General features: G+C 58.9%; 2 protein-coding genes and 2 long non-coding RNA genes across 13 annotated transcripts; 3 read left to right on the top strand and 1 right to left on the bottom strand.

Moving 5' to 3' along the window:
- The first annotated feature begins 19,211 nt into the window (after positions 1-19,211).
- On the top strand, positions 19,212-20,288 carry GPR20 (G protein-coupled receptor 20). The gene has a single exon (XM_042973509.1). It carries the CDS (start codon positions 19,212-19,214, stop codon positions 20,286-20,288), a length of 1,077 nt encoding a protein of 358 aa, XP_042829443.1.
- A 212-nt stretch (positions 20,289-20,500) lies between these two features.
- LOC122235080 lies at positions 20,501-29,576 on the top strand. 3 transcript variants are annotated; one of them, XR_006213196.1, is made up of 6 exons: positions 20,501-20,648; positions 22,421-22,527; positions 23,044-23,128; positions 23,385-24,478; positions 25,173-25,352; positions 25,684-29,576. It is a non-coding gene; the product is annotated as an uncharacterized LOC122235080 (long non-coding RNA). The 3 variants fall into 3 exon arrangements; XR_006213197.1 differs by having other exon boundaries at positions 23,760-24,478; positions 25,173-29,576; XR_006213195.1 differs by having other exon boundaries at positions 25,173-29,576.
- A 22,203-nt stretch (positions 29,577-51,779) lies between these two features.
- Positions 51,780-55,066, bottom strand: LOC122235133. The gene is made up of 3 exons (XR_006213269.1): positions 54,865-55,066; positions 53,771-53,867; positions 51,780-52,419 (listed from the first exon to the last, which is right to left on the bottom strand). It is a non-coding gene; the product is annotated as an uncharacterized LOC122235133 (long non-coding RNA).
- A 1,193-nt stretch (positions 55,067-56,259) lies between these two features.
- On the top strand, positions 56,260-135,871 carry SLC45A4 (solute carrier family 45 member 4). Of its 8 annotated transcripts, none has more exons than XM_042973567.1 (9): positions 56,274-56,294; positions 94,088-94,198; positions 98,041-98,718; positions 127,515-127,703; positions 129,647-129,826; positions 130,398-131,434; positions 132,057-132,156; positions 133,170-133,381; positions 135,319-135,871. In XM_042973567.1, the coding sequence occupies exons 3-9, from the start codon at positions 98,481-98,483 to the stop codon at positions 135,676-135,678; spliced, it is 2,316 nt and encodes a 771-aa protein (XP_042829501.1). In that variant the 5' UTR covers positions 56,274-56,294; positions 94,088-94,198; positions 98,041-98,480; the 3' UTR covers positions 135,679-135,871. The 8 variants fall into 8 exon arrangements, 7 of the variants coding, with proteins under 7 accessions (XP_042829502.1, XP_042829501.1, XP_042829499.1 ...); XM_042973565.1 differs by lacking the exon at positions 56,274-56,294 and adding an exon at positions 75,905-76,619; XM_042973566.1 differs by lacking the exon at positions 56,274-56,294 and adding an exon at positions 77,980-79,415.
- Positions 135,872-138,362: the final 2,491 nt, after the last annotated feature.

Genomic DNA, 138,362 nt, shown 5'->3' with positions numbered 1-138,362 from the left:
AGCCTTGATCCTGGTCTCACACTGAGCCTTGATCCTGGCCACACACTGAGCCATGATCCTGGACACACACTAGCCTTGATCCTGGTCACACACTGACACTTCATCCTGGTCTCACACTGAGCCTTGATCCTGGCCACACACTGAGCCTTCATCCTGGTCTCACACTGAGCCTTGATCCTGGCCACACACTGAGCCTTCATCCTGGCCACACACTGAGCCTTGATCCTGGCCACACACTGAGCCTTGATCCTGGCCACACACTGAGCTTTGGTCCTGGCCACACACTGAGCCTTGATCCTGGTCTCACACTGAGCTTTGATCCTGGGCACACACTGAGCCTTGATCCTGGGCACATGCTGAAACCTGATCCTCTGCACAGACTGACTCTTATCCTGGTCCAAGCCCTGCCGCTGGCCATCATCTAGCCTTGACCCTGTCCCCACTCTTAGCCCTGCCCCTGCCCCACACGTGACCTTCACACACACACACATGGCCCATGACTTTGGCAGGACTGAGGGATCATCATTCCCTATGCCAGGTGAGCAAGCTGAGGCCTCGAGGCCACAAAGCCCAAGCCCTGACTCCCATGGCCGATCAGTTGCCAAAGTGGGACCTGAGTCCAGGTCTCAGACTCCAGATCTGGCACTGGCCCCCTCTCACCAAAGCTTCTGAGGACCTTGCCAGGGCTCTGGAGAGGCCACATGAGAGAGAGAGCAGGTGCCCTGGGGCCGGGGGGAGAAAGGGCCCGTCCCCACCACTGACAGAGGGCGATGCCTGGCCAACCTCTCCAGGGGGCCTCTGGGAAAACAGCTCAACAGAACAGAATGATCTCAGCAGGGCAGGCACTTCCTTAGTGGTGAACAACCCCATACTGCACCCCGTCAGCAAGGCTGCGGCTTCTGGCCTGGTGGGGAGCATCCCAACCCCAGGGTAGACCCCACCAACTCCAGGCCACCTCTCTATAAATGCAGGAGACACAGCTGCTTCTGTGCCACTTCTGGGGCTGCACACGTTTCTGGTTCAGATTTTCCAAAGACGGTAAAAGTGTATGCCATGTGTTACCAGACACCCCCCCCCCAATGGGGGCCGGGGCAGCCCCCCTTCCGTCAAACACGCTGAGCATTCTGCAGTGAGAAGCATCCAGATCATGCGGAGTGGGAGTCCTCACAATCACAAACATCCTCAGGCTGGCTGCAGTCGGCTGAGGCGGCTGCCGGACCCGCACGCTTTCCCATCTCACCGCGGTTTCCATTTCAGAATCCCGGGGAGGGGTGCCCACTGGCCGGTGCCCACTGCCCGCTCCCTGCCCACCAGCCCGGAGAATTGGCATCAGCTCTCCGGAAAGCCACCGTCTTGGCCGACAGAAATAGCATCCCTGCCCATTCCCACCGGCTGCCTGCCCCTCGGGGCCCGGGGCAGTGTGGAGGAGGCAGGGGTCCACGCAGGCTCCCGCCACCCGCCCCCCCACCCACCTCACCAGCTGCAGGAGGGGCTCTGTGCAGAGAAATGGAAGATCACATCCCCCAGTGCCTGGTTCACATCCGGGCTACACCTCCCATTAGTTGGGTGGCCTCAGGCCCCTGCCCTGTCTGAGCCTTACTTTGCTAACTTTTAACAGGAGGGCAACGCTGACAGGGCCCCCCATGCCCTTCAGCAGCCAGGAGGATTGCCTGGCCCTCCGGAAGAGAGGGCAGGATGAGCAGCCCTAAAACCCAGCAAGATGAGACAAAGCTGCAGCAGGAGAGAATGAGGTTAGACACCAGGAGGAACTTCCTGTTCAAAAGAGAGGCACAGACACCCTGGAAGGTTCTCTGGGGAATACTGTAAAGGCAAGAGAGAGGTCCAAGTGCCTGTGAGGGGCCACGGTAACCTGGAGTCCTGCGCTACCTGCCCATTTCTAAAATAAGGGGGCATTTGCATTTACTGAGCTCCTACTGTATACGGGCACAAATGCTGAGCATCGGAGAGGGAGAAACAAGTCAAATTCTGGCCCTGCCGGGGAGGAGCCAAATGTCCAGTTTGAAACAGACTTGGCAAGCGAGGCAGGGCCCAAACTGCCCTCAGAGCCCTGGCTGAGAGGAGTCAGTGGGCGGTCTTCAGGGAAGAGGCGGCCTTGAAGCAAGGGTGGAGGTGGGTCTAGAAAGCCGCGGGAGGGCATTCAAGGTGACGAGAAGAGTCGGGGGAAATGGGTGCAGGTCAGGAGGGACGTGGCTCTCCAGGCACTGAGGAAAGGCCGCAGGGTCGGATTTTCTGTCTCCGGATGAGAGCGGGGCCGGGGGCTGGGGCCCGTGGGAGGCCTGTCCTGGAGCCTGGAACCCCAGGTCCCTAGAAGGGACCACATCCTAGGAGTTTGGAATCACAGAAACTTAGAACCAGTGACATTTAGAGCCTGGGGTCTTTGTGTCCCGCCCCTCGGAGGCCGTGAGCCCTCCCGCCCACCCAGTGCCAGGGCCCGGGCAACAGCTCTGGGCCCTGCCCGTCTGGGCTCTGGCCACTTGCAGCCGCAGGGAGCTCACCGCCTCCTGCCAGGGAAGGGGGACAGGGTTGTCGGACAACGGCCCCTGCTGCCACCGCACCCCTGCATGGACACAACTCCCTCGCCGTCCCCGCCCCCACGCCAGGGTCAGCAAGGCAGCTAAAGTCAGAGGAGCCTGGGTGTCCCGGGGCCGCCCCTCTGAGGCCTGCCGAACAGACAGACACAGACAGATACGGCAATTCCGGTCCCACGGGGCCGTCCAAAGGCCAGGAAGGGCTGAAATAGAAAGCAGGTCCTGAGGCCCTGCAGGGGATGCGGCCGCCTCGTGGCCTGGGTGGGCCGGTCTGCTTCTGCCCAGGCAGCCTCGGCCCCACCCAGCCCTGGGCAGCTGGGGTGCCTGGCCCTGGGCCTCCAGAACATGGGTGTCCAGCGGCCCAAGGCCAGGGGCCTGGACCTGGAAGAGACCTCAAACCCAGCACTGCCTGCCCTGGGCGTGGGGTCCTCTCCACCTTGCCTGGGATGGGTTCCGGAAGCTTCTGAGCGAAGGCTCCGCAGGCCTGGCCCGGCTCCACCCGCTCCTAGCAGCGTGACCTCGGGCAGGTGACTCCGCCGGTCCCTTCTGTCAAACAAAGACGGTAACAAGGGCGCTCCCCAGGGAGGGCTCTTTCGTGGACGCCTGAAGTGCTTCAGGACAACGCATGCCTGGCACAGAGCCACTGCTCAATAAACAGCGGTGTCACTCTCGCGTCTCTGTCACCGTTGCTTGCTGACTGACGGACCCCCGGACCACTATTTCCAAACCGCAGGTCATGACCCAGCGGTGGGTCAATTTAGTGGGGTCACAGCGGGCACTGTTTTGTATCATGGTGCCCAGGACCCACCGGGGCGTAAGCAGGGCCCTCCCACCATGTCCCCAGACCTCAGGAGGCTGTGGGGAGGGACGGGGGCTCAGGACCCGGAAAGGACTGCAGTCACTGCTCCCCGGTGACCACGTGGCCCCAGCAGCCCCGCATCGGACGGACCCAAAGGTTCCGCCCCTTCTCAGTCCCAGGTGTAGAGGGTCCCAAGGCGGTGGGGGCACCCACATCGGGCCCCAGGGCTCCTAGTCCCCATCCTGAGTCCTCGGGAGCCCTGTGAGAGCCCAGGGGAGGCCAGGGGCTCAGCCCCCTCCCCCTGCAGGGACAGGGCCGATGAAACAAACTGGTCCTGGTGCAGGCCTGGATTGGGGCACACGGGAAGCCCCCCGGGCAAACTGGCAGGTGTATCCTCATTGAGGGGAACCCCGCCATTCTCCCAGCATCCCCTGAGCTGGTCCTGGATGGGCTCTGCGGGCCCAGGGACCATCCATATGTACCCCCGCCCCAACTGGCTAGTAACGGGTGAGGAGGGGCCAGGCCATGGTGGGAGCACCTGCCCAGGCTATGGGGAGGTTCGGGGGGGGGGGGCGGGGGGGGGCGCTGAAGCAGCGTGTGAGCTGGGAAAATAGAACCCTGCTCCTGGTCTGGGTTTGCTCACCTGTGAAAGGTAGGGTCAACTTGGTGTTGAAAGGCAGAGCCAGGTGTGAATCCCGGGAGGGCTGGGGGGGTGGGGGGAGGGGGCCAACCTCAGGCAGGCCAGGTCGGGATGTCTGACACAGGGGAGACGCCATGCCACCTGAGCCGTCGCCTCCTCCCCCCAAAGTCACGGCCCAGCTGGATGCACGGGAGAGGACTTGATGTTAAGGCTGGAGGGCCACATGCACGTGCACCTGTGTGTACACATCTACGCGCCAGGCAGGTGCGTGTGTGCACGAGCAAGTGTGTGCACACAGGGGCCGCCGCAGGGCCCTGCAGGGGTGGGGTGAGGCCCGGACACGTGCACTTCGGGGCTGAGATTGGACAGAACGTGCGGTGGCCCTGAATTAGCCAGCTGCTCTCTGGCTGGGGGACCGGTCAGTGACCCGGTTCTGGGACCCAGTTGCCACACCAGCGACATGGAATCATAATCGCACCCGCCTTTCAAGGCTGCTGTAGGAACGTGGCAGTGGTTTCACTGAACCCACGAGGAAGGTTCTCACGGTCCCAGACACTGAGTTTAATGGGAGGTCGAACAGTCCTGCCCTGGTCACTCCGGCCGCCTATGGGCCCCCGAGTCAGGGATGCCACACGGCAGCCGAGGGCTGCCTGGGAGCCCAGGCCCGGTTCCCACCGGCATCTGCCGTGACCCATTCGCCGGGTGGTTTGGGGCAGGTGTCTATCCCTCTCTGGACTTCTGTTTCTCTACCTGTAAAAATCAAAGGTGGGACAAGATGAGCTCCTGGGTGATGGGAGAGTGGTCCAGGGAACTGGGGGATAAGTCCCAGGGACGGTGGTCCCGGGAGTCACCTCCGGGATGGCCCCAAAGCTTCAGAGCGCATCCTCGAGATAACTAGGCGCTGGGCCCTTGCTAAGTGCCCCCGTTTCTCCACGAGGTGGGTGGGTTCTAGGTGCGTGGCCCAGACTAGCCCCAGGGCCCAGGGTGAGGGAGGGAGTCATCTCCCAGCCCGCGTCCTCCTCGATCCGGAAACTCTGCCCCACGTGGGCCTCATCCCTGTCCAAAGGGCCTGCCCTCTAGACACTGAGGGCCAGAGCACATGAGCGAGCGGCCCGACCAGGCTTGAACCAGGCCCGCCCGGGGGCCCTGCCATTCCCAGCCTCCCAACACCCCACCTCGGACACTCGAGGTCACCTTTCCCAGAGAAAGAGAAAGGCCCCCCTCACCCTGCCCTCCCCACGGGTGACTGGCCCCTGCCAGGGGCTCCAGAGCACAGAAGGGGACACGTGGCCATTGACCCCTTAGGAGGGCCCTGAGGGGCCTTCTCACCAGCTCCCGATGGCCCCAGGGCTGGGGGCTCCCCACACTGCTTCCAGCGGGGACAGTCCCCCTGCAGAACCGGGCTGTGTCCCCCACCCCGGCAGCCTCACCCCGGCACTGTTTACGTCCTCGAGTGGCAACAAGACAGGGCCACTCGGGAGGACAAATGAGGTCTGCAGCTGCAGGCACCAGGACGGTGACAGGACATGCTTGGCTGTCACCAAGTGTCCCCTGCCTCCCCCGCAGCCCCCACCTGACTGCCCGGCTGCTATTTGTGGCTGAGTCCCTCGGGATGGCGGGCTCTAGGAGTGGCAAGACGAGCTGGGCATTGAGAGGGCCACCGTGTGGACAGCTTTACAGAATTCCACAGCACGAGCTGAGAGAGGGAGGGGCTTCTGTGGGCTCAGGGAGGGCTGTCCACCAGGCTGGGCCCTAGGAGGGACGGCCCTATCCTGACCCAGCCACTGTCCGACCTCTGACCCCAGCCACAGGCAGCCTGGCCTGACCCAGCCTGTCGAGGGCTATGGGAGGGTCCCCTTGAGCCTCCCGGCCTCCAGCACTTTCCCCCACCGCCCCCCCCAGGACTCCTGGGTCCCACAGAAAGGAGCTTCCCTGGGGCGAGGGGTCCTGGAAGCCGACCCAGGCTGCCACCCTGCTCCCCCAGGCAGTCTGCTGGCGTTCGTTTTGTTCCAGAGGATCTCCCCAAGATTTCTCTGGGAACCAGCCTGTGTGTGCCCGGCCGGCCCTGCCCGTGACTCAGCGGCAGTCTCCAGCTCGTAAAATGTGAGCCTGCACTGGCTCAGCCCTCGGGCCCCCACCCACATCCTGGCCGCCTCCAGGCTGCCCTGTTCAGAAACAACACTGAATCTACACTCCCTTGGCAAGATCCTGGGTGCCCTCCCTTGCCTGCCTGGGGCGGGCCAGAGACACCGTCACCTTCCTGGGTCTCCGTTTCCCCTTCTGAGACGCATAGGACAGTAGTCTCAGGAGATGATCAGCGGTAGCCTGTGAGCTCACCCTTATATTAGCAGGGAGCCTGGACCTGGGAGCAGGGAAGCTGCTCCGGGGACCACCCTCCCACCAAATCTTCAATGGCTCCCCACTGCCCTCAGGGTCAAGTCCACCCCTCTGGTTCCCACAGGGCAACTAAGACCCAGTGTGGAGGGGCTCTGATCACTCTCAGCTTCGCTGCTTTTCCCCACCTGCCCCCCACTCCTGGGGACCGTGACACACAGTTTCCCCTGCCCACAGGGCCTCCCCTCCCCTCTGCCCTCCTTCCTGTACTGCCCCTCCAGGAGCCCTCCCGACCACACTCCTCCCCACTGGCTGCTCGTTGCAAGTGTCCCTCACCAGACTGAGATCTCGGGGGCCAGGGTCCTCATCTGTCAGGCAGCATCCAGCATCCCTTGACCCCAGGGCCCGGCATGGGCCGGCTCAGTAGGTGCTGGGTAGAGGGTGCTGGGTGGTCCCACTGCATGAGCAAGGAGCAGCCCAGCGACAGGAGACTAGAGAGGCCACTCTGGCAGAGGAGACACAGCAAAGACCTGACCCTGAGCCCTCCCTGGCCCCAGTCGCAGCCACCCTCGGACCCTGAGACCCGGGCTCACCCACAAGCCACCCCCCTGGTCAGGGTGTCTGTCTGGGGAGGGATGTCTGTCCCTGCCACCACTCCCAGATCAGGCCTGATTACTGAGATTTATGACCCACTGCCCCATCCCACTGGCCCTCCTCACATCCGGGTCTTTCCCACGCACCCGACCCCACGCGTCCCCACAGGGGTTACACTAGGTCACAAGGTCACAAAGGGGCCCCGGGCTGGGGCTGACCCCACAAACACACTCAGGCGTGCGTGTGCCCCTGCAAGGCCACATCCGCCCCAGGGACACAGGACACACAGGAGGGGGCACAAGCGGGGAGGCCCGGATACCGAGTGTGCAGGTCCCCGGTCACGGGCACACACAGGCACACCCAGGCTCAGAACATGCAAAACAGAAAACCCAGACCGTACCCCGGGAACCCGGAGAGCCACCAGGAGCGGAGGTAGCCAGGAAGCATCTGTGGCTCCCGGAGAGAAAACTGAGATTGCAGCCTGGTGCTCCCACCGCCCACGGTGCCAGCCACGTTCTTGGGGGCCCGGCAGCCTCCCCAGACAAGGTGCTGGGGGGACAGAGAGCCAGGGCTGGCGTCACCCTCCCTTTTCCACTGCTCCCCTGCCCCCCCCCGCCGCGCCCTTCCCCCTCCCACCCCACCCCACCCCCCCGCCTGGGTGGTGCAGCTTTGGCCCCACCCCCTCTGCCTCAGTTTCCTCCTCTATCGGGCCGGGGGCTGGGCTGCAAAGTCAGCTCCCCTAGGCTCCCTCCCCCAGGGCCCTGGAACTCGCCAAGCTCCTCCAGGGGGCCGGCCTGGCGGGCGAAGGAGCCCGCCCCGCCCCCACCCCGCCCCCACCCCTCTGCCTTTGCCCAAAAGGAGCCCCAGCGCCGGCCTGACGTCAGGCCCCAGGAAGGCGGTCGGCTGCAGGCTGCCGGACAGAGTGGCCCACAGAGCCGCCCAGGGAGGTCGTCCAGGCTTACTCTGTGCCAGCTCTGCCTCAAGCCGCCAGCATAGGCCAAGGTGCGGTGAGTCCCCCCAAGAGCCGGACCGGGCCTCCCCCCGCTGGCGTGTCCTCGCTGCCCGGCCAGGCAGGCAGCGGAGGGGGTGAGGGGCCGACAAACTGCCCCCAGACCTGGGCAGGGGAGAGTTCAGAGCCTGAAAGGGGTTCTGAGGTCTCACCCTGTAGGGGGCCATTGTACAGATGGGAAAACTGAGACCCAGAGGGTGAGGGGCAAGTAGGTGGTCACAGCGGGACAGTCTGCGCGAAGAGCCCGGAAGGAAGGGCTCCCAGGGGCTTGTGGGAGCATCCCTCCTGACCCCAGAGCCCGACCTGTGCTGCCGGCTCCCCGCTTGCCTGGATTTCATTCATTCATTCATTCATTCACTCATTCAGCACCCTCACTGATCATCTGCAGGGTGCCCAAAGCTGTGTCTCGATTTTCCCACCTGTCAAGGCAATAGGGTGGCCCCAGAGGCCAGGCTAGGGAAGAGACTGGGTGCTTGAGCCTCTTTGAGACCATGGCCACCACTGTCCCCCAGGCTGGGGCAGGGTTGGGGGCTGAGGGATTCATGCAGACAGACTCCTAGCCGCACCAACCCACAGCTCAGACCCTGTGCTCCAGCCCTGGCCCTTCCCCCATGCTTTTGGGGGAGGGGGAAACTGAGGCCCAGGGCGGCTGGCCCACCCAGCCCCCCGCCACGTGAACCTCAGAGCAGGCACTGCCCCCGCCCAGCTCTGGCTGGCGGTAACTGCCCTGTGAGAAGGGCAGCAGAGACAGGGTCCCGAGGGGGGCGGACAGGGTGGGAACTGGCCTGTGGCCAGGGTGCCGGGCGGGACAGACAAGGAGCAGCTGTGCAATCTCAGGCAGGACGGAGGGAAGGAAGGGACAGACGGGACAGTGGTGGCGGCTCACAGCCCTCAGGCAGACAGGCCGCTAGCCCTGCCCTCTGCCCCCCATAATCTCCTGCCAACGTTTCGTCACTCCCAGCCAGGGGGTCACCCAGGGTGCCACCCCCTCCCCTCCAGGGGCCGCGCAGCTGTGTGGCCATGGGCACGTCACTGCCCCTCGCTGAGCCTCGGCAACAGCAGGGGCTCCTGCTTCTACAGCGCGTATGGGGAAGGGGATTGGGGTTTTCTGAGCACCTGCACAGTGGCGCATCTGGCCTCACTTTGTCCTGGGACACCTGATCGGGGGGGGGGGGGTGCTCAACATTGCCCACTTCACAGACCAGGAGACTAAGGCTCAAAGGGGCCGGAGCGGTCCCTTTAACAATCATTCATTTGGTCATTCAGCCGCAGTCCTGAAGGCCAGGCCCTGCCCTCATGAGTCCGCCAGTCCGGGAGGGAAAGACAAGAAACAGGCAAGCAAATCACCAAAAAAAAAACCAACCAAACAAACAAACAAAAAAACACAAAAAAAAACAAAAAAACAAGCTACGTGAAAAGAAAAGGTAGAGCAGGGATCTGGGTGACCTGGGAGGGCCTCCTTGAGGAGGTGTGCTGGCTCAACAGACCCTCAGCAGACCCGACCCTGGGAGTTGCCCCACAGCAAGTCAAGCCAGAGCCATCCCATCTGTCACCGAGGCCGCCCCACAGGCCTCTCCAGGGTCCTGAGCCCAGAGCTTCCACCTCAGGGCCTTGGCTCTGCTCCTCCTACCGCCTGGAACACCTGTTCCCCCAGAGTCCCCCCCCAGTCCCGTTGTCCCCCCATCCCGTTGCCCCCCCAGCCACTCTCTTACCCCCACCCCCACCGGTGACCCAGACACCCCACTCAATCATCCTGTACCTCGTGTCCTCACAGGCAACACAGGGCCAGCAACATGGATTAGGGGCAGCCGGGAGGAGTCCGTGGGAACCTCAGAGGGGTCATCTCAAAGACAACCCATGAACTGTGGGACTACAGCTCTCCCTCGGTGGAGGGGTGTCCAGGGGCTGAGGGAGGGCCACGTAGGCTGGAGACCAGGGTGCAACCAGGTGACAAGGGCGGAGACGGCATGCCAGGCAGAGGCAACAGCATCTGCCAGGGCCAAGAGGACCAGGCTGAGGACCTACAGGCTGCCCTGTGCCATGTGGTGCTGGCTGCCCCTGGAGAGGCTGTGGGGGAGGGTGTCAGGTGCCACGAGCACGCAGGGACGGGAACCCCTGCAGGAACGCCCCCCCGCAGCCGTGCCTGGAGCTGCCCCCCCCCCCGCCCCCCCGGGGAAACCTGCATTTCCCCAGAGCCAAGGGCTCTCCGATGGTGGACTATGAACAGGACCAGGCACGACGGAGCCCAGGTGCCCTTCTCGACCCACACCCTCCATGACCCTTTTCCCTGAGCTGGGTGCAGGGAGCCAGGCCAGGATGGGGACGGGGGTTCCCACTGGCCCCACCTAGGACCTGCTAGGTGACCCAGGGCCCGTCCGGCCCCTCTTGGGGACCTCAGTAGGGGCCCAGCAGTCCCTGGGTGGAATGAGCAGAGAGGCTCAGACCAGCCCAAAACAACAGGCGGTGTTCTACAGCAGACGCCTCGAAACCAAGGACGATCATAAAAATAAACAGGCAGACAGCTCACCCAATAATGGCTAGGTTGGCCTCGGGAGGCTGTGTCACCCTTCAGCAGCCCGGGCATTTACAGGTACCCTACACCCCCACGATGCCCTTGTGCACAAACCCCAGGTCCAGAGATGCCAGCCCTCCACCCTGGTCCTACCCTGCTTGGGCCAGAAGCCGCAGACCTGGGTTTGATTCCCAGCCCTACCAATTGTATGCTGTGTGACCTGGGGCGTATTGCTAGCCTCTCTGGGCTTCCCCTTCCTCATGTGAACCGTGCTGTGTGGATCTCAAGCGTCCCGCAGGTGCCTGACCCACAGCAGATGCTCTTAGCACCTCGGTTGGGGACAGACTGGGCCTGCCCTCCGTGCCTGCTCCCCCACCCCCACCCCCACCCCACCCCACCCCCGGCCCCTGGTGCAGACCAAGCTCAAACTCCAGGCAGCTACCTGTTGGCCCGGGGCTGAGGCCCGTCTCCCCACCTGTCCTGGGCCCCTACGTGGCAGGGCTGGAGGCAGCCAGGCTGCAGGACTTGTGTCTGCAGTGCGGCTGGACAGCTACAGGACACACGGGGATAGGGGGCAGTTTGGAGAAGAGCCAAGAGGTTGGGACACGCCCACCCTGCCAATGAGGGGCCTGGGGGCCCCGCGGGCAGGGACCAGCATCCTTGCATTGTGGGCCACACAGCAGACACCCAGCGAGCTGTGAGTGGAAGCGGGGGGACGCAGCCTCCCGTCACTTGGTGGGGCCACAAGCCTGGGTGGAGAGGACAGGGTCGGATGATTTGGGAACGATGCTCATTCCCCGCCCTGGGAAGACTCCCAGGGTTTGAGAGCTTCGCAAAGGCTCTGAGAAGCCCTGAGCACCACGCGGGATGACCACGCAGGTGGGGAGACCCGGAGGCTCCAGCACTGTTATTATTATGCACCTTCCAGGTGGGGCCTCTGCAGGCTCATTCATTCATTCACTAAACAAATATCACACCCAGCATCACCGTCACCGGTGACGGTGACGGAACTCAGGCTGCCAAACTCAAACGAAACCCCGGTTGACCAGCACCAGGGGCAGGGTGGGAATGACAGGGACAGTCTGGACCCAACAGGATAATTGGGTGGGCTTCCTAGAGGAGGTGTCAACACTTCCTGCCTGGGAGGACCGGTGGAAATCAATTCCAGGCTGGTGCCCAGGGCGCCGAGTGGGTTGCCAGGGCCCGGGCCAGGTGGGAGGGCACTGAATGCCGGGGTGAGGGCCGGGCCTCACCCTGCAGAGCTTGGCAAGGCTCACTGAGGGTTCACTCTGCCCAGGAGAAAAATGGATGCGGCCCGTCACCGGGCTGTCCCGGAGCTGGAGGAAGAGGCTGGAGCGGCCCCCACCCCTCCCCCACCAGCCCCACCCTCCAGACGCTCCCGCTGAGAAGGTTTCCGGTGGGTGGCGGGGAGGCCTGGAAGAAGTAACGCGGGGTAGGGAGGGAGCAGGGAAAAGCTCCAGGCGGAGGAACAGCGGGGAGGGTGCATGGAGGGTCATCAGACAGTCGGGGTGCTGCAAGGCTGGAGAGGGGCTCCCCCGGGGCCTGCCTGAAGCCTCAGGTCCCTTCCAGGAAGGGTCGCTATCAAAAGCATCGCCCTTCACGCACATGCCTCCCTTGGAGGGTGTCAGCAAAGTTCTGGAAGGCCGGTGATGGGCCTCCCTCCCCAGGCACCCCCACCCTCCCCCGGCCCTCCAGCTTGGGCCACACCTGCAGCAGGTGCTCTGGGCCAGAGCCCTCCTCCAAGGCTGGGGGAGCAGTTAGTGGCGCAGGAGCCGGGGAGGGAGGCCTACAAGGTCACCTCTGGCAGAAGCCTGCCTCCCAGTGAATTGGATCCGGGCTGAGGCCCTTGCGGGGTTCGAGGCCCTGTGAGGGTGGCTCCTGGCCTCAGCCTCCCAGGACGCTCACCCAGGCTTCCACACCTGCTGAGTCCACTGCCTTCTCCAGGAAGCCTTCCCTGATTCCACATTCCTGTGCCTCATTCAGCTGGAGGTCCATATGCCCCACCCGGACACCCTGAAGGTCTCCAATGATCCGATCCATAGGGAAACCAGGGGTGAGTCAGGGGATGGTGGTCAGGCCTGGGTCTAAATCGGACCCTGTCCCTGCTCAGTATGGGGCTCACCCCCTCCGCCCACCCCAGTCCTCAGTTTCCTCACCTGGAAAGTGGAAGGCCCAGGCCTGCAAGGCTGCTGGGTGGACGAGAACGGATCCCAGGTGGCCCCTAGGAGGCCTGAGGCCCCATGGAAACACCTGGCCAGTGCTCTCTTTGTGGGAAAGCCCACATTGCAGGGTCAGCCCAGCCGGGGACAGACCCCAGGGCCCAGCCGGGTGACCCCGGTTTAGCTACCGAAGGCCCCTGTCTCTGTGTCCTGTGTCCTCATTTTCAAATAAGGGCCATGCCCCTTCCCGATAATAGGAGGAATCCAGATGTCCCTTTCCACTCCCTCCCCACCGCAGGGCCCCCAGGGGAGGGGGCAAGAGAGAGCTGGCCAATGACATGCCAAATGGAGAGGCCCGGGGCCATGGGCTGGGCTCAGAGGGAGCCAATTTGGGCCGTTAGCTGTGAACTCCCCACTCCAAGCAAGCTAAGCCCTCATGGATTCATTCACTCATCCACTCGACATTTCCTGAAGGTGACTGTGCAATTCCTCCGCGGGAATTCACAGACTAGTGGGGACGAGTGGCCCGGCAATGACAGAGCCACACGGTGCTGTGAGAGCCCCAGAGAGGCCACAAACCTACTTAAGGCAACCAGGGAGGGCTCTCTGCAGGAAGAGACTCTGAACCGAACACAGCCAGCGTATGGATAAGAGAATATATGCGGGATTATTTTAGTCACACGTCACAGAAAGTCAGTTCAAAGTAATGTAAGCCGAACAGGGAGATTATAGCTTCATTGAACCAATGATTCCCAGGAGACTAGCTTCAGGCAGGGCTGGATCCAAGCACTTCAGCCAAGGCTCCTTAGGCCTTGGTCTCTGCACTTGGTCCTGCTTCCCCCTGCCCCCTCCGGGAGCCTTCTTTCAGAGACAGTTTGAGTCTCACAGCGTCCCTGGAGAAGCATCCAACCCCAGGGAGCAGAGAGCTGTCAGTCCCAGTCCCAGGGCTGGTTGTGATCGTGATCGGCTAGGCAGGGCCATGGGGCCAAGGGTGATCAGTCCCTGTAGCCCAGGGCAGCCCATCCCCGGGGTAACCTGGGGCTCAGTGTTTGAGCCTAGGCCTCCAAGAGCAAGGCCAGGGAACACAGCAGGACTGAGCCACTAAAGCACTTGATCCTGCAAATGGTGAAGGGAGACCGAGCCATCCTGCCCGGAGGTCTGCGAGGGACCTCCTCCTACCCTAGGAAGCACTGGTCCTGGGTCTCGCCCCAGCCCCCCACCCCCCAGGCTGCCCCCCTCGCTCCTCTCTGCCCCGCTCCCTGGAAGAACCTTCTAGGGCAGTCCAGAGAGGGGCGAGTATTGCCGGTGGCAAAGACGTTCCAGAAGGTGCAGACATGTTCAGGCTTCAGAGCACTTCAGAGCTGGAGGTGCCCATTGTACAGATGGCAAGACTGAGGCTCGCAAGGGCCTGGGAGGTCCCGGGCAGGATGGAGGAACTCCTGGCCCTTCCTTCTGAGAACCTCACTTTCTCTAAGACAGGCAGGAGCAGAAAGAGGGAAAGAAGAGAAGACTGGGGTGGGGAGGCTCCCACAGAGCGAGGAACCAGCAAGGGAGAGAAAAGCCCCGGGTCTCCACCTCCTCCCTCCCGCGCACCTGCCGTTCGGTCCCACCCACGACCACCGGGACTCACACGTGGGGGCTGTGCAGAGAGCGCCCCCTGCCTTTCTCCAGAGGGATCCCCCTTTTCCTACCCTTCACCTGTGCGCATACTGGGCCCTGTCTCCCATCCCCCACCCACCAAAACCCTCCGGGGCCCTTCCAGGGCCACCTCCTGACCACACCTCGGTGCTGCCCCAGGGGAGCTCTAATTCTGCCCACCTTACAGATGAGGAAACTGAGGTCTGTTCTCCGATGGAGCCATGCTCCAGTCCCCCCACCCTGCCGTGTGACTTCCCAACTGCACCCCGAGCCCCTGGAGAGCAGCCTGCATGTGTCCCCCACCTGCCTGGAGAAGTACCTGAATGTGGGCAGGGGCAGCGGTCTGGGGCAGCAGGCGGCACAAAGGTCCCAAGTCTTTGCCTCCAGGACAGTCGCCTTAGAAGAGTGTCCAGGCCCCGGCCCCGTGCCAGGCACGACGAGGACGTGGCCTCTGCCCGCCGGGCTCCAGCCAGCTGGCCCTGGCTATGAGGTCTGCTCCACCTCAGCCAGGCCCAGGACACCTGCCAGGAAGGAGGAGGGGACAGGACAGTGCCACACCCCTCAGGCTGGCTCCCCGAGACAGAGCCCTGCCTCCCCCCTCAGGCTGTGGAAGGCGCTAGTGACCCCATTTAGCAGATGAAGAGAGCAAGGCTCTCTGAAGGGGCCAAGGTCCCGGGGCGAGGGTGCGGCAGACCGGACTAGAACACCCCTCCGCCCCCAGCCCCTGGGTCTCTGGTACCCTCCTCTGCTTACTCACGGCTCCAAGGCCCATCCTGGAGGCCAGGTCTGTGCCTCCCCCCTCAGCCTGGGTGGGCGGGCCTGGGGCCAGACTGTCCCCACAGAGGAGCAGAACCTTCTCTCCTTTCCCCTCATTCCAGGCTATATTTAGAGGCCAAGCAGAGAGCGAGGCACGTGGGGAGTGGGTGCGGGCGCCTGCCGGCCGAGGGGCCGTTTGCCTGGTGCCCCTGGCCCCGCTCAGGACCGAGGGTCCAGCCATAGGCTCGCCCTAGGCAGACCCGGGTTCGGGTCCTGGCCTGGCCCTCCCACAGCCTCCATTTCCTCCAGTGTGAGTGCGGGAGGCTCAAGGGCCGGGAGGCACCCAGCTCTTCACAGCGGCCGACACCGCGGATCGAATCTGCTCAGCAATAGCGGAGGTGCAGGCAGGGAGACTGAGGCTCAGAGAGGTTCATCAACAGACCCAGAGCGGCAGGTGGGGAGGGGAGACACCTCTGTTGGCCACTGTTAGCACGCAGTGCTCCCCCCGCACCACTGCCAGAAGCCCCACCACGGGAGTGCCGTCTTCCGTGGTTAGGCCCAGCCCTGGCCGGCAGGCAGGGGGGCAGTGGGGAAGGCAGGGGGTGCTGAGAGGGTGCGAGGTGGGTGGGGCACTCTGCTGGGGGTCGTGCACCTGACCAGAGCAGCCTCGGGGGGAAGCTGGCCCAGTGGAGTCTCAAGGAGTAGCGGGAGATGAGGCAGTGAAGACCACTGGGGAAACTGAGGCCCAGAGAACGAAGGTCCTTCTGGAGGCCACGCGGTGGAGGGAGGAGGACAGGGCGGCTTCTCCGCCCAGAATCCGCCAGCCCAGCTCCTTCCCTGCCCCAGAGAGGGGTGGATTCAGGAGGCCACCCCCCCCACCCCGACCCCAGCCTCTTCCCAGAAGAACCACCTCCACAGGCCAAGCCCTGGGTCTGGACCCCCACTGTTCGAACTCCTCACGTTCAAAGCAAAATGAGTGGATGCCCTAGAGAGGAGTCATTAAATAACACTGTGCGAGGTGAGGCAGGGGAGTGGGGTGCACTGGGAATGGGGGAGCAGGTCACGAGGGGGGTTTTGTCATACGGACAAAGACAGCCGGACTCACAGACACGAAGGGGGCAGAGATGGTGGATGTAGAAAGTCAGGGATCAGGGCTCAGCGTGTGACCAGGGTCAGGGCTCAGCATGTCACCAGGGTCAGGGCTCAGTGTGTGACCATTGTCAGGGCTCAGCATGTCACCAGGGTCAGGGCTCAGTGTGTGACCATCGTCAGGGCTCAGCATGTCACCAGGGTCAGGGCTCAGTGTGTGACCATCGTCAGGGCTCAGCATGTCACCAGGGTCAGGGCTCAGCGTGTGACCATCGTCAGGGCCCAGCATGTCACCAGGGTCAGGGCTCAGCATGTGACCAGAGTCAGGGCTCAGTGTGTGACCTGGGGGTGACTAGGTGGCTTAGCTGGTTGACCATCCAATTCTTGATTTCAGCTCAGGTCATGATCCCAGGGTCACGGGATCGAGCCCTGTGTCAGGCTCCGTGCTAAGGTGGAGCCTGCTTGGGATTCCCTCTCTCTCCCTCTGCCCCTCTCCCCGCTTGTGCTCTCTCTATATGTGTCTATATATAAAAAATTGTTTTTAGCTTAAAAAGATGTGAACTGAGTAAGGACTTAACGTGTGACCAAGATCAGGGCTCAGCGTGTGCCCGGGGTCAGGGCTCAGAGTATAACTAGGATCAGGGCTCGGAGTGTAATAGGGATTGAGGTTAATTGTGTCATTGGAGTCAAGATTTGGTGTGCGACCAGGAACAGAGCTCAGAGTAGGATCTGGATCAGGGCTCCAGTATGGCAGGATCAAGTTTCATCATGTCACGGGGATCATGGCTCAGCGTGTAACCAGTTTGGGTTCAGTGTGCGGCTGACATCAGGGCTCAGCTTTGTTTGGGATCAGTGTTCAGACTCCCGGAGCTGGGAATCACAGTGTGCCTTGCAGACATCTCTCCTCACGTGTCAGGCCTCCGGGGCATCCTGAGCACCTGTCGATCCCCCTATTGTGGGGGTGCCAGGCCCACCGCCCTGGCCTGGACCCTCCAGCACCTTGAGCTTGCTGGCCAGCATGTGAGGCTGGCCCTGGGGAGTTTCCTGGAAGGGCAGGATCCCCGGAGCCGGCATCATCCTGGGACTATCTCCCAGAGGAAATGTTCTGTAGTGTTTATTATTTGTCTCTGCCTGTGACACTAACTCGAACTTAGTGCAGACACATTGGAAAACCAGAAGGCATGTGGAAGGGAATCCAAAAAACTGTTTGCCGTGTGTCCCCGGGGCCAGCTCCCAGCGCGGCTCCGTTTTGCCAAGGCTCAGTTTTTTTCAGAGTAGAGGGACAAGCTGGGCAGCATCCTTCTCCTTCTTGGGGACATTCCGGGGCCCCCCGCTGCCCTGAGACCCCAGGTTCCCAGCCCCATGCCCTGGCCTCATGGCCTGCCCTCGCTCCCCGTCATGCCCCCGGAAGGTCTCTCCCTGCCCTAGATGTCCCTCGTGCTCTCCGTGCTCCCCGTCTGCCTGAGTTATCATTTGACAAACACATCCATCAACCCTGCGAGTTAGGGCCTGGGGGCACCAAACAGAGGGCAGCCCAGCCCAGAAGGACCGTGTGTGTGTGTGTGTGTGTGGGTGGTAGGTGTGGCCATGCACCTGGGCAGCACGTGACTCTTCCCAGCAGCCTTGGGGGTCAGCAGATGCCCAGGGTGGGGGTCCCAGAGGCAGAGGCACAGCCGGGTGACCTCAGGCAGGTGCGTACCTCTCTGAGCCCGAGGACAGTGGTGGCCGTCTGCCCTGCCCGGTTCTCCCCCCAGGCCACACTGGAGCCCGAGCCTTAGCTAGCAAGGACTCCTCTGCTGCGTCTGCCCCCCCACCACCCGCAGGCAGAACTCAGCACCCCCAGTCCACAGGGCTGAAGCTGCCAGAGCGAGCCTGTTGCCCAAGGCCAGGCAGGCAACCAGAGCGAGTGGGCAGTGTCCGGCCTGCTCACAGCAGATGGCACACTTGCGTCGGCCACCAGGTCAGTGGCGTGTCTTCCCTTCCCCTTCAGGAGGGGGAGGGCCCACTGCGCGCCCAGGATGTCCCACGTCCCCCCGCCCTTCCTCCTGCTTCTCCCCAAAGCCCTCTCCTTTCTCCTGAAAAAGCCAGAAATGTCCTTATTTGGAGCATCAGCCCAGCCTGGGATGGGGGCGGGGGGCCCGTTAACCCTTCATGTATAAATAGAGATAAATCTCAACAAGTTAAACACAGCCCCACAGGAACATAAACAGAGTGGGCGGCCCTTTACGGCTGCAGGGAGCGCGGCGTTTATTTAACTAACACCCGCCCCACTGCTGCCGGGACCTGGCTCCGGGCTCAGGCCCCGGGGAGTCACCCTGAGCCAGCAAGGGTGCTCACGTCTCAGGGCTGGGAGGGAAGCGGGGAGTCCAGGGGGCTGGCCCTTGGGCGAGGTTCCTTATGAGCACCCTAGCCCTGGCCATCGGCCCCGCTACCAGCCTCGGAAGAGGTGAGAACAGATGGGTGGCCGGGAGGACCCGATCTGTGATGCAGGGGTGCGGGGGTGGGGGGCCAGCCAGGCGGGGCTGTCGCGGGCCGGGCTCCGTTGGGCAGAACTGTGGTTTATCCAGCAGCAGCTCACACTGTGGTTTTTTCTAGCACAAACGATGCGCTGGGTGCTGCTGAGGTGCTCAGTTAACCCTCCTAGCAGCTCCACAACGCCAGCCGCGCAGGTTAGCACGGGAGGCACAGACAGGTTAAGTGACTTTCCCGAGGCCGCACAGCGAGTAAGGGAGGAGCCGGGACCGCAGCCCGGGTTCGAACACCAAACACGGGGCCCCACAGCTTCCTGGTGCCACAGCCTTCCTCTTCCCTCTTGGTCCTAGGCCGGTCCTGCCCAGCCGGGATTTATACTTCCCGCTGCACGGAGAAGTAGGCTCAGAGCATTAACATTCCGCCCAAGCTCCGCCCTGGCAGGCGCCGGGGCCACATGGAGAGCGGAAGAAGGCAGGCATTTGAGGGCCAGGCCAGGAAAGGGCACAAAGCCGGGAAAGCTGGGGGCCTCGGTGGGCAGGCAAGCCGAGCGGCACCAGCCTCCAGGCGGGGCTCCAGTTGCCCAAAGGTCACCCACCCCGCTCCTTCCTTCCAGGCCCAGGGCGTGCGCCGGCCGCCGTCATGCCCGCCGCGTCTCCCACGGGGCCCCGGGCCCCCGCGGCCCCCAACGCCACGGCGGCGGCGGCGGCCAACGTCAGCGTGCCCGAGGTGCCCCTGTTCCACCTGTTCGCCCTGCTGGACGAGGAGCTGCACGCCGCCTTCCCCGGCCTGTGGCTGGCCCTGATCGCGGTGCACGGCGTCATCTTCCTGGCGGGGCTGGTGCTCAACGGACTAGCGCTGTACGTCTTCTGCTGCCGCACGCAGGCCAAGACGCCCTCGGTCGTCTACACCATCAACCTGGTGGTGACCGACCTGCTGGTGGGGCTGTCCCTGCCCACGCGCTTCGCCGTCTTCTACGGCGCGCGCGGCTGCCTGCGCTGCGCCCTCCCCCACGTCTTCGGCTACTTCCTCAACATGCACTGCTCCATCCTGTTCCTCACCTGCATCTGCGTCGACCGCTACCTGGCCATCGTGCAGCCCGACGGCTCCCGCCGCTGGCGCCAGCCTGCCTGCGCCCGGGCCGTGTGCGCCTTCGTGTGGCTGGCGGCCGGCGCCGTGACCCTGTCCGTGCTGGGCGTGAGAGCCGGCGGCGGGCCTTGCTGCCGCGTCTTCGCGCTGACCGTCCTGGAGTTCCTGCTGCCCCTGCTGGTCATCAGCGTGTTCACGGGCCGCATCGTGTGCGCGCTGTCACGGCCGGGCCTCCTGCGCCAGGGCCGCCAGCGGCGCGTGCGGGCCATGCAGCTGCTGCTGACCGTGCTCGTCATCTTCCTCGTCTGCTTCACGCCCTTCCACGCCCGCCAGGTGGCCGTGGCGCTGTGGCCCGAGGTGCCGAGCCACGCCAGCCTCGTGGCCTACCACGTGGCCGTGACCCTCAGCAGCCTCAACAGCTGCATGGACCCCATCGTCTACTGCTTTGTCACCAGCGGCTTCCAGGCCACCGTCCGAGGCCTCTTCCGCCGGCGCGGGGCGGAGCGCGAGCCCCACGGCAGCACCGTGGTCGGCATGCAGAGGAGCTCGCGAGCCTCGGGCCGCAAGCACATCCCGGGCCCCGGCCCCGGCGCCTTCACCCAGGACCTGGCTGACGGGCCAGAGGCTTAGTGGGCAGGACTCTGCAAGGGGACCGAAGGCCAGGACTGGACTGGGCAGGCCGGGTCGAGGACGGCACAGACGTCCGCTTGCCCTGGGGGTGGGGGCGGGGGTGGCGGGGTGGGGGTGGGATCGGCTTCACCTGGATCGATTGGTGATGGCTGTGCCCGGCGCGCTGCTCAGTGCCGCGGTTGATTAGCGATGTCTGCCGCGGCCCCGGAGGGGCCGTCTAAGGCTGACCGTTTACCTACCCGTCTGGGGTGTATGCTGCGTCCAGCAAAGACTCAGAGGGGTAGCCAGGAGCTGCTTCTCTCCTGGTGCACGTTCACCCTGTGAGGGATTCCTCAGAAACAGGGACAGAGATGTTTTTAGGTACTAGGAATTGCAGAGAGGTTCCCTTTCCTCTCTTCCCCCCTCCCCATTCCCCTCCCTCCCCCCCTGCTTGGGCCTCTGACGGCCTCCTCTGAGCCAGACGCCAGGATTGCCTCCACCTGCTTTCTGTTGAGCGGCCAAGCTCCCTGGGTCCTTTATAGACTGCTATAGGGGCAGGGGCCTGTTGGGCACCTTCAGGCACCAGGCCCCACCTCAGCCACAGCCACTGACATAGGGTGAGATGGACCCTGGGCCCCAGATCTGCCCTTCTTTACAGAGAGAAGTCCTACATGTTCAGTGGCTCCAGGCAGAGTACCTGGTCCCCCAAGTTCAGGGCCCTGGAGGGAGGCCCGCGTGGGAGCCAGGAAGGCCATTTATATCCCCATGTTACAGATGAGGAAACTGAGGTTCAAAGAGGGAAAGGCCTGGCCAGGGTCACAGAGTGAGTTCTGGGCACTGCAAGGCCGGCACTGTCTTTACCAACCCTTTGTGGAGCCCCGTGTGGACGACTCCTCCTGCCCCAGGACATGTCAGCCCACAGCCTTCCTGCCGGAGGCCCAGGAAGTCCCGGGCTCCCACCCAGGGCTGCTTCCTGGGCCCGGATGCTTGAGCAGCAGTGGGCGTGGCGGTCAGCGTCATAACCAGCCCCATCCTTGGCCCCGACTGGGTGCCGGGCACAGTCCAGGAGCCTCTCTCCTGCTTGACCCAGAGCAGGAGCTGCAGAGACAGAGGAGGGATCTGGGAGCTCGCTGTCTGCCAAGAAGCACCTGGCAAGAGCGATGCTGACCCGAGGGTGGGTTTTCAGGCCGAGAAGCTCTACCAGCATCTGGTGCCTGGACCGTCACGCAGTGGAGGAGGGAGGGCCAGTGTTTGCCCCAGTGCAGCACCACCTGCAGGCTCTCTTCCTGCAGGGGCAGCAGCCCCCGGTTCCCATTCTAATTCATGCTAAAGAGTGACTGACTGACTGACACTAACTGACCGCTGTGCTTGGGGGTGGAGGAGTTGCAATCGTCCTGGAACAAGGCCTTCCTCTAGGAGGAGGGGTCTCTTAAGGTAGGTGAGCAAACGTGAATCTGGGAAAACTGGGACCAGGTCCCGCCCTGCCTCATGGCTTTGTCTCATTACTCCCCACCATCTATGGATGGAAGTGCCCATGGACAGCACTGGGGTCCAAATCCAGGAAGGTGTCTAAGCCCCCTCCCCTTGTCCCCGTGCCTGACATCCCAACATCCACCCTGGGTCTCTCAGGGACACCCAGGGTGCAGGGGAGCCCTCCGCCGCTCCAACTGGAGAGGGTGACCACGTGTCTTCTGCAGCTGGGGCCGGGATGGGGAGCTGCCTTTGCACCTCTGAGAGCTCAGTCTGCTGGCCCCCCCATGTAGAACTCTCTCTAGATGGGCCTCAGTTTCCCCCAGTCTCCACCGCAGCTGGAGGATAGGGGGCTGGGGAGTCACCCCCCAGGACCTTGTCTGGGTCCCCACAGCTCTCTCAGAGGCTTGATTCCCCCTCCTGACGTCTGGCTCCCTCCCACCCTGGCCTCTTTGTCAGGACTGAGGCCCAGGGGTCTCTGGAGGCAGACCCCGACTGTCCTTGTTCCCATAGGGACCCGGTGTGGGATCTCTGCACCCCCTCCCCGTGGCCTGCCTTCCCAGATTTTCAAGAAGCCCAAGTGACATGAGATGGCGTGTGTATTTATATCTGATGTAAACAATCTCCTCAACGAGAAGTCCTTGTCTCCTGAATTAAACCTGTTTATTCCCTTCTGCCCTCAGCTCAGTGAGCAGGGGGCAGGCAGTGGTTGCCGTGGGCTCGGACCCACGCAGGGGCCCACCCGTGCCCCCACCCCACTCCCGCTCCCGTGGACAGGCAGGCCGCGGTGGTGAGTGTGTGGGGAGCCCTCCGTCCTGCGGGCAGGTTTGGGGGCCCCGAGCCCTGGGAAGGGCGGGACGGAAGGAGCACAGATGGCACAATTGTGGGCAGGGTGTGAGCACAGTAGCTGGGACTGGGGCGCAGACCAGCAGAACGATGGGTCCTCGCCCCTTCCTGGTGCCAAACCTGCCTGTGCAGGGGGAGGGGGAGGGTGTGGGCAGGGCAGCCAGCATGCCCGACAGCATGCCATCGTGTCACCGAGGTGCCGTCTAGGGGGTGGGGGGGACGGGGGCAGTTGGCAGACAGCTGAGCGGGAGGGGGGCCACGGCACTGCCTGTGGGCTTACAAAGTGCCACCGACTTAACCTGTTCTCTGAACCTGCCCAGAGGCCTGGGAGGTGGGGATTGTCATCCCCAGTTTGCAGATGGGGAAACGGAGGCTCTGGGCATCCAGGATGGGGCTCCATCCTGGGCCTCTGGGCACCCAGCTCCTGCCTCGCACGGCCTAGTCTCTGTCCTCTGCCCAGGGGAGCACTGGACGGGAAGAAGCGTGGCTGGATGGGGCTCATCACTCTGCTGTCTGGCACCCTCTGAGGCCGGAGGCGGCTGGAGGTAAATATTAGGGCCTGTTTAGATTAAAGTCCATTAATAGCAGAAAATGTCTCTGCGGCGCCTGCCCCCAGCTTCCTGGGGCCTCTGGTGCCTGGGGCAGGCGTGGAGGTCCCTGTGGGTGATGGATGTCCCCCCTGACGCCCGGGATCAGACCCTGCACTCCCGGGCCCTCTGCCTTCTCCCCTCCCTCCCCTCCTCTGGAGGCAGCACACCCCCACCAACCCACCAACAGGGTCTGTGCACCCCCAATTCACAGAGGAGGAAACTGAGGCTTGGAGCTGTAATGGAGCTAGCATTCTCCACCCAGTCCTGTCTGGTTCCGGGGCCAAGGCCACCCCCACCCTCTGACTGTGGCAGGAGCCAGGAAAGCTGTGAAAGGAGGGTGTGGCCTGGCACAGGAGGGAGGAGGAGAGCTGGCCAAAAAGTGGACCAGAGAGGGAAAGAGGGGGGGCAGGCCTGGGGAAACAGCTCCCCCAGCCTCACTCTCCCTGCCGTTTCCCTGGGTCATGTCACCACGCTGCCCCCCATTTGCACGTGACCACCTGCCCCTCGGAGCCTCCCCAGACCTCCCCGTCAGGCCCCTCCCCCACGCTGGCAGCCTCTCCCCCATCGGGCTCCCTTTTTTTTTCAGTGTCTGCCCAGCACCAGCCGGGACTGTCCACCTCTCAGGTCCCTTCCCCTCCTCTGGCCCTGGGGCCAGCCTGCCGGAATCCCTACCATACCTCCCTAAGACAGACCACATGGCCCAGCCATCCCTCAGGACGGGGCCCCTCCCCGACCATCAGGCTTGGCCCCTTGCTGAGCCCTCAGGGACACTGCAGCCCCCACCCCCTTCCTGGGAGTCCAAAGCCTGGTGGCACAGCTGGGGTGCTCCGCGTCCTCTACCGCTGCAAGTGGGACCAGCCAGGCAGGGGCATCCAGGAGGGCTTTCTGGAAGAGGAAGCTCCGGGCCCTTCCCTCCCCGTCCTCACCTGGCCCACCTGGCTCCCCCCTACTCCTGGCTGGGCCTCTCCTTGAGGTTGTGGTACCGGGAGCTTTTCAAGCATCGAGTACCCCCGGAGCCTCGGCAGGCTGGTGGGGCCAGGACATTTCACCCCCATGTTGCAGATGAAGAGACTGAGGCCCAGCGGGTGAGGGGACACAAGCCCACACACTGGGACCACGCTCAGTGCTCTGAGCCCAGCTCTCCGCCCCCCCCCCAACCCCCGCACCAGCTCCGGGCCCCCTCTCAGCCTCGGCCCCACTGTCCGTGAGCAGGAGCCTCCCGCCCAGACGGCAGGTGCCCCAGGCCAGACACGGCCCTGGCCCTGCTCCAGAGGCGGCGTAGGAGGAGCTGGGGAGCCTGGCAAGGTAGGGTCCCTCCGAGTGCCGCATCCCTGCCCCTCTCTGGGCCTCTAACTCCTCAGCTGTGATCCGGCTTCCCAGCCTGGGGTTAGTTAGATCCTGGGGTCTAGTTAACAGAAAGGACTTAAATGGGAGAAGCACTGTATGTGTTTATAAACTACCCCCCCCAACTGCCCCTCAGATTCCAGGCCGTGACTGGGGAGAGGGGATGTGCCGAGCAGAGAGGTGGCTCACAAGGCATGGGGTCCCCAGTCGTATTCCAAGCCAGGAAGGCCTTCCCAGGGCGCCGTATGCCAGAGTGAGGGCTCCAACGGGGGTCCCAGACAGAAGCGGGGTGGGGGGCACAAGCGTGGCGGGAGGGGTGAGCCAGGGCACGGTCAGCTGTCCTGCACTGAATTATCGGGACCCAGACGCACGTCCGTCCCCAGCGTGTCACAGGGTGCCACAGACCTTCATGTCTGGGGACTGTGGGGGACAAAGGGCATCTGACCCCCTCTGCGCCCCAAGCGTCCAGGCTGTATCAGTGGCTTCTGAGACCTGCTTCACGGAGGGGCCCTGGGACCTGTGAGGGTCTTCCCGCCCCACCCACCCTATGGGCACCTCTGGTGGCATCCGGGGTCAGGGGTGGTTAAAGGTCAAGCTTAGTCTGTGGGGGGTGAGGCCCAGGGGTCTGAGCCCTGCTCCCACCTGTCCTCTCCAGAGCAAGGCCACGCGGGCAGGTATGGGAGCAGCTCCCGAGGCCCGAGCACCAGAGGCCCACGCGGAGGGTGTCACAGCCCAGCCTGGACCAGGACACGCCTCCCGGGTCAGGGCCCAGGCAGGCGACCCGCGTCCCAGCCAGGCCAGGTCCCTTCGGCCGCATCAGCTTCCCCAACCTTGCGTGAGTCATGTGCCGTTCTGGCCTCAGTTTCCTCTTCTGTCAAGGGGGTAATTGACACCCTCTACCTTTAGGTGCAGTTGTGAGAATGAAACGCTAACGTGCGTGTTATGTGTGCATGTGTGTGTGTATACGTGTGTGCTGTGTTATGTGTTTGTACATGCGCATGTACACGTGTGTGTTGTGTATTTACGTGCGTGCATGTTACATGTGTGCTGCATGTACGTATATGCGTGTGCACGTATTTGTATAGTGTGTGTGCGAGTGTTGTGTGTCTACGTGTATGTGCGTAACTGCACGTATGTGTGTGTTCATTTCTTCCCATGGTGCTCAGCACTCCCCGACTAGTGATTAAATTAAGCTCATGAAGGACATGAGGCCTCCCCCAGGAAGGCTCCAGCACATTCTTTCACTCCACAGCGTCCTGCCCCTTCCCTGCGCCACAGGTAATCTGCGGGTTTCTCTCCCTACAGGACACCTGCCCTGCCCCCCGCCCCCCGCCCCCATTCTTCTGGGTTAAGCCCTATCCTTGAGCCTCCCCGGGACACGCACACGTGGTAGGCAGGGGAGCAGTGAGAAAGGCTCAGGGCTCAGGGGCACATCCTGGGCTCAGGCCTGGGGGCAGGATTCCCCCCTGGGTTCTGCCAGGGGTCTTGAGTGAGCCCCTCCCAGACTGGCCCCAGCTCCTCCAGTGGATCCGCTGGGAACGCCAGAGGGACAAGTGTGTATGGGGCCCGGGGCCACCAGGTGGCGCTGCTGGCCCGGGAGAGGCAGCCGAGGTGTCCACCACCCGCTGGACCGGGGCGGGCCGGCAGCGACCCTCCGGATTCACCTCTGCCACCTGACCTTCAGAGGGACGGCCCCAGAGTCGGCAACACTGGAAGGCTGCCTGGAGGGGCTGCAGCTTCCTGACCCAGCCGGGGAGAAGCTCGGCACTGAGTCGAGAAGCCCCTGGTCCCTCTGACTCGGGCACCTTCCAGGAAGCCCCTCGCCCCGGTCCCCGATCTCCCTACCTAACACAGGGGAGGCTAGGTGAGGGGGCCACAGAGGGGACAGGGCGGCTGCTGAGCCAGCACCTCCCCACCCCCCCGCAGGGAGGGGGCTGTGTCTCTAGGACACGCAGGATGGTAGGCTCTGTGGGCCTGGCCCCCGTTCCCCAGACACTGCGTCCTCTCCCTGCTACACAGCCTGCATCCCGCCCGTGATTCAGGGGAGCTGAACCTCCTAAGGCCATACGTGGTCCCCAGGCCAGGAGCCTCATTCACTATCTCGTGAGTCCAGAGAGGGCCAGACAGCTGCCCTGAGTCACACAGCCTGGCAGTGGAGCCCGCTGTGTGGGCGGGAGAGAGAAACACACCCGAGGGCTGGGATGTCCTGACAAGCAGTACTGTGCTTTTCCAACCGCAGCGTTGGCAACGTCCCAAAGCCAGGCCGCGAGGAAGCGGGAGACAGACAGACGGACGGATGCCGGGGGAGACTGGGCTGGATAGAAGTTACTCAGGGCTCCCCGGCCTCTCCAGTCAGGCGGAGGGGGACAGACCCTGTCTACTGGACACAGGGAGACCGCGCCCGGCAGCCCCCGGCCCGACAGCCGGGCTGGCACCGTCTCCGTCTGCCCACCACCCCGTCTACACCGCGGTCCGCACTGGGCCAGGCGGCAGCCCCCACCTCAGCTCAGCTGTGGAGGGCAGCCTGGCCCGAGTGGGGCAGGCACAAGGCCAGCTCCGGCCAGCTCTGCCCAGCGCCTGGATTCCTGGAGAGGCCCGCTAACTCCTTAGGTTGTTGCAATGAAAATGCAGGGAGAGGGGCACACCTTGAACTTACGACCACTCACCCGTCGGTGAGAATGGTCCGTCGATCAGTCATTCAACAAGCATTTACGGGGACCTGCTCTGCCGCCTGGCGTAAGATTGGAGGATGCCACAAGGAGTGAGGCACAGTCCCCGCCTTGGTCCCTGTCTCTAATCCAGCGTGGCAAGGTCCTGGCAGCGGTCCACACTGCCGGAGGGCTGGGGCAGGCTTTCCAGAGGAAGTCACGCTTAGCTGGGTTTTGAAGGACGAATAGGAGTTTGCCTCTCAGAGAAACAAGTGAGGGCATCTCCAGCAGCAGACGCTGTGGGGGTCGAGGCTCGGAGGTATGGAGGTGCAGGCCAGCGACGGCAAGCCCGGGGGCCAAAAGCCTGGCCCTCAGGCAGGTCACTTCCCTCTCTCTGGCCCTCAGTTCCCTTGTCTATAGAATGAGGATAAAACACCACCTCCCAATGAGATAATGGCTGTGGAAAGTGCCAGGCAAACGCTAATGTTCCCTATTTAATTTTCCATGTTCTTTTTTTGAGGCCAGGGTTATTTCTGTCCACACTTAGCTATTTCCAGGCCCAGGGCTCGTCCTTTCCCACAGAGGACTCCCCCCTCCCAGGCCACGGTGGGAGGACGGGTAGGGGGCACGAGGCACAGAGACAGAATCCGTCTTCCAGTGGGAGCAGCACGGACCCCCTGGATGGGGCAGGGGCAGGCGGAGCCCTCCCCTCCCCTCCCCTCCGCTCCCCTCCCCTCCCCGGGGAGCCCAGGGGCACACACACACACGGCTCCGGTTCCAAGCCCCCTTTTCCAGATGAAGTGGGACCGAGTCCCAAAAGATGTCAGGGGAAGGGGACAAGAAGCATTTACCCACATGAATGATCTCATCGCTGCCTGCCGGGAAACCGCCCCGCTGCTGCTGCCCTGCCCGCAGATGAGCCTCCCCGTTGCCATGGTGACAGCCCTGGTGGGCCCCGTGGCCCCTCCCTGGCCACCCTGCACCCACCTCCCCCCCTACTTCGTCACCTATCCGGAGGGCTGACCCAGGGGCGTTGGCTCACGGAGGACAAGGTCGGCAGGCGAGGGAGGGCTGGGGTGCAGGGTGTCACAGCTCCTCCGGCAAGCCAGCCCTCTGGGGTCCTCCTGGAACCAGAGGGGACCCGCAGGGGCCTCCATCCTCCTACAGGCTCTCTGCTGCTGCCCAAGAAGCTGGGCAGCCTCCCCCACCCCTCTGGAGAGAGCCCCAGACCCTGCCACCTCTCCCTGCTCTGAGACCCTCCCCGTAGGGCAGCCCTGGGGGGCCCTCCCTGGGGGACCCTCCCTGCAGGATCCTCCTTTCCAGACCCTTCCCAGCTGTCCAGGGGCCTTGCCGGGGTGGGGGTGGGGTGTCAGGGAAAGCCTGTGGATGTAGAGGGGGCGCAGGACGGGAGGCCAGGAGGGAGAGAGGGTTTGAGATGGACGCTGTTTGCAGGAGGTGGGGGCCGACAGACCTCGCCTCAGCGTGTGGTGGCAGCTGCCCCAGGCCCTGGCGGGGCTGCTGAGGCTCTATGGGTATGTCCGCCCTTGGGGAGCACGGGGTGGGGACCTGTGTCCTGCTCAGGACCCTGTCTCCGGGAGCCTAGGAAGCTTCGTGTGGGAGAATCTTCAGACTGAACGGTCCTGGCCACTTGGGATTGTAGACCCTGCCAATTTGGGAACCTCAGGCAGGAAGGTCACCTGCAGAATGTCTCCTGAGCTCCTGCAGCCTGCAGGGCCCTGGCACATCCCCGGCCGACTCCTCGCCAGCCCGGCCCGCTGGGGGCAGGAGCCACCACGTCCAGGCGCCCAGGCCCCCCCGGGGAGGACCGGCCTGGAGCACAGAGCAGGAGAGAGCACAGCAAGGACCCCAGAAAGAGGAGTTCAGACCCCAGCTCCGACCCGCACTGGCCCTGGGCTCCAGACCGACCCTCCGCTCCCTGCTTCCGCTGACGGGTCACCGCAGCCACAGGAGGAGACAGCCCGGACGACGGTCGGCCGGCGAGCAGGGAAACCACCACGCTGTGAAGTATCAGCCATGAAAGGCACGGAGGGGCCCTGACAGGTGCCACAGCAGGGCCAACCTGGAGACCGTGAGGCTGCGTGACAGCGTATCTGTGGCCAGATACAAAAGGCCACAGAGCTCGTGGTTCCGTTTCTGCAACGCGTCCAGAACAGGCGAATCCGCGGAGACGGAGCTCACAGGAGAGGTTGCCAGAGGCTGCGGGGAGGGAACGGGTGGCCGCTCGCCGGGCCGGGGGCGTCCTTTTCGGGGGTGTGGAGATGCTCTGGAATGAGACGGAGGTGGCCGCTGACTTGTTCACTTTAGCATGGTTAATTTTGTGTTATGCGAATTTCACCTCAATAAAAAACCTATTGAAAAAGTCCCTAAGCATCAGGGGTGACAATAAGGGCACCTGGGGGGCTCAGTCGGTCCAACGTCCGACTTCGGCTCAGGTCGTGATCTCGCGGTCCGTGAGTTCGAGCCCCGTGTCGGGCCCTGTGCTGACGGCTCGGAGCCTGGAGCCTGCTTCGGAATCTGTGTCTCCCTCTCTCTCTGCCCCTTCGCCGCTCACGCTCTGTCTCTCTCTGTCTCTCAAAAATGAATAAATGCTTCAAAAAATGCTTTTAATAATAAAAATTAATTAATTAATTAAAAGCAGGGGTGACGACAGCCCACAGGATGGTTGAAGGGATTAACCAAAAGTTAAGCCAAGTGGCTTGCTCACTGAGGCGAGAGGAACACAAACCACCCCAGGGCATCGCGGAGAGTGCTGTCACAGGGACCCTCCCCGTTGGCTCTGGAGGTTTCGGGGAGATCCTAAAGGATCCTAGAGACTGGCCAGTGGACTCCACTGACTTCTGGCATCACCCCCACCCCTGCCATCCCGTAGGGTCCCCAGTGCCTCTAGGGCAGGCAGTGCCATGGGCAGTTTGCCTTCAGAAGAGCCTGGGTGTGCCCTGGCGGGGGGGGGGGGGGGGGGGGGCGGGGCCACAGGCCCATGCCTGTCTGACCCCAAGCCCACCCATCTCAGGTGGCCATGCCTGTGGGTGGCGGCCAGCCAAGGGCTCCCAGTGACCGCCACTGAGGGTTCTGGGATGGGCCTGACCTAGCCCCGCTCCGTATGGCCAGCTTCTGGCCCTGGAAAACCTGTCTTAGTCTCCTGTGAGACTGTGGTGTAGCACATTCCTATTCCACAAATTCATCGGGTTGAAACGACGAGCGCGCATGTTCTCGTCTCCCGGGCGTGGAGGTCAGATGTCCTGAGATCAAGGCCAGCAGGACAGGTTCTCTCACAGGCTCCGGGGGCGAATGCCCTGCCTCTTCCAGCCCCTCGGGTACCTCCACTCCCCCGCATCTTGGACCACACTCTGCCTTTGCCTCTTCTGGCAGGGAAAGCGCCAGCTCCCTCGGGGCCCACGCAAGCCCAGAACCCTGCCCGCCCGCCCACCCCGGGCCCAGCACACTCCCTCCCCGGCCTGCTGCTCCCTGGGCCCGGCTCTGCGTGGCCAGGCTCCCCTGTCCCAGGGCCGGGCACAGGGTCTGGCGCCCAGCACACCCTAGGGACATCGACCAGGTGTCTTCCCGGCACGCACCCTAGTGCCCTTGACCCCACCTTGGCAGAGCCTTCTTGTGTTCCAAGGCCTCAGCCCGGCCAACCACTCAAATAAATTAATGTTCCCATGGCCGCTGACTCATGGATGAGAACCAAGGCCCCTGCCAACGGCCGCCGGCCCGTGGCCTGCCAGGGAGCAGCCCTTTGCCCAGTGACCGTAGTGCCGCGAGCAGGAGGAGCCACCGGCCGCCTGCATCGGTGCTGCATCGGCGCCCGCCTGATAGAGTCAAGGGGCTCCGTGCCCAGGGCCGTCTGCGATCCTGGTCAAGCCCTGTGAGGAGGCAGGACAGGAAGGTGAGGCAGAGCAGGGGAGGAGCCCAAGGTTCAGGTTCTCTCCCGGCTGTGCCCCTGGAGGAGCCAGAATGCCACCACTAACCTGGAGGCTGCTTCCTGGCCCCAACCGGCGCCTGCCCCCCACCCAGCTCCCCACTCCCACCCACGCCCCATCCCCCCATTGCAAGGGCAGCTTCAGCTCGGTCTTCTGGGCCTGGGGTGCCCTCGAGGACGCACTATGGTTCCTCATCTTAAAAAAGCTCAGGAAGGGGGGCGCCTGGGTGGCTCAGTCCTAAGTGTCTGACTCCTGGTTTCAGCTCAGGTCATGTTCTCATGGTGATGAGAACACCGTCATCTCTGGGTGTCACATCAGGCTCTGCACTGAGAGCATGGAGCCTGCCCGGGATTCTCTCTCCCTCTCCCTCTGCCCCTGCCCTGCTTGCACGCATGCACACATGTGCGTGTACTCTCTAAGTAAGTGAACCTAAAAAAAAAAAAAAAAAAAACAACCCAGGAGACATGTAGCCCCCAGACCCCCAAGCCAGGGGACCTTGGGGACCCCGCGGTCCAGGAGACTGAAACCCATGCGAGGAATTGGCGAGAAAGACAGAACAAGATTCCCCAGCCCTGGACAGTGCCTCGGCTCCGTGTCCCCCTGCCCTCGAGGGCCTCACAGCTGGATGGGCCTGGGCCTGCAGCCCTCCCTTGGCTGGAAGGGGGAGCTGGGCGAGCAGAAGGCCCAGCACGGTCCGGTCCGTATCCTCAGCGGTGGCAGGGGTGAGGTTTGCGGGGGCGGGAGCAGGCGGAAGGGCTCCAGGCAGCCTTTCGGGGATGCTGGGGGCTGGTCAGCCTGTAGCTCAGACCCCACTCTGGGCCTCGGCAGTGCCCACGCCGAGCCCACGTCTCCCCCTCTATGAAGCAGGTGGAACCACACCTTGCACACAGGGCTCCCGGGGGTTCGGTGACAGGGACAATCAGGGCCCCTCGCACAGCGGGTCAGCTCCAAAGGTGCAGCTCGGGGATTGGAACCCAGCTCCGGCTGGCCCCAGAGCCCACCCTCTGCCTCTCCCCACCCTGAGCTGGAGGCAGGAGACCGGTGAGGCCACCCAGGCCACCCAGACCAGGACCCAGGGACCTGGGTCTTCCAGCACATTTTGCAGGCTGACGAGGGGATATTAAAAAGTTCACGTTCTGTGACATTCTTCGGGGCACGCCTCCCATTTTGACCAGGACTTGAGACCTACAAAAGCAGGCCGAGTTTACCAACGTCTGACAGCGTTATTTTTAGCAAACTCTGTGCGATCGCCTTTCGAATCCAAAGCTCCCGGGCATTCCGCAGCAAAGACAGTGGGACCCAGAAAAGAGAGGGCAGGGCGTGGTGTCTCTCTCCTCAACAAGGTGTGACTCGGGGCACAACAACGTCACCTACGAGCGGAGAGTGGACAAACCAGGACTGGGAGAGGCTGGGAGGGAAGCGATGTTATCGGTGTTATCGGCGTTATCGGTGCTGCTGAGATGTTAATTACAGACTTCTCCATTGTTCGCCCGTCTGAGGGTGCTCTGTATCTCCTTTCGGCTCACCTCTGCTCTGCCCGGGCAAGCCTCGCTCAGAGGGCAGGAGGGGTGGGGGGTTGTTTCCTACGTGGAAACTGCGAGTAAACAGGCGCCGGCACGCGTGGGCCTCAGGAAATCCTGCCAACGACCAGCTGGACTTTTGGGCCCGAGAGTCCTCGCCCTTGGCTTACGTGTGGCCTCTCGTTGCAAAAACAGAAAAGCTCCCGGGAGGGTCACGGAAGCCCCCCGGCGTGCTAGTGATGATACCGTGATGCCCTGGGGACCGCGCTGGGGAGCTCTGAGCGAGGTCTGAGCCTGGAGCCCGCAGTACAAGGAAGAAGCTGCCTTGATCGGGTTGTCACCCCAAGGCTGAAGCCAGATCCGGGACGCTGCCTCCCGCCATCGCGCTCAGCTTCTTCTGCTGTGTGACCCGGGGTGAACTGGTACCCTCCCTGGGCTCAGCTTGCTCCCTGAAGGAAAAGAGTAGGCCTTGGGGAGGTGTGTTACAGTCGGCCCCCTGTCGCAGGGACTCAGTCCGGTTCCATCTGGCCAGCGCAGGAGGAGGAAGGGACTGCCTGCCTGATGCAGCACTCCCTGATCTCCCCCACGCTCTACCCCAGTGACTTCTACTTCTGCGCCGTGCCTTTGCATTTGCCCTTCCCTCTGCCTCACATGCCTTTCCCCTGATGAAAGGAAAGCTTCCCCTTTCCCCTTACTCAGCCATCTTGTCTGGGGAGCTTTCTCCCACTCCGGGCCTCTCTGACCGCAGACAGCTCCCGTGTCCCAAGCAACCACGGCACCTTGTCCTCGCCTCCATTACAACTTTGGACCTGCTGGATGGTCACCGACCAGGTTCACGCTCGTCTCTCCCAGAGCCCTGTGAGCTCCAAGGGTATGGGCCCACATCTGATGTGTCTTGCTCCCCACGGTTGACACAGGGCCTAAACACAGGAACTGTTCACGAAGGCTCGGGGACAGAGTGTGGGAGGAAGGTTCTGGCGTGTGCTCCCGGGTGAAGATGCCCCAAGTAGGGATGTGGGTTCGGGCTATAGACAGTGTGGACACCATTCATCTCCACAAGACTCCTGGGCAGGGGCTATTATCTTATCCCGTGCTACAAATAGGGAAACAAACCGAGGCCCAGGGGTGACAGGATCCGCCCAAGGTCACATCAGGTGTCACGCCCACTGGACCACAGGACACTTCACACCCTCTCCTGGCCCCACTCCCCAGCACCAAGTCGACAGACTGGACTCACACTTTGGCGGAGGACCACTGCCCCAGCCCAGCCCAGCCCAGCCCAGCCCTCTGTGCTGCAGCTTCTGGTCTCTCTACGCAAAGCTGGCATATGGGTGTTCAGGTACATGTGAGCACACACGTGCATATACTTCCCGGGTCCCCCGAGCACTCCCTCCAGCTGAGTCTGCCCACATCACGGCCCAGGCGTACGCGTGAGGGCTGAGACTGGGGAGGCAGCCGGAAGAATCTGTGGGTAGGGCCGGGTGAGGCAAGTACCTGGGCAAGGCAGCTGACCGAGTGGAAAGGGCTCAGACTCTGAGCGGGAACTCGTGCCGTAATCCCCGTGCCGAGATCCTTGCCGGCAAGGGGTTACAGACACAGGTCCGAGGAAAACACCCAAAGCACGGCTGCCCCTGCCCTGCGGGGTCTCAGGGAGCGTGCACCCACGGGGGGGAGGATCTAGCCTCCTGTCCCACCTGTGCCGACTGCAGATGACTTCTCTGAGATATCTAGCTTTAGGGAGTGCTCTGATCTGTTAACTTGCTGGGCCCCGATCCTGGTACACACCGAATCCTCGTGTCGATCACATACTGAGCCCTGATTCCAGTCACACACTGGCTATGATCTTGGTATATAGGATGAACCCCGATCTCGGTCACACACTGAGCCTTGATCCCCGTCACAGGCCAAGCTTTGATCCTGGTCACGCTCTGAGCCTTGACCCTGCTCACAAACCCACTGGCCAGAACCGCTCACGTGGTCCGGCCGGTTCAGGGATAGGAGAGGGGTAGAGGGGAGATGCCATCCTTCTGGGCCTCGAAGAGAGGAGAACTGGGTCTCTTCTGAGGGGCTATGCCCTTGAGCCCCAGGGTCTGTATCTGCTCCAAGGAGCCTTGTTCTAATTCACAGGGAGGGCTTTAAACCTGGAGGTGGGCCCTGACACAGCCCCCCAGATGCCCAGGACCCCACTCTGGCCTCCCAGAACTCCACTCACCGCTCCGTGCCCTCCCCCTTGCTAGAAATCAACATAAAGTCTAGTGCAACTACTTATCATCAACCTAAATAAATAGGCTCTAGCAGGATTTCCCCACTGAATTCCCCCAACTTATTTTGTAATGATATCTTAGTACCCCATTTGATAGAGGGGGACACTGAGACTCAGAGAGGTGAAGTAACTTGCCCGAGGGTCCGCAGCTCACCCATGGCAGAGTTTGAATCCAGGACTGTGGGATGTGCAGCTCTCCTCCCCTCCTCCATCCCAGCTGCCTGGCTAACCCACATCGTTCAGTCTGTTTTCGGGGTCTTGCTTCTCCCGCCAGGGTTGGGCTGAGAGTTCTAGAGATGAACTAGGTGCTCCCCCCCCACCCCCTCCCCCAGAGCACGTACGCGGAGTTCCATGTTGTTTCTGCCACCCAGGAGCTCAGTGACCTTGGGCAAGTAACCTAACCTCCCCGAACTGCTTTCCTACTCTGTTAATGGGATGTCGAGAGGATTTGTTTTCTGCATAAATCAGAGATAATGCAAAACAAAAAACAAAACCCTCAGAACAAAGCCGGCCACACAGGACCCTTAATAACCGTCAGCTGCTGGCAGCTGCTCACGAACGCTTGCCCAACACGGGAAAATCCAGGAGTGTCATAGGATCAAAGCCAAGTGACCCCAGGGATGGGGTTTCAGGTGCTGTGACTGCATTCAGGGGAAGGGAAAGCCCCACAAAGGCCCCTGAGGCCCATGTCATGGCCCCCACTGTCTGGTAGGTTACCAGGAAGCTGGTTAAGGAGATTATGAGGCCCTCTGGACAGGTTTCCCTCTTCCCACCCTTCTTATCAGACCAAGCGCTGCCCTCTGCTTCAGGAATTTATAATGAATTCTCATTTCTGCTACGCACTGGCCTGTCTCCCAGAGTGGCATGCCACCTGCCCGTCCCCCCTCGACACCTCCGTCCAGAAGCTGGGCTGTGGACATCATCACAGCCCAATGACCCCTCTTACCGCAGAGCCCTGACACTGAGACCAGAGCAGGTGCCAGCTCAGAGCCCACTTGTTCCTCATCCTACCTCCAGGCCCCCTTGCTTTGTCCCCATGCCTGGTCATGACCATTCAGGTCCTCTGCAGAGCCCCTGCCAAGCCGGCAGGTGGGTGCCATTCCCCTGCTATCACGGATGGGAGAAACAAAGCTCAGAGGGTGAAGAAGGTGCCCCTGGCCACACAGGCACAGGAGGAAAGGTCCATGGGGCTCCTTCTCCTTCCCTAAACTCTGAGCCGGTTCTGCCTGTGCCCACAGCCTGGCTGCAGCACAGCCTGTCCGCGATCGGCCAGAGCCCCGATCCCCATCTCCCTGTCCAACGCGGGCCATGCAGACCGAGCAAGCGCTTCTCCGGTGGGTGATGGGTGGATCCATTCTCCACTTCCTCTTCTCCAAAGGGCCAGTCTGGCGACAGACTGCTAGGACAGGGGAATGAAAATGGAATAAAGTCTGATGCATTTGAAGTTGGACGCAAAAATCCCAGCCCGCAGAGGTTGGGTGGAGCAGGGAGGACACTGGGGAGGGCGGGGTGACACACGCCTGTGCATCAGCCGAGCGCATGAAGCCCGACGTGTGGCATGAATTCTGGAATTTGAGGCGGACAGCGGATCCTGGAGAATAACCCCCAGCCCGCCATCGCGCTCCCCTCCAGGCCACGGGCCGCTCAGGCTTTGGCTCCTCCCCACCGCGATCCACCTGTATCCGCAGGTGATTTTTTTTTTAACCCCCCTACCCCCAACTTAATTCTCAACGAGCAGCTAAAAGACTAAGGCGTCTGGAAAGTCAGAGGATACTAGAAGGGGCGCTCAGGTGTACGGCCACAGTGGGCTCCCTCGAGGGCTAAAGGATTCCGGGCGCCCCGTGACTCAGTGGCCCCACGGACAGACACCATAGAAGGTGCGCCGCCTGCGGGCAGGGCTCCCGGTGCCGGGCATGCGCAGAGGGCGCACCGCCCGCAGGACGGGCTCCCAGGGCGGGGCATACGCAGAGGGCGCACTGCCTGCAGCCGAGCTCCCGGGGCTGGGCATGCGCAGAGGGTGCACCTCCTGCAGGCGGGGCTCCAGGGCTGAGCATGCGCAAGGCCTCCTCCCAGACCCACCAATCAGAGCCGGCGGCGGGGGCGGCCGGCCCGCCGCACCCGGGAGAGTCCCCTCCACGTGCGAGAAGCCGCCGGGTGGGGAGGAAGCGTCCCCCGCCCCGCACACACCATCCCTCTCGGCCAACCTGGCAGGAGACCTGGAAGGGCATTTCCTCGTGCATGCCACAGCCACCCACTTCTCCTGTCTATCCCTCTGCTCCTGTCCGAGCTGTCTCCCAGGACCCCGGCTCATCTAGACCAGAGCCCACCACCCCAGCTTAGCCCTCTTCCACGGCTCCCATTGCTCTAGATTGAGAAGACCGACACCCCTGGCCCTTGCAGTGGCCCTGCCCTTGTCCTCGGCCTCCTCACGCAGCACAGCAACTGCTGCGGGACATTCGCACTTGGCGCCCGATCCCTTGCCCACCCCCCACCTCCCTATCCCACCTACTTCCTCATACTTCTTTCAGTTCTCAGTAGTCACTTCTCTGTCCCCCATCCCTCTGCTCTTTGCCCTCCTGATGCCAGCCGGCTCTGAAGGATTGACGACAGTCGCAGCGAGGCATTTACTATCCTTTTAAGTGATGAACGTCGCTCCCCCCCCCCCCCCCCCCCCCGCTGTCAGCTCCAAGAAAGCAGGGCTTTGTCTCTTGTTCCCAACTAAACCCTCAGTGCCTCGCACGGCCCCTGGCACATAGTAGGTGCTCAATGAATGCTTGTGGAGGGGGAGAAGGAAAGAGAGAGATGGGCACACCAAGGTCGGGCATCGTGGACTAGCTGCAGAACCCAGGGTGCTTCTCCTGAAATAAGATGAACCGGGAGTGTCGTTTACTCCCAGATCAGGGCAGAGTTTACATCCTGGGAGTTAGCTCAGGGAGAGGAGGCCATGCATCAGAAATGAGGAGTCAGGGCCGCAGACTTCCACGCTGTGGCCATAGTTAGCTCTCTTGTGGGGATCCGCGTGCGCACGTAAGAGCCCGTTGAATTCTCACGCTGGCCCGTGAGAGAAGCGTCTCAACGCCCCCATTTCACGGGGAAGCGACTGGGTGAATGCCTCACCTAGGCCACACAGCTAGGGTGTGCTCCTGACCCGTTCTCTGCCGCCCCGAGTCCTGGGGCGGGGGTCTGGGCTGGGGAGGAGGCAGGCCTGCCAGCTGCTGTCATGTTCCCCGAGAGCTCCAGCTATCCCGTGGGGGCAGCCCTGGCGTACCCCTGGACCTGGGCGCTGGCCCGCCCTGCCCCCCGGAGGCTCTCGGCTCCTGCAGCTGCCGGGGGCCCGCCCTGGCGGAGCGCCCACCAGCGTGTGAAGTGCTTCCCGAGGACTCCCCGGGGAAGCCCCTGCCAGACGCCTGCTGTGGAGTGCATCGAGGAGGAGGCCTTCCTTCCGGGCTCATCCGCCAGGGCTTCAGGGGTCAGGCCTGGGGTCACCCTCCAGCTGGGACAGGAAGCCTCACATTAGTCTGGAGTTGGGGGTGGGCAGAGGCCCGGGGACACTAGCTGTCGGCTGAGCAGTTCTGCTACCCTGCAGCCTGGCCACGGGACACTTGGTGCTGCCTTCTGCGCCTGCCGGGGGCAGTCACTCCCAGTCTCTGCTGTGTGCCCTGCCTGCACTGGCACCTGGAAGGGGGAGCCCCGAGCCTGCCACAGCCATCCCCGGACAGTGGCCTCCCACCGCCCTCCCTGCCTCCACTCCCTGCCTCCACTCCCGTCCCCACACCTGTGCGGTCCAATACGGGGCCACTAGCCTCTTGGGAGCCAGTCCGAGGTGAGACGCGCCGTATGAAACGTGCACCCAGTCTCCGAGTTTCCTAATATGAGAAAAAGAATGTAAAATATCTCGCTACTTTTTGTATTAGTGGCATTTTGAATGATATCTTTGTATATACCGGTAAAACCTTGGCTTGCGAGTAACTCGTTCGGCGAGTGTTTTGCAAGACGAGCAAACATTTCTTGCTTTTCTTAAAAAACATTTTAATGTTTACTTATTTTTGAGATAGAGAGAGAGACAGCGCGAGCGGGGGAGGGGGAGAGAGAGAGAGGGAGACACAGAATCGGAAGCAGGCTCCAGGCTCTGAGCTGTCAGCACAGAGCCCAAGGGGGACCTTGAACCCTTGGACGGTGAGATCAGACCTGAGCTGAAGTCGGATCCTTAACTGACTGAGCACCCCAGGCGCCCCAGGATGAACAAACATTTCTAATAAATGTTCACTTGATAAACAGCGATGTCTTGCAATACAAGTCGTATGTGACACTGTCACATGACCACAACTAAGCCAATGGTTCCCAAAATTTGCTTTGATACACAAGGGTCTTGGATTACAAGCATGTTTCCAGAACGAATTATGCTCGCAAACCAAGGTTTTACTACATTAGGTTAAATAAAATATGTTATGAAAATAAATCTCACCAATTTGTTTTTCCTTTTTGTAACATGACCACCAGAGACTTTATCGGTGACTTCTGGGGCTGGCATCTGATTCCCACTGGAGAGCACCGTTGACAGAGGGAGATTTTCACATCTAAATAGATCTGCCCCTCCCTGCTCAAAGGCCGTCTGTGGCTCCCACTGCCCTCAGATAAAGTCCTTCCTGCCCAGTGGATTTTAATCATGACTCAGGGTCCTCTTTCGTGCTAGCTTCACGTTCCTTCTGCCCAACCATGCCCATCCCCTCCCAGTCAGGAGATCTTGCTTAAGTCCCTCTGCTGGGAATGCCCTTCCCTGATCCCCGCTTCCCCCTCCGTCTGGAGGTCACCTCTTCCTCAACACTCCTCTTGCCTCCTCCCCCAGCCAGTCCCGTGGCCCGTGATGCCCTGCTGCCCTGGGCTTGAACAGGTTTGGATGGTGGCGCAAAAGCGTGGAGGTCACCGAGGCAGCCACCCTCCCGACTGAGCCGGTGAATTTCGGAAGTTGCTAGAGCCCCAGTCCCGTGCTGAGAGCTCAGATCCCACCTGGCGCCTCCCAGCTGCCCCTGCTGTGCTCCTCACCATTAGACTGCACAGTGCTCCCTTGCCTGCCCCCCGAGGGCTCACAGGTGAACCGTAAGGGCTGCTTCCCCGGCTGCTGAGCACTGGGCCTTGGCAGTTGTTTTGTTTTGTCAAGAATGTGACGCGCTTTTTAATATTGATGTGATCGCCCACACTTAGTGCAGGCCCGCATCTGTCCGACTTCGTGCTTGGTACTTCATACACGATAATCTAACGATCTTAACAACCTCCTGTATTAGTTTGCTTGGGCTGCTGAAGCAAACACCATAGACGGGGCGGCCCAAACGGCCCATGTTTACTGTCCCACAGTCTAGAGGCCAGAAGTTCAAGGTCGAGGTGTTGGCAGGATCGGCTCTTTCTAAATTCTTTTTTTTTTTCTAGATTTTTTAAAAAGCTTATTTATTTACTTAGAGCACGCGAAAGTGAGCGGGGAGGGGCAGAGAGAGAGAGAATACTGAGCAGGTTCCACGCTGTCAGCACAGAACCCGACTTGGAGCTCGATCCCACAAACCTGAGCCGAGATCGAGAGTCAGACATTCAACCGACTGAGCCACCCAGGTGCCCCTAAGATTTAATTTTTGAGTGATGTCTATACCCAACATGGGCTTGAACCCATAACCCCGAGATCAAGAGTCACATGCTCTATGGACTGAGCCAGCCAGGCGCCCGGGGGCTGGCTCTTTCTGAGGGCCGTGAGGGCGAATCTGTTCCAGGCCCCTCTCCTTGGCCGGTAGACAGACAGCCGTCCCCGTGTTCACACGGCGTTCTCCCTGTGGACCCGGGTCCAAATTGCCCGTCTTACGAGGACACCGGTCATGATACATCAGTGCCCACCCGATGACCTCGCTTTAACGGCATCACCTCCATAAAGGCCCCGTCTCCAAGTAAGGCCCCGTTCTGAGGTCCTGGGGGCTGACTTCAGCATATGACTTGGGGATGGAGGTACAGTTCAGCCCGTGACCTCCCCAGAAGGAAAGACTCACAGCCTGAGTGGGCCCAGGGTGGTTAAGAGGTGGGCAGGACCCCGCCGGGGCAAGAGGGGCTGTGAGGTCACCTGCAGGGAGGGAGGCTCTGGGCTCGGGAGAAGGCGGATCCCGGGCTGTGGGTGAATCAAGTTCACCAGGGCGGTTGTCACAGTCCAGTTTCAAAACCTGGGCCCTTGTGACAGCCTCCCCAGCTAATTGGCTGGAGGCGCCCAGGGAGGTCAGGTCCCAGAAGGCAGTTCCCACAGACGTGTGCAGGCCCCACACTGCCCACGGAGCTGCCCACCTTCCTCCCCGACCACCGCGCCCTGGGGCCAGGATGCTCTTCCCCCCCCACCCCCAGCTGTGACCCAGGTCGGCCCCGGGGCCCCTCAGCGTGCCCATCCGGAAAATGGTCTGTGATGAGGACTGAGTTAGCTCCACGGAGCACCGGGAACCAGAAAGTCCGCAATCAGGGCACCCAGAGCTTTGTGCCCACTGTGGGAGGCCGTCTCTGCCCTGCTGACCTCCGCTTGACTCTAGAATCTCGGCGGGGAAGAGGGGGAGGGGGCAGCTGCTGAGTCCCCTCCCCCAGGGAGGCCTCTCTAGGGAGCTCTCCAGGCACGCGTATCTCCAGCTGCTCGGAAATACTGTTCTTTGCCTCGGTGGTGGCAAGGAGCTTGCGTCTTGGTTTAGTCTGAGCATGTACAACACCTGGGGGGGGTGCGGCTGGGCCTGGAAGGCAGCCCTTCTCTGGGTACCCTCAGAGTGCCCCCTGCACAGCCCCCCACTCCGGCTCCAGCCCTCCCAGGGGGCTGCCTGGCCTCAAGCACACCTCCAGGCCTCCGTCATTTTGCACCTGCTGTTCCTTCTGCTGGAATGCTTTTCCTCATCTTGCCCATTAATAGAGAGCGGCCCTTCCTTCCCGCCAGGCTCACACACCACTCACGGTCATCTCCTCCAGGCTTTTCTTCTGAGCGCAGCAGTGTGGGCCTGCCACGTGCTCCACAAGACCCCGACCTGCCCCCAGGAGCCGGGAGGGAAACCCTGCACTGTGGCTCTGAGAGTGGGCTGCAGGGCCCCGGGGCAGAACGCTCAAATTTTCCCATCAGCCTCAGGGAGTCTGAGAAGCTTCTGGAAGCAGCTCCTGTCTCGGCGGTGGCGGGGGGGGGGGGGGGGAGGCATGAAGGGTCTGGGTCTCATCCCTGGTCTCCGTCATCATCTTCCTTCAGTGAAGGCGTTTCATGTAAACAACTTGTCCACTCTCCCTCCAGTCCTGTGGCCAGGGGGGTGGGAGCCCACGGCACACAGTGGCGAGCGTGAGAGCCAGAAGTCCAGGTGGCAAAAGAGGCATGTGGCTGGGCGCCCTCTGCAGAGAAGCAGGCTGGCACCCCGAAAGGAGGGGCCCCTGAGGACTCCCCCAGGGCTGCTGCTGGGCCCAGGGGTCCACAGGGCGCTAGCTAGGTGCAGGCAAAGGGAAAGTCAGCCTGCCAGCGGGCACTCTGCGGGTTCACGGTGGGAGAATGGGTGGGGAGTAGCCTCAGCTTGTGGGGACCCCCACTGCAGCCCAGGTGGGGCGGCAGGAAGGACCCCCCCCCCCCCCCCCCCCCCCGGCCAGCTCCTTTTCCTCTGAAGCCGCGTAAACCCTCGGGCCCACGGCCCCGTCTCAGGGGACATGAGGTCCAGGAGCAGGCATCCGAGAAAGCAGAGGACAAAAAGCTGAGCAAAGCAGACGGCTGTCCCAGCTCTGAGGTGCACCTGGGGACTCGGGCGTGGAAGGCCTGAGAGCCTGCGCGTGGGAGCGAGGGAGAGGACAGGCGTGCGCGCCCTGCGTGCGGTGGGAGGCGTGCAGGCGCTTCCAGAGGGGCGTGGCGTCCGGGCTGGATCCGTGGGCACGTGTAGGTGAGCGTGCACGGTGGCTGCGGATGGCGTGTGGGTGCGCACATGCTCGTGCATGCACGTGTGAGCGCGTTTACCCGCGGGGCTGAGGGCAGGGCGTGTGCGTGTGAGCAGGGATCCCCCTCTCGTGCCTCGGGGGTCCCCCACTTGACAAACCTCAAGTCTCTCTCGATGGCCCGGAGGATTGGATGTTACCAACCACCTGTGTGAGCGCCAGGCGCCATGACGGTGGGGAAACCGAGGCACGGAGAGGAGAAGCAGGCTGTCTGACTTCGCGGCTAGCAGAGGGTGGGCGAGACTTGAGCGCATGTCTGTGTCTGATTTCAGCCCATGCCCTCTGCCCCCCCAACCCCAGACCTTGGGAGCTGAGCCTCACTAGGGCCAGGTGGCAGGCTGGCCCACAGACCCAATACCCCACAGTCTCCTCTGGGCTTCTTCGAGGTGCTTGTTGTCTAAACCAAGGCCCTGACCAGCGACATGATCCCAAGTAGGGCTCCCTGTCACACGCCTGTCTCAGGGGCTGTGCGGGCCCTGGGCCCCTGTCACTGAACACCTGCGCTCACCCACAAGGTTGGCAGGCTTGAGGCCTCGCCCAGCTTCTGGAAGCCGGTGCCCTCTGGAGACTGAGGAGGGTGTCCCAAGGCTCCGCACCCACCGTGACCGCGGCAGACTGAAATCCCTGCTCTAGGAGAGAGCCAGGGGAGTGGGTGCAGGCGGGCTCCCCAGGCATGGGGTGTGGGGCTCCAGCTGGGCCAAACCAACCCAGCAGGTTGGGCGGGAACTGGGTGGGCCTCCTTCCACCCCAGAGCCCCACCCCTGCAGGAGGTGGTAACCTTATTCCTGGCCCTGAGGACAGCCGGGGGCAATGAACAGAGGGGTCAGGGAGGCCAGGCCACCGCACCGCTCTCAGTCTTGGTTCTGCGTCAGTCAGTGGAGATCAGAATGTGACTCTCAGATTGCAGGGTGATAAGCGAGGGACGAAACGTGTTTAGCACAGAGTAAATGCTCAATAAACACCAGCTGTAGTTAGTTCAGGCTCAGGTAACACCGTGTCTGGGGGAGTGACAGGTCATACCAGTGTGGGGTGCCCAAGCAGGAGTGAAGGCAGCAAGTGAGGCCATCTGGGGGCCTGAAAGAGTGCTGGGGCAGGACCAGCCAGCCTCCCCCCCCCCAGTTGCCCAGTCCCCACTGAGTGGGTACACCCCCACCCTGGCCCTTGCACAGCATCAGGCTCCCTTCTTGACCGTCCTGACAGCTCTTGGGCCTCGCAGCTCCAGCCCTAGGGCCAGCTGGTCTAGAGACCAGCCCAGATCCACCAATGGCTGGGTGACTTTGGAGGCATCACTTAACTGCTCTGGGCCTCAGTTTCCTCATCTGAACAAAGGGAAAAATAGTCACCTGGTCCAACAAAATGGGCTTTCTGAGGATTGAATGAGGATTGTAGTTGTGTAGCCCTGGCCCGAAATACCCCTAACCCTGCCTGAACCCCCAGCGTCCCTGCCCTGTTTGCAGGCTCAGGCCTCCTCCTTTGAGCCCACCGCCGCCCCCGCAGGTGCCTACACCCCCAGCCCTCCCTGCTTTTGGGCCTCAGAGCTGTCCCTCCCCTTTGGTAGGCAGTCTGGGAGGTAGCTCCTGTCCCTCCGACAGCCTGACTGTCACTCCCCGAGCCCTGCCTCACCGCGGCTGCCCTCAGGTAGGACAGGGGTCACATGAGGCAGGCTGTGGGAGAGCTCTGGTCCAGGGACCAGGAGCAGGAGAGTGGAAGGGTGCTAAGCAGGACAGGACCTGGTCCCACCGTGCTTCAGAAAGGTGACTCTGCGGCTCTGTGAAGGTGGGTGTGAACTGGGTTAGACCAATATCACGGCCGAGGTCTGGGGCCAGTGGGAGGCCTGGACCCAGCAGGCAAGGGACCTCGTCCTGCATCCCCCCGCACAGATGGCCTAGCAGAGGGTCCCCAAGGCCAGGGCCTGCAAGCTCGAGGCGGGGGAGGTGCTGGAGGCTGCAGGGCCTTGACCAGTGGGTTGGTGGAGTGAGAGATGACGCCCGGCCGGGAGCCCTGCCTCTCAGTTCTGCCAGGGTCTCAGGCCCCTGCTGCCCGTCCCTTGCTGCCTGTGGTCTCCCGCAGGCTGTCTGCACCCTTCCCATCAGCCACCCCAGGCGGCCTCATTCCTTCCCATTGTCTGCTGCCTTCCGGTCCCCCCAAGCCGGGTGGCCTCTGAGGCCGGGGGTGCTCCCCAGAGCAATCACTCTGCCACCCGCTGGGAACCCGCAAATGTAGCTCCGGGTCCCAATGCGCCTAGCCCTAGCGTGAAAGGTGCTTTCTGATAACTGAGCCTTGTTTGTCCACCACCTACCGATACTGGCCAAGCGCTCACCTTGGCAACCAGATTCCCTTGCTTAACCGACTGAGCCGCCCGGCGCCCCCAGCGTACATGATTCTTCAATGAAAGAGAAAAAGATGAATGGGGCTAAACTGCAGGGAAAAGGGACGCAGCAGCCCTGAGCTCACGGCGGGCTTACAGCTGCCGCAACAGCCTTGTGGGCCCCAGCGCCACGCTGAGCCCTGATCCCACCCGCACACTGACCCCTGATCCCTGCCGAACTCTGAATCCCAGTGACACACTCAACTTTGAGCCCAGTCCCAGGATGAACTCTGATCTTGCTGGTGGAGTGAGGCTTGACCCTTGTCACAAGCTGGGTCGTGACCTTGATCACACACAGAATCCTGATCCTAATTCCATACTGAGCCCTAGTCTTGGTCACACACGGAGCCCTGATCCTGGTCACACACCGATGTTGACTCGATCACACTCTGAGTCTTCTTCCTGTTCACACGATGAGCCCCGATCATAGTCACATACTGAGCCCTGATCCTGATCACACACTGGGCCCTGAAGTGGACCCTAACTCTGGTCGTATGCTGAGCCCCAATCCCGGTCACGCTCTGAGCTCTGATCCTGATCACACACGGAGCCCTGATCCTAGCCGCATACTGAGCCCTAATCCTTATTCACATTTGGAGATACGGGCTTCGTCAGACATTGAATCCTGACCCTGGTTATACATTAAGCCCTGATTCTACCCTCAACTTATCACTGGCTCTAGCTTTACTGACTGAACCCTGACCCCATTTACTAGTCATGACCACTTTACATCCATCGGTTCCACCCCTGCCTCACCAGGCAGCCTGAAGAAAGCGGTGTCAGCTCAGTTCCACTCTGGCCCCCAGCTCTGAACCCAAATCAGAGGTGGGCCTGGGAGTGGTTTCCCAGGACTACAGATTAGGGAAGGGCTGAGCCATACATTTCTCGGCCACCTCACCAGCTGCCTCCACCCTTCCCGGCTGGCCGAGCCACCCCCACCGCTCCCTCCCTCCATCCAGCCCGCTGTTGGGGGGATGACCCTGGGAACACGGCCCAAACACCCAGAGCTCCTTGGAGCTGGAGGGGTCAGTAAACACCACGGAAAACAGGCCTCCTGGCACCACTGCGTCGGGAAATGGGGTCAGCCCTCTCTGCAGCCGGCCGTTCTTGGCTCCGGACCCCAGTTACCCCCAGCAACTTCTCTGGGCTCTCCCACCTCAAGGTCAGACCATACCTGCCCTGCCACGGGCAGCCACCTGACATCTCGATTCAAATCAAAACCTGCCTCTGCCCAATCTCGATGGCCCCAATTCCTTGCTTTGGGGCTCAGTATTGGCTCCCTCCCACTTTTTTCTTCTTTCTTTTAAAGCCACCGTTTATGAAGCACCTATTGCGTGACGTATTCCCCAAGCCTGGACCAGTGCCCGGTATTGACTGGGCCCCAGCAAGGCTTCACTGGATGAATGAAGGCTGGCTCCCCTCCCACACCTTCCTGGGCTTCTCACCAGAGGCCGGGTGGCGAGGTGCCAGCACCCCATTTTACAGGTGAGAAAACTGAGGCTAGTAATGATTCTGCTCCCACATCCCGAGGCCCCTCTGGCAGTCAGTCCTGTGGCTCCGGTGTTTATCCAGAACGCAGCCTCACTTCCACTCACTGCCCCCGTCCGCTCCCCCTGCACCCTCATAGAAGCCCCCCGTGGTCCCCCTGCTCTGCACCCTGCAAAGTTCCACGTGTCCCCCTCTGCCCAGACCCCCCTCACTCCCATACCCACTCGGGGGCTCCCTGCGGCTCACTGTGGGTGGCAGCACCCAACCCCACCCCCCGCCCCTTCCTCAGCGTTCTTTTTCTCGATAGTGTTTACAACCAGGGACTGTGATTGGTTGCTGTGTCTCCCCACCAGAATATAAGCCCCTTGAGAGTGAGGACTTCATATGTTTGCATCACACAAACTGAGTGAGACCCTGGCACCTCGAAGATACTCCGTACTCTCTGCTGAACGAATGACCGCACGAATGCACGTACAGGGCGTGTGAATGACCAGGAGGGCGGCACAACCAGGATGCGGCCCGTTTCAGTTCATTTCTTTCTTTTTTTCTTTTAGTTTATTTATTTATCTTGAGAGAGGGCGAGTGCGTGTAGGGGAGGTCCAAGAGAGAGTGAGAGAAAATCCCAAGCAGGCGCCAGGGCTGTCAGCACAGAGCCCTACACGGGGCTCTGTCTCACGGGTCAAGAAATCCTGACCTGATCCGAAACCGAGAGTCAGACGCTTAACCGACTGAGCCACCCAGGTGCCCCTCAGTTCATTTCTAAAGGGCATGCTGTTCCCTGCATGGCCTGGGGAGGGGGGTGACATCCTCTAATGCCCCCGACCACTGCACCCCAGGAAAGGGGCGTCTGTGAGCAGGGCCAGGGCCTACGGCCTGCCTATACATTCTCTCATTCACGGTTCCTTCCTGCACTGGCTGGGTGTGGACATGTGCCAGGCTCAGCCCAGGGAACAAGGGCCCCAGGGACCAATGAGGCAGGGCAGAGACCATCCTGAGTGGCTGAGAGGGTTGCAGGATTGGTGGCCGGGGCTAGGGTGAGGGCCCAGCAGGCAGGCCAGGGAGAGCTGAGTGACGGGGATGTGGAGGGAGGGGCGACGCCCAGCCCCCAGCGGGAGACCAGACGGACTTCCAGGGTGGACATCCTTGGGGCTGTCCCCTCCCCTCCTTCAGGTTTTCCCAAGTCCCCTTCACAAGTGATCTTGCCTGACACCCCACCTTGTCCCCCGACCCCGCCCCGCCCTTCTCCCCACGTGCTGCTTCTGCACAGAATCTGTTACCCCCTAACTTAACACACCTGACTTGCCGTGTATCACTTGTTCACGGTCCGTCTTCCCCCTGGGACGCAGCCCCGGAGAAGGGACTGTGTTTGTCCGTCTTCTCTGTTGCTGCTTTGCGCAGCATCTGTGACCGTAGCTGGCACAGGGGACCTGCACCGTCAGTGGTTATGGAGGCAATGAACAAATGAATGGAAACATATGGCAGCCCTTGGCATCCAGGAAGGTCTCAGTGTTAGCCGTTGGTGCGACCGCACCCCCGTGTGAACTCACATCCTTCCCTTGTCTCTTGGTCCCCATCTGCAAAATAAGGACAAAAATCATCTGACCCCAGAGGGTTCCTATGCGGTCCGGTGAGACCATGGACGGAAAAATACCTTGTAAAGTGTAGACTGCTCTGTAAATGGTGTGTCAAAGCCCAGCTTTATTTTTGGTGTGTGCTGGGGGAGGCAGGAATGACTGTACGCTTGTGTGGTCTGGGAGGGCTTCCTGGAGGAGGTGCCCCTGGGACAGGCAGACCCAAGGAGGAAAAATGGCACTGCTGGCAAGAGGAACAGTGTGAGCAAAGGCAGGGCAAGACACAGCCAACCCAGAGGGTTGAGGGGGTTCCATCCAAGCAGGGTGCCAGCTCCTAAGATGGGGGTCTGGCTGAGGGCTGCCTCGGGGCTGGAGGCACTCCAGAGGCCCACCCTACCCTTATTGATGTCAGCAGGTGGGGCCTGTGCCTTGGGGCCTGGGTGGGGTGGCCCCACGCGTCACCTGCCTTCACCCTTCATTCTGAGAAGTCCTGCTAGACGCCCCACCCTGCCACCTGCCAGTGCAGCTGGCTCCCTGCCCTCTCTTCAGGTCACCCTGGTCATTTGGTTCCCGGCTGGGCTGAAGGGAGCCTGGCCCTCCTCCCTCACTGTCCCGGCGAGTGGACTGGAGCTGCACAGCAGATGCTACAGCTCTCCTCCCCCCCCCGACTCTGATGGCCTGGGAGTTCCTTGCAAGCCCTTGACCTTGGGCAGAGGGCGCAAGGATGCAGAACCAGACAGCCGGGGTACCTTACCTGCTGTACGACATCAGGCCCGCCACCTTGCTTCTCTGTGCCTCGGTTTCCTCTTCTAGCAGAAGCGCACAGAGTGCTGTGGGAGTGGCCTTGACTGGGCGGGGCTTAGCTGGTGTTCTGTCCTACGTGCGCCCGGCCCCAGGCTCTTGAGTCAACCAGACAAGCATTAGCACTGAACTCATGCACCCATTTTTTTAAACGATTTTTAAAAGTAATCTCTACACCCAACATGGGACTTGAACTCACAACCCCGAGATCAAGAGTTATGTGCTCCACGGACTGAACCCGCCAGGTGCCCTCTGCCAACATTTTTGTCTTTTTTTTTTTTTTTTTGAGAGGAGGGGGGTGGGGGAGAGAGGCAGAGGAAGAGAGAGAAAAAATCTCAAGCAGGCTCTGTGCTCCGCTCGGAGCCCCACAGGGGGCTCAATCCCACGCCCCTGGGATCATGACCTGAGCTGAAATAAGACTGGGACGCTCAACTGAATCAACCACGTGGGCACCTAGAACTCATGCACCCAGTTTGCAGCTGAGGAAACTAAGGCATGGAGGAGCAAAGAGACTTGTTCACAGCCAGGACCAGCTACACAATTTTGAGACCTGGTGTAAAATGAAAAATTGGGTCCCTTGTTCGCAAGCTGTTAGTGGCAAAACAGCCATGGTAGAGCATGAAACGGAACGTGGGGGCCTTCTGAGCCCCCCAGGTGGGGCCCCGTGTGCAGCCTGCAAGGAAGGAGTGAGCCGACACTTGAACCCAGGTGTGCTGACACCCAGCTCCTCTCCACCCCGGGACTCCTAGGCCCCCCAGTAAAGAAGGCCTGTCGGCACTGGTGCCCCGTTCTCCAGCACCTGTAGGACCCGCGGGGACCAGGAGGAGGCCCTGGTCACCAGTCATTCCTCAGGCCCAGGCCAAGAAGACATTGAAAGGTGGGTGTTCCAGCCATGGGGTGTGTGTGTGTGCGTGTGTGTGTGTGTGTGTGTGTGCGCATGAGCGTGGGTCTGCCTGTTCTCAGGCCTCCACCATCCCCAAGTAAATTTCCTCCTGGGCCACGGTGTCTCAAGAGCCAGCCTCAGCAACGAATTCCTTTGGGGGTAGGCAGTGCCCTCTTTTTAAGAAGCACAAAACCCTGAGGGAGAAGGGGAGAGAGGAAAGCAGACATTCGTTCCAAGGCTCAGTGGGGGCTGGGAGGGGTGATGAGGCACTGGCTCTGGAGAAAAAAGGACCCACACGGACTTTAGGGATTTCAGATGGCCGGCACCTGTCCCCAGGGCCAGTCCTGTTTCCTGGGCCCTCCTCTCCTGCCCTTGCCCAGCCCCGCCCTCACCCTCTCAGTGCATGGGACAGCCACCTCCTCACTGGGCTGTCCCATCCAGCTGCTTCGAGACCTCCTCAGGCTCCCTCACCCTCAGGACAGAGGCCACCTTCCGCAGCCGGGCCTCTGAGACCCTCCAGCCTGGCTGAAGTCGGTGTCTTATTTTACTGTTCTATTTATTTACTCTACAATTTAATTGTAGAATAGAAGACATAGAAAGGCAGAGCGCCAAGACTTAACGTGTGCCCGCTTCTCCCAACCCCGGAGGGGAATCTGACACCCTCTACAGTTCATCTTCCCCACGTGAGGCCTTTCTCAGCCCCGACCGCACTCATCCGGTCTCCAACAGGCATTTTCTAGCATCTGCCCCTCCCAGGCTGGGCGGAAAGCTGCCCCAGTCTCTTCTGGAAACCCTCCAGGTCTGCCCAGGCTAGGAAGGCAATACGTGCTACTCGGGGGGCCACGGCTGGTTTCTCCAGTATCACAGCCACTTACTGAGCACGGCCCATGGGCCCGTGTGGGTTCTGTCCACCTCACAGATAAGGAAACTAAGGCTGGGAAGGGGTGGGGCTCACCCAGGACCCAGGGGCAGAAGAATGGTCTAGAAGAAGCCTGAATCTCTTCTGAAGACACACTGTGGTCCCAAGTGTCCATATGACCCTGATAGTTGTAGGAGCCAAAGTGGGCACATGACCCTGGGGCACCCTATGGCCAGGTAGCCATATGATTCCTGGCCAATGTATCACCCCAAGAAGCCCTATGACCTTAGGAAGCCATATGACCCTGGTAAGCTGTATGGCCCTGGGCAGCCATGTGACCAGGGGGCTATATGAGTCCGGGGAACAATATGACCCCAACTAGCGATACAACCTTGGAAAGCTGTATGACCCCGGATAGGCATATGACCCCAGGAAGCTGTATGACTCCACGTGGCCGTATGACCCTGGGAAGATATATGACCTTGAGTGTCTGTATGACCCAGACAGCTATATGGACTGCAGTAGCAATATGACTCTAGGTACCTCATTGATTCTGGGGTGCCATACGACCCCTTTGGGTACCCCTCGGGGGACCCCCCCCTGAGATGCCACATGACCCCAGGGAACATCTATGCCCCAGGGAGCCTGCCGCTGCTTGCCAGTTCCAGCACCTGGAGGTCCTGCCAGAGATTCGCTCCTCTTGGGGCTGACGCTACTCTGAAGGCCACTCACTGCTTTGACACCTGGGCAGGCATTGTCCCTCAGGCCTCCCGTTCCACCATGGCAATTTGGGAGGCGGGGGCTTGCCCCAAGATCTGGGACCCACTGCCCCTGCCTCGTGGGAAGTCTGCACCCCATGCTCTGCGGGGGGGGGGCATCCTCCCCATTTTGCCTTGGGGCTCATAGAGATGAGGCACGTCCTCCAGGGTCACACAGTGGGAAGGGGCAGAGCTGGAACTCTGCCCCATGCTCTCTGCTCTCTCCACGACACCCAGGTTCACCAGGAAGTTGGCACCCAGAGAGCACATGCAGTCAGGTCTGGCCCAGAGCAGGTGCTCAGAATACGTGGTGATAACTGAGCACAGTAATTGAAATACCGGGGTCTTGCTAAAGAGTTCATCTTAGCAAGTGTTATTGCTTAAACACAAAGGAGAGCTTTACAAATGATCAGAGGAGGCATCCGCTGAGGGACACTGGGGGACAGTTGGGACATTGGCTCCTATGCTCTCTTCCCCTCCTCAGGCTCCACTGGCCCCATCCACAGTATACAGAGGGCAGCCTCAGTTGAGGGCTCAAGCCCGATCTCTGAAGGGACCCGGCAGGTTGGAAGGGGCCTGGCACACAGCGGGCCCTCAGTTATGAGCTGGGTGGTTGTTTGTCATCGCGGTGAGACCTGAGTGGTCTCAGGTGACCGAGTCCCCCACATACCTCCTCCCTTCCCTCTCCAGCCCTGGGAAGTTGAAAATTACCGCTCATCAGCCATTTAGACGGTGCTCGCTTGTCGAGGTGAACGCACCCATTTCTTGTAACAGCACTGTGAGGGGCTAACACTCTGCCCTTCTGGAAGCTAAGGATACCCAGGTCCAGTGAGCTGATGTGACCTGCGGAAGGTCAGAGGGCTGGTCAGTGGCAGGGCCAGGGTTTCAGCTTAAGCAGGCAGCTGGCTGCATGTCTGGGCTCGTGACTGTCACCCTCTCCAGGTGAGGTCCATTCCATTTCACGGACTGAGACTTATTTACAGTGAGGTCAAAGTTCAAACCCAGGCCCTGTGACCACCCTCCCCCCCCCCCCCGCAAGCCTGTCTGCTGATGGCCCCTCCATTTTTCCAACCCCGACCTGCCCCAAATCCTGCCCTTCCCAAGCCAGCTCTCCTATCCTCTCTGCCTCCCAGCACCAGGGTCAGGGGGTGCTAAAAGTTGCAGGGGTCTCATGCCTCCTGTAGGTGTCCTGAACCTGGTGGGGTCACAAGACAAAGAGGAGAGCTCTTGACCCCCGTAGGCATGGGACCCCTGTAGGCATGGGGTTATAGGGAGCACGTGGGGTGCCTGGTCCAGGCCGGCTCACGTCGTCGTTTCAGGAGTCTGTGGACCCCCCGGAGTCTCTCCATGGGTCCTCATTAAGAAGTTCCTTTTCTCTCTCTTTGTCCCCTTCCACATGCAAACATGTCTGCAGCCCCATTGCCCCACTGCAGGCAGCCTCTGGAATGCAACAATGAACCTGGCCTGGTACCAGCTGCTTGGACAGGGCTTGCAGGCTACTAGAGAGACAGACGTGCCCGATTACAGTTGGGAATGATTTGTGAAGGAGCAGGGTGCCTCAGAGCTCATGAGAGGGAGCCACTCGCTCCTGTAAGGCAGGACATCCGAGAGGGCTTCCTGGAGGAGGCCATTCCTGGCAAATCTCTGGAAATGGTCAATGTGACAGTTTTATCGGTCCTTAGGCTCTGCGTGTCCGTGGATGAGAAGGACACAATTCTGCTCCAAGGGTCCCCAGGAGCGGTGAAGGCAAGGTTGCGCGTGCAGTGATGGAGATGTTGTCATGCCCCGGGCTCCCTGCAAGTGTCCCAGGAGACCAGTGTGCTCACAAATGAGGCCATAGGATGAGAAATTACGGAGAACTATGGAAATCGTGGAGAATAATTATTGGAAATGATGAAGAATTTAAAGACGGTCATGGCAGAGTGATGCAGCAGGCGTGCAGCCCCTTCTGAGGTTGCATGCCTGTGGCGGGAAGTCCCCAGGCACGCCACGCTCTGGAGCCAGGCGAGAGCCCAGGTCTTCCTGACTTCGGGGCTTCTCTCCTCACAGGGCTGGTGGCCCTTCATTCAAGGAGCTGCCATGGGGCGGCTGGACAGTGGGGCTACGAGCTACGGGCACGTCTTACCCTTTGTCTTAATGGGCTCAGGCTGCCTTAACAAGAATACCACAGACTGGGCAGCTCAACAACACTTACTTCTCAGAGTTCTGGATACTGGGAAACCCGAGATCACAGTGCCAGTGTGGTCGGGTCCTGGGAGGGCTCCTCACATGGCCCTCCTTGGTGCAGGCACCTAGAGAGAGGGGAAAAGAGCTTTTTCTTGGCTTTTTTTTTTTAAGGTTATTTACTTATGTATTTACTTATTATTATTATTATTTTAATGTTTATTTATTTTTGAGAGAGAGAGAGAGAGGGAGCAGGGGAGTGGCAGAGAGAGAGAGAGAGAGAGAGAGAGAGAGAGAGAGAGAAAATCCCAAGCAGGCTCTGTGCCGTCAGCACAGAGCCCGATGTGGGGCTCGAAGCCATGAACCATGAGATCATGACCTGAGCTGAAGTCAGATGCTCAACTGACTGAGCCACCCAGGCGCCTGTCTGTATCAAGTGTTTTAAAAAGTGCATTTACTCCTCACAACAACTTGTGAGCTAGGTGTTGTTAGAAGGCTCATCTACAGATGAACACGCTGAAAGGTTAAGAAAGGTGTCCGAGGTCACAGCACATCTGAGATTGCCTCTGCCTCTGTCCTCTGGCCACAGGAGCCATAAAACCCACAGAGGAGGTAGATAGACAGTTATGAGGCACCCACTATGTGTCAGAGGTCACTTTGGGCTCTTTATGCATATGCTACTGATCTTATTAACCCCTGATCGAAGTATTACATACACACCCAGGTAACCAACACCCAGAGCAGGAAATGGAATCCTACTAGCACCCCAAACACTCTCTCCATTTTCCCTTCCTGGCTCTGGCACCCCTGCCTCTAATGTTAACCACTGTCTGGATTCTACATACATTTCTACCACTTTATTTTATCTTTTAAAAATGTTTATTTATTTTAAGAGAGAGAGAGAGGGAGCAGGGGAGGGGCAGAGGAAGAGGGAGACAGATAATCCCAAGCAGGCTCCATGCTTTCTGCACAGAGCCCACCTCTGAGCCTGATCCCACGGGCGGTGAGATCGTGACCTCAGCCGAAATCAAGAGTCAGAAGCTCAACTCACTGAGCCCCCCAGGTGTCCCTCTACCACGTTATATACAGGGAATCCTATATGCTTTGAGGTCTGGCTTTTCTTACCTCAAAATCACTTGCGAGTGTCATTCATGTTGCCCTGCGTGTTTGTAGATTACTCACAGCCGTGTGATCATCATTCCACAGCACGAATAGGACACAGGTGATGTATCTGTTCTGTGGTTGGGCATTTGGGTCCCTTCTAATGTTTGGTAATTGCAAACAGTGCTGCCGTGCACAGAAATGCGATCACGTAGGGCGTGCATCTAGGAAGGGAATTGCTAGGTCATCAGGCTTGCATAAGATCCAGACTTCCAAGGCGGGGCATCAATTTGCACCCCCACCAGCAGTGTAAGAGAGTTCCAGTTGCTCCACGTCCTCACCAACACTTGACACTGTCAGATTTTCCCATTCTAACTGCTCTGGAAGCTGCGCGGTGCACCCTTTATTTCCAAATCCCTTCGGCAGCCCCATGAGACGGGTCTTGCGATCTGTCTCCCAGATGAGGACACCCAGAGATGAAGTCACTAGGCGAGCCTGGCGAGAGCACAGACCGTCTGACCTCAGCCCGCTGTATCACCTGTTTGTCAAGCTGCCTCCCCCGACCTAGTCTCCTGGACTCCCAGCGGCCCCATCCTTGGGACGGTAGCCATCCGCCTGAGGGGTGATGCGGAAGCGGCACCTCCTGCCCCAGTCAGGCAGTGAGGGAAAGGCTCGGGGTCCGGGGTCCTGCCTTGCTACCAAGAGGGGGCGCACAGTGCGGGAGATGCAGTCGGGCGAGGGCCCACGCCGAGGGAGGGGGTTTGAGGAGGGAGACCCGGAGGGCGAGGCCAGGAAAGCGCTCTCTGCGGCACCTGGGGGCGGAGCCCACCCTGCTCCGAAAGGGCGGAGGAGTTGGGGGAGAGAGGAGGCTAGGCTGGTGGGGGCTCCACTGCGAGGAGGGCGTCTGGAGAGAAGGAAGCAGGGGGTAAGCGTGGGGAGGGACAGGGGCTCCCGCGCGGGGGAGCCGGGGCCGGGGGCGCGCTGGACGCCCCGCCCACGAGGCGGGAGGTGGGACGCAGCAAGGGGCGGGGTCTAGGGCGGGGCCCGGGCGGCGGGGCGGGGCGGCACGGTGGGCGGGGCTCACGGCGACCAATGGGCACGCGTGAAGCTAGCCCCGCCCCGGCCTCCCGCGGCGCCTGCTGCATAGTCATGAGCGCAGGCCCGCGCTGCGTCAGCGGAAGCGGCGCGCGGCGGCTGTTTCCGACCCGATAAAGCGGCGTTGTCCCCGCGCGCCGGCCGCAGCTTCGCAGCGCTCCGTTCGCGCCCGCGTCGCTCGCTGTCTGACCGCCCGCCCGCCCGGCAGGCCGGCCGAGAGCAGCCGCCGCCGGGCCCCGCCGCCGCCGCCGCACCCCCAGCGCCCGGGGCCCCGCGCCCCCGCCCCCGCCGCCTCCGCCCGGCCCGGCCCGGCCGCCCCGCCGCGCCGCCGCCCCAGCGGCCCCGGCCGGAGGAGACAGGTGAGCGGCCGCCTCTCCCGCCCGCCGCCCAGGCCCCGCACCTGGTCGCCGCCACCTGCCGCTTCCCGCCTCCCCACCCTACCTCCGCGCGGCTCGGCCTCGAGCCCCTAGTCCGGCTCCCAGCCCGCCCGGGCATCTCGTCCCCGGGGAGGGGACCCTCACCCTCGCCTCGGCCCCGGCGAGGCGCGTCTCCCGCCGGGATTCCCGCCCCATCCTCGGCTTCCTCCCTTCTCTCCCCGGGCTGCACCTGCCTCTGGTCGCTCCCGTCCCAGAAGCCTCCTGGAGCATCCCGGCCCCCTTGCCCGCGGTGCGCACCTTATCACGGACTCGGTTCCCCGCCCCCGCCCCCCCCCCCCGGTCGTGCTCCGCAGCGTTCCCCCACCCCCTATTTCCTCCGGTTTCTCTACCCAGAGGGAGCCTCGCGCCTCGCTCCCTCGGTTCCGACCCTGTCCTGGCCCCTCGGCCTGACATCTATTTCCTAACTTCTGAGAGTCCAGCCCCTGTCCCCTCTGCCTCAGCCTGCCTTCCTCCCCCTCCCCCCCCCCCCCCCCCCCCCAGCACACACGCGCCCCCAGCACGCCCATCCAGTGTTCCAAACCTCCGGCTCCAAGCTGTCCCCTGGGCAGCGCCTGTGTTTTGTCTTATGTGCATGCCCTCCGGGCCGTCCCTTTGAAGACACCTTTATTTCCTGTGGCCAAGCTTGGCCCTGGAGGAGAGGGGCCGGTGCATCTGTGCATCCAGGTCCAGAGCCCCTGCCCTGCACATTTCTCCGCATCCCAGCACCGCTTTCCTTTTCCCGAGCAACCCCTCCTCCTGGAGCTCTCGAATTTAACCCATTCCTTCCCAAGGTGTGTTGCTCTTGATTGGGTTGTTGGGGAGCACTTTCCAGTTGAGTGCTTTTCTAGGGGAGGTATATCAAAACGGGGAGGAATGGTGGTTTGGGAAAAGCCCAGCCTCCTGGTTAGCTATCCATAATGATTCTAGAAAGTGGGGGCGGGGGGGGGGCGGTTGCTAGGGAGGAGTGGGAAGGGGTGGAAGGGGCACTTGATCTCCTAGGGAGTGTGAGATTTTTTTGTTTTTCCAATGGGGGCACCGTGGGTCAGACTGAGCCACCGAGCCCTATCGGACACCTCAGCTGACTCCAGCAAAAGAGGCCTTGGAGCCCCTGGTTATTGGGGCATCTCCTAGTCCTAGATCCTGGGAAGGGAGGAGGGTTTGGAAGGTGAGTGACCGAAACAGTTGTTGTCGGGTCAAATGATTGTCAGAATCGAAGCCTGTTTCCGCTGGGGAAACGATCTTGCCAGTGTTCTGTGTACGTGCCCTGCACTTTTCCTTCGCTACGACCGCCTCACACCCTCCCTCCGGCCATCGACAGACAGGTAGGGCATGGGGAAGTCTGTCATCTCTCCGTTTTGTGCTTGGGGGAAAAAAAAAAAAGAAAATGAAAAGCTGGAGGATTGGTTTATTAAGAAGTGTCACTAATGGTTGGTATCAGAAACAGTAATCCCTAACCTCTTTTAAAAATTAGGAATAATTTCCTTGCTTTTCAGCTAGGTCTGAATTAGCTATTGAAGGAAAGAGTAAGAGTTTATTTAAGGCTTGGGAGAGATTTTGCAGAATCTGCCTGAAATTCAAGAGTGGCAGTGTTGGTAGTCTGGAGCTTTGCAGGCCCCAGGTGGAAGGACCAGGACTTGATCAGGATCTCTAGTGCGCCCTGGTGAGGGGCTGGGGAATAGGTTGTCTTAAAAATTGGGAATTTCGGCTCCATTCTGGCTAATTGTTTTTGTGGGCAGCAGCTGTAAAAGAAAGAAATGGATCTTTTGAGATGCATTTGAAATGCATATTAGGTATTTAGTGGTGGCTTTTTAGTGGCCCTGGGTGTCCCCCAGGGAGGCTGCCCACCCACTCCTGGGGCCGGTGAGTTGCCTGCTTCCCTTGCAGAGATGAGGGCTGTGGCCTTGGCCTCTTGAGAGCAGAGCAGAGATTGGACCGGGTGAGCTCGAGCTCCAAGGTGGCTCGCAGCTTTTAACATCCTGGGGCTCTCTGTGTTCTCCAACTTTGCTTGTTGGAGAGGAGGGGGAGCTGGGGAGGGGCGGGAGGAGCCTGGGAATGGGGCCCTGCCCTCTCTGAGCCGGGAGATCCCGCCCTGCAGGTCTGCAGGGGGGAGGGGCTGCGGCAACGGCAGCTCCCCCATCCCCAGTGGAGGCAGGCAGTCCAAGAAGGTATTTTGGCCAGCGATTAGGTTGCTTGACGTTGGGCTGGTTTTATCTGTGTTGTCAGAGGGACGGTGGGGGAAGAGCGGACGGCTGCGCCGGGGTCCGGGCTGTAGTATTATTTTCTGGCCGTGGTGCCCGTTCGTCCCTATCGCCCGTCTGCACCCTCTGCCCTCTCTGCCTTCTTCTGCTTGCCCTGCCAGCCCCGAAGCCCAGCCCCGTGTAGCCGTTAGGGGTGGTTCGTGACTAACAGCCTCGCGGCCTGGCACAGGGTCAGGGTGGCTGGTGAGCGCCGTAGGTGGCAGGCAACCCCAAATTGCCAGTGCCCTCCTCGGGAACACCCCTGGCAGAGCCCCGTCTGTAATCTGTGGAGCCAGAATGCGCTGGAAGCCGTGTTCCTGGTGAGGGTGCTGCTGCACAGCCGTTTCCTCTGGTTCCCCAGATTTCTTTATCACAGCACAGTCCTGTTGACAAAGGTGCACTCAGGGAGACTCCATTAGGAGGGCCGCCTCGACTCTAGGCCAGGAAACATGAGAGCGGTTCAGCTTTGCTGAGTGGAAATCTGACCAGAGGGAAAAAGCCTCCCAGATGAGGAGCAGCCATATAGAAAGGAGGGGGTGGGAGAGGACCCCCGGAGCCGGGGGGGGGGGGGGGGGGGCAGTGTCTGCAGGGGGGCTCACAGGCGGAGGCCAGGCCCCCGTGCACCTCCCCCACAGGCGCCCAGACAAGGACCCCTTGTTTAGATTAGCTTAATTACCCCACCAAAATCAATGAACAAGGATCTTTTTAAACATGGAACTTTCAAAATGTGCTTGGAGTGGCTTTTTTTTTTTTTTTTTTTCCTTTATAAAGGTATCAAATGCTAAGCCTTTGTAAAATAAGGCACTTGGAGCGAACTGGGGGATTGTGGACCTTTTCACTGCGCGCGAAGGAAGCTTCCCGGCCCTAAATCAGAAGGAAGCTTGCCAAAAGTCCTGAGTTCACGGGTCTGCACAATAGCTATTTTCAACCCGCTGCCGTTGGGGTAGCGGTAACACTGGAAACATTTAGTGGGGGCCTAATGGTGTTTATGAACCTCCTTCCTTGGCAAGTGACTTTTAGAGGAGACATTTTAAGAAGATTAAAACGTCCACAGACTTCGAGGGCAACAGCGTAATCCACTTACTGTTTTCGTGTCACAGATCGAGTTCGCTTTAAGCTTGGCGTTCCCGCAGTGGCCCTTCCGCTGCGGTGCATGGGCCGATGTCACTCCCACAGGAGCCGACGGGCAGGCATTTGAGGGAGATTGTGGGAAATGAAACACAGCCGTGAAGCTGGAGAGGAGGGCTCTGAGGTCGATTTGGCTAGTTTGGACCCTTGGGTAAGACGGTGGTCACAGGGTCACACAACGATCAGTAGGGAACTCCCCCCAGTGAAGGTGGCCCTTGTGCCGGGTTCTTGCCCCCGAGGGCAGACACAGGGGTGGTGCCTCCGCGAGGGCGAGGTGGCTCCCCTGCAGCCGAAGGGATTTGCAGAGCCTTTTCAAGTTAACTCAGCGGGGCTACCTTGCCCGCCCACCTCTGCTTGGCCCAAAGCCCAGGTGAGGGAAGCATTGTTCGGTCTCGACCGTGTTTTCATCCTCCCAAACCTGTGGAAGGATTTCGCTGGCAGAGAGGAAAACTGCATTCCTGAACCAGTGCCCGAGGGGCGCTTTCCTTAAAAGTACCTCCTAACCTGAGATTCTGCCGTGTGGCTGCCCCGGAGCGAGTGTTCAGAGTTTGCCAGAGGGCCTCTCCCGGGGTTCTGCCTCTGAATCCTGGGGCCATTTGAACTGACGTGCAACTGAATTCTTCCCAGTGTAGGGAAAGGAAGATCTTGAACACAGAATGCATAGCAAACCCCTAAAATCGCTGCTGAAGAGGAGTTGGAACTGCGTCCAGATGCAGGGGTCACTCGCACAAATCGAGCCATCACTCGGTCAGTGCCAGGCCAGAAAACTGGCGCGCTTCTCGCTGCCGACCATTTAGTCCTCGCTCTGGCAAAATCTGTTTATCCAAGAGAGTACGATGTTTGGTTTGAAATGGGAAGGAAATATTTTCCCACCAGTTATTTTGAGGGGAGGGGCTTTGCCACCTCTACGCCGGAGATGAACTTGTTTCGCCAGAGTTCACTGGACGTAACAAGGGGGGGCGGTGTGGGGAGCACGTGGCTGCCTAAATTCTGGGTCTTTCAGCCTTGGGTTGCCTCGTAGCCGAGACCTTCGGAGTTTTTTGTTCATGCCCTGTAAAATAACTTTGATGAAAACTAGGGGCACGTTTCTGAGTTGACATTGAACTTTATTGCTGATTTTTTGGAATTTTGTTTTGAGGGAGAGAGAGTCCCAAGCCAGCTCTGTTCTCTGCCCCAAGCTCTGTCAGCAAAGAGCCCGATGTGGGGCTCGAACTCAGGAACCGTGAGATCATGACCTGAGCCGGTAGCAAGAGTTGGACTCTGAACCTGCTGAGCCACCCAGGCGCCCCATTATTGCTGATTTTAAATAGCTGAGAAAGAGAACATTTTTGGAGTATTGTAAATGTAGACATTTTAAGTTGCAATCGTACCGCTCTTGAAAGTATCCGATATGAAATTCACTAATGATTTGATGACCACGGTCACCTTTTAGAAAACGGGAGCAGCAGACTGTGAACGGTTGTAATGCGTACGTGTTCTTTTCCTCTCGAACTAGGATGTTTGTTCCACTTTCCCTCGTGGAGTTTTATTCTAAAGTCACAGGCTTTTACACTGGAAAGTCTTACTGATTGTTCCTCACGCTTGTGACACACGTGTACATAAATTGTGGTTTAAAACATTGCTGTGCTCAGAAGGCTGTTGTTAAGCCCATCTAGAAGCAGTTTTTCTCATTGTAATTACTGATACAAAACTAACCACAGAAGCATGAATGTATCATTGATCTTCATAATTACTGAATGCCCAAAATGAAAATACATTGGAAGGTATCTGGGTGGGGGTCCATTTGAAGTGCCTCAGTTAAAAGGAATTACTGATCTGCCCTTGGTGCCTGGTACACACCCTTGCTGCTGGAACATTCCAGGGAGGAGTGACTCCTGCTGGTCCGGGAGGAAGGGAGGAAGGGAGCGTGTGAAGGCTGGGGCTGCCCCCGCTGGCGAGGGCTCAGGCCATTCTGGCCGTTCCCTGGCGAGGGCTCAGGCCATTCTGGCCGTTCCCTTGGGGACATTGAGATCTGTGGACTCAGGCTCCCAAAGGCACCCCACCTGAGAACCCCAAAGGTGCTTAGTGCACGGAGGGGTAAAGAGCATCTGCCGCTTCATTACGTTTCGCTGTTAAGCGCTGATCCGTGTGTACTTTAATATTTAATTGCATGTTTTGTGGACTTATGTGTTAAAGGGCAGAAGATGATACATCTCATGAACGTGTGTGTTGCAGTCAGCGGCAATGCATTTTTATTTGGTTGGGTTAAATTTTAAGCTTAATGGAATTGTGCCTTGAGTTAAATTTTAATTTTCCAGAAAGATGTGTTAGAAGCAGAAAAGACTGCTTGGCCAGGCCTTGGATTCCGAAATGGTTTTTGTCCTGCAGGAATCCAGTGAGCCTGCCGTGCTGGGCTCCTTTCTGGGAGGAGGGGAAGGGTGGTGTTGACTTGCCTCTAGGGTGAGAGCCCTGGGGGTGGGGGAGAGGCTCCCGGGGTTGCCAAGGAACCTGACCACCTGGGGTTTGCAGAGGTGTGGGGGGCTCTCCCTGAGAGGCCTGGGCGGACCCAAGGACTTCCTCAGACTGTTTGAAAGTCCTGGGCTGGAGATGCTCTCAAAGCAGAAGCATTCACTATTGTTAGCCCAGAGACCAAAAATGCTTTGGATGGAGAGCTGTAGAACTTTGTATTATAAGATGGTTTTGTGACATGAAGGGAGTTTCCAAAAACAAGGGGTCTCTGGCTTCATCCAGCTTTGGGGCTGGGGGCGGGGGAGGGAAGAAAGCAAGCCACTTGCCTCGCTCCTTGGATCTCAGGAATGTGCGTCCTGAAGTTTTATCTGTCTCCTGTCCTCGGGCCTGGCTGTTAAGAATCCAGTTAAGAATGCTTCCCCACGAGTTTGGATTTGTAAATATTTGGGGACAAGTCCTGTCCTCGGTTTGTGAGGCCGCGTCTTTGTTCTTAGGGATAAGGGCAGAAAGGAGCTAATTCCGGATTGTGTTCTAGGAACCCTGTGGTTTCTGTAAGCAGTGAGGAGTAGTGCTGGGCTAGGCAGCGCACCAGACCTGCCCCGGTGGACACAGGGTGGGACATCCGTCACGGGGACCCTCCACTGATCTCTCAAGCACAAACCCTTGTTTACACTTTCCTAGCATTTTGAGCCTTGAGCCTGAAATCAGGGTTTCGGGCTCGTAAAACAAAGGCTAAACGAAAGATTTGCGTTGCTGAAGGCCAGAGGTGACCCTGCGTGGGGGGATTCAGTTCTGGAAACACGGCCTGTCTCCTGGGGCCCGACTCAGATGCCCGTCTACACCCAGCCAGTCGTGCTGCACAGACTGGAGTCACAGAGGAGCTGCTAGTGGTTCTTTGCATCGCTTGTGTAAACCATTTGCAGGGGAAGCTTGGAGGACGCAGCCCTCTCTCTCTCCGGCAGGCCCTGCACACCGCCACCCTCTGCTGGACGGAGCCAGAGCTGCCTGGCCCGATGGCCGAGGTGGCCTCTGCCCTTCAGGGCGCCCATGCAAACGAAGGAGCTCTGATTTGGTGTTAGGGGTGGAGTAAGCAGTTGAGGCCGGCTTGAACTTTGCTTTGCCAGCATGGGCTCGGCAAGCCTAGCGGGACGGGCAAGCCGAAGGGAAGCTTAGGGCTGTTTGAAGTGTGTTTAGCTCATCCTTGAATTATTCAGATGTCTAAAGTGTTTTTAATTCTTAAGAGGATAGGGAGGGGCCCTATGCCTTTTACTCTGCAGCGGAAATGTCCTCGAGCCCCACGTTGTTCGGGGTGCAGGGACCATTAACATCCAGGGCTGGGCCATCCCTGGCTTTGTGACCTTGGCCCAGAAGCTACCCACTGCCCTGAGCTTTAGTGTGTGTGTTGTGATCTGTGGAGCATAATGAGTGCTTGTTCCTGGTACTTAACAGGCCCTGAGAAACATCCAGAAGGCCAGGTCCTGTGCAGAACACTCAGCCTCATTCTCTGTCTGCAAAACCCAGTCGGGGCTGTCTGTCATTACCTGCATTTTACAGAGAGGAGAAGGAGGCACAGAGAGGCTAAGTAAGTTGCCCAAAGACACACAGTAAGTGGCTGAGCCTGGGGGCGAACCCTGGAACCCACCCACGAGACACGGGGCCCATAGGTCTCCCATGCAGCGCCATGAGCCCCAAAGCTGTGGCACGCCCCCACCCAGATGAAAAGCGGGGTTTACGGGTGTGTCAGGAGTGTATGTTTTTGCAGTTTGAGGTGTCTCGTCTTCACTACAGTGTATGCAAAATATCGGTCACTTTTCATACGTGAGATGGTGTTTAACACTAATCAAATGCAAGATAAAATGAGGACCGTGTTTTTTTTTGGGGGGGGGGCTTCTTTTTAAATTTTATTTATTTGTTTTTGAGAGAAAGAGAGTGCAGGGGAGGGGCAGAGAGAGAGAGAGAATCCCAAGCAGGCTCCGCGCTGTTAGCGCGAAGCCCGATGCAGGGCTTGAACTCACGAATGGTGAGATCATGACCTGAGCTGAAACCAAGAGTTGGACACTCCACTGACTGAGCCCCCCAGGCGCCCGGACCGTGTTTGCAAGCGAACTAACCAGGTGAACTGAGAAGAGACCGCGCTTTCCACACCTGCCTGGAAGATGCAGGTGAAAGGAAGCACCTGTGCAGGCCGGTTATCCGTCCTTGGTTAATTGCTGACCGTTTGAACAACCTCTGCAGAAGTGAGGCTGTGTGTGTGTGTGTGTGTGTGCCGATAAGAGTCCCGTGGATGGTGTCAGTTTGTGGCTGTGAAGTTCAAATAGGTTTTTGATTAAATCTTGTGGGTCTGTGGGAGAGTGGGAGCCAAGTAGATGCGGGCCGTGTGGTTTCTGCCTGCTTCTGATATGGTTTTTGAGAAGAGTTTACAACTTTAATAGGGACTTCCTGCTGATCCCCTCAGAAGCTTGCCTGTCTGGGGATTTATTTTGCCCACGTAGTCCTGTCTCGGCCTGGAGCCCCTCACACGGGGACCGGGATCCCAGGCCTGCCGCCCCACGGCACCGCCAGCTCCCCGGCCAGATGGCTTCGCCGTGAGGCTGAGGAAGGTCCTCGCTGCTCGGCGGCATCCCAGTCCCTTTTGGTGGGAGTCCGGGTGCACTTGGCTTTCAGAACCCAGTCGAGGGGCAGGAAACCGCTATGATGTTCCCACTTTCTAAAACACCAAATGGATTGTATGGAGGAGAATCTGAAGAAGAATCTGGACTTCCTAAAGCCATTGCTCAGCAGGCATGTTTCCAGGAGAGTGTGGTAAACTTGGGGGGACTCAAATGATTAGTTCTGTTGAACTGAGTCCCCGTGAGACCCCAGAGGCACTGTGCTTTGAGTTCTGTCGTGCCTGGGCCTTGGCTGTCCTCCCTGTGCATTGGTGGAGTCGTTGCAACCCCAGGGGATCCCACGGACGTCTGTCTTGGACAGGCACCTGGGACCTGGGAGTGCGTGCCGTGGGCCAGCTTCTGTGCCGCCCAGAGTTCACTTGTGAATTTTCTTGACTGCTCTGCATAGAAGCAGTGGTTTCCTTGCTTCACAGATGAGAAGGCCGAGGCCCAGAGCTCTTTGGGGCCCGCCTGAGATTCTAGCTGCTGACTGAATTCTCTGCTGGCAAATGTACGGGGGACAGTGGGAGACGCATAAGCAGTTTTAGCCTAGCAGAGAGGTGACAGCTGAAGAATAATATGGAGACAAGAGTGACGATCTAAGGCCCGTCCAACACGAAAGATAATTATCACCACCCTCACGCGTGGCTCCTCAGGGAGGGCTTCCTGGAGGTGGAGGCCCTTTTAACTGTCCTAGGAAGAAACAAAGCCTGACTGTTGGGGCCCGAGGCTGTGAAGTGACAGCCGCACTTGGGTCAGGCAGCCAAGGACTGCTGGGAGGGGGTGGGGGCCCTGTGCCAGAGCCGGCGAGCCAGGGCCGGGCTGCGGGGGGCCCCAGGTGCACTGCTGGCTTGTGTGGAGTCCTTGGACTCTTCCAGGAGCCGTTCGGCCTAGGAGGGGTGTCGCAGCTCGATGCCTGGGCCGTGGGCCCTGCGTGGCATCCGTGCGAGCGCCCTGCTGGCTGTGGCTTGGTCCCTGGCACGAGGAGCTGCCTTTAGTGCCTCCTCCGTCGAGGTACACGCGGCTGCAGATGGACTGGCTCCTGCCCTGCCCGGCCGCTTTCCGGCCTCCCCGGGGCGAGTTTCTGGGCAGCCCCCCAGGGAGGGCCGGTGGAGCTGCGGCTGCTGGCCGAAGCCGGTGCGGCCCACACCTTTGTGTGCACCCGCAGGGGCCGCTGATGGGAGCTGGGTGCTCCAGACCAGCCTCTTGGGGACTCCACTGCAAGATAAGAGGTAGGAGGGGCTCGAAGTGTCCTGCTGAGACTTCCATCTGCCCAGTGTCCCGTAGTTGGGCACACAGCCCCCCGATAACATTTGGACTGAAAGCAGCGCCGTGGTGAGTTATCTCCGTTTTGAAAAGGAGATCTCCTTGTCTTTATTGATGGGATCAGGGGACTAGCCGCAGGTCACATAACTGGAAAGCTGTGACCCTAGGAGTTCTGGTTGTGCGCCCTTGGGCCATCCAGAACAGCTGGTTGCAGGTGAGGAAGCTGAGGCTGGGAGCGGCGAGCTGGCCGGGTCCTGCAGAGATTGGACCTGCTGCCCCCACTTGTGACTTGCTCCTTAACCTGTGAGCCCCAGGGTCCCTACCCAGAGCCGGGTGTGACGGTCATGGGTCTGCGCCTTAAGTTGCCAGAGGAGCAGGGTAGCCTGGGAGTGTCCGGAAGCCCCGTGAGCACCCATACGCCTTCTGTAGCAGGTCCGCGCTCCTGGGCCGAGTTTTCTGAGCATTGCCCCCCACTACCTTCTGGGTCTCCCTTGCACCCCGACCTGCGGCCTCTGTACCAGTCAGGGCTTCACCCACGGATGCCGTTTTGTGGCCTGTTCCTGCTCCCTCCGTGGGATGCCAGCACCCTATGCCAGCAGAAGATAGACCTCTGGATTTCTTGGATCCCGAAGGCCATGTGGAAAGCCAGCGTGGAGCCTGGCAGACCTGGCGAGGTGACCTGGGTCCGTTACCTGCCGCTTCCCGGCTCCCGGCCCTCACCTGTGAACTGAGGCCGCTCGGAGTGCCACAGGATTAAGGGAGAGGCCTGGGTGTGGGGCGGCCCCTGGGAGATGCTCAGCTAGCCATGACCTAGGAGGTGATTCTCCAGTGCTGCCCGGCCCCGAGGAGTATCCGGCACCCCGTAGATTCCCGGCAGCCCTCGGAGCCTTTGAGGCGGGTCCGAACGGGCCCTTCTCCCCACTCTGATCCGTCCTCTTATCGTGAGGACCGAGGAGCTCTTAACCGTGTGCCAGACCTGCAGCCGCTGACCCCTGGCCGTGCACCTCGGTCTCTGAGGCCCGAGTACCCTGCCGGCGGTGGACTTCGTTGCAAGGGCTGTGACCCCAGGGCTGGCCCGTGGGCTCCGGACCCTCCTGCTCCTGGCTGGCAGCGTCCTCCCCGGCTGGCTCTTTGCCACCGGCTGGTCCTAAGCTCTAAACTGTTCCTGCTCACGTCTTTTTGTAGATTTTCACCCCGGGAAGATCTTGTCTAGATCTTTTTTTTTTCTTTTCCCCAATTGCAAGGCTTTTATTCATGTAGTATTAATTCCCAACCTAACTGTGCCTTCCCCCACACTCTGAGCTGAGCCCCGCATCAGGCTGTCTGCAGGGGGCTTTGGATGTCGCATCTCGCCCGCATTTTGTGGGGTGTGGTGTAAGTCGACTACCCACCCTGCCGTCTACACCGTGAGTTACTCATTTGCATCAAACAGAGCCCACACTTCCAGTCAGCGTGGCGTTGCCTTTCAATTCCATTTTCTTTGCACTGTCCCCGAGTAACTGCACCTCTGGGCGTCTGAAACCCGTTTTGGTGATTCATGTGTAGTTTGGGCCCTTCGGCCTGCAGGCCTCTTGTCTGGAGTGTCTGGAATCCGCTCACACATCCCGTCTTGCCTCCGAGAAACTATTTCAAGGCCGATGGCTCTAGTCTTGATTTTATGATGCATCGAGAATGATCTTCTTGAGTCACTCCTTCGCAATTACCCAGAGGTGATAGTGTTATCATCGCCAGCTGCTTCCTCCCCCGCGACTGAACGAGCCTGTGTGTCCCCGTCACAGAAGGGTATTGGCCGCCGTATCTGTTGTGCCCTTCTGTTTGCAGGAACCAGATGGGCATCGCAAGTAGAGTGATGAGCGTTAGGGCCGTACAGAGGGGTGGGCAGGGTTAAGGGACACCGGCAAGGGAGGTGACACCCCACCCTGGGCCTGGCCGCAGCTGGGAGCCTTCCCCCCCAGGCACAGGGGCACCTGCACCCGGGGGCTGCAGGGGAGGTGGTGGCTGTCTGTGGCCAGCCGATGCCGGCCAGTCAGGGCGGGAGCCCGGGAGGCCAGCGTCTTCACCGCGCCTGCCACTGCTCTTCTGCGTGGTCACCGAGGTGGAGCATGCGTGGATGCGTGGTCTTCAGCCGCCTGCCACGGTTCCCTGTTTGGTGGGAGCCGATGCCTGTGGCTTTATGGGAATTTGGGGTCTTTGTAAGGTGGCTGAAGGGAGAAACTGAGTTGCCCAGCATAGCTGAGAAACCCAGGCTGAGTGGGCTTTGCTGAGTCCAGGGTGCAGCTGTGACCATCCTGGTACATGTGACCATAAAGTGGCCCATGCCACTTAATCTGAAAAAGATTTTTTTTTAGTGTTTATTTTTGAGATAGATAGAGACAGAATACAAGTGGGGAGGTGCAGAGAGAGAGGGAGACACAGAACTTGAAGCAGGCTCCAGGCTCTGAGCTGTCAGCACAGAGCCCGACGTGGGGCTCGAACCCATGGACCGTGAGATCGTGACCTGAGCTGAAGTCAGCTGCTCCACTGACTGAGCCACCCAGGCGCCCCCTATGCCAGTTAATCTTTTCCTGGGGTTGCTGGTTTCCCGCTGTCTGCCGGGTGGCCTCGAAGCAGCTTGAGGGCAGTCTGGACTGCATCAGTCCTGTGCACGGTGGGAGCACGGTGAGCGGCCGTGAGGGAGGAGGGCCTTGGTGAGATGGGGTGTCTGTGCAGCTAGCTCCAGAGCCAGACACGGTAGAAGGAGCACCGCTGCACTCTGGATCCGAAGGAGAGAGGTGATACCCGGACCCCTTGTCTAAATGCAACGTGCAGGTCAGAGTAAGGTTTTATCTGGAGCCTGGCTTGTGTTTTGGTTATGAAACGTGAGAGCAGTGTTTTGCTGACCTGTTTTTTCTTGCTCAGTCTTTCCCCAGCTCTGTCTGTCCTGGGTTACTTTTGAAAATGAATGAGCTAACACCATATACAGGAGGTTCAAAACAAGCTCATTATCACCCTAGCGAGCCAAGTAAGTAACATTTATTTAGGACTCGACTTCAGACAGCATGGCCTGCTTGACAGAGGGACGGTCCCCTTACTTGTTCATACTTCGGTCCATTCCTTGAGGACCAGTTCTAGAAACTGTGTGGTTTGATCTTTACTTTCTGATGTCACCGAATGTGTGGTGAGCTCTGGGAAATTGTCTGGACTGGGCCCTTATAGTTTTCCCTAAACTGAGAATTCATCTTTCTAGTTTTGTTTTTATCTGTCCTTTACCACCCCCCCCCCCCCCCCCCCCCCGCCCTGTATGAACCTAAACTGTTCAGTTAATTCTAAAGGAAACTCTAAAGGGGAAGGCTGACTTTAAAAATTACGGTAAGTAGGGGCGCCTGGGTGGTCTCAGTTGAGCGTGTAATGCTTGATCTCGGCTCAGGTTGTGATCCCAGGGTCGAGTTGAGCTCTGTGCTGAATGTGAAGCTTGCTTAAGATTCCGTGTCTCTCTACTCCTCTGCCCCTCACCTGCTTGCCTGTGTACTCTAAAATAAAAAAATAGGGGCGCCTGGCTGGCTCCATCGGTTAAGTGGCCGACTTCAGCTCAGGTCATGGTCTCGCGGTTCATGGGTTTGAGCCCCGCGTCGGGCTCTATGCTGACCGCTTAGAGCCTGGAGCCTGCCTCAGATTCTGTGTCTCCCTCTCTCTCTGCCCCTCCCCCGCTGGGGGGGGGGGTGCGCTCGCTTGTGTGCTCTCTCTCTCAAAAATAAATAGAAAAATTAAAAAATAAAAATTATGAAAAGCTGATACACTCTGTCACAACAAAAATCTCTTTAACCAGCTATGTGACCATGGTTACTTCCCTCCTCCCCCATTGCTAACTGGGGCACTGCTCCACCCTTTTGGGGTCATGAATTCCTTTGAAAATCGGGTGGAAAGACAGCATTTTGTATATACTTTAGGGATCTCCTAACACCCATCCATGATGATCCTGGTCAGCGCCCCCGTCTCTGGGCCTCAGCTAAGGAAGCCCTGTTTGGAGCTGAGGCTGTGCCTGGGCTGTGTGGAGTCCTGAGAGCGGGCTGCTTGGCCGGCAGTCAGCCTGAGACTCTGCATTTGGAGGCTCTGGAACTGGGCAGATGGCTCCGGCTGGCCGTGGGCTGGTCTCTCCCGGAGGAGTGTGCGGAGAGCAACCCCGAGGGTGGTGGCTTGTCGCGTTTCCTCGCTGTGACCCGGATGAGCGGTGCCTGCGGACTCGGGCGTCTGTCTCAGGCACCAATGAGTCTGGGAACCTGATGGCATTCTGCCGTCCAGAGTGGCGGCTGGAGTCTGTTGCGATGGTGACAGTGGGGTGCTCCAGTTTACTTTGTGGGGAGATGTAGGGTAGTTAAAATTAGCAGTGAGGGTCAAGTCAAGGTCGTCCGGAAGAGTTCAGCGGTGTCACGTGGAGATCGGACCTGGCGGTGGCTGGCTGGGAGTCCTGCCCCTGGGCCGAGCCCAGGGGGAAGGGTCGGGCCGGCCTGCGGCCTGTGCCACCTGCAGAGGGCCCGCCGGGCTGGACCGGGGTCTGCACTTGTAGTTCACCCCTGGCCAGACGTCCGCCATGGGGTGGACAGTGCTCTGGACTCCGGAGTATGTATTCGTCGGACAGGGTGTGCTGTTATGTCACGATGTGGTACGTACCTCACGTACCTGTTACGGTAAAGCGGGTCGGGTCGTAATAGGTGTTCTTCGTTCAGCGGTGTATGCGATAGACCCAAGCACAAGGTCTGCTGCATGTAGTAAGTTGTGTAGTATAAGGTGATGGCGTGATACGTGTTACGCTTACTTAAAGTTCCCTCGGAGGGACTTGTAGCCGTCTGGGTTCACGTTCTCCACTAGCTCATTTTCACTGACCTGAGGAACAATGTTTCCTAGGGAAACTGTGATCGAGAGTCTGAAGCCACAGCGCCCGGAGATCTCCGGACCCTTCTTGGTGCCTCGGGCCCGCCTGGCTGAGAAGGTGCTTGGCTGCCTCCTGGTTCACGGGAGCTGGGGGGTCGGCAAGGGGCCTGGTTTGCCCTGACTCTTGCCCAGCTGCCTGTTTTCTCTGCAGAGGCCACAGCCCCCCGGGGACCCCGCAGGGCTCTCTGGCACGTGGCCACTTGGTTCCCCCGGAGCCAGGACCGGTGGGGGCGGCCGGCTGCTTGGCAGAACAGCCCAGATCTTCTTCTCTTTTTGATGTTTATTTATTTTGAGAGGGAGGGCGCACACATGTGCAAGCAGGGGAGGGGCAGAGAGGGAGGGACAGAGAGAATTCCAAGCAGGCCCCCCGCTGTCAGTGCAGAGCCCACGCGGGGCCTCAGCCCACGAACCGTAAGATCGGGACCTGAGCCGAGATCGAGAGTCAGACACCCCCACCGACTGAGCCACCCAGGCGCCCCGAGCCCATCTCTTCTAAGCTGGGAAGAGTCCCGAGTCCCATCCGTTTATAGAAGCGCCTCTCCGTACTCTTCAAATGAAGAGAATGCGGCTTTAGTATATGAAGAGTTACTGGTGATACTCAGCAATCTCTTAACCCCGCCTGCAGCCCTGAAGATTAGAATCCGGTCTGAGTGGGAGGCCGTGAGGCACATATCATCTGTGTAACCATACACGTTTCTCTAGTGGTTGTCTGTCGTGTGTGGAAAGTGAAGTAAAGGCCTGTCTTATTTATTTTTTATGTCTTTGCTGGTTGTTTTTTTTTTATGTGTTTTTATTTAATTTTTGAGAGGGAGACACAGTGTCAGCAGGGGAGGGGCCGAGAGAGGAGGAGGCAGAGTCCGAAGCAGGCTCCAGGCTCTGAGCTGTCAGTGCAGAGCCCGACGCGGGGCTTGAACCCATGAACCCTGAGATTATGATCTGAGCCGAAGTCGGACACCCAACCGACTGAGTCACCCAGGCGCCTGTACGTCTTTGCATTTTTAAAAGTAATCTCTATACCCGGTGTGGGGCTTGAACTCACCACCCCGAGATCAAGAGTCGCATTCTCTGCTGAGCTAGCCAGGCGCCCCAGTAAAAGACTGTTTCAAAGCAGGGACTTTAATCAGGCTAGGTTTTAGTTTCTTTGGTTAAAAGAAACAAGCGCGGCCCTCTGTGGAGCCACAGGTCCCACGTGGGCACGCGCTCCTAGCCTGGGACGGCCCATCACCGCCAGCTTCTCCGGGTTACGGCCGAGGGTCTGTCCAGCTGCCTGCCTGCCTGCCAGCTTTGTTTGGACAAGGAGGTTCCCTTCAGAAATCAAGACCAGAATGGCGCTCTTGTGTCTCCTCTGGTCCCCACCGCTTTTCCCAGCCTAGCAGTGACCTTGCCCTGGGCTGAAGCGGCCGTGGCCGGGCTGCTGCCCCACATCCACTGTGTCCTTCCCGCGCCCCCCGCCCCCCCCCCCCCCCCCCCCGCCAGTGCTGCATCTTCTGGACACCAGACTTGGTGGCTGCAGCTCCCTCACCTATAAATTGGGGCTAATGATAGGAGTCCCTGTGTCGGCCTGTCACGAGGGCTCAGGAAGTACATGTTTGTGTGGCCTCTGGGGTCGGAACTGGCTGGTAGGAAGGACTTGGAGTTGGAGCTGGTTTTATCCTTGTCCTATACGAAACAGTTGCTGATGGCAGTGTCCACAGAGAGACTTGGAAGTCCCCGAGACAGAGGGGGTGGGATCCAGCAGGGGAAGTTGGAATTCCGGAGGTGGTCCACTCCTGTGTGGAGGGGTAGGGCCAGGCCGAGCAGGGGCGGGGGGAGGGCACCCGGGGCTTGTCCTGGCAGGTGCAGCATGGTCAGAGGGGTTGTGGACAGAATGAGAGCAGGAGGTTCTGGTGGCCGCGGTCTCTGCTTGTTGTTGGTCCCTCGTGTGCGTGAGCTGGGTGGGCCCCTTGTGCGGTGGGGGCGCTAGCCTGGGGTGAGGGACTTGCCTGGGAGAGGAAGTCAGGATCCGGCCGGGAGAGTTGGGATTCTGGGGAGGGGGGCGGCCGGGATGGTGGTCAAAAGGAGCTGCTGAGGCCGCCCGGGCTTAGTAGCCGTGGTGTGAGCCACGTGTAGGCAGGAGGGGGTGAGAGAAACTTGGGGGAGTTAGGGCCTCGTGCCCTGTGCCCAGGGAGGCCTGCGGGCGGCTGGCTGCTCGTGCCGTAGCTGCTGGAGATGCTGGCCGTGCCGTCTGCTCGCCGGTCTGAACACCAGGGTGCCAGACGCCCCCGGCTGAGTGGCCTTTGGCCCTGCGTGGACACCTGTGGCACCTGTGGCAGCCCTTGAGGGGGGTGGTGGGCAAAAGGGGCACGGTGGCCCTTTCTGGCCTACATGTTTTTGTCACTAGATTCGCCAGATGCCCGAAAGGACAACCTCTTTCAACAGATCCCATCAGGAACCTTCATATTTGTAGCTAACCGCCTTTAACTGGCTGATCAACCAGCTAGGCCAGAAAGGCCAGCCTGGCCGTGGGAACGTTCCTTGGAAGGAATTTGGAAATCCACATGTGCCATGAAGTGTTAATGAGGGGGTGTCAAAGGACCCCGGAGGGGGGAGTGTGGGGACGGCAGCGGCCCGCTCTCCCTGCCCCGTGTGTAGGTGTAGGTTGTTGCCTTGTGAAAACACCTCCGTGCCTCCAGGTGACCTCACCTCTCAGGCAGTCAGGGCCGCTGAGTCACGATGCTGTAAATCATATCCGCAAGGAAAGGTTTGTTAGCTGTGGTTATGTCTTCTCCCTGTTAAAATTAGTCTTGAAGACAGAGTGAGGTGTGTTGAGTTTATAGCCTGTCTATTACAGGCTTCCTGCCGGCCCTGCAGGCCTTGCTCCTGCGATGATACCGCCCTTGGTGCACGGTTTTAAATTGTAGGATCGCAGCTCGTGGAAGCGGACGAGAAGGGACAGGTGCTTGGTTCGTGCCTTGCCGCTTGGCTCATGGCCTGGAGAGGTGAGTGACCCTCCCGGGGTCACGCAGTGGCCTTGGGGTCATGCTCTTTTAAATGTGCCCTGATGGGGAAACGCTCCCTTTGGAACTGTAACTGTTACTCTGATGATGCTCGCCTGATTCTGGAGAAGACTTAAGGTGGCTTAAGTAGGGAGTGTGTTGAAGAGGCACCTTTGAAGGTACAAGAAAGATATACGTGCGGGTTTGCATGCTTCCCTCGCTCTGCTTGGTCTGTTTCCAGCAGGTGCGCCGCAGGGCCGCCTCTCGGACCGTGTCTTTCCTGGGCTGCAGAGGCCAGGCCTCCGTAAGGGATGGCCGATGGGCATAAACCACTGCCCTTCCTCCTTTTGTGGTCCCAAGTCCCCTATTTCTAGAGGGATCAGTGAGCCCCAACCCCCACCTCCTTGGGAGCTGGGTGGGGCCACAGGCAGAGATGTTGGGGGTCCCGGTGCAGGGGCTCCCCACAAGCTGGAGTTGCGCCTGTCTTTGAGGCACCTCTCGCCCAGGAAGGGGGAGGATCTCCTTGGCCTCCCCAGCGAGTGGCGGCCCACCCAAGCCAGTGCGTCTGCGTCCCCGTGCCAGGTACATAGTCACCATGGAATCCCAGGGCACTGGCCTGAGGGACCCCCAGTGCCCTCCCTCCAGGGGACCCTCCCTCCATGGGACCCTCCCCTCCTGCTGATGCCTTGGTGTTTTCCTAAGCAGCAGTGTCTGTTCTTCCTCAAGATGCCCAGCTTGAGGACTGATGTCCAAGGGTGGTTCCAGAAGCGTCAAGGGTACTGCATCTGGGATTGTTGCTAAAACTCATTATTTGGCATCTTCACAGAGTCTCTGCAGAAAGACTAAAATCTCGCGTTTGCAAACATCCTGGGCCTGCAAAGCTGCTCGGTTGGGGGTGGGCCCCAGGAAGTGTGTACGAATGCATGCGCGTAGCTGCTCCTTCCTCTGCTGTCTCAGAGTTCCGGGGCAGCCTCTGTCGTGGGCTTTCCGTGGCGCATCCCGTTTCTGCCTCCATCTGGTCTCGTTGGTCCTCGTTTCCTGGGGGCAATACTGGTTCGGAGGTTGAAGGGACGGTGTCACTGGGGAGGAAAGCGGGGGGCTGCCTCGTTCCAGCGCAGGCAAGGGCTGGCTGCGGCCAGAGGCGGGAGCTCTGCGCTCAGGATGAGAGGGAGGCCTTTGAGGTGCGGTGACCGAGGACGGCCTGCAAAGATGACAAGGGTGGGTCCTTGTTCGGCGGCTGCCCTGACAGAGGACCTCAGGCTGAGGACCACCTGAGGCAGGCAGGGGCCGATGGCCCCTTCGCACTGACTGGGCCATGCTGGGCGCCGTCCTGCGATGGGGAGAGAAGCCCCTTTGGAGCCGGCAGACCCCGAGCCCCACTTTCAGCCCACTTCTGGTCTGCGCAGGCCTTTGCGGGTCACGCGTTGTCTCTGGTTAGCCTTGCTGGGCTGCGGGGGCTGGGGTGGACACGTGGGACAGACACTCAATGGCTGGTTATTTTCTCCCGCGTGAGGCTGCGGTGGGGACAGAGTAGAGTCCCTGGGGGAGGGGAGGGGTTAGCACCCAGGAGGACCCCCCCCCCCCCCCCCCCCCCCGCCCAGAGGCAGGGAGAAGCGGCCAGTGTCCCGCCTTCTTTGCAGAATTTGGACAAACATGGGCCCACTTGGTGTATTGGATTAGGCTTTTATCCCCCAGGAGAGTAACGAAGTAAACAGAATAGAGTTTCTTTGGGCCACTGGCCAAATGAGAAATATTTTGGATCTGGTGACCTTTTTCTTTGGGTCACTATTCTCTGTAGGAGGTTTTGACCCGTATTGCATTTCGGAATAGGACGAACGGCATATTTTTCGGAGTGGCAAATAAGGAAAAGAATGAAAGTCTCTCAGAGTCTCTGCTTGCAGAGGCTCCCCTGGGAGGAACATTTTTATAGACACCAGACGTCCTCTCTGGCTTGGGCCAACTTTCCATCCTGATGGCGGGGGCGTGCCATGAGCCGGCCCCTCTCTCCTGAGCTGGCCAGCCAGCCTGCGGAGCCAGCCGGCACGAGCTGGGCTGACGCCCGCGGAGCCACGGCCCCTCCTCCCGCGGCTGAAGCGCCACCCGCCCCCTGGTCCCAGGGTCCCAGACCCTGCCTGTGCAGCGTCTTCCCCTGTGGTCGTGGGCTCCCTTCAGGGACTCTTCCTTCATAGATCACAGAGCTCTGTATTCTCACAGTGAGTTGTGGCAGGTCACTGTCATAATTGAAGGTCACTGTCATAATTGAACTTCAGGGTAAAGTGCTCATAGGCGTAGTTAAAAGCCAGTGAAGAAAATGTGACTTCAGCCGTCGTTAAAGCAAGTCCGTACTGTTAAGATCAGCACAAAAGCATCCTGTCTGACTTTTTCCTTCTTGTCCTGTGACATGTGCGGGAGAGGAGCGGATTTGCGATTGGCAGCTGAAACCCCGCACCTAGAGGCCTGTGTGCAGGGCTTGGGCTTACTGAGCCGCTGTGTGAAGTACCAGTATTTGGGGCTGTCTCTTTCCAGTGCCCACCCACCCTCCTGGAGCAGGGAGTCGGGTTTGCACACGTGGTGCACTCGGTCTCCTGGCTGGCACCTACGTGGGACTTGGCCCGTGTCTCCATCGCCACCTGCCTTCGGTGCCTTCCAGCGGCAGAGGTAGTTGTTGCGGGAGGATCCCTGAGGCCCTTCGCTCTCGCTCTCCCTTTCCTCTCTCTCTCTCTCTCTCCCTCCCTCTCCCCTGCCCGTGGGTAGCTGACTGCTTACCGCGTGCAGCTGCTCGGGTGCCCTCGGTGTGGTGGGCCCCCGGCACTGCCCTAACAGTGCAGGCCAAGCTGAGCTGACGTCGACTCCTGGAATGTCTGCAGAAGCTGAGATGTTCTGGGCTGCAGCACCAAGAGCCTCCTCATTTGTCCTCCACCCTGCTTTCCTCTCCTGCCCATCCCAGGGCACTGGGTGGGAAGCTGTAGATGGGCCCAGAACTCTCAGGCCGGGAGGGAATCTTGCCGTGCTGTTAAATAAATACCTGCCTGCTTGCAGGCAGGCTGCTGCTGGCTTCCCCAGGGTGAGAAGAGCGAAGTGCCCCCAGCTGCTCCCAGCACATATGCCCTTTGTCCCAGCACACACGCCTTTTGGTATCCTTGGGGTGTCTCAGCTTGACTCCTCCCTGACAGGCTCTGCACAAGCCCAAGACGTGGGGTGTCCTTAGGTGATGAGTTTGTGGCATAGGAGTGGCAGTGGCTTCTGACGAGTTTTGATTGACAGACATCCCAGGGGCGTTTGGGGTGGTTCATTGATCGGTGCTTCCCTACAGCTGTGCCCTTGGCCGGAAACGCCTGCTGGCCGCCTGGCATGGGTGTGAGGCAGAAGCGGGCTGGCAGATCTGTGGGTACTGCCCATGCTAGGCCCTGCCTTGCCGGACAGCAGACCCTGTCCTGCCACCTGTAGTTCCCGTCACATGCAGCTTGTCCCCTTCCATACACCCAGATGAGAAGTAACCTTGGGGCTTCCAGAGGAAAGGAAGCACGGTCCGGCCTCCAGATCTGTGGCTGCTTATTCGGGCATCGGGGGAGCACAGCACAGTTGTCCCAGGCTTCAGAGGCTTTGCCCCCTGCAGAGGGAGCGAGCCTGACGTGGAGGGAGGCTGTGGTCTGTAGCCAGGGCCTCAGACTGACGAGGATGAGGACAATGAGGACGAGGACAAGGGACCGGCACAGGTTGCTGTGCTTGAGCACAGCAAGGTAGCAGGAGGGGCCGAGCTGGCCACAGGATGTCTGGCCATCTGCGTGCTGGGGACACAGGAGCAGCAAGGAGCACCGAGGGGTGGAAACCAACTCAGGAGGGTGCCTCCTGCGGGGCTGGACTCCAGGTGGGGGCAGGGGCAGCCTGGAGAGAGGGGCCCGCAGGTAAAAGGGGAGTGCTGTCACCTGCCAGCGAGCTCACCTGCAGCGGGCTCGCAGGTTCCTCTGCTAATGGTGGGCGAGCGCCAGACTCCTCCTTCACACCAGCTCAGGACACGTGGCCCGTTTTCAAGAACTTTGAGCAGTGGGGCAGGACCCTCTCTGAGGGTCTTACCAGCCCTGCTGCCCTCTGACCTGCAGCCTGCTACATTTTGGGATGCTTGCCCGGTTTCCAAAGGAGTTTTGCTTCTGCTCTCTCGTTTGCTCCTTGAAGCCCCCCCCACGGCCGACCCAGGTCACATCAAAGCTCCAGCCCCTCCCTTTGCGCTGGCGGGCCGGCCCCCTCCTTGAGCGCCTGGCCCTGCTGCCCTGTGTCTGCTGCAGACCTCCTGGACTGCACCTGTCCACTCCCAGGCTCACCCACCCCTGGGATGTACTGGCCTCTTGAGGGTGTCTCCCTGGGCGGACCCCTGCAGGGGCAGGTTCTGCCGGCAGAAAGCGCCCAGCACGCGCACGGCACTGTCCGTGGTGGAGTGAGCCAACTGTCCTGCTCCCGCCGAAAATCCAGTCTGAGCCTCTGTGCTTGGGCAGGTCTAGGCTTGCCTGTGGCCCTCCATTGTCACGTGGGCCTCTGCTCTGACACCCTGGGTGAGAGGGTGGCAGGGAAGGAAGCCTCACCGGCTGTGCCTTAAGGTGACCTCTTCTCTCCACCCTCCTCTCCCCTCCCCTCCCCTGTCTTTAGGTGCCTTAACGGGAGAGACCCTGCCCTAGACCAGAGGCGGTTTCTTTGTGCCCATGTTGTCTGTCCACTCCCCAGGTGGCCCGGAGGGGGCAACCCTGGTGACTTAGCCACCCTCAATCCTCAGTGGTCAGCGTTCTAGTGCTGGGGAAGGTCCCGTGCAAAGGGGTCCGGGGGAGTCTAGGACCAATGCAGGTATACCTTCCTTTACGGCGAAATCTCAGGCTATGCTGAACCACTTATTAACCTAAGTTTTTGTTTTTCCAAAAAAGAATTTTTCCTTTTTAGTGACAACTTTTACCTAGAGTTGTCATGAAACCAATGGTATTGTCAGTATTGGATTACTCTTTTATTCTTCTGGCTTCTCGGAGAAAGATCAGACCATGTTCAGTAACTTAAATTTTGTTAGATTGTTCCCTGTTCATTTTGTTTTTCTCTTTTAGGGCTCCGTACCCGAGTACTGTGTGATGTAGTTGAACAAAGGGCTTGGTTCACCCGGGGAGTTTTCAGCGCTGTCTTACCCACGTGTAATGAGAAGCAGCCACTGTTGCAGCGTGAGGGTTTGGGACGGTGACCACAACATCCTTTAGCGAGAGGCTGCAGGGTTTGGGCTCCGCGGTGCTCCTTGGCGGTACTGGTCCTCCACACGGTCTGGACGTGTTGTTCCCATTTGCGGAGCAGGAGATGATGGCTGAGTGTCCGAGTCTCTGCAGTCATGAGAGCCTGTGATAGTGATTCAGGCCGTGTGGCCTGTTTCTGGGCATCGCCATCTGCAGTCCTGGAAGGAAGCACAGCTTGTTTCGAGTGCATTCCAAGGTAACTCGTGCCTGAGAGGACGTGCAGCACACCGCTTTGTTTGAGAAGGAGCGTGAGGAGGTCAGGGCTGGCCTTGGACGATTAAGGGGGTGGGAGTCAAGGTCCCTGAACCACGTCTTGCGGGGCCTGTGCTGGGTGAGGCTGCGCGCCACAGGCGCTCAGGTCCCCTCGCCACCTGGCTGGGCCCGGACCTGCTCCGGGCCCTCTCCCCGAGCCGGTCCCTTGCTGGGGGGACTTGTGTGTCACCTGCGCCAGGGCTGGCTTTGTTCTGAGTCTGCTTCCAGTTCTTGGTGAGTTGCAAGCTACTGTGTTAAACGTAAAAAGCCCCCCCGCAGGTGAAGTGAAGGGTACGTGACATCTGGAGCCGGTCAGGGAACCGGCAGCACAAACAGGGCGCACGCCCACCCAGCCTGGCCTTGGGGGCCGGCCACCTCCGGCCGCGGCCGCTTCCTTGCCCCTTCTGCACTTGCCGGCCCGGGCTATTTAACTGTCTCTCAGGAAATTCAGTTTAAATCAGATTTCACCTATGATGCTCCCTGTTCTTTTCCACCCCAACGATTATCTTAAAATCTCTCCTTTTAATTAACTCAATTTTCCAGGTCTTTCTGGACGCCGGGTGGTTTATTTGTTGAGTGCCTGGCGCTGTGCCCCCGATCGGGAGATGGGAGAGCCTGCCCTCCTGTGCTGGGCAGCCCCGGGCCGGGTGGGGAGCCAGGGGGCCCGGCAGCCCAGCCTCCGGCCAGGGCAGGGGCCCGGGCCACCTCCTGTTCGCGGGGGGGGGGGGGGGGGGGGGGGGGGCTGGGCTGCTTGCTACCCTCCGGCTGAAGCCGCTCCCTCTCTTCTGTTTAGAACTGCTTCTTTGGCAGCTTTCGCTTCTCCTGTAGGCAAGTCTCAAGCTAATATTTATCCCGCAAAGTATCTTAAAAATGCTGGAGGGCCAGTATTTGTGGAGAACTTTATCAATCTTTGAAAGAGAGTTATTGTTACATTGATAAACTGAGGCGCTGTTTACAATAGCCAGATTGTGTTTGAACTTGCAACCTTTAATTCAACAGTTAGTTTTTGTTAACAGATGGAATTGTTTTGGCTCTTCTTGTAAAGAGGTCCTTTATCCATGTGGTTTTTGTTTGTTGCTGGCGAGCGTTTGGCATGTGCTGGGGGGAGGGGAGAGCGGGCCGCTGAGTGTTTCTCTGATGCCCATGTTATGATTGGCAGGCTTTTCAGGAACGTAGACTTTTGTACCTGAAGCCCTACCTCTTAATGAACTGTCTCATTAAAACCGGAGGTGCCTCCTTCCAGAGGGGAAACCTGGCCTCACCGTGAAAACAAACTTAACGTAGCAAGAACACGGGGTGGGTGGTATTGTTTAGATCTGAAGGAAAACAACACCGATAGTGAACGTATTCCTCGAGAAATAAAGTAAAACCTTTCCGGAGGGGGTTACTTTTCAGTAAAAGGAGCCACTTCCTGGATCTTGTCTGGAACCGGTCTCCTCCACCTAACAGCCCTCCTTGATTCTCAAGCGAGTGAGTGAGATGCCTCCTGCTGGGGTGGGGGCGAAGGGCCCTGGGCGCGGTGCTGGTGCTAGGCGTGTCCGTGTCGGGGAGCAGTGGAATGTCACAGTAATTCAGGCGTGGCAGGTGGGGGCTGGCCAGAACTGGACACAGAGGCTCTCTCCCTGGGGCTGGGGTCCCTAGGTGATGAAATGTGCAGCGGGTGCCTAGCAAAGAGGTCACGGTGGCACCTGCCTGAACACAGGCTCCCAGCAAGGCCCGGGGCCTGGCTCTTGGTGCCTGTGTTTGTGCCCCGTGGGGAACCTCAGGGACCCAGCACTTCCTCCTCGGTCAGCTGACTCACTCTGTCCTGCTGACTTGCTGTTCCTTCTCTGTCTCTACCTCTCTGTCTCTGTGTGTGCGCGGGTCTCTGTCTCTCTCGCTGCCTCCCTCCCTCCCTCCCTCCCTCCTGACTCTGAGCTGGGCCGGATGTGTGGCCAGGGCTCCGGGTTGTTGGTGGCTGCGGCAGTGCTGGGGGGCCCTGTGTCCCGTGACTTCCCGCTGTCCCCACACGGCTGCACGGGGCTTCGTTCCTGTCTGTGCCCCCGTGTCCTGTAGCTGTCAGAGTCCATGTTGAAAAGATTGGGGTCGGTCGGATGGTTTGGGGAACCTGAGTTCCCCCGGTGGCAGAAACCCCACTTCCTTGCTAATAGGACTTTCTAGATAAGTTCCTCATAATACGTTACTTGCTTTTTTTTCTTTTTTTTTTTAAGTTTAGTTTGAGAGACAGGGAGAGAATCCCAAGCAGGCTCCCAGCTCTGTCAGCACAGAGCCCTCTGTGGGGCTCGATCCCACAAATTGTGACATCATGACCTGAGCCAAACTCTAGTGTCAGACCCTTCACTGGCTGAGCCACCCAGGCGCCCCATGTTTGTCATTTGCTTTTATTTTGGTAAAATATACCTAACAAAATCCACCAGTAAGCGCACATTCACAGCTGAGAAACTCACCGTCACCACCGTCCATGTCCACAGCTTCATCTTCCCAAAGGGGGACTCTGTCCTTCCGTCTGCAAATTCATCCTAGGCAGTAAGGTCCTTACTAAGCAGTAAGGGTAGTGCTGCGCGGTCCTGTGTTGAGCCCCTGTTGCCGTCCGGTACGAGGGCTGTTGGGATGGAAGCACTCAGGCCGGCCTGCGGGACGTGGGGTACGTGCAGGGAGCACACCCCAGGTGGGAAGGGCAGCATTGAGGGCGTGAATGGCCATTTGTCTCCAGCACGTGTCAAGTCTAACCTGCTTATTAGCACACGGGTCTGTGATGGCACATTCAGGTCCTGCTGTCGGCTGAGTTCACGTAAAGGAAACATCACACGTGGGTCTGACAACCCACTGTGCTCAGGGTGGCTTAATTGTCAGGACACTCTTGCTTTTAAAGACTGGTGCTTCAGTTTCATGAACTGTTTTAAGATTCCCATGGTAGATACGTTTTTATTAAGGTGATCTTTACACCCAATGTGAGGCTCGAATTCACGACCCCGAGATCAAGAGTCACGCGCTCTGCTGTCTGAGCCAGCCAGGCGCCCCTAGTTTCCTAGTTTGACGAACCTCTGGCCAGCTTTAGTGGGGGGAAGGCGGTGGTGGTTCTGTGCCTTTGTGGTCTCACCTGTGGCATCCTGGTACTTCATCCCAGTCACTACCTGACTTGTGCCAGCATTAGATGGAGCTTGCCTGTTTTCTAGAATGGCGCGAGGGACGGCTGCGGGCCACCTGTGGCTTGCTGTGCGCGGATTCGCCCCGTCCGGTGTAGGGGAAGGTGGCATACGGGCTTCTAGAGCTCGCACTAGGCCTGCTTTTCTCCACTGGCGCTCACCTGGATTGCCGGCGTCTGGGGAATCTGGGCTTCCCTCTAGCTCAGAGAGGCCCAGGCTCGTTCCCAGTGTTGTGTTTTTGGCTGTGTTCTCCGCACTGGCTGGAGGCAGCCTTCTGCTGGCTCACAGAGGGAAATGCAATCCCGGAGGGCAGGGCCGAGAGGCCCGGGGAACGTCGGCACCCACAGATTAATGAGTGGGAAAGGTGCCTGTCGGTGTTTTCAGCTGAAAGACTCCACTGAGGCCTTCGGTCCGGGGAGCCCAGGGCCATCTAGGGTTTCAGGCAGGGAAGGCTGCTGTACATCACCTGGACAAGATTAGAATTTCTTAATCCCACGTGGGCCTCTTTCAGACCTCGTACAGGGCTGCTTTGTCTTGTCTCTTACCCTGCAGAAAAGAGGAAAGAGCGCTCGACTCCCTTCTCCTTGATGGGCACAGGGTCTGGTCGTTGAGGCTGAGCCGGGAGTCCTCTTAAGTGCAGTGCACTGTGGGAGAATCTGCAAACAGGGCGGGTGGCTTCGTTAGGGTGGATGCCTGCCTTAGCCCAGCGGGCAGAGAGCTAAGTCCAGCGGAGTGAGTGTGCGTTACAGGGAGGGGTGGAAGGAGGTGCTGTGGACAGGAAAGCTGTGCGATTGTGTTTGGGAACGGGAGGGGGCGGGTGGATGGCTAGCGAAGAGTGAGCCAGGGGTACCGTCAACGACTAGCCTGCCCACACCAGCACATGTGGGAGGGGCCTGGTGCTCGCCCGGGTGGGGAGAGAGCACAGTCGGTGATGCCCGTGGCGCACTGGGAGAAGCTTCTGAGACGGTCTCGGCGGTCAGCTCTGAGTCAGCTCTGTACCGGTTCTGCGGACCCACCGGTAGCTCTGTGCGTCAGTCGGTGGCTTTCCAGACCTGCCTCTGTTGGCACCGTTTGGGCTGCCTGAGACTCGGCTTTGTGATCGGAAAACGCTCCTGAGTGTCCTGCCACATAGGGAGATCTTCCTGTGTTTGCAGAGGACAAGCGGATAATCTGTTTTCAGAGGAAACTTACTGTTTCTTTTTAAATTAGAAACAAACTCAGGTCCTCCTGATGCAGAAAGAACACAACTACAAATCACCCAGAAATAACACTCTTCGCTGTATCCATTCCTCAAAAAAAACTTTAGCTTTTTATGATCATAATACGTACTTGATTTATAACCTGTTTGCACTTAATATTAGGTGTATTTCCGTATCAACAGGGAATCACGCCGCATGATTTCGTGTCTGCACGAACCACCCTTTATGTACGGACCCTTCCCGTTTCCTAGTGGTGTAATCCCCGTGCCTTTGTTTCCTCCTGACGAGGTCCAGAGAGGGAATTGGAGTCGAAGGGTCTCACGTTTTAAAGCCACGTTTTAATACCTAGTGACCACGGCTTCGGGTTTCCAGACGCCCTTTCAGTGGTGCCGGGCTGCCGTGACGAAGTCCCTGTTGGACAGTTGAGCCCGCCGGCATCCGGGGGAAGCCCTGCTTCCGAATGGCTGACTTCACCAGATGGCAGAAGGGTTAGTCAGTCAGGTACCAAACTGGGTTTCTTAGTCACGGAGAATCGCGGGCCACCAGGTGAAGGGGTCAGTCCTCTCTGTTAGAGGCAGCGTGTGATCTGCGCTGTTAAGGAAACTGGGAGCAGGCCCCGTCCCCACTTTCCCCTTCCGTGGGAGTTTGTCGCTGGAGCAGCCACTTCCTTGAGCAGAGACAGGAGGGGCAGGGGAAGCGGCTGTCCTGCCCCTCTCCTCCTCGCCCTGCCTTCCCCGGGGTCTCCGGACTGGGGCCCGCACACAGGGCGCCCCCGTGGAACTCCTGGGACCACCATGTCCTTGATGTAGAACCACCTGTAGGTGCCATAAGGGCTTTGTGAGATGGAGGGGGTTAGAAAGGGCGTAGACACTCGGAGCGGCTCAGCGATGTGTGCCATCTTGTAAATGGCGCGGACGTGACCCATCGCGTCTGTGGATCCCTGACCACGGCTCTGGCTTCAGGTGCACGGAGGGTAGTGGAGGACGGTGGTTTCGTTAATGCTGTTTTACTTGTTAGAAAGGAAGAGTAATTTGAACTCTGGGCCATACATAAAGCCATCCCGAAGTTCTCATTAGCCAAAACGTTACCATTTTTAAGAAAACCAGCTTTGATTTTACTGTTGTGAGTATATTTCATACTTCCCTTTAAAAACGGGCCTTTTGTCTTCACCTGATCCACGGGCCAAATTGAAGTAATTGAAGGAATTCATAGCGCTTGTAACTTTTGTGGCACTTCCTCCTTTTTGCCTTAGGATAAATTCAGAACCTGGAAACCGCTTTGGTTGGATTTTACATATAAATACCATCAAAAAGGCTCGTTGTGTCTTGGCAGTCTTTAGTGGTGTTCCTTAATTACGCCCTTGTCTTTGAGGTCAGTTCCTGATTATATGTATGTAATGTGAGGAATTTTTATTCTTATTTTTTAATCCCATTTGGTGGTTACGAGTGTCCTCAGGCAGCCCGCAGCCTGCCTGTCTCCCATTTCCTGGCAGAGTTCCCGTGTACCTGGCTCTGCCCCTGGTGACGGGATTGCAAGTTCAGAGAAATACTGGTTTACCCTACAAGCGTTTGCAGCGGTTGCCCACTTGGCATCGCGGGCGGTCCTGAAGCTCGGGTTCCCTGCGCTTGCAGGGGTCCCGGGAGGGGTCCCCGGAGCTGCGTGGCGGACAGGCACGCTCTTGTTTCCATGGCAGCCAAAGCTTCATCTGACTCCAGTGGCTTAAGCTAGAACATTTAGAAGGAGGGGGTGGTGGAACCACTCACTGCTTTTTAATTAAAAAGCAAAATCCGTTGCACTGAGTTGATTCTGCAAATCTGGGAACACTATCTAAAGATCAAAGGTAAAAAGTCACAGGAGAAAGTCTGTATTTTAGCGTAAAGCAAATGTTGCAGGGATGTTCCCTCTGGGGCAGTTCGTCCTTCTTTCCGCGTAATTTCCTCCTAAATGTTCTTGTGCCTGCTTCCTGGGTGCTGGATGCTGGCCATGTTCTCCGTCACATTAGGGAACAGTGTTAGTGCAAGATGCAAAGGAATCCTGTTTAGAGAGATGCTTGATGTCGATCCTAACGCCTTGCCCCCTAAAATTTGGGGAGAAAATAAGTACTTTGATTTGATTCAACATTAGAAATATTTGCTGTCACGTAGACTGTCATTCGAGTCATCTGATGTAGCTTTAGTGCCTGATCCTGCATTAAAAAAAATTTTTTTTTAATGTTTATTTGCTTTTGAGAGAGAGAGAGAGAAGAGCAGAGAGCGAGGGAGACACAGGATCGGAAGCAGGCTCTAGGCTCTGAGCTGTCAGCACAGAGCCGGACGCGGGCTCAAACCCATGAACCGGGAGATGAGGACCCGAGCCGAAGTCAGACGCGTAACCGGCTGAGCCCCCCCAGGCGCCCCTGCTCCTGCATGTTTAAACCTGGCCCCGTGCTTGTGGACGGCACAGGCTTGGCGGCTGCCTCGAGGGAAGAGGACGGCGGGGCGCGGGGTCCCGTGGGAACGCGGTGCCTTCCACGCCGTGTCCGCGTAGCTGGGTTCACACACGCAAGGCTCTCCCCAGGGCCCCCGCCCCCCTGGCTCCTTCTGGAATGGAGTCAGGAGGGAGGTGTCGCGGTGCTTGCTGTTCACTCCCATTTGATTCACCCCCCGTGTCCCACTGGGTGTTACCTAAGAGACACACGCAGTTCTTGGATGTCTGGGCAGGTCTGTGACCGTGAGGAACCTGTACCCGTGCCCTGGCCCCGTGGCCCTAGGAATTCCTGGTGGGGTCCAGCAGCCCTCTTGGCAGTTCTGACATTTTCCTTTGCAGATGGAAAAGCGGGTGTGGGTGTGCTAAGCAAAGAAACTCTGGGGCCCTGTGAGTCCATAGTGTTAATCCTGGCATAGCAGCCTTCCCATCAGCATCTTGCACCGCAACTAGAAGGTCACTGTCTTTCCGGAAGGACTCTGCTGCCGCCGCATTTCCCTGCCAGTGTGTGCATGGTTACGCCAGCGTGCTGGGGAGGGCGGCCCCTCTGGGGAGCACTGCAGCTGGGACTCCTGCCTCTCGTTTAGCGCAGCGCCTGGGATGACTTCACCTGTCCTCCTGCTGTGTCCCATCGTCTTGATCCCCGCCTGCACCTGGGGTAACAGGTCTCACGGTGGGCTGGAGAGACCAGCGCAGGAGGCTGCTCTAAGCTGCTGTGGAGCCCGGGTTGGGGCAGTGGGAGCCAGCGGTGCCCTCCCTGGTGTCCCACTAGGAATGCAGGCCCAGCAGAGGCCTCCAGCTGGGCTGGGACAAGTCCGCTAGACTGCACTGACGTCAGACTCGGCACCAAGAGCCCCAGCGGGTGGCCGGGTCTGGTGGTCTGGTGAAATGTGGCCGTGCAGTGTTTTATGCTCCAGGAGCCCAGGTCACATCCCGGGAGACCCTAAACTATACTGTTAAAAGCATAGTCATTCCTCAGAAGTTATTGGGAGGTGTGGTGCCTTAGAAAGAAAAAAAACGCCCTAAGTAGTGTGTGCAGTTTGAAAGTTTACTTGAATTGCAACATGCCAGTTTTAAGGCGTTAAAAAACATCATCTCAGCTATTTGTTAGCGTTGGCACACCGGTCTGCTTCCTGTTCAGAAGAGAAAGGGATTTGCCTTGAGCTCTGTGCTTATGTTGCTCCTTTCTCTAAAAGGGAGAGGTTTCTAAAGATCAGTTTTCTCTTTTTAATGGAGTAATTAAGGGTTGGTCTGGCCCTCTACCTTCAGCGCTCATATGAATCCGTTCCTTTCCAGCCGTCTGAGCGCCTCCACTGGCTAGGCGCTGGACCAGCCGGTAGTGATGGGCGCCGGCTGTCCGCTCAGGCCGCCTGCCTCCGGTGGGAAGTGCCCCTCCCTTTACCTGGGTGCCAGGGCAGGGGGAAAGGTGGGCAGCTGGTGCCGGCTGCGCCCAGGCCGGCGGGGCCTGACTGGCTCCTGCGGAGGCTGTGCTGCCAGTGTCTTGGAAGCAGGGCTCTGAGTTACTCAGGTGGACAGGGAGGAGCGTGGGCAGGAGCCGTTCCTTCCTGTCCTGCAGACCTGTCCCCACCTCCCGGAGCTTCTGGTGGGGGTGGGGGTGTGATACTGAGCAGCGCCCTACCCACCTATGGGAGGGAGCGGCCTGGCCTCTGCTGGAGGTGTGTGGGAAGGGGGTGGGTGTGTGGGCCGGGTGGCAGGTTGTGTAAGAGGGCAGGGGAGGAGACCGCCAGCACTGTCCAGCAGGGGAGGGCCAGACATTGGTCAGCGAGAGAGAGAGAGAGAGAGAGAGAGAGAGAGAGGCACCCAGGAGGAGCACTGGGGCCCCAGGGGTTGGTCCTGTCCTGCTGGCGGTTGCAGGGAATCCACTGAGAAATCATTTAATTACACTGACTTGTTAAAAGTGTAGCAATATTTTCATCCCCTTGCTCCCAGGGCGGGGGGGGGGGGGGGTCCCTTTCCACATTTCCTTTGCTTCAGTCTGTTAATGCTCAGAATAGTGCGTGTGCGCGCGCACACACACACACACACACACACACACACACACGGCTCTCCCTTTACCAATGACACCCAGTTCACAGCAAGCTGATCCAAAGGAGCCAAGTAAAAACGGACGTCAGGTCTGACACGTGTCGTGTTTGGTTTCCGGAGTGTCCTCGACTGTGCCTTGTGACACAGAACACTCAAAGCCTGGGTTATGAAAAGATTTAAGTCCTAGTGAAGCCTTTGATCATCTGACGTGCTGTCCAAAGCAGGACGCTTGACTGGAAGGGGTGCAGCTGGTAACCTCGCCGTGTGCTGGGCTGTGCGGTCATCGTGCCCGCTGTGAGCGTGTCCCGCCTGCCTGTGGTGTGGGTGCCGTGCAGGTGCGTGGGTCCGCCAGGGATCTGGGTCCATGGACTGGGTGGAGGCCTGGGTCTGCGTTTGTGAGTGAACTCCCTCGGCTGTCCTGATCCAGACCGATTCACACGGTCTCCGTCCACACGGGCTCCCGTAGCAAAACCACACCCTGGGGGGCTCCGAAACAGCAGACGCTTCTCTCCGTTCTGCAGGCTGGAAGTCCAGCCAGGGTGTCACCACATTCACCAGCTTTCTGTCTCAGGGGCTTACTTCCTGGGTCATAGCCCCTCTCTTGCTGTGTCCTCACAGGGTGGAAGGAGCCAGAAAGCTGTGGGGTGGCTTTCATAAGGGCGCCGATCCCATAAGTGAGGGTTCCGTCCTCACGGCCTAATCCCCTCTCAGAGGAGTTTGGCGGGGGGGGGTCACACACTCGGAGCAGCCACACACATTTGAGGACACCACAGAGTTAGACGCCTAACTGAAATTCATGTTAACTTTGTATTTCTTGAGCCCACATTTCGTAGACAATAGAGGCACTGAGTGATGGGAGGAGACAAGCCTGGGTTTCTGCAGGTGACACTTATAATGCCCAAAGGCAGGTAATTTCAGGTGTGAGAAAGTATTCTGAAGGATGGAACATTCAGTGTGACCACCTCTTGGTTCCTTTTTTGTCAGATGTTTTTGGTTGTGTGTTTCTTTTTTTTTTTTTCTGTAAGGACACACATTTTTTTCTTTTTTTTCTTTTTTTTAATTTTTTTTAACGTTTATTTATTTTTGAGACAGAGAGAGACAGAGCATGAACGGGGGAGGGGCAGAGAGAGAGGGAGACACAGAATTGGAAGCAGGCTCCAGGCTCTGGGCCATCAGCCCAGAGCCTGACGCGGGGCTCGAACTCACGGACCGCGAGATCGTGACCTGAGCCGAAGTCGGACGCTCAACCGACTGAGCCACCCAGGCGCCCCACACATTTTTTTCTTATTAGTGAACTGTTTTTTAGAATAGTTTTAGGTTCATAGCAAAACTGAGCATAGAGTACCGAGTTCCCATGTGTCGTCATCCTACACATTCAGCCGCCTCCGTCTCCAGCGTCCCCGACCACAGTGGTTCCTGTGTTACAACTGACAAACCGGTCCTGACCCTTGGTCATCAGGCCAAGTCCGGAGCTTGCCGTGGGGTTCACTCCTGCTGCTGTGCACTCTGGGTTTGGGCAGCCGGGCGACGCGTCTCTACCATTGTGGTGTCCTGGAGAGTGGTTTCACTGCCCTGAAATTGCCGTCTCCACCCTCCCCCACGCCACCCCACTCCAGCCCCGGCAACCACCAATGTTTTTACTGTCTCCACGGTTTTGCCTCTTCCACGGTGTCATACAATCTTTGGGGACTGGTTTCTTTCACTTAGCAATGTGCATTTAAGGTTCTTTCGTATCTTTTCGTGGCTTGATAGGTCATTTCTTTTTAATGCTGAATAACAACATCCCCTTGTCTGGCTGGACCACAGATTATTTAAACACTCACCTGCTGAGGGACACCGTGGCTGCTTCCGGGTTTTGGCAATTGTGAATAAAACTGTAAACATCCACGTGCAGGTTCTCGCGTGGACAGAAGTTTTCAGCTCCTTTGGGTAAATGCCAGCGAGCGTGATTGCTGGATCAGCTGGGAAGAGCTCGTTCGGTTTGTGAGAAACCCCCGAACTGTTTCCCAAGGTGACTGCGCCGTTCTGCGTCCCCAGGAGCCGTGAGTGCGCGCGTCCCTGTTCCTGAGCGCGCGCCCCTGTTGCTCGGCCTCCCCGACAGGTGCTGTCCGTGCGCATGCTCCGGCCACGCCCAGAGGTGTGTGCCGGGATCTCGTATTTTACAGTTTTCTGACGCTGCGTGACGTAGAGCTTCTTTCCGTGTGGTTACTTGCCATCCATGCGTCTTTAGTGAGCTGTCTCTGGGTGTTTTGCCCTTTCTTAAATCAAATTGTTCGGTTTTTTATTGTTGAGTTTGTTGTGTATTTTGGAGATGTGTCTTTTGCAAATATTTTCTCTCAATCTGTGGCTTGTCTTGTTACAACATTGATTTTATGTTGGAAATCAATGGGATTTCTTAAATGCTTTTCAGGAAATAACCTTATAAACAGATTTGCCAGAATGCTTCTTTCTTATCAAGGATACTTTAGACTTGCTTGATTAAATTTTACGTCTTTTTATGCTCTTGGTCTAAAATCTGATCATCTCCGAGAGAGAGAGAGCGCGAGAGCGAGCGAGAGCCAGCACACACACTCGAGCAGGGGAGGGGGAAGAGAGAGGGGAGAGAATCTTAAGCAGGCTCCACACAGGGCTCGATCCCATGACTGTGTGATCGTGACCTGAACCAAAATTAAGAGTCTGACGCTTTTAACGACCGAGCCACCCAGGCACCCCGAAGTAGACCTTATCATCTACTGCTGTCTGCTTGGTTTCCCTGGCTCTTATGTTGTCTGTAGGTTGGTATTCTTTGCCATGGTCATCTGGTGAGGGAGGGAGGCAGGCCGATGGTAACGGAGGGGACCGTACTAGTAAATATTTTACAGGGTCATTGGAGGTTAACAGTTGATGACGTTTTAGAAAAATGTTAGCAGATCGGTGGATTTTCTGAGGGTAGGGATGCCTGTTTTTAACCGGTGGGTGTACAAAACAGACAGCCGTGGCCGCAGACGGGCCGCCGTAACGCGTTCGCGGCACACCTCCAGGGCCCGGAGTGCTGCCGGCGCGCATGCGTGCCCGTGCGCATGCGGGGGCGGCGTGGAAGGGGCGGGACGTATTTGAGGTGCGTTGCAAGCGTGCCCCGCTTCCCGCGACCGTTGTCCAGGAGCTGTGGCTCCGCGGGTTTTGTAGTCGCGCGGCTGTCGACTGTGCGTGGAATCTCGAAGTCGAACCCAAGCTCCTGGTGCCTGTCAGAAATCACGCTGCAGTTAACTTTTGATGGCATTCAGTTAACAGCGGCTTTCCACATCGCGAATGGTAGGAAGTCACGTGTTCTGGCATCGGTTACTCCTAAATTAGAAACAGGACAATAGAGGAAGTTGTTGATTGGAACAATTGTAGTTTCACTAAGTGCATCTGCAGATCATAACCAAACTGTTGTCCTCGAGCGCGCTGCCGGTCCCTGGGCTCCAGAGTTTCTCTGCTCGGGGAAGCCCGTCTGAGAGGTGTTGCTGCCCTTCTGAATAGGAGACTCCGGAGTCGGAGGTCACAACCTGTCCACGTTCTTGGGCTCCGCGGCAGGCTCTTAGGCATGTGCGGTTTCCCGTGCTCTGGGGTCTTAAGCCGCTTCAGTGCCGTGGCAGGGTTTCGCCTGGGCATGTGAAACCAGGTACTTCAGAAGGGAACATAACATGCCAATGGTCTTAGTCATTTTGGTTAATGCCCCAGCATTTGTGTAAAACAGCGTCCTTAGAGAAGACAGTTTGCGAGCTAGAAGAGTCCTTCCCGTGCCTCGCTTTGTGGGCAGTAAACCTGGCTTTCGGGTACCCGATCGCCCCCCTCGGTGCCATGACTCCCCCGGCACCCAGGCCCCGGGTCAGGGCAGGGCAGCCACGTGGCCCAGCCCTGCGGTGCTCCAGCTCCTTCCTGTCCTTCTCAAAGGTTCTTTCCATTCCTTTCCCTAGACAAGAAGTGAGGGGAGGCCGTTTCAGACTCTTCCGCAGACTTTTTATGCCCAGGAAAGGTGCAGCCATCTGCCACCTGGCCCTTGTGCCTCACTCCTGCACAAGTGCTGTGATTTAGTTCAGTTCAGACCGGCAGGGACCCCGAATTCCTGTCTGAGGAGCCGATGATCCGGCTCCACACAGCGCGCACGCGAGCTTCGGAACATCACCCTCTGTGCCTCCAAGTTGGGGACTGCACGTGGTGGTTTGGTTACTTTGGTAATGGTCAGTACGTTTGTCAACCTGGTGATGGCCTTTTTGTCCATTCTCACGCAGACACTAAAGAATTAGATTATCAAATTAAAGTGTAAAAGTCAGTGGCCTTAATTACACAGGAAGGGGGACACGGGGACCTTGCAGAGCATTGGAAATGTCCTGTGTCTTGACGTAAATTTGTCGAAACGTAATGAACATGGTACATCTTCCTACGTGTAAGTTGTACCTGAGCAAATGAGTGGACATCACTTACTGGCCGTCTTGTAGGCAAACTAACTGGTTGGGAAATATAAGGGAAGAGAAAATCCCGTTTACATTGGCCACAAAAAAGGTAAAGATTGTTAGGAAGAGGCTTACCTAGAAATGTGGAAAACTCATGGAAGGAGTATTTCGAAATTCTTGCAAGAGGTACTGACGTGGTCTCAGACAAACAGAGCGAGAGCCCTCCTTCTCCAGCAGGGCAATGTGGCGGCCTACAATGGCCGTTCTCTCGGGGCTGACCTATAAGATTAATGGAATCACATAAGAGTACCAACAAAAAATACTGTTTTTCCTGAGCTAGTCAAGCTTTTAAAGTTCATATACTTGAAACAAACATGCCAGAATAAATAGGAACATGTGGGGAAATAGCAGTGTTACTGGACATGGGCAGACAGGCATGCTAGTTGAACAGAATAGAAAACAGGGAAACAGACCCAAGTACTGATGGAAATTTGATGTATGATAAAGAGGAATCTCAGAATGTTGGGGGTGGACTTACAAATACATCCCGTTGCGATGATCGGATGATCGTTGGGAAAAGATAACGGTAGATCCTTGCCTCACACCATACACAGGAATATGAATCTGAGATCTAAAATGTTCCCACTAGATTTTCACTGGGAACTAATGGCCAAGCTGAGCATTCTACAGCCTGTATGCGTAGCCTCGGAGTCTTTACGGAATGTGCTAGGTGTTCTCAAACCTATCCGATTAGGCCACTACATCTCCCATGTACTATGGACCCTTCAGCTGTGGCTCTTTAACAGAAATAACTTGCATTGGCTCTTCTGTCTTTAACTGGCTCTCCCCTCACAGGCTGGGTTGCCACGGTCTCTGATTTAGTTGTTCACGTAGCTAATGCTCGTGTTGCTAAGTGCATGAGGCTGAAATTTTATTTTTAAATTATTTTGTGTCATCCCCTAAAATGCTTATAAAATCCCCAGGGCTTGCAGGAGTGTTTGGCAACAGTGGCTTCGCCAAGTGCTGTCTTGCTGATTAGCAGTTGGGCATTATCTTCAAGGTGTCTGACTGTAAGCCAGGTTAGTCAAACCTTTGAGGAACCCGAGCGTCCACTGACGTGAGTGGATTTTGTTAGTTCGGCCTCATTTAAACTTACTGGTTGGAAAGCAGCTTTGACTCTGGGAATTGGTGCTAACTTGTGAAGGCATTCCCACCGCGGCTTGGGGATGCTAACGTGGTGAGTCCACAGAGCCGTGAGACGCGGTTGGAGTTTTGTATTTACTAACTGCTGCTTAAAGTCAAACTAACCGAAGATGCTAACGATATTTGTCATTTTCATCAATATAGATGACAGTGAAGTTGCCTGTGTAAAATCTATTCTTGCCACTTGCCACTGCGTTTGCACGGCTTGAGGAAGGGAAGCCAGCTGTGTTAATGCCTAGACTCCTTGAATGACAGGTAAACCCCACACCACGCTCATGCCATTTCACGCGGGCTTCCCTGAGGCCTGACCCTGGTAGCGGGCCGCCCCGACCATCTGGGCGTGATGCTCTCCGAGAGCTGGTGCGGGCGGGGGTGGCTTTCCAGTGTACACGGCCCCTAGTGCGTACTGGTCGGCTGGTGGGCCGGCTCTCATTCATTCGTTCATTTATTCATTCAGTCTCTCTGTAACCTCACCGGGCTCCTGCCGTGTGGCCAGGCACAGCGGGAGGTGTGGGGACATGGGTGGTGGCCTCTTCCGTGGGAGTTTCTCTGTTTCCCCGGGGCCAGGGTGGCTGTGAGAGCTCCTCTCACGGGGTGGGGGGGTGGGGCCAGTCTTCCGGGGAGGGCCGAGACGGAGAAGGGTCCCCAGGGATGCTCTCTGAACATATGGTGCGGGGGGGGGGGGGGGGGGGGGGGGGGGGGGGGGGGGGGGGGGGGGGGGGGGGGGGGGGGGGGGGGGGGGGGCCGAGGCCAGGTGGGGCTTTCTTTAGAGCTCCCCCAGAGAATCGTGTACTCTCGAGGGGAAATAGCTGGAACCCTTCTCCCTTTCCCAGACCGGATCCCAGAGGCCACCTCCTGCTATGGGAGAGTGTGGCTGGAGCCCGCCTGTGCTGGAGTCCTGTCTGCTTTGAGCAGCAACTGATTGGGTCCATAACGGGGCAGGATGTGGACCTTGCCACATCTGGTCCTGTTGATTGATTCAAAATGTAATAACATAAAGTGTCACGTTTCAGCATTTCTGGAGACTTTTCCCTGTTTAATCATAACCATAGAACAGTGTTTCTCAGCTTTGACAGAGTTGACGTTTTGGGCTGGATCCTTGTCTGCTGTGGGGCCGTGCTGAGCAGCGTCTCTGGCCCCTACTCAAGTTGTGGTAACCAGCAGTCTGTCCAGACACTGCCTGGTGTCCTCGGCGGCACACGGTTGCCCCCGGTTGAGAACCACTGCCTTAAAACAGCTCAAGTCTGTTCCATGTGGAGCGTGGCTTCTAGCTGTTGCGGAGACGGCCCCAGCGGAAACTGCCTTATCTCAGACGTGGGTTTCGGGACGGCCCCAGCCGTGGGTACAGCGCACTGGGATGGAGCTAAAGGGTCTCGTGTTTGTAATGAAATCACTAAGATTCATAGAAAACCGATGACTCATTTCTGCCCCAAAAAACCCGGACAGTTTGGGCTTTTACAAAAGCCCAGAGTATGTCTGGACATACTTTCTTCGCATAAAAATCATCTGTCTTGTTTGGTGGATGGAATAAGGCATTTAAAATCATTGACCCTATTTTTGGCATAAGAATCACAGGTTGACAAAAGGGTTTCTTTCCTTTCGTTTTCTTAGGCTGGGAATCGCTCCACAGGTGGGGATAGAGAGTAAGAACAGCAGGTGTTGGTAATTGGGTGTTTTTGTGTTGTTTTTTTTTTAACATTTATTTATTGTTGAGGGGGGTGGGGAGAGAGAGAGACAGACAGACAGACTGTGAGTGGGGAAGGGGCCGAGAGAGGGGGAGACACAGAATCCGAAGCAGGCTCCAGGCTCCGAGCTGTCGGCAGAGAGCCCCACACGGGGCTTGAACTCATGAACGGCAAGATCATGACCTGAGCCGAAGTCAGATGCTTGACTGAGCCACCCAGACACCCCTTGGTTTGGTAATTGTTAATGTTGGGTGATTTTTTGTTTTCAATATCATTTTGTTTACTTTTTGTGTTAGAAGTACTTTCATAGGGGCGGCTGGGTGGCTCAGTTGGTTAAGCAGCTGACTCTTGATTTCGGCTCAGGTCAGGATCTGAAGGTTTGTGAGTTTGAGCCCCATGTCGGTCTCTGTGCTCACAGTGCAGAACCTACTTTGAATCCTCTGTCTCTGTCTCTCTCTCTCTCCCTCTCTCTCTCCCTCTCCCTCTCCCTCTCCCTCTCCCTCTCCCTCTCCCTCTCCCTCCCTCCCTCCCTCCCTCCCTCCTTCTCCCTCTCCCTCTCCCTCCCTCTCCCTCCCTCTCCCTCCCTCTCCCTCCCTCTCCCTCCCTCTCCCATGTGCACTCTTTCTCTCAAAAATAAATAAGTGTTATAAAAATTGAAAAGAAGCAGTTTCATAGTATGTTTTCTAAAAAGGTAGAGGTTAGAAACCGTGGGCTTTTTTTTTTTTTTAATTTATTTAGAAAACCGTGGTTTTAATGCAGATATTATATGGTAGGGAACACTTAGAAAATTTGCAAGAAGTCTCGAGCTCGGGGATCCTCAGTGTGAAGCGTAGTGGCGTTCAGGGGCCGTGAGGGGCACACGTGCAGTCAGGACACACGGACACGCAATGGACGTGCGGTCCGCAAGGATGTTGCTGCACGAAGGGGGCCGGGAGGCAGCCCCACAGTGGTGAAGTGGCGGGGAAGAACTTGCCCTTGAGGGAGGGCAGCCCGGCCTTGCCCAAGGTTGGGGACCTGCCATCGCCCTGGGGCTCTCTGAGGGGGCACTGAGTGAAAGTGGCCCTTAGTTTCTCATTCCTTCTCGGGGGAAGGGAGAAGGCACTAATTAAGATCATCTTTGGCTATGTGAATAGTAACTAGAAACATTTTTATTTAAACCTTTTGTTGAAAATCTCTGGTAGGATATCAACTCACAGACCTACCTAAATATAAAAAAGACGTGAACACCATTTGTGTGATTTGGGGGTCCCCTCTCTTTTAAAACTTTTTTAGAGAGTGAGCACACACGCGTGTGTAAGCAGGGGGAGGAGCAGGGGTGAGTGGGGGAGAGACAGAATGAATAGCTCCAACAGGCACCACGCCCGGTGTGGAGTCTGACGTGGGGCTTGATCCCGCAACCCCAGTATCATGACCTGAGCCGAAATCAAGAGTCGAACGCTCAAGCAACTGAGCCACCCAGGCGCCCCCACAGGGTCCCCTCTTTTAATTCACTTCAGATTGAACAGAACCCCAGTTCCTGGAGGCCGGACTCCAGCAGAGTGCATGGGCAGAACTGCATCCTTAGTCTCGCCTCGCATTTTCCTAAAACCTTTCTAAGGGGAAATTTCGAGTTAAATGCGAGGCAGTCGATGCTTTATTGTGGTCTGCTCCTCTGGGGAGGGAATGCATCACAAAGCTGGGTTGTAGGGACCAGGGCAGGGTAAGTGCAGGATGGGGTCGGGAGTCCCACACCCCTAGGAAGGTGTGTGGGTCGGGAGTCTGTGAGCCCCCACGTGTGATATTCAGACTTCGGGATGCATGTACTTTTTTCCTGGAGAGGGGCCGTAACTTTGATTTGATCATCAGAAAGTTTCATGACCCGAAAAGGTTAAAGACCACCGCTGTAGATGGCCCACACAGCAAGAACTCAGCTGCCTTTGGGTGGACTTTGAATGTCCCCGCTCTAGGTGGCAAAACCCCCCCGTTCTTGCCGTACCCACCCTCCCGCTTTCCACCTCCTGGCCCGCATCTCCGCTCCTTTTCCAGCCTCCCCGCCTCCCCCCCCCCCCCCCCCCCCCCGCCCCTCCACCCCCACTGCCGGCCAGTCTGCTGATGGTTATTGCTGGCCCGGGAGCGGAAGCTGAGCTGCCTTCCTCTGTCTGCTCGTTTTTTTTCTGCTCTGGCTTCCCTCTGTTGTCCTGTCTTCATCCTGCCCCAGGATTAGATCCATAGAAGATGTTTCTCTGGGAGCTGGGGTCTGTTTTCTCTGCAGCTGACCCAGAGTAAGCACCAGAGACCTGCGGCGGTCTGAGGTCGGGGTCTCCCAGGTGGCCGAGGACCAGTCCGTGGAGCGCCTGGCCAGCCAGGGGTGGGAGGCCACGTGGCGGCCGCCCCCGGCTGACTCTCTGGTGGGGTTGTTTTCCTCTTTTGCAGATCAACCAGTCACTCGATGGGGAGCAACGGCGGACCACCTTTTTGTGTCACCTTCCCACTTCTCTGTAGCAAGAAAAATCACTTCAGCACCTCTTCAATAATAATGATGAAACTGGTATTAACTGAATGGCAATTATGGATTTTTAACTCTAATTCACAGTAAACCAGCAAGCCATATGTTTAAAATCCAACCAAAAATCATTCTGTTCTGCTGCGTGTCTCACCCGATTGTGAGAAGTGGAGAGATCTCTGTTTGTACAAAGAGGGATATAAGCATCACTTGCCGGAGGAACACAACTGAAGCAGAAGGAGAAGGTGTCCTAATTTATCCTTGAAGATATATGATAGCATTATTTATATAGATAGAGAAAATATATATATATTAACAAATATATATATATATATACACACACACACATATATATATATTTTTGGTGGTAATGAAAATGGCTCCGCAAAATGCCGACTCAGAATCTATGCAAGTTCAAGACTTACCTGTGCCCCTGCCAGACCTGCAGAAGCCCGGAGGTGAGGACACCCACTACGAGACCATCAGCGAGGGGTCCATAGACCGGATCCCTGTGCGCCTGTGGGTGATGCACGGGGCCGTGATGTTCGGCAGGGAGTTCTGTTACGCCATGGAGACGGCGCTGGTCACTCCCATCCTGTTGCAGATTGGTAAGTGCCGTCCGTGCCTGGCCTGGTCCTTCGCGCTGAGCGTCGGCGTCGGCGGTTCGAACGCAGGAGCGGACGTCGGCACCCGGAGCTCGCCCCGCGGGCTGGAAAGTGTCGAGAGCCCCGGGAAGCGGCCTCCCGCGCTTCGCTTTCCTCAACCCACTCTGGCCGTTGTTTTCCTCCCGGTTTAAACTGCGGCTGGGAGGGGGGTGGTCCTTGGATGCTGAAGTGGACGTAGCTGTTGGCAAAGAGGTGGTTGGGCGCTCGAGTGCGTGCAGTCAGCTTTGATACGTTCTCATCTGAGCGAGCCCGTCTCCCTGACGTACCTCCTGCCGCGCCCCCGCCGCCCAGACACGGTCGCCAGCCGGGTGTGTCCTCCGGGCGAGCGGGGAGCATCTGCCTCTTGCTTGGCTTCCTTCCCGAGAAAGGGGATCTTGCTGCAGACCGACAAGGCAAGCGCTTGGGACGAGAGTAACGTGAGAATAACCCCGAATAACATGGTTTTCCGTTGCCGTCTTGTTGTGGACTACCTAACTCTCAGTTTCGTGTGGACTCCAGTGGTTGAATGATGGGCATTTCCAGAAATCCTGGAGTTCGCAGAGTTCCACTCCGCTACGAGGCCTAGTATGAGGAAACAACCCTGGTGTTCCTTGCAGATTACCGCTGGGGTGCCTCAGGCCTGTAGAGTTTTGTCGGAGTTTGGTTTTCCCTGCTGTCTAAGGAAGAGTTCTGGGTGAGGGATCAAGCTGTTTAAAATCCTTGGTTCCTTCCGGGATTCCACATACGCATAGTATCTGCTCATTTTGGTTGTTTTAGGAACATTTCTCTCTCCAAACATAATGTTTCTTGTTGGGTGAGCGCTGACCAGGCCCCGCTCCGCGGATCACTTATTCAGGGGCCTGAGTCCAAAGGTGGTGGCGCTTCCTCCCGTTCTGATGGCACCGTCAGGGGGGAACAGACCTCCTCCCCCGTCACAGCGGCGACACTGCCACCGGTGGTGGTTCCCGTCCGCGCCCCTGCGTCCTGGCACGTGCCTAGCATGTTAACTTATTCTCTCGGTGATGAGGTTACCATCCTTCAACGCCTTTTTCTCTCTCTAACCCCGGGCTTTCTCTTTCGTCTTTAACAATGTCCTGAGAAGGCTTCAGACAAGGCTAAGAGCTTTCCGAGCGTGTGGGGGACGATAGAGCGTGAGTGGCCAGTAGAGCGTTCGTCACTCTTGATCTCCTGTCCTTGCATTTGTGCTCTTCGTGTTCCTTGGGGGCCCACCGCACGCTGGGACCCTGAGGGTGGACGGGAACCTGAGGGTGCACGGGACACCGCGTCTCTTCTCGTGCTGCCTGCCTCTGGTGGCGGTGGGTGGTGGTGGTGGTGGTGGTGGTGGTGGTGGTGGTGGTGGAGGAGGTGGGGAAGTGGCCAGATAGTTGACAGGGCTGTGAGCAGGAGGGAGCAGGGTGACTGCAGACCCTCACGGGGGGTGCCCAGCTCGCAGGGGCTGGCACGGAAGGCCCGTCAGTGCCGGGGTGGGGGGGATCTGGGTAGACGGTGTGGACAGCAAGCAGAGGGCGCTTGGAAGGGAGGGGTCTTGGCAGGTTTAAGATACCGGAAGACTGGCTTTGTGGCCAGATCTCGGGGGAGTCCAGTGGCCATTAATTTTACCAGACATTTATTTTGTCCCTTCAGTATGTGAGGACTTGGGTTTGGCCCACAGTTGAGGTCATCTCTAGGTGGGTTGGTTGCAAGCAGAAATCGAGTCTCCTCACACTCCGTTTCCAGACGGCCTCTAGACCACCGGAAGCTCTGGGTACTGAGAACTAAGTTGTTGTGTGAGTACAGATTTGGGGGTTGTTATTCCCAGTTTCTTCGTGGTAGGTTATGTGTCCTACGGCTTAGAACCCCGGCACTGACTTCTCCGTGGAATGTTCACTTGACAGGCTGTGGCTCTCCCATTTCTGTACAACTTAGCACATTTCATCGTTCGGGTTTGAGTATTTAATGTGCTATGGGAGACCTGCATCAGTTTTGGATAATCTGGGGTAATAAACACACATCTTACTGTTTACACCATACGTCTTCTGTGCACTAATGGCAGCTTTTGAAAGTTGTAGGTGTGTCTGCTGAGTGCAAACCTCTGGAGATGATGACTGTCCAGGGTAGGGGAGAGTGAGAGGGGCCTGTGCTGACCCCCGGCACGCCCCGGGACTCGTTCGGGAGGAGAGCGTGGCTGGGGGATGCAGGGGATCTTTACAGGTGGAAGGAATGGTTCTTCGTGAGTTGTTCTTAGCTGGGCTTACACGGAGTCCAGAAACGAGGCCCGACTGACTTCTCAGGGTTGGGCTTTCCACTGAGGGGCAACGTAGTGATCGCAGTTTTCTCTGATTCGAGTCTGAGTTTCTTAAAAAGTTGTCTGCCATGCCCAGAGGTACGGTGTTTATTATTGGATTTTATGTATTGACAACTATCGAAGCCGATATCGAAACGGTCGCATTCTTCCACTCTAAGTGGATGATTTAACCCACCTGATCCACGTTTGCGGTTGTGGAACTACCTGTGAAGACCAGGTGTGTTTCCATCACCCCGAAGGGCCCCCCGGCGGCCCTTACATCCACCCACTCCCAGCCACCGTCAGTCTGCCGCTGGCACAGGTTAGCTCTCTTTGGAGTCTCGTCTACTATGGGATCAGAGTATGTAGTCTGGTGCCTGTCGGGTAGCATAGTGCTCCTGTGATTGATTCGCGAGGTTTCCTGCAGGAATGCGGGCTCCGTCCCCGGGATGGACACACCCTCTTTTGTCTATCCACTCATCGCTGATGCACATTTTTGGGTTGTTTCCATTTGGAGACGGTCGTAACTAAAGCTGCTCCGAGCATTCGCCTGCAGGTCTTTGTGTGGACGCGCGGTTCGTTTCTCCTGAGCAGGCCTGGGCACGGGACCCTCGGGTCATGTGGCCGGGCAGGTTTGCTGTTAAAGGAAAAGGCCATTCCCCACCTGTTTCTTCACCTCCCTGGCAGCATTTGCATTTCCCAAATGAATACTGATGTTAAGTGTCTTATTGGGTATTCGTGAAATCATTTTTTTAAAATGGTTTTAAACTAGTTTTTGAGAGAGAGACAGAACACAAGTGGGGGAGGGCAGAGAGAGAGGGAGACACAGAATCCGAAGCAGGCTCCAGGCTCTGAGCTGTCAGCACAGGGCCCGATGCGGGGCTCAAACTCACGGACCGGGGGATCAGGACCCTGGCCGGAGTCAGATGCCCAACTGGCTGAGCCACCCAGGTGCCCCTACTGAGTATTCATTTATCCTCTTAGGTGAATGGTGTGTTCAGACTCTGTCTGATATTTTAGTTGGGGTTTTTGTCTCATTGTGTTACAAGAGTTCTTTATACATTATTGATAAAAATCCTTTGTCAGGCAGGTGTTTGCAAATGTTTTCCCCCAGTCTGTGGTTTCCCTTTCATCGTCCTAATGGTATCTTAAAAGCAAAAGTTTTTAATTTAGATGAAGTTCGGTATATCAATTATTTGTATTTTATTTTTTTTTTGTTTTAACTAAGAAATCTGTGCCTGACCCAAGGGCATACTGATTTTCTCTTATGTTTTCTTCTGGATGTTTTGCTTTGTAGTTTCAGCTCTCACAGTTAGGTCACTTAGTCATTTTGAGTTAATTTTTGTGTATGGTAGGAGTTGAAGGGCCCCCCTTCACTTTGGTAAACGGAAATCCAGTTCCAGCACCATTTGTGAAAAAGACTGTCCTTTCCCATTGAATTCCATGGCCCCTTTGTTGACAACTAACAGCTTACATTTGTATGAGTCTATTTCTAGACTCTTCGTCCTGGGCCGATGGTCTGTTTGTCTTTCCTCAATACCATACTGCCTTAATTACTGTGGCTTTATAGTACATCTTGAAATTGGGTGATGTAGGTTCTCTGACTTTATTTACCCTTTATTCTTATTTATTTATTTAAAATGCTTATTGAGAAAGAGACAGCGTGCAACTGGGGGAAGGGCAGAGAGAGAAGGAGACAGGTTCCCAAGCGGGCTCTGTGCTGACAGCTGAGAGCCCACAGTGCCGGGCTGAGACTCAAGAACCGTGAGATCATGATCTGAGCTAAAGTTGGATGCTTACTGCACTGAGCCACCCAGGTGCTCCGAGAGAGAGAATCTTAACCAGGCTCTACATTCAGCGCAGAGCCCAGTTCAGGGCTTGATCCCATGACCTGGGGATCCTGACCTGAGCCGAAATCAAGAGTCCATGCCCAACCAACTGAGCCACCCAGGCACCCCTTAATTTTCATTTGTAATTGTAAATCACTACATATAGAAATGTAAGAACTTTTTTTTTAAAGTATGTTCCATGCCCAATGTGGGGCTTGAACTCACAACCCTGAGATCAAGAGTTTGATGCTGTACCAACTGGGCCACCTAGCTACCCCCTCCCCCCCAAATTTTTATATTGAGTTTGTATCCTTAGTAAACTCACTTATCAGTTGGAGTAGCTTTTAATGTCTGCAAGGTCTGTAGTGATGTTCCTTTTTGCTTGATGATGATAATTTGTATCATCTCTTTATTTGGTCACGTTGGTTACAGATGGGTCAATGTTATCTTTTCAGAAACTCAGCTTTTTATTTCATTGATTTCTCTATTGTTTGTCCATTTCCTATTTTATTAATTTATGTTCTTCATTTTTTCTTCTGCATACTTTGGTTTTAATTTACTCTCTTTCTGGTTTCTTAAGGTCAAGCTTAACACATGGTTTTTTAAATTTCTCCTTCCTGGGGCGCCTGGGTGGCTCAGTCGGTTAAGCGTCCGACTTTGGCTCTGGTCATGAACTTGTAGTTTGTGAGTTTGAGCCCCGCATTGGGCCCTGTGCTGACAGCTCAGATCCTGGAGCCTGCTTCGGATTCTGTGTCTCCCTGTCTCTCTGTTCCTCCCCTGCTCGTGCTGTCTCTCTGTCTCTCTTAAAAATAAATAAAGAATTTTAAAAAATTAAAAAAAAAATAAAATTTCTCCTTCCCAATAAAATCATTTCTAATAAGTCACTTGTTAGAAATGATCTTATTTATAATAAATAAATTTGCAGAGAGGGCTCAGGAGGAGTGTAAATGGGATCCCAAAGCCCCGGGGTACCTGCAGTGGTCAGTAGACTCTGAGATGGCCCCCAGTGACGACCCCCCGACGACCCCCCCCCCCCCCCCCCCCCCCCCCCCCGCCACCAACCTGGTTTCCTTGGCCTGGTGTAATCTTCCCCTCTTGAGGTTTTTCTTTTAACCAATAGAATATGGCAACAATGAGTGGATGTCACCTCTGTAACTAGATCACAAAAGAGTGTGGCTTCTGTCTGGTCAGAAGGCCGGTTCCTTTGCCCTTGTGGCTTGTCTACTTTGCTGAATCACTGTTGTCAGGAAGATTTATGTGGCCAGGAACTGAGGGAGTCTCTAGCTAAGTGCCAGCAAGGACTAAAGGCTCTAGGTCCCAGAGCCTGCAAGAACCGAATCCTTGCATAAGTCAAGCAGGTGAGCATAGCAGCCAATCTCCCCCTCCCACCCCTCCCAGCCCTGAGACAGCTGTGGCCGTGGGAGAGACCCTGAGCCAGACCACCCAGCCCAGCCGTGCCCAGGTTCCTGACCCACAGAAACTGAGATAGCAAATGTTCTCGGCCACTGTATGGCACGTGATTTGTTACAAGGCAATAGCTAAGCGGGATGTGGGCTCTGTTAAGGTTTTTGACTATGGTGTTTCACCCCTTTCAGTTTAGAACATTTAGTGTGTGTGTGTGTGTGTGTGTATTTTTAAGATTTTATATTTAAGTAATCTTTACACCCAACGTGGGGCTCAAACTCACAACCTGGAGATCAAGAGTCTCACACTCCACCTGCTGAGCCAGCCAGGTGCCCCTAGAACATTTAGTATTTTCCCCATTACTTCTAAAATACTCTTCACGTTAGACAGTGTGTAAGTGCTTTGGAAGAAATGTGCTTGTAGTGATAAATATCTTGACACAGAAGCTTACGTTCTAATTGGTGTTTTAAAATATCAGATGATGGCAAATCTTTCGTAAGGTTGATTTCCCCAACTCTGAGGACTTCCCCTGGAAGATCACTGGAAACTGGAAACTATGAGAAGGAAGTGAGTTCATAAAACTTGGGAAGAAAGTGGTTTTCGTCCAGGAGCAGCTCATTGAGGGTGTGGCCATTCATCTGTGGCAGCTTTCTGAGGTTGTTAAGCTGGTGCCGTCTGGTTGAGTGCGTCATCCTCTGTCCTTAAAATGCAAGAAGCGGTGGCCCAACTGAACACGAAACGCGGCGAGTGGCACAGGTGCAGCAGTGGCCCCCAGCGGAGAAGTGCGCGCTCACGGCCTGTTGCCTCGAGGCCGTCCTGCGACTCGGTGGCTGTTGACCCAGCCCACAGACGGAGCTCTTGTGCCCAGGAAGGGCCTTCCGCCCCTCCTCAACCTTGGGGTTGGTCCCCTGGCCTAAGGCTGGTTCCTGGGCCCCTTTGTCTCCTCTGCCCCTCCTCCCAGCTGGCCGCCCTGCTTGGGTTAGATGGGGGTCCGGGCCTTGGGACCCAGCGTGCTCTGGGCTGTCTGTCTCGGGGTACCTTTGATGCCTGTAGAAGCTGAACTTGGCTGTGGAGAGGCCGGATGCTGTGGAATTCAGAGGCCCCCCCCCCCCCCCCCCCCCCCCCCCCCCCCCCCACCGAAGGCGAGAACTAAGGGGCTCAGGGAAGCTAGCTCTGGACCTGGGCTGTGGGGGTGTGACTGCTTAGCTGCTCTGTGCAAGGCTGTTTCTGGCTTTTCATTTGCATGATTTGCTCACGGGGCGCAGATTTCCTGACCCTCTTTGTGGTGGGGGGGTGGGGGGAGCCTTCCAGCCAGCTGCTGGCTGTCGGAGGAGCCTGTGCTGCGGTCTGCGTCTCTGTAGCCTTAAGTACCTCTGCGGGTCCCCGCACCGCCTTCTCTGAAACGGCCCGCGGAGCTGGTGTGGATGAAGCGCTTGGACTGGAGTCTGTCTGAGGCGCTTAACCTCGTCCGCTCTCCCCGCCCTGAGCCCCTTGGGTGTCCAGCTCCGCCCGCCAGGTGACGCCATCACGCCGGGCCACTCCCGCACGTGTCCTGCTCACTTGCGGGTGGCGGTGTAGACGTGACGAGGCACGGCCGGGCTCATTTATCTGGCCGCTTGGAGCTCACGCCTGCGGGGATGCCCAGCTGTCCGCAGACTCGCCGTGGGCACCCGGGACCCTTCCTCGCGTGTTCCCACACGTCACCCGCCGTCGTGATCCCCCTCGGGGCAGGTTCACGCTTCCCGCACGCCGGCGTGGAGCCGCCCACTCTGCGTCCGCCGAAGGAAGGACTTGCCGAGGAGGAAGCTGCCCTGCCCCGCACGCCCGCCCGTCCGAGCCCGAGGCCCGGCCTCCTGGCTGTCTGGCGCGTGGGTGAAGCCTCGGGGCTCTCCGGGGAAGGGGCCTCGCGGAGCTAGGTGTTCGCGTCAGCGCGTGCCTGCCCCCGAATGGAGCCTCCCCGTGGCCCTGGGACACCCCGGGCGCACCTGCTTCAGTTGGGGGCCCCCCAGGATGGAGCAGGGACCAAGAGTCTCAGGTCGCCCAGCTGAGCTGCTGGCGGGGAGACGGGCGCCCTTCGGTCTCCGGGAGCGTCTGGCAAATGTTTCCGCATACTTGGCGTGCTGTTCTGTTGTCCTGACGGTGGGAGCCGTGGGCTTGGCCACAGCCCTGCCCGGTTTGTGAACACGGGGGCCCTTGCCTTCTGTTCGCTGCGGCTGCTGAGCCGGGTGCCCCACGGAGCTGCTCCGTGTCGTCGTCGGGTGATGCCAGCTTCTCCCTCTGCGTGGGCCTTTCAACCCCTCCTGGCCTTCCTGCCGGCACCGCGGGTCCGTGGGGTGGGGGGCCTCGTGAACCACAGGGCTGGCGTCCCCAACACAGAGGGGAGACATGGTGGGGCGCCTGGAGGGCTCAGTCGGTTGAGCGTCTGACTCTCGATTTCGGCTCAGGTCACAATCTCATGGTTCCTGGGATCGAGCCTCGTACCGGGCTCTGTGCTGACAGCATGGAGCCTGCTTGGGATTCTCTCTGTCTCGCTCTGTCTCTGTCTCTCTCTTTCTCTCTCTCCCTCTGCCCCTCCCCAGCTCCTGTGCGTGCACACTCTTTCTCAAAATAAACTTAAACCAAAAAAAAGACGACACGGTGCCCTCCACCCACTCCTCCCAGCAGAGAGGACAGATGTGGCCAAGGTGGCTGTGACTTGGTGCTCAGAGGATGTGTCCTGTGCGCGGCGTCCCCGGGGAATGACCGTGCCGATGCCCGTGATGATTTTTACCGTGGTCCCTGATGGCGCGAAGGTGGGAGGGTTTGTCACTTCCCTGCTGGCTGTCCACTGCACAGAAGTCCGTGCCGGTGGCCACTGAGGACGAGCAGGCCTCTCTCCGGGAGGCGAGGAGAGCGCTGCCGCGTGCTCTTGTTCTGAGGCCGCAGAGATGGTTCGGAGCGAGCCGTGGAGTTCTTCCCATCTTCGGGGGGCCGTGCCCCGTCAGGGGGACACCGGAGCGTGCCTCCCCAGCCAGCGGTTGCCCCGATTGGCCGAGCAGCTCCACAGTGCCCTGCTTGCAAGGTGTCCGCGTCCTCAGTCCGGGCTCTCCCTGTCTTGGGCACCCGGGCGCGGTGCACCTGTTGCCGGAAGCCAGCCCTTCTGGTGTCTTTTAGGCCTGATGTAATTCTGTGGCATCCCGAAGAGTGGTGGCTTTTTCACAAAAGTACCTTCTGTTTTGTTGAAGTAATAACTGTCATAGTTGAATGTGTCAGCAGGATCTGAACACGTCCTCTGAAAGCCAGCCAGACGGGCTTGGCAGATGTTAGGGGCGCAGGGAGACACCTGACAAGGACTCATGTCCTCCCCTGGGAGGGGCTCCCGTCCCCTGGTCTGGGACCCAGGCAGCCTGGGTCTGCAGAGCATCTCCGCGTTTAAAGTCCAGTAAGCAATCGCCATTGGGACCCATGTTTAAGGTGAACGCGTCCTTCCTGGGGTGTGTGTCGGTGTAAGCTCGGCCCCACGGGTGGTGCCGCGGCTTCCCACATTCCCGGGGAAGCCGAGTGGGCGTGGCCGCATGGACCAGCGACCCAGTGACCTGTCACCTGGGGCACTTGCCACCACGCCCTGGAGCTCCAGCAGGTGACACACCAAGTAAACTTTCGTTCTTGCGAGAACTTCACGTTCTTTTATGGAACCGGCGTCTGTTCCCGGGTCCCGGTACGGCGGAGAGCGATGGTCTGTCGGTCTGTTCTCGATGCTGGATTCCCCACCTTCCGCTGCGGCTTTTCCTTCCCGTGCTGAACGTCCCGTGTGGAAAGGCGGTGTCGAAACGTCCCAGCCGGTAGCCAGGCACGTTCGTGGTGCGGTGTGGAAGCCAGCTGGGCTGGCCGGCTGCAGTCCCAGGTTGGAGAAATTAGGATTCTAACTCCGGTATTTGTTTTGCTCCATACATTCTGTTTGTCACGTGGGCTGGACCCCCTAGAGGAACGGGGCCTTCCAGGCGTCGTCCCACGCACCCTTCGCAGCCGCACAGCTTTGTTTTCCTCTCACGGTAAACGTGGGTCTTGCGGGTTTTATTTTTGGTTGCGCGTTGTCTCCTGTGATCTCGGCTAAGTGCACGTGTGGTGACGAATGGACTTGGCGGGACTGCTCGGTTTCCATGACGATGGAGCCCATGTGTCCTCGTGTCATTCTGTGAAGGACGGGACCCTCGGCCTGCGCACTTGCTGCGGGGACCTGCTGGGGAGTCAGATGCCAAACTTTTTCCACAAGAGGTGAAGAAGTTTGATAAGTGCCAGTTTAAATCCAAACGCTCTAAACTGTGTGTGTGTGTGTGTGTGTGTGTGTGTGTGTGTGTGTGTGTGTGGCTCTCCAGGGACGTGCGCTCCTGAACACCAGGTAAATGAAAGAGCACCACAGAGCACGCGGAAGTTCTGCCACAGGAAAGCTGCTGTCCCTGCTTACCTGGCTGGGTAAAACGTCAGGTCTCAAACAACTGCTTCCTTCTCTAAAAGGGGGCTCTAGACTAGAAGTGAGTGTCCTTCCCCGGTGCTGGCACGGGTGCTGCCGAATTGGGGGGCTCAGTGGGGGAGCAGAGGAGGTGGACGGGGTGCAGGGAGAGCGGAGGGATGGTGTGGGGCCGACCCTTCCTTCGCGGCCCTGCGCCCCAGGCGTCCGGCTGGCTGTAGAAGGGCACAGCGTGGGCATGAAAGGGACACTCAGTTCCCCATGGAAGATGTCCACCAGCAGCCCCTGAGCACTGTCCATGGAGCCCACCCAGCTCAGCCTGCAGTCCGCACCCACTGTGGTTCTGAACCCTTGCTCACAGGGGAGGCTGTCTTTTTTCTTAATGTTTATTTTTGAGAGAGACAGCAGATGTGAAGCAGACTCTGTGCTGACAGCAGAGAGCGCAATACGGGGCTTGAACTCACAGACTGTGAGATCATGACCTGAGCCAAAGTTGGACACTCAACCGACCTAGCCACATGGGCACCCCCCCCCTTTTTTTTCTTAGAACAAGTGTGAACAGGGGGCGAAAGGGCAGAGGGAGAGAGAGAATCTCAAGGAGGCTCCGTGCTCTGCACAGAGCCCGTCTGGGGTCCATTCCATGACTGTGGGATCATGACCTGAGCCGAAATCAAGAGTTGGATGTTTAACCTACTGAGCCACCCAGGCACCCCCTTTTTTGGGGGGTGGGAGGAGGGTGTCTTTAAATTTGATTTCTCTTGAATCAGTAGCATTTCCACCAAGCTCAGATTTCCAAAGTCCCAATTTTTCAGACTGAGATTTCCATCCTCCTGCCCCCAATCTCCAGGTTTATCCCCGGAGGCAGAGCCAGCTTCTTGCGCCTCCTTCCGGAGACTCCCCACAGGCGAGACACGAGACCAATGGCTCTGTGACTCGCTGTCTCCAGCAGCGGCTCCTGAGGCGCATCCAAAGCGGTTCTTCTGGGATAAAGATCCCAGTTCCAGGTCAAAGCACAAAGCCTGTCTGCGGTGGCTCTGGTGCCTGCCGGGTGGCCCAGCCCTGCTCTTCCTGGGATTTTCCCATCGGTCTTGCGGCTTGTCCCTGGTCCCTTCAGAGTCCCTGCCATCCCTTCCTCAGCTGTCCAAGAGCCGGTTTCTTAGCCACTGTATACCCACCCCACTTACTGAACAGTTCAGCTTTTGGAGGGGGCTTTTGTTTTAATGATGATTTATTTTCGAGAGAGAAAGAGACAGAGAGTGAGCAGGGGAGGGGCAGAGAGAGAGGGAGACACAGAATCCGAAGCAGGCTCCAGGCTCTGACCTGTCAGCACAGAGCCCGACGCGGGGCTCGAACCCACCAACAGTGAGATCATGACCTGAGCTGAAGTCGCTTAACTGACTGAGCCACCCGGGGGTCCCTGGAGGGGACTTCTAAAGCTGCATTCTCAGGCCCCGGGCTCAAAGATTCAAATACAGGACGTCGGAGCGGCACCTCCAAGGCCGTGTTCCGGTGTTTGTTTTGTTAGTGCTGAGGCGGCTTCAGCCCTTCTCGGAAGGAGGGACTGCCCCGTGGTCTGCGGGCGCAGGAGGGGCTGCCCCGGAAGCTGCTGCAGAACGCTCCTCCGCGCGCCTGGCCCGGTAGGTGCGCTGTCTGTGCCGCCTGTGTGCGCATGCGCGGGTCTGTGCGCCTGCTGGGTGGTCAGAATCCAGTAGCAACGTGCGGTCACCCGTAAGCCTGGGGAAGCACCTGTCCCCGAGCCCTGCACGGCCCTGGCTTGAAGACCAGGTGGCCGTGCCCCTCCTGGGCCTGTTCCCATCCAGCACCCTTCCTGGGAAGGCGATGTCTCCCCCCCCCTCGTCGTTTGCCTCTTGCTTTAGGGTGTCTCCTCCAGGGAAGAGGAAAGTCATATAAAAGTTGCGGCCTCTCAGTTTGACTAATGACTCAGAACTGGGTTATCATTACAAGATCCTAATTCGTGGGGAAAGTGAGATTTTGTCTTCTCTACTTGGTCCAGGATGCAGGGTAAAGCTTGATGTGCGGTCTTTGCATGTCTGCTAATAAAAAAAACCCCAGGCTTCTCCCCCTTTGCATTGTAGCTTAATGTGAGCCAGGATTCCCAGGCTATGATTTGTTGTTATTCGAAGCCCACCTTTTCTTCCTGTGGGAAAAGACTACCCTTTAACAGCCTGCCTTAAGGAAAACATTTGAAGTCTGAGTGCTTTAAGTGCTAGTCATTTTCTTCCACACCCTGGATTGTTCAGGGAGGGGGATGTTGGCGGCGGTGCTGGCCCGGGTGGCAGTCGGAACATGACCCCGCCGGATCTGTGCCCTGCCCTTGCGGGAGCCCCGTGCCCTGTCCTGCAGCTGCTGCCAGCCCGTGCCGCTGACTCTCCGTGTGAGTGAGGTTGGAAGTCGGCAGGACGCAGCGCCCGTGAGGACGGAGAGACAGGCTCACGCTGCATCCAAAGTGAAAACGCATCCGGTTACCTTGCGTGCACGCGCGTGTGTGTGTGGATGGACTCCACGTGTACCTCCTGCATCCTCCTTGAGTGAGCTCGTGTGTTGTTGAACAGGTCGTGTTACTGTGTTTCCTGCAAGATGCATCCAACTTGGAGCTCCCAACAGGTGTGCTTAGACCTGGGCAGCGACTGTTGGGTGGTGTTCCTGTCACTCCCCTTGCCTCGGAGGTGGCAGGTTATCTTAAACGGTGTACTTTCTCCATTTCAAATGCGATTGCCGCCTTTCTAGGAGTTCCCTGTGAGTATAATGACGCCTTCGAAAGGGTCCAGTGAAACCTTTGTATTTTGTCTGAAGGTACCGGTGGCCCGGGGCCTTTTGTTGATAGCACTCTTGGTTGGTTTTCCTATTTTGAAAAAGCAGACCCAGCAGCCAGCTATCCCGTTTCCTTTGTGCAGGAGGCGTTTCTAAGGCACACCTGCCCCAGTTCACGCAGGCTGTAGTGTCCGTAGCGCTCGAGGGGGCCCTGCAGAAATCCACTAGGGCCCCACTCACCTCGGGACCCAGACAGCCGACCCCAAGGACACGAGAGGAGTCGCGTCAGATGCCCCGGTGCTGGCTTGGACTCTTGCTTCTGCTGAGGTGTGGGCACACTGGTTGGCAGAATGCACACAGAGGCTGGGGTCGAAGGGAGTGGTGTCATTTGAGGGATATTTCGAAGAATCAGGTGGCCGTGTCAGCCTGAAGAAGTGATAGCTTGGGGAAGCTGGAGGTCTTGTCCCTGAGCACCTGGAAAATGGGCAGGTAGCAGAGCTATACCTCTGGGGCCCAGAACCCAGGGCCAGGAGACCAGCTGCCTGGCTTATACGTGAGTGTGCACCCGTCAGCCCATCTGAGGTGATGTGCACAGGCCCTCCAGCACCCGGGCAGGAGGACCCTCCCTGTCACCGTGGGCAGGAAGCCCTGGGCGGTGTGTGGGAACCTCCCCCGCATAGAGGGTCTGTTGTTTAGGCAGAGCGCAGGTTGGAGTTTGTGGGTTTTAATCCTGCGTTCCACTCTCTGGTTTTTCTCTAACAGCTGAAAGAACATCAGGCCTGGTGCAGCAACCCCCCCCCCCCCCCCCCCCCCCCCCCTGCTTCAGGTTGTTGAGGCTCCTTATCTGACAGCTCTCGGAACGGTGGAAACTGATGCGGTACAAGCCTGGGGGGGTTTTATGAGCAGGCTCTCTGGGCGTCCTTCCTGGCGCTTGGCTCAACCCTTGGCTTATCTGTGGTTGCCGGTCTGCAGGGCCCCAAGGGCAGGCAGAGGCAGGTCGGCCGGCTCCCCACAGCGCCCCCTGGGTTTTGTCCCCGGTGTGTGCACCCGGCGTCCAGCAGCCCGCCTCGTCTGGGGGGAGGCGAGCCCAGGCCGCTCCCAGCTGGGATGTGGGGCACAGGCGTCTAGTGCTTGATTGTTCCCTGAGTGGGGAGTGCTGGGCTCAGTGCCCTCCCCTCACCCCGGGAGCTTCACAGAGCGAGGAGGCAGGCGCACCCAGCGTTGCCCGCAGGGTGGGCCGCGGCACTGGAGGCAGAGAGGGCGAGGATGGTGGATGGCTGAAGTTGGACGGCCCCTCGAAGACGTTAGTCTAAGCAAACAATCCAGATGCAAAGGGACAAATCCTGCGTGATTGCCCTTCTTTGAGGGACCCCGAGGAGTCCAGTTCACAGAGACACAGAATGGACTGTGGGGGACGGGGGCGGGGGGCTGGGCGTTAGTGATTAACGGGGACAGTTTGGGTTTTGCAAGATGAAAGCGTGCCGGGTGGACGGACAGTGGCGATGGCTGTGCGGCAGCGCGACCGTATCCGACGTCCCCGAACCGCACGCCGCAAAATGAGAAAAGCGGTCAGTATTATCTGTCTTTTACCACAGTTTTTAAAATGTGGAAAAAAATAGGACGGGCCCCACAGAACGTCCAGCTAAACACTGGGTTTCCTGCTGACACGAGACTAAGGAAGCCTGAAGGGTGGCACGGGGCCCGGGCTTGGAGACGGCTGACTGCCCGCGCTCTCCAGTGCTGGAGAATTCCACCACCCGCAGGCATGCTGTCCTCGCCTGGGACTCCCGGGAAAGCCCCCCCCTCCCCCCCGGGGTCAGGGGACCCTCACCGTGCCTCCAGAGCATTGTCCTCATGGACTGTGGAAACAGGCCACATGGCAGAAGGAAAGGCATGTACATAGGCGGGAGTCTGTGAGAATCTCCTGAATTTTGACCAAAATAATTGAAAAACTTTGTGTAAGACTGTTTTGTTTGGATTGGGAAGTCGGGATTTCCTTGTGTTTCAGATCATTGTTATTTTAGAAACAATGAAACGTCAGCTGTAGTCATTTTTCCCAAGGAATTATGAAGTCTGTTCCTCTTTGCTCAGCGCCCACGGAGCGCCTACCTGCTTGGTGCTGGGCCTGGCCCCAGCGTGGAGACCGCCGCCGCGGTGGCCGGGTGACAGTCGCACGGAGCTGAGGACGTGTGGCCACGACAGTTGGCTGAGGTCAGGGCTTTGGGAGTAAATGCGCAATGCCGGAGCCCTCGTTCCCGGGATCAAATGTTTCCAGATCAGGGAAGGCCCGCACGGAGGTGATCTGTCCAATGAGCCGGGCTCCAGGGCGTGGGCTCCAGGGCGTGCCCGTGCTGGGTGCTCCGCCAGGGCCTGGTGAGGGTTGCGATTGATGGGCCGGAGGAGCAAGGTTAGGAAGGACAGTTAGGGGATTAGCTGTGGCCTGCCCTGTTGAAGGCGAGCATGGGAACCACAAAGACAGGAGGCTACCCTCCTGGGCACAGGGGACGGGAAGTCAGGAGGCCGTGGAGAGACACCGGGCCTCCTTGTTGCAAAGAGTAAGTGGAGGTCAGTGAGTGAAGCAAGGGTGAGTCAGCGCATTCTGGGCTGTGACTTGCGGGGGAGTCGTAGAGAGTGTGGCGTGTCCAGTGGCACGGGGGTGGGGGCTCACTGCAGAGTGATGTGAGCCGAGATCTGACCTCTGGGAGGCAGGGGTCAGGTCACAGGAGACCTTAAGTGCCACGCCAAGGAGGTTATTTACAGAGAAACCTGGGCAGTTCCGCCTTTTTCAGCATCGAGCATATGAGCACTGGTAAGGCAGGAAGTTTTTAGAGGGCGTTTTTGTTTATTTTTGAAAGAGCGTGTGTGTGTGCGTGCACACTTGTGCATGATCAGGGAGGGGCAGGAGGAGAGATGGAATCCCACGCAGGCTCAGTGTGGAGCTGGACATGGGGCTTGGACTCAACAAACTCTGAAATCATGACCGGAGCTGAAATCAAGAGCCGGACACTTAATTAACCAACCGAGCCACCCAGGCGACCCATAGAAGTTTTAATAGTAGACGACATATCATCGCCGTTTCCAGACTTAGCAGACTGGTTCTCAAAATTGTGGTGACCGTACACAGAGCATATGCACACGCGGTCCAAGGGGACGGAAGAAGCGAAGCTAGCCATTCCTGCAGAAAATGACGGTTGAACTTACGGCGAAAGCCAAAAAGAAGTTAAATCAATTCTAACCAAACATTACAAACGTGTTGAAAACGTAAGCCACCAGGCAGCCCACACTCCCCGAGTGTGGGTTTGGGGTGACCTGTGGCACCCGTGCGCTCCTCAGGTGAGCACAGCTGAGTGTCTTCCTGATCGTCTCCAGAGGGGTGTTCAAGGCTGACTTCTCAAGGGAAGCGCTGTAAATGTGCAGTGTTTTCCTTAAACATTAGTATCAAAAAAAATAGGAGAATCCCAGAGAGGCTTAAAATTTTTTTTTAAAGTTTATTTATTTATTTTGAGGGAGAGAGCAGGGGAGGGGCAGAGAGAAAGGGGGGGGGGGGAGAGAGAGAGAGAGAGAGAGAGAGAGAGAGAGAGAGAGAGAGGGTGAGTCTGTCAGCACAGAGCCCCATGCGGGGTTTGAACTCACGAACCGTGAGATCATGGCCTGAGTTAAAGTCAGATGCTGAACTGACTGAGCCACCCAGGCGTCCCGGTTTGTCCCCCATTTAAATGAAGAATGGATATGGATGTATCTTCCAGCTTGTGAACTATTTTGGGGACATCGCAGAAAGTTCAGTATGACATTGAGAATCCGAAGTAACTTTGTTAGAAGTGCTGCGTCTGCAACTCTGGACGGAGGTCGGTGGGTCACAGAATGGAAAACGGGGTGGAGAGACTGAAGATGCGAATTTCCGCTTGAGGTGACCAGGGCTGGACGAGGGCGGAGTCCGGCGGGGACTCTCCGTGGTCGGTTCAACTGGCTCTGCCAGCCCGTGGGCCTGCGTTTCCCAGCCGGAGTCGCGGGCAGAGCAGGACGGGGGGCTGGCGGAGGGGTGGGGGGTCCGGCATTTCTCACTTTTAGCCAAGTTACGTTCTGCTTTAAGTTCCTCTTAGACTTACACCTGCGACATGTTGCTGTCATTTTAAACCATGACTCAGGACAATTGCTGCCTGTCTTGGTGGTAGTTTTGACCCAGCAGCAGTTTTGTGCTGTGCCCCACGCTCTTCCTGTTCCGCGAGCCCCGGGGAGGCCCGGGCTCCGAACACTTCCCTGTTCTCACAGCAGGCCCCGGGGGTGTGCCGCCCGTAGCTTGCTCATCAGTTACAAGCCGTCCCGGAGAGCCCCCGCCGGGGGAGCGGAAGGCCTTCGCTTCCCCATATTCTGTCCACACTTGCCAGGTTGTGACAGCAAAGCAGGATTTAACCCGGCCAAGCCGAATGTGCGGGCTGTGTAGACGCAGCCGCGTTGTGGGTTTGGGTGCTTTTTCTCTGTGCTGCTGTGACCCGACACTCAGGATTTATAGACGGGGCTCACGAGCATCTCCTGCGAGGCGGGGGTGGTGTCTGAGCAGAGTAGGGCCCCCGCTGCTGGTTTCCTTCCGACTGGTATTGGCAGGTGCTCCCGCGGGGCGGGACCCCGGCCTCCGCAGGCCCTGAGAGCGGAGCCGGGGTGCGCGGGTCGCCTGTGTCTCTGGGCCTTTCGCCTTCACTGGAGGCGAGGCGGTGTGCGCCCTCCTGTCCTTGCCAGAGGGCAGGCTGGCGCTTAGAGGACCGGCCCCCACACGGCAGCGCCCCGGGAAGCTAGCTGCTGGGAGGAGGCCTCCGAACCGAGCCCGGTGTGGGGAGCCGGACGAGCAGCGTCAGGAGGCCAGTCTGTCAAGGCCCTAGTCGTGGCCACGCGGAGGGGAGTTTTCTAGAGGCAAGCTGTCCCGTCTGTTCGGGACCTGGGCTCGTAGCTGGCGTGTTTTCCGACTGCTTTTGGAAGCCTTTCGTGGTGAACGGCAGGTATAGGTGGGGAGGCCAGGCCACGTGGGACGCTGAGGGTGATAACAGGAGGCGGATGTCACGGTGGGGAGGGGCCTCACGCCAGAGCCTGCCTTCCTCACTGGGCCGCGCCTCACCTGCTGCCTTTCAGTCCCCGGAGGTCCCGGACGAGGCTGGCTAGTGTGGGATGCGATGTGGCTCCGTGTTTTCCTTTGGTCCTTTTCTCCGGAGCAGGCTGGGCCGGCCCCGCCTGAGGCTGAGTGCTGCTGGGGGGCCGGGCCCGGACCGCTGAGCCCACGCTGAGCCGACGGTGGCCGGGCCCCACGCCTGCGAGCTCGATGTGCAGGCCTGCAGTCATTGGGTCTGTCCGTGGTGGGGACTGTTCTTGTGACCTTGAGGGTGCTTCTCAGCCTCCAGTGAGCTGCAGTGTCTACTTCTTGGTTTTAAAAACTCCACTTGACAACAGTCAAGTGGAGTTTCGACAGTCTGTGTTCGACTTGCACGCACAGCTGCCTTCATTCAGCCCTCAGGTGTCTGTCGCTGTCCCGTCCTCCAGGTGACCACAGTGAGGCTCCAGGAGCTACTGGAAACCCCTCCGTGTCCTCCTGGAGCCGGAGGTGCCCACCCCAGTGCCTGGGTCCCTGTCGCTCACCTGTTGCCCGCACAGGGGCATGTGGTCGCCCTGTTACCATTTTTCGGGCCAATTTCTTCCAGGAATCAAGGAAAACGTCAGTGTCCCCATGGCCTAGGCATGAAACTTTTTAGGTGTCTGGTCTCACAGAAAGAGGACAGGGAGCCCGGTGGGGGGCCGCTGTGGTCCGTGATGGAGCTTCTGAGAACATGCTTGGGGCAGGGGGAGGGGAGTGGTTCCCAGAAGAGGGGGGCTTGGCTTCGGCTCTGCCCCTCCAGCCCCCCGCCCAGCCTTCCTCTGGGAACTGGGCCCACACTGGGCCCCCGAGCTGCCCTCGGCCGTGTTTGTCTGTGACTCGAGGTGCATCCCGTGGGTACATGGGGCTGCCAGGTCAGTGGCGGGTGTCTTCCAGGCGCCCGACTGTCTTCCCGCAGGCCTTCCAGACAAAGGGCTGGGTGCTCCCGGGGTGACCCACGTTCCCTTGCAGCAGCTGAGGCACACGGGAGCTTCCTGTTCCAGAAATGGTCCCCTCCCAGGGAGGCTGACTTCAAGGAGTAGGTTTAGGACCCACACTATGTGCAGGGCCGGCCGGCTGGCGGCCGTGTGTCCCGTTTCCTGAGAGCAAGTGGACTCCCAGAGAACTTGAGCTCTCGAGGTGTCCTCCCAGCATCTTAAACTCCCTGCCCCCCCTGAAAGCTTGACAGGGCTGCAGGGACACGGGAGGGACGCTCGTGTTTGGAGCGGCCCCGTGCCAGGTACTGAGCTATGCACTCTGTCTTCCTGTTGAATCTTCAGACGTCCCACCTCTGTCCCTATGTCTAGTTTACACGGGGGACAGGGTGTTCAAGGCCGGGTGCTCCCAGAGCCTCGGGCTGCAGAGCCCACATGTCCCTCTGGAGCTCAGCGGAGCCTGCCCCGTCTCCCGTGAAGAATCTTGATCCTCCTTCCAGGCCTGGGACGTCTCGGTGGGAGGCCGTTGGCTTCTGGAAGCCGTGTAGCTGTGAGAGGTGGCCGCGACTTGCAGCTGACCTGACCCGGGAGCTCGGGCAGGGCTGTGGGGTCACCGTACGTCTTGTGCACTGCAGGAAGCTTCTGGAGTCTTAGGCCAAGTGCTTTGTGTTTTCTTGTAAAACTCAGGTGACCTGGCGGTGCCATCATGAAGAGGCTTCTGCAGTATGTTTTCTAGAGCCATGAGGTGGCGGTTGAGTCAGTAGGAGGTGCTCCCGAGGGGTTCCGGGCAGTGGGAGGCTTGCGCCCCTAACTTTCCAGAGGTTCAGTGTCCCGCCAAGCACATCCAGCCAGGCTGATGAGTCTCATCCTTGTTTGAAATAGGTCCAGCGCCCCCCACGCGGAGGTGTCGGGAGCCCCTGGTGTGGGGCTGGGTTGGGGGGTGGGGCAGGCTGTGCACATTTATTCCCTGGAAACAGCCAGCTTCAGGGCCAGCACAGGGGCTGGAGAGTGCTTGTTTTACCAGAAGAAAGATCATTCAGAAAGTGCTGGAATTTAGTGGAGCCCTGGGTAAGTTTGAAGGACACAATTTCTAAAGTCCTGCCTTCATCCAAAGTAACTTGTTCTGGGGCGCCCAAGTGGCTCAGTCGGTTAAGCGTCTGACTTCGGCTCAGGTCATGATCTCATGGTTCGTGGGTTCGAGTCCCGCGTTGGGCTCTGTGGTGACAGCTCGGAACCTGGAGCCTGCTTTGGATTCTGTGTCTCCCTCTCTCTCTGCACCACACCCCCCCGCCCCCCCCCCCCCCCCCCCTCCTAGCTCATGCTCTGTCTCTCTCTCTCTCTCTAAAATAAATAAACATTAAGAAAAAAATTTAAACAAACAAAGTAACTTGTTCTGACGTGGCACAGTGAGCCCCAGAGAGCCTCCTGGGCAACCCTCTAACCTTCTTTGTAATCGACCCACAAGAAACCCCTGATGAACGAACTGACCACTTTCCCCCCCGTCCCTGATCTTGAGGGGACCCTCGCCCCCCCGCAGCCCGCCCAGGTTGGGGACTGCACTTCTGGGTGTCTGAGCCTGCTCTTTAACCGGTGAGGAAGGATAACATGGGGGGAACATAGCCTAGGTGCTGGGGAGCCTCTGACGGCAGGCCCAGCTGGAGTCGAGCTTCTGGACCTCTGGGAAGGGCTGTGCTTGCACAAGCAGGCGGCACTCAAAGCCTGTTCCTCCCCACCTAAAACTGCCAATTGCCGTTCCGGGTGGGGGTCCTAGGAGAAGCACTGAGCTTCCTCCCCTTTCTTCTTCGTTCCACTCCCTACCTTCCCGTGGCTCTGGGATTCTAGAACATTCTGGGCAGCTGGAGGAGTGTCTGCCCCCCTCTGCCCAGTGTAGATTCTCCCTGTGCAGGGGACCTTTTCCTCCCTCGGGCCCGCGCTCCAGAGCTGGTGGCCTCTGCCCTGGGCTGCAGACCCGCTGCCTGTCTCTGGGGGTGCCTGGGGCCCTCAGCGGGGTTCCTCACAGGGCTTGCCGACTTCCATTCATCCGAGGTCACTCGGGGTTGGTGGGCATTTCCCACAGAGCGCTCGTTCTCACGAGTTAAACGTTATCGTGAAATTCTTGTCTGAGAACACAAACATATCTTGATGTGGGAGGCTTTGTCTATTGAAAGAAAGAACGTACCTTCCCATTCCCGGTTCAGATCTTTTGTTAAACATTTATAGGCAACTTTCCCATTCCCCTGACCGCCCTCCCCCCACAAGTACCAGTTTATCAAAAAAGACGTCGCGTTGAATGGGAGCCGCCGCGCGTGACCAGCGTGGTCGCCGTTGCCCGTGACCTCACACGGCCCTCCGCCGATGCTGACACACCGAGCATTTCCTGTGAACGGGGAGCCTTCCTGGTCCCACCATTGTTGTTCAACTCTTGCCTGGGAGAAAACAAAAATTATTTACTACGGGCGGTATGGTGTTTGTTTAGAGCTGTGCTGGGAAATGCGCCGTTGGAGGCGTCCCAGCGGCGGCCGTGGCCGTGCGGAGACCCGGCTCGCTCACTCGTGGGGCCGCCCGGGGGACGTGATGGGAAATGTTTATTCTCGCCCACGTGCTCGACAAAGAAAGCCGGTGCCCAGCTCCGAGGCCCCCCGCCCCCGCCGGGCCACCCCTGCTCTGCGGCCTAGAGTTCACTTTGGGAGGCCTGGGGAGGGCAAAACTGAGAGGATACTGCCACCGGTCCTGTTTGCTCCTCCTGGGCTTTCCTGCCTTCCTTGGCCTCTGCTCCGTGGCCCCCTCTGGGGGCGGTTTTCTCGATGGGAGGACACTTTGGGGGGTCCAACTGGAGAGGACAGCTGGGGCAGGTCTCCTCTGAGGATGTGTGACAGGGCAGGATCCAGCCCAGACTTCCCACCCTGAGTGTTCAGATCACGAGAAGCCAGCAGAGCCTTCTGAGCAGAGAGCTGCAGCTGGGGTGTGTTTGGAGGAGACGGCCCTGGACGCAGGGCAGGGGGCGAGATGAGTTAGCGGGGGTTCGAGAGGAGGTGGGAGGCCTGACCGAGGGCTGGGGGTCGGCAGCACAGGAGCAGCGGCGGACCTGTGCTCAAGGGGTGGGACCTCCAGGCGGACAGGGATTTTGGGGGGGGGGGGTCACCCCCTGGGGAGGAGGGTCCAGCCAGAGTGAGGGGCACCGGGCTGGGTGGTGCTTGGGGTGTGGGGTGGGGCCGCATCCAGCCCGCGGTTTTGGTGCCTGCCGAATGCCAGGCATGTGGCCAGCAGTCTGCCTTCCTGGGGCTTCGGCTGAGTCAAGCTTACGAGGACCGGCCCAGTTGGCGTGTAGGCGACCCTGGCGTCCTCCCAGAGGGCAGATCTGGGAGGGCTGCGGGGGTAGGGCCAGGCCGCGGCAGGTGGAGGGGTGGACGCGGGGACCGGCACCCTCGCGAGAGGATGCCCCCCCAGCCTGCCACAGCAGCGCATCTCGCGCAGGCGGGGGCGAGAGAGGGGCCGGGCGGTTCGCCCCCGTGCCCGCAGCCCAGAGCCCTCCGCTCGCTCGAGGCCGGCCGGCACTCTGCGTGACTGGGACACGGGTTTGGGGTGAGGGGCCGACCGGCGCCGGGCTCGACCGGTGTCCTCGTGTTTCTAAGATTTGGGTTTGAATCGCAGAACTGTTCGGTTTCAGTCACGTGCCTGTTCTCAGAAAGGACTGACGACTTCCCAGTGCTCGTCTCTGACGCCTGCCCCCGTAGCCTCCACGCTCTTGTGCCGGCGTCACGGGCCTGGGGGCCACCAGGGCATCTGCGGGGGGCGCCCCGGTGTTCCTGCCCGGAAGGCCGCGGACAGCGCCGGGAACAGCTCACTGGAGGGACGCCGTGGGGCGGGCGGAGGCGCAGGGACGACTTCAGAGCAGCGTCGTCCGCGCCGCGAGTGCCTCACTGACCGGCTGGGGCAAGTGCGCTGGCCGCGCTCCCGCTGCGCGCGGTCTCCCCGCTCCCCGCGCGCTGGCACGTACCCGGCCTCGCACAGACCACGCGGCTGCCAGGGCGCCCAAACGCACCTGCCGCCTCCCAGCTCATCAGCCCACCAGCCCGGCGCGGACCACGGGGGGACTGTGCTGCCTGGAGCGCCAGCTGCTGCGTGAGCACGCCTGAGGGTCTTCTGGGCGTCCCCGTCTGCGGCAGCGCCGGGCTCCCGCCTGTGCCGTCGGCCCCGCCGCGGAAGGGCAAGAGGCCTTGTTTTCCAGAGGGTGCCTTCGGTGGCATGGCTTCCCGTCACCTGGACGGCCAGCGACTCAACCCGTGTCAATGGCGTGTAGCCTGTGCTGGGCGGGCACACAGGCTTTGCGCCAGCGGGACCCCGCTGTGTCTCACGCTCGCTGGCCTTGAGGACTTTTCTCAGGACGTGGTCCTGGCCTCCCATCAGCCAGGGGCGGGGGCGGCGGGTTAGCCGACAGTGGGTTGGGGCCGGGGCCGGGGCGAATCTCTTCCGGGGCCTGCTGCACCAGGTGGGGGGGTCTGTCCTCGGCAGCCGGTCCTTAGAGGCTCCTGTCTGACGCGGGGCCTCGCCAGGATGCTTACGGGTGTTTGTGTGAGTTCAGGAGGAATTACGCACAAACGGTTCTCTGTGGCCTCTCAGTGCCGGGTCACGGCCGTAGGAATGACTGACCGCGGCCAGAAGGAAGTGCTGGGCCACTGCTTATGTCTCTCCGGCTGAGGCCGAGTCTTTAAGGAACTTTCTTCCCTGGAGCTTCCTCTCTGCCTGTTAGCATGGTGGCCGTGGGTCCTGGAGCTGGTGCCCGCGCATGCAGTGAGGCTGGCGTCAAAGGCCCATTGGTAGGGGTGCACACCCATCCACAGCCCCTGGGTGGCCGCATCTTGGGGTCCAGAGGGTGGTATGGTTGTCAACACCTGTGTGCCGGAGCTCTGCTCTTGTCCTCCGTGTACCCCTTTGTTCCGCCCTCGTCATCTCAACCTCAGCTTCCTGCCCCAAGGGCCCCCCACACCTCCCCACCCTGCAGGTGCAGCCGGCACACTGTGCCGACCTCTCTGGCCGCCTGTGAGGATAAATGAGATGGGACTGTGCCCCGTGAATCGTATCACAAGATTGTCTTCTTCAGCGGGACATCGAGAAGCTGGAAAATGGGGTGGCCTGGTGAACTCGGGACACTGGGAGCCGTCCCCTCCACCAGTTAGCTGCCAGTCTCCCACCTGGACTGTCTGGGTTCTGCCGGTGGCAGTAGCCGACCCTGCCCACCCGTCACTCACCACGTGAGCCATGGGTCCCCCACCTTCCTGCCGTTAGCCAGCAGGGCACAGAGCACTCCTGGTCCCCGCCTTGGCCGAGCTCGCCGCGCATTGAAGCAGGCGAGCAGGCGAGATGTGGGGCTGAGTTCTGGTAAAGGCAGTGCTGTTGGCCTCAAGGAGCTGTGAAAGAGTCAGCTGAAACAATATTTAAAGTCAATATTGTTAAATCTGTTTAGTATATGAAATATTATTTGAAGTTAAATATAATTATTTATTTTGAGAAACCGAGCAGAAGATACGGCATGGTGGCTCCTATTGGAATAGCTTTGCTGCCGTTAACAAATTCTGGAAGAACGTAAAAGCGGCTCGCCGAAGCCGCTGGAGAATGCCGGAAACTAGAAGGGAACGGCGTTAGGTGATTTCCCATCATTTTTCGGCCTTTAGCCTGAAGACGGGCCTTGTCCGGTGCCACACGGGGCAGCTAAGAACACTGGATACCTGCACTTTTACTGCAAGACCCAGGGACCGCGTCCAGGCCAGAGTTTGAGCCAGGGGCACCCCAGATGCAGTGTCCTCTCTTCTCACGTGTCTGCCGACGCTTGAAACGTGCAGCCGTGGGCTGGATTTCAAGCAGCTCGGCCGAGGCTGGAAGAACGGAACGGAGATTTCTGCCGGCTCCCGCTTCGGGGGAGAGTTTTGCGTCTGAGTCCAGCCAGTTAGCTGTCTGTTGAAATAAAGGTATCGATACCCAGAAAGAAGAATGTAGCAGAGCGTAGAGTCTCTCTACACCTGGTCACTCACAACATCTACAGCTCAGTATTCTCGGGGGATGAAACTGGGACCCTCGGTCACGAGGCCGCAGTGGAGACCGACCCCAAGATTGGGCCCCGGTGTTGGAACCCTCAGCCGGGCGCAGGAAGTGTGCCCGAGGACACAGGAAGACACGCTCCTGGGGGAGTGGGAAAGCTCCAGAGAGAAGCAGGAACTGTTAAAGAAGAACCAGATGGAAATTCTAGAACTGAAAAATGCAGTATCTGGGAAAATTAAGAGGCGACTGGGGACGCCAGAAGGAAGACGCAGCACAGGACGAGCCGGTTGACAAATGACTGGCGATGAAGAACAGAGAGGACGAGATCAGGAACAGAAACCAGCAGAGCCTCGGGAAGCAGCGGGTCTGACCGACACGTGACTGATTGGAGTCCCAGAAGAGAGGAGCCAGGATGGGGCACACAGTGTGGAGAAATGACTGAAGATTTCCCGGATTTGGTGAAAGGTTTCAATGTCCGGATTCTCGGAGCTCCGTGAACTGCGGGCAGAAGTAAAAAGGAAACCTCGCTCAGGCTCATGGTTGTCAAGGTGCGAAGAACCAACAAAAAAGAGAACACCTTGAAAGCGCCCGGAGGAAGAGAGGACCCATTCCGTATGTCCGGTCACACGGGATGTCCCAGCCTTCTCTGCAGAAACTGCGATCTCTTCAGAGTTTGGGGGGGCGCGGGGCAGTTAACCCAGAATTCTTTATCCAAAGGCCAAAATATCCTTTGAGAATAAAAGTGAAATAAAGAGGTTTTAGTTACAATAGCAGAACATTTGTCATCGACAGATTTCTGTAAAATGCTGAATCACCCAAGGATGGTCCTTCAGACGGAACGGAAGTGGCACCGTGTGAATACTCAGGTCTTCGGGAAGGAAGGGAGAAAGAAGACCGGAAATGATTAAATGGGAGGTAAAAATAAAAGAGGAATTTTCCTCTTCATTCCCTTGAAATAAGCAGGACTGCCGAAAGCAAAAGCCACAGCACAGACGGGGGTCTACGCTGTCTGGAGAGGTGATGCGTGTGCCGCCTGTAGCGTGAAGGGACTTGGGGGCAAACACACGCGGACGTTTGCAACGTTCTTGCTGTGGTGCTGCGTGACACCCCCAGACTGAGAAACCAGTGTGCCACGAACTCTGCAGAGCGGCTGCTTACAAAATAATGCTGAAAAGCCAGCGTATAAATTAAAATGGAGTGCAGCAAAACAGCATTCAGTCCGCTTAGCCAAAAGTGGGCAGGAGGGAGGGGGCCGACAGAAAGCAAGCAGTAATGTGGCCGCTGTGGTGCCAGCCGTGTAAGGAGTCATCCTGCACGTACGTGGACAAAACACTGCAGTGAGAAGGGATCAGCAGAACGGTTGAAGAGCCTCTGATGTGTACCGTCTGAGGGCAACACCCTTTTCTTTTTTCGTGTGTGTTTCTTTTTGAGAGAGAGCATGAGCAGGGGAGGGGCAGAGAGAGGGGGACAGAGGAGCTGAAGCAGTCTCTGTGCTGAGAACAGCGAGCCCGGTGCCCGGCTCGAACTCGCGAACCGTGAGATCATGACCTAAGCTGAAGTGGGACACGTAACTAACTGAGCCCCCCCTCCCCCGGCGCCCCAAGAGCAGCACTCTTAAAATAGGACACGGTGGGTGGAAAACGGATGGGTCACGATCTGTTGTCGGCGGGGGTGAGCGTAGCAACAGCAGGTAGAGTAGACCTCGGGAGCGTGATGGAGGGCTTGTGGCCGAGGGGTCGCGCCGCACGAGTGCTCGGGTGAAGTACTTTTCATCTCACTGGAGAGCGAGGGCTTGTTCGGGGCCCGGGTTCTTGGAAGGATCTGGTATCCTGGGGCAGGCGCAGGCCTGGCAGGTGAGGGCCCTCCGGGGACGGCCTGCGGCCCAGGACTGGACGGGGGTGGGGGGGGTGGGGGGGGGTCGTGGGCTGGCCCAGGGATGGGTTAAGAGAGGGTCGGTGGTTGGGGTTGGCTGGCCGGCCCCACGCGTGCATCTCAGGATGTGGTGCAGTACGACAAGCTGGGAGCCCCTCTGTGGGTCCCCTGCCACGCAGGGACAGGTCAGCCAGTCCCCACTCTCAGGAACGTACACCGTACAGGTGGCTCAGCAGGTGGGGAAATAGAGCAGCAGTGGCGTGCCCGGCTGGGTGGGGAGGCCTCTAGGGGGTGCCCCCCTCAGAGCTGCAACAGGAACCGGGCGGGGTGGGGGGGGGGGAGACTGCAGAGACCACACTCCCATGTGCCTGAAGCAGCGGGGCCAGGCCGCGGGAGGGAGGCCAGGAGTGGCAGGTGGCCTGGTGTGCGCGTGGGTGGGTTCTGCAAGGGGCCGCGTGCCTCCAGGCCAGTCGGTGTTGGTGAAGTTGTGCCGCTTTAAAAGCCACCTTCGGAGTCCGTGTACCCTGGGGTGAGAACGCTTTCCGCTCTTTGTGAAACGCTGGCTGTGTCGTCCACGCGGAGCGGTTTGGTCGGCGGTCCTTTCCGGCGATCGCGTTGCTGGACCACGTGCTCCTGCACGTGGGCACTGGGGGCCGGCCTGGGCGGCTGTCACTGTCCCCTCTGCCCGCCTGTGGTGCGGAGGGGCGAGGCCCCAGGCCTGCCGAGAGACCGTAGCGCTCGTAGCTTCTCGTTCCCTGGAGCAGCAGCACGCGGTCTCTGCTCACGTGGAACAGGAGCACGGTCCACCACCCTTCCTAGCGCTCTCTTGGCGTAGAGGTCAAAGCAGACCCCTCGCATCGTGGACTGCGCGCGGGCACGTGGGTGGTGATGCGGGCGGTGCTTCGTCCTGCCACACGAGTTTAGCTCTAATGCACCCCGGTACCCCGTTTCCCGGCGCCCGCGGTGGTTCGGGGCACTAGCCCGGGGGTTGCTGGCGTGCCCAAGCACCTTTCATTTTCTAAGTGAGCTTTTCATTAAAGTAGGACACGGAGAGGTGCGTGACGGAAGTCTCCAGCGGGGTGACCTGTCACCAGCGAGCCCCATCCAGATCAAGAACAGAACAGGCCGACCCCGAAGCCCCTGCCCTTCCCAGGGGCGACCGCCACCCTGGCTTCTGCCAGTAGAGACTCCGTGTAAATGGAACCCACTCCTGTGTGTGCTCCTGCGGCTGGCGTGTGCGGGGCCCGGCTCGTGCACCGCTGCGTTGCGCTCCCCAGCTGCTATGCGGGCTCTGCCGCACGAGCGTGCCGTTCCACTGGCAGTGGCGTTGGGTCTGTGCGATAGTGGGGGCAGGGGCCTCCTACTTTGTCCCTGTGGGGCCAGGGCAGATTACCTAGCCACTGTCCCCTCCTGGAAAATGGGCACGAGAGTCCCTACCTCCCCGGGCAGTGAGGGGGATTAGATGAGAGGGAGTACCAGGGGCCAGAAAGAGCACCTTCGCTCCAGCTAAACACGTACCGATGCTCCCCCTCTCGTTGGCTCCTCGGTGGCCGCGCAGAAGCCCACCGCTGGGGTCGCGTAGCACACTAGTGGCTGTGTGGCCCCCCAGGGAGACGCTGGGGATCGGTTTCGGCCCACGAGGCCCGGAAGGGCAGCAGGGTGGGTCCTTGCTACTCTGGGGCCGTGTTCCCTGTGTGCCTCGGTTCTGGGCCGACGGGGACACTGTGTGCGGTGCCTGTGAGATGGCTCTGAGTGGCACGGGTGGCGTGAGAGGGCCCGGCCCCGCGCTGGCGCCCGGGGGTGCCTGTTCTCCACGTGTGCACGGCCGGTCCCAGCTCTGCTTGTTACACTCTGCAGCAGCGGGTCCCGGGGCGTCTGCTCCGAGGCCCGGGTGCTGGCCCCTGGCCACCTGGTGCTTCCCCGCTGGGATTCAGTCTTCAGAGCTGCCTGCTTCGGAGGTGGGCACTTCTACCCTGAGGGGTCTCGACCAGGCCGGGGCCCGCGTGTGTGCGTGCGCCCGGTGCCCGGGGCGCACCTGTCACAGCCCGCCGTGTGTCTGCTGCAGGCCTTCCGGAGCAGTACTACAGCCTCACCTGGTTCCTGAGCCCCGTCCTCGGCCTCTTCTTCACGCCCATCATCGGCTCTGCCAGCGACCGCTGCACCCTGAGCTGGGGCCGCCGGCGGCCTTTCATCCTGGTCCTGTGCATCGGCGTGCTCTTGGGCGTGGCGCTCTTCCTGAACGGCTCTGCCATCGGTAAGTGCCCCTCCGCCACGCCACGCGCCCTACTGTGTGCGCTCGCCTCCTGGCTGCGCGTGGCTTTCCGCTCCACAGAACACGCGTGGCGCTGAGACCGGCCGGCCGTCTGCTGCGGGCTGGCCCGGCGCTTCCGGGGCTGGCCGGGCCCCGCCCCCGCCCCCGCCCCCGCCCCCGCCCCCGCCCCCGCCCCCGCCCCCGGGCACACTTGGCCCCGCCCGAGGAGCCGTGGGAACCTGTTCACAGGGAAGCATTTCCTGTTGTGACCCAGCTTTTAATGCCTATCTGACACCACGTCCTGTTTCCAGCATCATTTCAGAAATTCTTTCTTTGTTTTCTCCTTTTCTCAGACTTGGTATTGAAAATGTCCAGACCCAGTTCGCTGCTTGTTTTTCTGCTTCGGGTACTCGTGTTTTGTTCTGCCTTTTTTGTTGTTGTTTTGTTTTTAATTAAAGCAGCTGTATGTGGGAAAATAGTTTTTGCCCTGAGGGAGTCCGTCAAAACTGTTAAAAACAAAAACCTTGTTTTCTGGCAATGACTTTTGAAGACGGAGGCTTCATCTGGGTCTGACGTACGCGAGCTTGGCCCAGGTCTGCAGAAGGAAATCAGTGATGTGGGAACACCCAGAACACCTTTTGGGGTAGCGAGAGCCACACCCAGTTACTCAGAGGCCTGTGTGGGGACAGGCTGGGGTCGAGGAAGGACCACCGCACCGGGCAGCACACGCTTCCCCGAGCTGCACCCAGCCACCTCGTGCGGGGCGGCCTCCTCCAGCCGCGACGTCTTATGGCCCCAAGGCCGGGGGTGCTGCTTTGCCGTCACTTGTGGGCCCGGGGCTGCGGGCTCTCTCGGGCTGTCCCCTTCAGCCTGCAGATTGTGTGTCCCTTCGTCACTTTGACCCAGAGAGAAAGTCGTGTCTTTCTCCGAGGCCGTGTCTGTGGGGCGGTCTTGCGGGAACGTGGCCCCTTGCCTGCTGCCCTGTCACTTGCCGTGCTCACACTCTCCCGGGCATCCTCCCTGGGCCTCCTGTGCAGTGGGCTTGCTTGTGGCTGCAGCTAATATGTTCCCAGGCCCCAGGTCGTGTGCCTCCGCCCCAACCCCCGCCAACCTCTACATCCTCGGGTACAGGGTGCCAGCCAGTCTTGGGGTTCAGGGCAGACTCCCCCGAGGCAGGTGCGATGCAGTGTGTGAATGTAGCTTCCTTTGGCCGCTTCCAGCCTACTTAGGGAAAGATTGTGCCAGAAGTGAGGTCACGTGCGTTGCTCCTCAGAGCCGCACCCAGGCCGCCCCGAGAACGCGCTTGAAACTCCCGGGGGAGGTGACGAGTGCTTCACGACTTCCGTCACCGGCACGCAGGACCGTTAGCCCGTGTTTCTGCTCGGGTTCCTTGGGTGCAGTCTGACTTACGAAACAAGATCCGCGTTGGCCTTCAAGGCTTAATTTTCCTTAAAGCAAATGGGAAAGTAACCGCGACGGGCTCAAGCCATCCTCCTTCGGGAGGTGCGAAACCACAGTGCGTGCTTGAGGAGGCGCGTGTGGACGCCGGGGGAGGCCACTCACGCGCTCAGGACGCACAGAAGGAGCGCCCCCGCGGTGTGCGCACGTGGGTGTGTGACTGTATCACACGGACGCTCCGTCAGTGCTCTCAAACGTGGCCCTCCTTCGCCAGGGAAGGTGGGTAGAAGGCCCGTTTTCCTCTTAGCCACAAAACGTAAACGTAAGTCAGCTCTCTCAGGTTCGCCGGACAGCCCGTGTGATTGGGGAGGAAAAAATAACCCAGCAGATAACAGAAATGGACAAGACAGAGCCCATCTTCTGTCCTGAAAGTCTGTGCCAAGGCGCACACCCGTTTCTGGCCAGGCGACAGTGTCCTCTGTCTCCTCTTGGAGGCGACTGTCTGCTCCGAGGGGCTGAGATCTGCCTGCTCCCATGTGTTCGGTCAGGTCTGTCCCTCGGCGATGTCCCCAGCCGGCAGCCCATTGGCATCGTCCTCACTGTGCTGGGGGTGGTCATCCTGGATTTCAGCGCTGATGCGACCGAGGGCCCCATCCGTGCCTACCTGCTGGATGTGGTGGACAGTGAGGAGCAGGACATGGCCCTCAACATCCACGCCTTCTCTGCCGGTGAGAGCGCCCCCACCCCTAGCCCTGGCCCTCACCCTCCCAGACCTCACCCAGTGGGGGTTGGGTGGGGGAGGCTGTTCCCAAGGCCCTCCTCCGCATATCGGGGTGGACTCGATGGCCTGCCGTGGCTTTACCTAGCCGCTGGTGGGCGAGGTGGCGGGCAGGCCGGTGCTAGTCTCTCCCTGCATTTGGGTACCGTTCATATCCGTTGGCAACGGCAGCTTCCTGAGCTTAAGGGGTGTCGGTCAGTACTGCCCGGAGTTGTGGGCAACCATCGGCTTCCTATCCTGGTGGATACCTGCTTCTGGTTCCTCAGGCAGGAGTCTCTTAGGTCAAAATGCCAGACTATAGGTCAGCTGTAGTTTCTTGTCTTGTTTTTCCTCCCATTTTCTCACTTTCCAGCCCCCAAACTTGTGCTGACCCAGAACATAGCTATGAGTGGCGCCCTTGGCCTGTGATTAAGGGTGAAAGACCTTCTAGATCTTTCCTAGCCTCTCCTCTTCTTCCGGGAGGCGGTGCCAAGGCACCTTACACCGCTCACGGGCTTCCTCTGTCTCTCTCGCCTGCTCAGGCCTCGGCGGGGCCATCGGCTATGTGCTGGGGGGGCTGGACTGGACCCAGACCTTCTTGGGCGACTGGTTCCGGACGCAGAACCAGGTGCTTTTCTTCTTCGCGGCCATCATCTTTGTGGTGTCGGTGGCCCTGCACCTGTTCAGCATCGAGGAAGAGCAGTACAGCCCCCCGCAAGAGCGGGGTGGGGAGGCGGCCGGCACCCTGCCCCCCGCCGCCCCCGTGAATGTTCTGGATGGAGGCGTCGCCTTGTTCCCGGAGGAGGTGCAGTCCGAGCACGAGCTCTCCCTGGACTTCCTGGGTGTGGACATGGTGCGGAGCAAGAGCGACTCTGTGTTGCACGTGCCGGACGCCGCCCTGGACCTGGAACCCGAGCTGCCCTTCCTGCCCGACATCGAGCCCTCCATCTTCCACGACGGCTCCTACCCCAGCACCCCCCGCAGCAGCAGCCAGGAGCTTCCCTGGACCAGGCTGTACCGCCTGGCCTCCGTGCTCAGGGAAACCGCAAAGGAGGACGCGACGCTGCTCGATAATCACTTGAACGAAGCCAAAGTCCCCAACGGGAGTGGCTCTCCCCCGAAGGACAGCCTCGGGGGCTACACCAGGGTGGCCCCGAAACCCACGGCCACGTCCGGCTCCATGAAGCGGCGGAGGCACATGTTCCACCGGCAGGCCTCCAGCACCTTCTCCTACTACGGCAAGATCGGGTCCAACTGCTACCGCTACCGAAGGGCCAACGCCGTGGTCCTCATCAAGCCCTCGCGCAGCATGAGCGACCTATACGACCTGCAGAAGCAGCAGCGGCAGCGGTGCCGGCACCGGAACCAGAGCGGGGCCACCACCTCCAGCGGGGACACGGAGAGCGAGGAGGGGGAGGGCGAGACCACCGTGCGGCTGCTCTGGCTGTCCATGCTCAAGATGCCCAAGGAGCTGACGCGGCTGTGCCTCTGCCACCTGCTCACCTGGTTCTCCGTCATCGCCGAGGCCGTCTTCTACACCGACTTCATGGGCCAGGTCATCTTCGAAGGGGACCCCAAGGTGAGTGCCCGGGGCCCCGCTTTGGGGCTGGGAGGGACGGCGACGCGGGGGCAGCCGGCAGTGCCGACGGCCCGGCGCACCGCGTCGGGGAGGCTGCGTCCGCTGCCCGCTCCCCCTTGGTGCCCCGGCGCCCTTGCGGTCGGGGGGCAGGCCCACGGTGGGCATCGGCTGGCGCGTGCTCCTGGTGCCGTGGTTAGGGGTCCAGAAGGGCGCCACGGGGGAGGAGCCATTCCCGGGCCCGATTGCCGTGCACAGACCCTGCCCCAGATGGTGGTGGCTGGAGACCGGGACCCGCTGCTCCGGGCTCGGCGGGGACCCGCCTCTGTCCCCTGTGGCCTGGCTCAGGCCTGTGCCGTGTTGCCTGGAACTGGGCCAGACGGCCCCGCCTCCACGCGCTCCCTCACTCTCCAGCTGCCCTGCAGGGCAGGCGTGAGGCTGGGAGGGGCTGCAGACCCGCTGCGAGCGGCCATACTGTGGCGAGCGTCCCATCATGGTAGTATCTGTCGCTGGTTTCAAAGCAAACGGCTAGCCTGCAGTTGAGAGAGAAAGTGACTTCCTTTCCCCAAAGAGTGTGGCACGTGATTCCTGGCCGCCCTGATCCCCGGTTTCATTTCTGGAACAGGCCCCCTCCAACTCGACCGCCTGGCAGGCCTACAACGCCGGCGTGAAGTTGGGGTGCTGGGGCCTGGTGATTTACGCGGCCACCGGCGCGATCTGCTCAGGTAAGCGGTCCCCATGTGGGGGCAACAGCGTCCTGCACCTGAGAGTCTAGGATTGGGCGTCCCGAGACCCCACACGGGCTGCTCTCCGCGTGCTAGTTCCTGTCCAGGGGTTCCTCAGACGGGGGGGCTCTGGACAGGGCCAGGCTCGGGGCGATGGTGGGCCCTGCAGGAGCTGTCCCCGTGAGCCCGGGAGTGGAGGCGTGAGGCACGTTTGGGGCCTGCGGCTGTGGGAGCAGCCTGTCGCAGAGCAGAGGCCTTTCCCTGGAGGTGCGGTTTTGTCTGTGAGGAGGGAGGGGACGGGCTTCACTCCTGGGAGCAGCGTGCCCTGGCACACCTTCTGGACGTGGGGCACAGTCGGGGTCGGGGGTCTCCTAACCAGGTCTGGTCTGGGTCCTGCCCACTCTCTACTCCAAACCGTGGAGGAGGCCTCCAGCTTCCTGTCAGCCCGGCCTGGACTTGAGGGTTTCCAAGGTCAAGGCCACAAGGCAGCGGGAAGCCAGCCTGACCAACAGGCAGCACCGTCCATGCTCTGTCAGAGGAGTTCCCAGGAAGGCACCGGAGACCCTTCATGGGGGAGGTGACATTAAGCCGTTGGGTCAGGAAGAGTGAGCAGGAGTCCGTCCATCTGGACCCAGGCTTCTCCTGTGAGGAAACGAGCCACGACTTGAGATTCCGAATCAAGACTGGGCATGAGGCTGGCGAAGGCCAGCGAGTGGGTCTGGACTGGTGGGAAGGGTCTGGGCCCAAGCCGGCCTGCAGGGCAGAAAGTGGCTACGGGCTCTGGGACCCAGAGGGCGGACTTCCTTCTGAGATGCTGAAGCCCCCGGGAGTTGAGGGAGGCACAGGGGCAAGCTGCGAGTGTGGTGGGGGCCAGCGGGCAGCGGTGTGGTGGGAGGAGGGCCTCGGGGTGGCAGAGGTGGCCAGGGACAGTGGAGGGAGCCCGGCAGGAGTGAGGCGAGTGTCCGGCTGAGGGCCTTGTCGGTCACTGTCCCGTGGCCACACTGTCTCCACAGCCCTGTTACAGAAGTACTTGGACAACTACGACCTGAGCATCAGGGTCATCTACGTGCTGGGGACGCTGGGTTTCTCCATCGGCACGGCCGTGATGGCCATGTTTGCTGACGTCTACGTCGCCATGATCATGATCAGCACCATGGGCATCGTCTCCATGAGCATCTCCTACTGCCCCTACGCCCTGCTCGGGCAGTACCACGACATCAAGGAGGTGCGTCCTGGGGGCGGCGGGTGGGAGGGGTGCCGTGGATGAGGCACTGGGGCGCAAGGTCACCAGCCTGAAAGGTACGCCAGGCCAGAGCGTCAGACCCATTCGGCTCCAAAGCCCACGTTCGTTCTCCACACATCTGTAGGCAGAGCTCCGCACCTTGCACTTGGGAGACATTTGGGGTACGGACGATCCCCTGCCCCGGTCTTTGGTCCTGAAGGGACCGGCGAAGCTGCCACCTCCTCGGGTCGGTCCGGGGCACAGGCTTCCTGGCTACGAAGGATCTGCTCCTGCAGTGGCCTGGCCCACCTGCCACCTGCCTGGGGGCGTCGGTTGCCTCTTGAGGGATTTGGGTCGGGCACCTGGGAGGCTGCCTGCCCCCTAACATCCCCTCACAGACCCCTGCGGAGGGGAGCCGGGGCACCATGTCCCGTCCAGTAGAGCGTGAGCCGCCTGGGTCGGTCCTCATTGGAGTGGCTGTGTGTAAACAGGGAGGAAAGAGGTGAAGTCCCTTCAGCAGCATAGTCTTGTATCTCAGCACCTCCAAAACCGTTATCCCCACGTGCATACAGTACCTCTCATTTCAGACCAGCCGTCTTTCACAGGGCTCAGTGGCCTCAGAGCAGGTGTAGACCATGACCCTGAAAGTGAAGGAAGAAACCCCGAAAAGCTCCTGTTTCTTGCCCTCTACACCCAGACTGTGTTTAATCTTCCCTTGGGCAATTATAAAAGCAAAATTAATCCACTGTGATTAGGTACCTGCCAAATACCAAACTAACGAAAATCGAAATCACAGTGTTATTTGTTAAATAAGTGTTTTGGGTCAAAGCATATCACGTGACTACAGAAAAAGAGCACAGGCTGTGAATGAACAGCTCAGTGGAGTTTTGGGCAACAAATTCGAAAAAGCAGTGCAGACCAGGCCGCCGTGTGACGCTGGCCCTCGGCCCAGCGGCTGTAGCACCACGCAGCCCCCTGGCCAGTGTCTGAACCTTTTGTGCCTGGAACGTCTGCTGTTACTTCACACCCGAGCTTCCCTCCTGTGCTTGCAGAGGGCGGTTCTTTACTCCTTTGCCCCTGGCACCGAATGGCCGCGGGTATCATACGCTCTGTTCCGCTGGCGGTGGCCTTGGCGGCGCCCTCGTCCCGTGCGCGCTTGCGGTCCGCCTGGGATGCAGGGTGCGTGTGTGTGGTTTGAGGCAGAAGAGTGTGACCTCGTTCTCCCGCGGACGGGTAGCCGCTTAACGTTAAGGGTCGCGTGGTCCCCACCCGCACTCTGGTGGCGTCCTTGTCCTACGTCGGGTCCCCATCGGGGGTGGGGGGTGGTGTTTCTGCTCCCTGTATCTCTTCCGTCGGTCGGTCTGTCCTCAGACGAGGGTTACCCTGTTCTAAGTCGTTTTGTGATAAGACCCAGGAGCTGGTAGTGTGCGTCCTCCAGTTTTGTTCTTCCTTAAGATCGTCTTGGGTGTTCTTGACCCCTGACTTTTCATCTAAATGTTTAGAATCAGCTTCTGGGCTTAATTGGAAACACACTGATCGCATCGATCAATTTGGGGAGACTTAAAAACATTCCAATGATGAGCCTTTCTGTCCACAGATAGGGTATGTTTTTCTGTTAATTCTTACAGCATACCGATAGATTCTCTTGGACTTCATTTCCAATCACATCATCCGCGTATAATGAGATTTATTTTTTCTTTTCCAATCCTTAATACGTTTTATTTATTTTCCTTGCCTTATTGCAATGGCCAGAACCTCCAATACAGTGTTGAATAGAAGTGGGACGGGGTCGGGGAGACAGGCTGAGTGGTCGCCAAGCAGCTGAGAGGAAGGCAAGTTGCGTTTCCAGACTCTTCTGAGCTAATATTCAAGCCACGGGCATGTTGGCTGACGGTTCGACCGCCCCACGGCCCTCACTGTCCCGCTCTCTTCTCTTGCAGTACGTCCACCACAGCCCCGGGAGCTCCAAGCGTGGCTTTGGCATAGACTGTGCCATCCTCTCCTGCCAGGTGTACATCTCCCAGATCCTGGTGGCGTCCGCCCTCGGGGGTGTGGTCGATGCCGTCGGGACCGTGCGCGTCATCCCCATGGTGGCCTCCGTGGGCTCTTTCTTGGGCTTCCTGACGGCCACGTTCCTGGTGATCTACCCAGACGTGTCGATAGAAGTCAAGGAAGAGCAGAAAGGCCTGTCTTCCCAGCCTTCGGGGGAGAGCGGGGGCGGCGGCGAGAAGCCCACCGTCCTGAGGCTGACCAGGAAGGAGGGCCAGCCGAGGAAGGTGGAGACGGAGTCGATGGTCTGAGCCTCACCCCTGCGCGCGCACATTCCAGGGGGGGTGGCGGGCGGGGCGCTCGCTCGAGCCAGAGTTCCTTAGAGAGACGGGTGGAGACGCGGTAGCTGTAGGGTAGGGTCGGGCCGCTAGGCAAAAACACCACGCTAATTACTTTGTCCACGATTAAAGAAAATCATTTGAAATCTTTTTTTTTTTTTTAATTGAAAGAGATCTTGTAATTTCACCTCTTTCATTCTGCAGGTATATTATTCTGCATGTTTTTAAATTATAAACCAGATTTACAATAGCGACAAGCAGTTTAGACAAAAATAAGATGTTCATTTCTAAGGTTACAATTGAAAACCAAAATAACCTGCTGTCCTTTGCCGTTTGTTACCTGAGTACTTCAGGTGGCAGCCACGCAGTCCGGGACTAAAATCTCTTTATCACGTTCTCTCTGGACGCCTGCAGGTATCTGGACGTTCTGTCAGATCTCCTGTCTTGTTGGTGCTGCAGCTATTGGAGAGTATTTTCCTTTATGATTATTTTAGAAGAAAAGTTTTCCTTTCAAAACTGGTTTTCTTAGGAGAAACAGCATTTCCATTTGTCCTCAGAGATTCTGACAGATGGTGCGTGGGGCAGCCCTGCCTCTGGGCAGCGGGAGGCGGCGGCCGCCCCCCACCAGCGCCCAGGGGAGGCGGGGTCCAGGCAGGTGCGCGCGCGTGTCCGTGCCCTGACCCCCGACCCCCGACCCCCCGACCCCGTCGTCTTTGTCCGAAGCTCCCCGGAGAGGTTGTGGGCTCTTCATTGCACTTTGACTCGTGTTTAAACCGTTTGCTGGGGAAATCATGAGGGCAGAGCTCCGGGAGTGGCCTCGCCCCCTGGGTCCTGCCGCCAGGCCTACCTCGGGTGTGTGGGACGGCGGCCCGGCCCCGGGCGTGTGAGCTCCTGCTGGGCCGCCTCTGACCTCTTCTGACCTCTTCGCCTGCTCACCCCGCTTGACGCCGGAACCCGAACGGTTGCCAGGTGTCCGGGACGGAAGGAAGGGCCGCCCCCCCGGAGGACTCTGCCCCGTTTCTGCTTTCCGCGTATGAGCCAGACGCGGACTTGGGGGAAGTGCGGTCATCAGATGCTGCAGCTACTTGGAAATGCTTTTCAAACCACAGTCTCTTTATAACTCAGCGGTTTCTGCTTCTCTTACTTGGAACGGTCAGTCTCAGCCTCCTGGTGTCACCTGGACACAGACAGTGGTGATACTTTGCTGCCTCAAGTTTTTTTAAATAAAGAACTTTAAGATGCATGAGGAACCATGCTGCAATATGATCATTCTAAAGCAAATATATATCTATATATATATATATTTCAAGATGAGACTAAGCAGTTTTTAAATAAATTACTTGAATTTTCTGTGTATTCAAAAGAATGGCCGTGTAGCGTACTTGGCCGGCCCCTGGTCGTGCCGAGCCTCCTGGCCGCCAGTGGCGCGTGCGGGGGGGTTGTGTTTTGTGTCTGTGGAGCCGTGGCGCCTGCCCGCGTCGGTCCCCTTCCACGCAGGAGCCCCGGACCTCAGAGAACCGGCATGAAGACGTGAGCGTTTTCTCTGCGTTCAGACCCGCTGGCCTCGTGAACGTTGAGCTCCGACGGGGAATGTCCGTCGTGCCGCTGGAAGGTGCCGGCATCGACGCGAAGCGCCAGCCACTCGCGTGAGCCCCCGGCCAGGCGCCGTTGGCGGGTCCCCGTTCGCAGCTCGACCCGTGTCCCCCGATGGCCCTGCGGCGGTGGGTCCTCCCGCTTTGGTTCTCGGGGACCGTGGTTGGGGGTCTTCCGACAGCCAGAAGAGTGGGCGGCGGGGGGTACGGGTAGGGGGAGAACGGCCCCGAATCAAGACCTGAAATGAACCAGACGCCTGCCGCGCCCCCCCCTTCCCTCCCCCGCCAGCCCGCCTTCCTTCACCTGTGGCCGGTGCTCACGGACGGCTGGACGCGAGGGGCTTGGCTGGGACTTGGTTTTTAGGTGCGAGGCGCTCAGGGTGGGACCACCATTGAGAACGCAGGTTAACTCTGGAGATCCCGGCCTTAAACTTCCCGTGATCTGAAATAGCAAAGCCCCCAAAGAACGCTTCGTTGAAGCCACTGTCGGAAGAGTAGTCATGCGCCCCTCCCGGCGGCAGCACGGGGCACACACACCTCAGCGCAGAAGGAAGGTGGTTGCGCTTCAGCGGAGATTTAAAGGTTTTGAAGCCGTTGGGGTGTTGATGACCAGGGTGTCTTACTCCTACTCCGTAGGTCCGGTCTGTGCACAGACCTGCGAGGGGAGGGGACGCACCTTGTGGTTTGGATCAGAGGCGGTCCCCGCAGCTGCCTTCCTGGGCCCTTGCTCCGGGTGTGAACAGAGGTGTGCCTCCGCCCTCCCTTGCAGGGACTCGGAAGCCTGAGTGTCTTCACCTGTGTCTTAAGAGCTGAGGGGCCTGGCTGTTTGCACGCTGTGGCTGGTGTGCACCCCGGGGGCGTGTGTCTCGTAAGGCCATATGTTCCTCAGGCGGACACGGGGGGGACCCTCAGCCCGGTGACTCGGAGGGTTCTGTGTCTGGTGGCTGGACAGGCCGCGAGCGCCCATGGGGTGGGCCTGCGGGTGTGGGTGCCGGGGACAGGCGGAGCCGGCCTGGCGGTGGCCCCGGGGTTTGTGGGCACGGGTCAGAGGGCTCCGAGCTCGGT

Source organism: Panthera tigris, chromosome F2 (assembly GCF_018350195.1).
Source record: "Panthera tigris isolate Pti1 chromosome F2, P.tigris_Pti1_mat1.1, whole genome shotgun sequence".
In the NCBI taxonomy this organism is placed as follows: domain Eukaryota; kingdom Metazoa; phylum Chordata; class Mammalia; order Carnivora; family Felidae; genus Panthera; species Panthera tigris.
The sequence above is the reverse complement of the archived record's forward strand: the minus strand, read 5'-3'. Positions and strand labels throughout refer to the sequence as shown.

Excerpts from the sequence above, each read along its gene's own strand:
- SLC45A4 (XM_042973568.1), top strand. The coding sequence starts at position 98,481 with ATGAAAATGGCTCCGCAAAATGCCGACTCAGAATCTATGCAAGTTCAA. Across the intron at positions 98,719-127,514 it reads TCCCATCCTGTTGCAGATTG|GCCTTCCGGAGCAGTACTAC; the intron begins GTAAGTGCCGTC and ends TGTCTGCTGCAG. Across the intron at positions 127,704-129,646 it reads CCTGAACGGCTCTGCCATCG|GTCTGTCCCTCGGCGATGTC; the intron begins GTAAGTGCCCCT and ends GTGTTCGGTCAG.
- GPR20 (XM_042973509.1), top strand. The coding sequence starts at position 19,212 with ATGCCCGCCGCGTCTCCCACGGGGCCCCGGGCCCCCGCGGCCCCCAAC.